At 40.6% G+C, this 144,179-nt stretch overlaps 1 long non-coding RNA gene across 5 annotated transcripts; it reads left to right on the top strand.

Annotated features, from left to right (window-relative positions):
- The first annotated feature begins 38,260 nt into the window (after window positions 1-38,260).
- Window positions 38,261-123,750, top strand: LOC309825341. Of its 5 annotated transcripts, none has more exons than XR_014297022.1 (6): window positions 38,261-38,428; window positions 39,581-39,675; window positions 67,554-67,661; window positions 71,667-71,885; window positions 116,874-116,965; window positions 123,543-123,750. It is a non-coding gene; the product is annotated as an uncharacterized lncRNA (long non-coding RNA). The 5 variants fall into 5 exon arrangements; XR_014297023.1 differs by lacking the exon at window positions 123,543-123,750 and adding an exon at window positions 118,431-118,581; XR_014297024.1 differs by lacking the exon at window positions 123,543-123,750 and adding an exon at window positions 117,223-117,335.
- Window positions 123,751-144,179: the final 20,429 nt, after the last annotated feature.

Raw genomic sequence — 144,179 nt, 5'->3', positions numbered from 1 at the left:
CCAAGGCTGCACTGCTGTGGGCCTGAGGACCTCGGGAGGATATGCCAGCTAATTCTCCCCCCTTGAACATGTAGTACCTGGTCCCCTCTGCATGGGATCACAATCTCCAGATCTAAGTGTGCCCTCATACTACTAAATCAACCCTCTGACACCCAAAGGATGGTGGACTCTCTGGGCTGGATGACACTTGGAAAATCACCTGGTCTCAACATATCCTGGTGTTTGGGTTCCGACCTCCAGAATCCTTCGTTAGGGCATCCCACTCTGCAAGACAGCACCCTCAACAGGTGATTTTGCAGGGGTTTGCATTTGTTCGGAGGATGAAGGGTAAGGGGGAAGAAGGAATGGGACAGAAGCCCTTACATGTTTGGTCAGGCACATTCCACTCTAATTGAAAACCCAGGAACAGGACTTTCCCTACATCTAAGGTTGTGTCAGTAACCAGACAGGGACAGTAGAAATCCTGCTGCCTTCTGTTCCCCATAACAACAACTCTAAAAACTGGACCTTATAGGCCCTTCATATTCACAATGCCTGAGGAGCTGTAAATGACAACAGCCCTCAAAAAATGTCTTAGGGTAGGTAATCGAAATGGACTTCAAAACAAGGCAAACTTTCAATAACCCTTTTTCAAGGGGTAAATTTTACTCACACTGTTCAAAAAAACAAAAGCGCATATGAAGATGCTCACCATTGCTTTATGTTAGACAAATGCAAATCAGATGTACAAAGAAGTATCACCTGGAACCACTCAGAATAGCCATCATCACAATGTCTACAAACACGAAATGTTTCGGGTGGTGTGGGAAAAAGAGAAACCTACTACTTATTATTATTTTTTTTAATCTGTGTTGGGTCTTCATTGCTGCGCGCGGCTTTTCTTTAGTTGCAGCAAGCAGGGCTACTCATCGTTGTGGTACGCAGCCTTCTCTTTGCAGTGGCTTCTCTTGTTGTGGAGCACAGGCTCTAGGCACACAGGCTTCAGTAGTTGTGGCATGTGAGCTCAGTAGTTGTGGCTCGTGGGCTCTAGAGTGCAGACTCAGTAGTTGTGGCACACGGGCTTAGTTGCTCTGTGGCATGTGGGATCTTCCCAGGCCAGGGCTTGAACCTGTGTCCCCTGCACTGGCAGGCGGATTCTTAACCACTGCGCCACCAATGCTACGCTATTGGTGGCAATGGCAATTGGTAACAGCCACTATGGAGCACAGAATGCAGGTTACCAGAGTAAGGGGAGGTGGGAGGGATAAATTGGAAATTGGGATTGACATATACACACCACTATATATAAAAGAGGCAACAAATAAGGGCCTACTGTATAGCACAGGGAACTCTACTCAATACTCTATAACGACCTGTATGGGAAAGGAATCCAAAAAGGATTGGATATATGTATAGCTGCTTCACTCTGCTGTGCAGCAGAAAGTAACACAACATTGTAAATCAACTATACTCCAAAAACATTGAAATTGAAATGAAATGAAATAAAATAAAATAGAGCTACCAGATGATCCAGCAAGTTCACTCATGTGCGCATATCTGGAGGAAAGCATAAATCGAAAAGACACATCTTCCCCAATGTTCACTGAAACACTCTTTACAATAGCAAAGACATGGAAGCAACCAAAATTCCATCAACATATGAATATAGGTAAGGAATATGTGATACATATATATAATGGAATATGACTCAGCCATAAAATAGAAGAAAATAATGCCAATTGCAGTAACATGGATGGACCTAGAGATGATTGTACTAAGTGAAGGAAGTCAGACAGAGTAAGACAAATATTGCATGATATCACTTCTAGGTGGAACCTAAAAATTGATACAAATGAACTAACTTACAAAACAGAGGAAGACTCACAGACTTGGAAAACAAACGTATGGTTACCAAAGGGGAAAGGTGGGGGGTAGGGATAAATCAGGAACTTGGGGTAAACATACGGATACTACTATATATAACATAGATAAGCAACAAGGACCTACTGTATAACACAGGGAACTCTACTCATTATTCTGGGAATACCTTTATCAAAAAAGAATCTGAAAAAGAATGAATATATGTATATGTGTAACTGAATCACTTGCTGTGTAGCTGAAACGAATACAACATTGTAAATCAACTATACTCCAATAAAATTTAAATTACAAAATAAAGAAAATCACCTACATTTCAAAAGAAAAAAAGAATTCCCACATATTTTTATGGCTTGATAGCTTACTTTTTTAGTGCTCAATATTATCCCATTCCCAGAATATATTAATACTATATCATTTCATTCACCTATTGGAGGACACCTTAGTTTCATTCACATTTTGGCAATATTGAACTAGGTGCTATAAATATCCATATGCAGATTTTCATCTGGAAGTATGTTTTAAACTACTTTCGGTAAACATCCATGAGAACACTTGCCGGATTGTACAGTAAGGGAATGTTCAATATTATAGCAAGTGTCAATCAGACTACCAAAGTAGCTGTATTATTTTTCATTTCCACCAATAACAAATGACATTTCCTATTGTTCCACATCCACTACAGAATTTGTTCTTGTCATTGTTCACATTTTAGCCATTCTAATGGCTAAAATCGTATGTATTTGTATTGTTAATTTGATTTTTCACAGCAGCATGTAATCTGGATTATTCTTCTATATACTTATATGTATAGTGTCTATTTTCTTTGGTCAGGTGTCCATAAAGTATATTGGTCTACATTTTATTTAGGCTGCTTTCATTTTTTTCTACCCAATCTGTTTTTGTTTTATTTATTTTCATGCCTTATTGCATTAGCAAGACTTGGAATAAAGTATAGAAAAGGAGTCATGAAAGGGGACATCCTTGCTTTTACCTGAATTTAGTGGAAAAGCTTCATGTTTTTGACCATTAATCATGATGTAAGATAAAAGTTTCCTGTAGATCTTTGTTATCAACTTGAGAAAGCTCCAGTCTATTTCTTTAACTGAGAGTTTTTATGAAGAATGGGTGTTAGATTTCTTCAAAGGTCTTCTGAATCTATTGATATGCTCATGATTGTCTTAAGGGTGTTGATATGATGGATATAATTATTTGATTTTAGAATGTTGAACCAGACTTGCATACCTGGGATTATTCCCTCTCATTCATGACATAAAATTCTCTCAAAGTATTGTTGGATTCGATTTGTTAATATTTTGTTGAGGATTTTTGCATTGATGTTCCTGTGAGATACTGGTCAGTTTTCTTTACTATTCATATGTTCCTCTAAGTTTGGATGTTGTGGATTTAGTGTCAGACATTCATTTGGGGAGATTCTCAGTCATTTTTTAAAAATATTTTCTGTTCTTTGTTATCTTTATTCTCCTCCTGCTATACCCATTATATATAGGTCACAGCATTTTTCGTTGTTCCACAATTATTGATTACTCTGCTCTGTTGATTTCTTTCCTGCCCATCTTCTCTTTTCTTTTGAGATTTAAAGGTTTCTCTTGATATGTCTTCAAACTCACAGATATTTCTCCTCAGGCAGCTCTTTGACTGCTAAAACAAAATACAAGACTTGGTATTTTATAAACAACAGAATATTTTTGTTTTCTCATAATTGCTGAGGCTGAAAAGTTCAAGAACAAGTTCCCAGGGTCTTCCCTGGTGGTGCAGTGGTTAAGTATCTGCCTACTAATAAAGGGGACACAGGTTCAAGCCCTGGTCCGGGAAGATCCCACATGCCATGGAACAACTAAGCCCATGCAGCACAAATACTGAGCCTGTGCTCTAGAGCCCAGAGGCCACAACTACTGAGCCCGTGTGCCACAACTACTAAAACCCGCATGCCTAGAGCCCGTGCTCCGCAACAAGAGAAGCCACCCAATGAGAAGCCCGCACACTGAAACAAAGACCCAACGCAGCCCCAAAATTAATTAAAAAAAGAACAAGTTGCCAGCTGACTTGGTGTCTGGTGAGGGATCAATTTCTGGTTCATAATGTGGGTCTTCTCGCTCAGCAATGAAATCATGTAATGGGCATAAGATCTTCTGTGTGCTACATTTATTAGGTCACTAATCCCATGTTTGATGTCTCTGGCCTCATGACCTAATCACCTCCCAAAAGCCCCACCTCCTAATACCATCAACATGGGATCTGGGTTTCAAATTTTAAAATTAGAGGTACAAAATGTTTACACCATAACAGGGACCACAGAGTTAACTGATTTTTCCTTTCATGTAAAAGGTTTGCACATTTATATTTATTATATAATCCCAAAACCCTCATTTGTTTTTAAGATTCTTTTCCCGTATACGCCAGTACAGACCACTGAGTAGAGTTCCCTGTGCTATAAAGCAGGTCCTTATCAATACTTATCTATTTTATATATAGTAGTGTGTATAGGTCAGTCCCAATCTCCCAGTTTATCCCTTCCCCACTTATCCCCTGGTAACCATAAGTTTGTTTTCTATATCCATGACTCTATTTCTGTTGAGTAAATAAGTTCATTTGTACCTTTTTTTTTCTGTTTTAGATTCCTCATATAAGCAATATCATATGATGTCTGTCTTTCTGTGTCTGACTTGCTTCACTCAGTATGACAATCTCTAGGTCCATCCATGTTGCTACAAAACCCTTAATTGTTAAGGATAACCCTCAATTTTTTCCAGTGTCATCAGCAATTCTTTCTGGCAGACATGTAATAACACTTTTTAAACAAGGATATTGAGACCAAGTCTCCTGACCTGCAAACAAACAAAACATTCATATAGTGAAAACTTTGCTCATCAAAGGATGAAAGCACTTGGTCTAAATCCCTTTGCACCCACTGCTGACAGAGGGCAGAGTAGTTTGACTCACTAATCTTCCTTACGTGCACTTCTTCCTAATGGGGTATTCCATCTAAAACTTATAAGAAGGGGGAATGTATCATGGAACACACCAATCTCTTACAGATTCTGAAGCAGCAAAAAAAACAAAAACAAACACATGATGTATCCATCCAAAGGGTTCTGTCCACATTGTTACAATAGTTTCCCTTGCACTGTGAAACCTTTTCAAACCCTATCACTTGAAACTATTTTTATTTTTTTCAACAAAAATAATGTCAATCTGCAGTCACATGCTCCAGTAATATTACACTATCCCTTGTGCAAGGATGTAGGGATTTAAGGAGCTATGGGAGGCTATCATGAGAGGTTGCCTAGAGTAATTAGGACATTTCATTTAATGTTGGCTCTACTCCCTAAGATGTCTGCTGTCCTCTTCTTTTTGTAGCTACTAGCATTGAGAAACTGACCAAGATAAGGCCCTTCTCTTTTACTGCCCATGAATACACCCGTGATGAACCCCACAGACCTTGGTGCTTCCAGAATCCCCTGAACCTACTGACCCTCCATGCATGGCATGACGCAGATAAGGTTGGTGACGTGTATACTTGTATAGAGCATGCTATAAAATTTTCGACTCTTCCCTTCCTCATAATTCCAAAGAATAGATTTCTTTGGATTTCTGCTTAATGCTGCTGGAGTTGGTACATAAATTGAGGGAGGTATCAGGGCACACCAAAAGAGAGGGTAACTGCACAGAAAATACAAGCAGGTACATTTCTGTGTAGTTTCAAGCAGCTTATTTGCTATATCAACCATGGTGACATGTTGAGCCTTCCTCTTTCTACTAGTAGTACAGCAAACATAAAGGATATTTAGGCTGCTTGTTTTATCCCCACCTCTCTCAATTGATCTGCATTCACATATAGGACAATGAAGGGCCCTTTCTACCATCTTAACCAATACTTGAGAACTAGAAAATGTGCAGATTTTTCCGGGGATTATTTTCATATTCCCCAATCAGACCTATGAAGGAATCTTACCTATTGTGTTTAATGAAGTCATATCTCTGATGGCATCCCATTATCAACAAAACTGGAAAGAAATTTGAAGGGTCTTAGATTTTACCATATTTGAAATTCCAATATTTTAGCCTGACACGTTTTTGGATTTTAGAAAAAAATACTTTAAATGACACAAAAAGACAGCAATAGTTTTATATTTTTATCTGTTCCACTTGCACAGAAAACTCTCATGAGATTATGTAAAGCAGTCCTGTTGGGTGCTGTGAATGGTGCAAGTATGGATTCAAGCTTAGGAATCTTAAGCTTCAGTCACCTGAAAGTTTTAAATTAGGATGCAAGCAATCCTGTCCAACATTTGAACAGAGCAAGACACTGTCTTTATTTTATTTGTCAGGTAATTAATCTGTCTTTTGCCCCAAGGAGAGAAACAACTGGCATCTTCCATCAATGTGTTGTACAAAAATCTTTGAACAGAAAGTGTAAGCTGAGGCTGATACAAGATGTGAAAAATAAATAAATGAGAGCCCTTGTGGCATTTTCTCCTCTTATTGCAATCTCCCATTTAAAATGGGGGAATATTCAATCTTCTGAGGAAAAAGGCCCAGGGAAGGTTTTTGCATCTGTGGAATAATGGGATTGTTAAAGATTTCAGGAGGCAAGATGAATTAGGGAAAATGACCATGAGACATGAGAGGAAAGTCAGATCCATGGATGAAGTGATGTTTACCTCTGTGAATCAATGAGAAGTAGGAGCAAATGAAAAGAAAGCTAAATACAACATTTTCTGAATAAATGTAACCTTTCAGGTGTCATAGAAAAATTAATACTATGATACAACACATGTAGAAAGTTAACTTAAATTTAAAGCTTAATAATTAGATTTATTGAAGAAATGAAAACATATTTGCGGTCTAGAATAAATAATGTGTTCTGCTACAGATAAGAAGACTACATAAATAAATAGAAATAAGACTAAATAAAGAAGAAAATAACAAATTAGATGTTATTACCATTAAAAACTGACACTCACATAAGAAAGAGAAGGAGAGATAGAACTCATATCAAGCATATATTAAAAACTCCTAAATAAGAAGTCTTCAGATGTTTAAAAAAAAGTCTTCAATAAGAAGAAAATGTAATAGCAAAAATGGGGAAAATATACCAAAAGATATTTCAAAAAAGAGAGTACAGAATGTTAAGTAAACATATCAAAAGATGCTTGGCTTCTCAGTAGTCAATTAAATGCAAAAAAGTGATACCTGGAATTATCACTCACCAAACAGAAAGTTCAAATGAAAATGACAGGTATTATCAAGTTTGACAAGAATGTGTATAATCCTTGAATCTCATTCACTGCTGATGAGGATGAAAAATCATACAAATGTTTTGAAAATATTTAGAAATATCTAAAAAGATAAACACATGAAAGCTATGACTCGAAAATTTTACTACTACATGTATACTGAACAATAATTTATACACACACCACCAAAGCTCAAGTTCTAGAATATATATACCAGTGCTATTCTAAATAGAAACAAACTGAAAATCACTCATATTGTAATACACATTGGTATAAATTAAATAATAGTTAAATATTTACACTATGGAATCCTATGCAACAGTGGCAATACATGATCACAACAGGCAACCATATAGGCATATTCACAAACAACATAAAATAAAAAGCCCAATCCAAAAGTGATTTTACTGTGCCATAACATTTACATAAAATACAAAATACAGGTAACGTGATCTTTTTGTTAGATACCAGAACAATATTAAACCTTAAGGGGAGTCACTAGAATGGGACCCGGTGGGGGGGTCTCTGAGTATCTGACAATTTTCTGTGTCTTTATCTAGAAGCTATGTATAGAGTGTATTCAAATTCTGAATTTTCTGAAATTTGTCATTTCCTTACAAACCATGCATGTTTTTAATTGTTTTTTATACATAACAAAAAGTAAAAAAGATAGACTAGGGAAGGCAATATATTAGCACTATAATATCCATGCTTTTCAAGGTGGAAGTGAAAGGTATTAAATACTTGACATTGTGATTACTTCTTAAAAGTAAGGTGAAAATTTGAGATTAATAAATAAGACATACTTCTTCATATATAATCCTCAAACAGGAGGGGTAGAAAGGAGTATTATTTTTTAATTTAATACAGAATCGTTAAGATAGAAAATAATGAAAACACACTAGGTTTAAAAAAGAGCACAATGGACTTCCCTGGTGACACAGTGGGTAAGAATTTGCCTGACAATGCAGGCAACAGGGGTTCAATTCCTGGTCTGGGAAGATCCCACATGCCGCAGAGCAACTAAGCCTGTATACCACAACTACTGAGCCTGTGCTCTAGAGCCTGCAAGCAACAACTGTTGAGCCTGCATAACACAACTACTGAAGCCCATGCACCTACAGCCCATACTGTACAATAAGAGAAACCACCGCAAGGAGAAGCCTGTGCACCACAAAAATGAGTAACCCCTGCTTCACACAACTAGAGAAACCCTATGCAGCAACGAAGAACCAACACAACCAAAAGTAAATAAAATTAAATCTTTTGATTTCTGAGATGACTCACTCACGTGGCTGTAGGTAAGAGGCCTCTGTTCCTTGCCACATGGATCTCTCCTTAGGGCTGCTTGAGTGTCCTCATGACATGGCAGCTGGCTTACCCCAGGATGGGTGATGTAGCAGAAACCAAAGCAGAAGCTGCAATGTCTTTTATAACTTTGGAAGCTGCACCTTGTCATTTCTTCAATTTCTTATTAGTTAAACAGTCAGCCCTTTTCAAGTGCAAGGAGCCACACAGGTACATGAAGACTGCGAGATAATTAGGGGATAATTAGGGCCATCTTGGAGGCTGGCTACCAAAGTAGCTGACTAGCTGAAGACTGAATTTTGTTTTCTTCACTTCTGGAGAGAAAATGGTCCGTGAATCTCATTGGTGGTGTTTGAGATGTACCAAAGCTACCTCTTACTCTCACCCCCAGCCATGTGGCTGAAAGGGTCTTGGTGCTCCGGCCGGATGTCAAGCCTGTGCCTCTGAGGTGGGAGAGCTGAGTTCACGACATTGGTCTACAAGAGACCTCCGGCACCTTGTAATATCGAATGGCAAAAGCTCTCCCAGAGATATCCGTCTCAATGCTAAGACCCAGCTCCACTCAGAGACAAGCAAGATCCAGTGCTGGACATCCCATGCCAAAAAAATACCAACACAGGAATGCAGGCCCACCCATTAGCAGAGAGGGTGCCTAAAATCATAATAAGGTCACAGACACACCAGAACACATGACTGGATGTGGACCTGTCTATCAGAAAGACAAGATCCAGACACACCCACCAGAACACAGGCACCAGTCCCCTCCACCTGAAAGCTTACACAACCCACTGAACCAACCTTAGCCACGGGGGGCAGACACGAAAAACAATGGGAACTACGAATCTGCAGCCTGCCAAAAGGAGACCCCAAACACAGTCTCCAAAGCCAAATGAGAAGACAGAGAAACACACAGCAGGTGAAGGAACAAGGTAAAAACCCACCAGACCAAACAAATGTAGAGGAAATAGGCAGTCTACCTGAAAAAGAATTCAGAGTAATGACAGTAAAGATGATCCCAAATCTTGGAACTGGAATGGAGAATATACAAGAAACTTTTAACAAGGAGCTAGAAGAACTAAAGAGCAAACAAACAATGATGAACAACACAATAAATGGAATTAAAAATTCTCTAGAAGGAAACAATAGCAGAATAACTGAGGCAGAAGAATGGAAAAATGACCTGGAAAATAAAATAGTGGAAATAACTACTGCAGAGCAGAATAAAGAAAAAAGAATGAAAAGAATAGAGGACAATCTGAGACACCTCTGGGACAACAATAAATGCACCAACATTCAAATATAGTGGTCCCAGAAGTAGAAGAGAAAAAGAAGGAGACTGAGAAAATATTTCAAGAGATTATAGTTGAAAACTTCCCTAATATGGGAAAGGAAATTGTTAATCAAGTCCAGGAAGTGCAGAGAGTCCCATACAAGATAAACCCAAGGAGAAACTTACCAAAATATATATTAATCAAACTATCAAAAATTAAATACAAAGAAAAAATATTAAAAGCAGCAAGGGAAAAACAATAAATAACATACAAGGGAATCCCCATAAGGTTAACAGCTGATCTTTCAGCAGAAACTCTGCAAGCCAGAAGGGACTGGCAGGACATATTTAAAGTGATGAAAGGGGAAAAGCCACAACCAAGATTACTCAACCTAGCAAGGATCTCATTCAGATTCGACAGAGAAATTAAAACCTTTACAGACAAGCAAAAGCTAAGAGAATTCAGCACCACAAAACCAGCTCTACAACAAATACTAAAGGAGCTTCTCTAGGTGGGAAACACAAGAGAAGGAAAAGACCTACAATAACAAACCCAAAACAATTAAGAAAATGGTAATAAGAACATACATATCAATAATTACCTTAAATGTAAATGGACTAAATGCTCCAACCAAAAGACATAGACTGGCTGAATGGATCTGAAAACGTGACCGGTATTTATGAGGTCTACAAGAGACCAACTTCAGACCTAGGGACACATACAGACTGAAATTTAGGGGATGGAATAAGATATTACATGCAAATGGAAATCAAAAGAAAGCTAGAGTAGCAATTCTCATATCAGACAAAAAAGGCTTTAAAATAAAGGCTATTACAGGAAACTAAGAAGGACACTACATAATGATCAAGCGATCAAACCAAGAAGAAGATATAACAATTGTACATATTTATGCACCCAACATAGGAGCACCTCAATACATAAGGCAAATGCTAACAGCCATAAAAGGGGAAATTGCCAGTAATGCAATCATAGTAGAGGAATTTAGCACCCCTCTTTCATCAATGAACAGATCATCCAAAATGAAAATAAATAAGGAAACACAAGCTTTAAATGATACATTAAACAAGATGGACTTAATTGATATTTATAGGACATTCCATCGAAAAACAACACAATACACTGTTTCTCAAGTGCTCGTGGAACATTCTGCAGGATAGATTATATCTTGGGTCACAAATCAAGCCTTGGTAAATTTAAGAAAATTGAAATCATATCAAGTATCTTTTCTGACCACAACGCTATCAGACTAGATATCAATTACAGGAAAAAAATCTGTAAAAAAAATACAAACACATGGACGCTAAACAATGCACTACTTAATAACCAAGACATAACTGAAGAAATCAAGGAAGAAATAAAAAAATACCTAGAAACAACTGACAATGAAAACATGAAGACCCAAAACCTATGGGATGCAGCAAAAGCAGTTCTAAGAGGGAAATTTATAGCAATACAATCCTACTTCAAGAAACAAGAAACATCTCAAATAAACAAGCTAACCTTATACCTAAAGCAATTAGAGAAAAAAAGAAAGAAAGAAAAAAACCCAAAGTCAGCAGAGGAAAGAAATCACAAAGATCAGATCAGAAATAAATGAAAAAAAAATGAAGGAAACAACAGCAAAGATCAAAAAAACTAAAAGCTGGTTCCTTGAGAAGATAAACAAAATTGATAAACCATTAGCCAGACTCATCAAAAAAAAAAGGGAGAAGACTCAAATCAATAGAATTACAAATGAAAAAGGAGAAGTAACAAATGACACTGCAGAAATACAGAGGAGCATGCGAGATTACTGCAAACAACTATATGCCAATAGAATGGACAACCTGGAAGAAATGGACAAATTCTTAGAAAAGCACAACCTTCCAAGACTGAACCAGGAAGAAATAGAAACTATAAGCAAACCAATCCCAAGCACTGAAATTGAGACTGTGATTAAAAATCTTCCAACAAACAAAAGGCCAGGACCAGATGGCTTCACAGGCAAATTCTATCAAACATTTAGAGAGGAGTTAACACCTATCCTTCTCAAACTCTTCCAAAATATAGCAGAGGGAGGAACTCTCCCAAACTTATTCCATAAGACCACCTTATCCCTGATACCAAAACCAGACAAAGATGTCACAAAGAAAGAAAACTACAGGCCAATATCACTGATGAACATACATGCAAAAATCCACAGCAAAATACTAACAAACAGAATCCAACAGCACATTAAAAGGATCATACACCATGATCAAGTGAGGTTTATCCCAGGGATGCAAGGATTCTTCAATACATGCAAATCAATGTGATACACCATATTAAAAAACTGAAGGATAAAAACCATATGGTCATCTCAACAGATGCAGAAAATGCTTTCAACAATATTAAACACCAATTTATGATAAAAACCCTCCAGAGAGTAGGCAGACAGGGAACTTTCCTCAACATAATAAAGGCCATATATGACAAACCCACAGCCAAGATCATTCTCTATGGTGAAAAAGTGAAACAATTTCCACCAAGATCAGGAACAAGACAAGGATGCCCACTCTCACCACTATTATTCAACACACTTTTGGAATTTTTAGCTACAGCAACCAGAGAAGAAAAAGAAATAAAAGGAATCCAAATCGGAAAAGAAGAAGTTAAGCTCTCACTGTTTGCAGATGACACAATACTATACACAGAGAAACCTAAAGAAGCTACCAGAAACCTACTAGAGTTTATCAATGAATCTGGTAAGGTTGCAGGATAAAAAGAGATGTACAGATATCTCTTTCATTCCTATACACTCAATATGAAAAATCTGAACGAGAAATTAAGGAAACACTCCCATTTACCACTGCAACAAAGAGAATAAAATATCTAGGAATAAACCTACCTAAGGAGAAAAAAGACATTTACTCAACAAAGTATAAGACACTGATGAAAGAAATCAAAGATGACACAGATAGAGAGATATACCATGTTCTTGGATTGGAAGAATCAACATTGTGAAAATGACTATACTACCCAAAGCAATCTACAGATTCAATGCAATCCCTATCAAACTACCAGTGGCATTTTTCAGAGAACTAGAACAAAAAATTTCACAATTTGTATGGAAACACAAAAGACCCCAAACAGCCAAAGCAATCTTGAGAAGAAAAACAGAGCTGGAGAAATCAGGCTCCCTGACTTCAGACAATACTACAAAGCTACAGTAGTCAAGATAGTATGGTACTGGCACAAAAACAGAAATATAGATCAATGGAACAGGAGAGAAAGCCCAGAGATAAGCCCATACACATATGGTCACCTTATTTTTGATAAAGGAGCCAAGAATATACAATGGAGAAATCACAGCCTCTTCAATAAGTGGTGCTGGGAAAACTGGACAGCTACAGGTAACAGAATGAAATTAGAAGACTCCCTAACACCATACACAAAAATAAATTCAAAATTGATTAAAGACCTAAATGTAAGGCCAGACACTGTAAAACTCTTAGAGGAAAACATAGGCAGAACACTTTATGACATCAATCACAGCAAGATCCTTTTTGACCCATCTCCTAGAGAAATGCAAATAAAAACAAAAATAAACAAATGAGTCCTAAGGAGACTTAAAAGATTTTGCACATCAAAGGAAAATGTAAACAAGATGAAAAGACAACCCTCAGAATGGGAGAAAATATTTGCCAATGAAGCAACTGACAAAGGATTAATCTCCAAACTTTACAAGCAGCCCATGCAGATCAATACAAAAGAAACAAACAACCCAATCCATAATTGGGCAGAAGACCTAAATAGACATTTCTCCAAAGAAGATATACATATTGCCAACAAACACATGAAAGAATGCTCAACATCTCTGATCATTAGAGAAATGCAAATCAAAATTACAATGAGGTATCACCACACACAGGTAAGAATGGCCATCATCAAAAAAATCTACAAACGATAAATGCTGCAGAGGTGAGGAGAAAAGGGAACCCTCTTGCACCGTTGGTGGGAGTGTAAATTGATACAGCCACTATCGAGAACAGTATGGAGGTTTCTTAAAAAACTAAAAATAGAACTACCATACGACACAGCAATCCCACTTCTGGGCATATACCTGGAGAAAATCATAAATCAAAAAGAGTCATGTTCCACAATGTTCGTTGCATCTCTATTTGCAATAGCCAGGTCACGGAAGCAATCTAAGTGTCCATCAACTGATGAATGGATAAAGAACATGTTGCACATCTTCAATATAAAATGGAATATTACTCAGCCATAAAAAGAAATGAAATTGAGTTATTTGTAGTGAGGTGAATGGACCTAGAGTCTATCATACAGAGTGAAGTAAGTCAGAGAGAGAAAAACAAATACTGTATGCTAACACATATATATGGAATCTAAAAAAAAAGGAAAAAAATCGTTGGGAAGAACCTAGGGGCAGGACAGGAATAAAGACGCATACATAGAGAATGGACTCGAGGACATGGGGAGGTGGAAGGGTAAGCTGGGATGAAGTGAGAGAGTGGCATGGACTTACATATACTACCAAATGTAAAATAGATAGCTAGCAGGAAACAGCTGCATAGCACAGGGAGATCAGCTCAGTGCTTTTTGACCACTTAGAGGGGTGGGATATGGAGGGTGGGAGGCAGACGCAAGAGGGAGGAGATATAGGGATATATGTATATGTATAGCTGATTCACTTTGTTATAAAGCAGAAACTAACACACCATTGTAAAGCAATTATAGTCTAATAAAGATATCAAAAATAAATAAATAAATAAATAATTTATGCTCCCCCCAAATTAAATCTTTTTTTTTTTTCTTTGCGGTACGCGGGCTTCTCACCGTTGTGGCCTCTCCCATTGCAGAACACAGGCTCCAGATGCGCAGGCTCAGCGGCCATGGCTCACGGGCCCAGCCACTCTGCGGCATGTGGGATCTTCCCGGACCGGGCCACGAACCCGTGTCCCCTGCATCGGCAGGTGGACTCTCAACCACTGCGCCACCAGGGAAGCCCCCAAATTAAATCTTTTAAAAAAAATAAATAAATAAAATGAGCACTCAATAACATGGTACCTCTAAACCTAAGTATTTTCACTACTATAGTAAATGTAAATGGATTCATATCTTCTACTAAAGTGTAATTTTTTATATTATGTGCAACTAAATTTTTTTCACAATATACAGGTAAAATAAAAGAATTACATTAGAAAGGAGAAAACATTCCATGTATTTAAAAACAATAAGCATATAATATGCATCTCAGATAAAGTAGACTTTAAGTTCAGAATAATTTGTCATTATTGTAATTAGTATTATTATCCCAATTTCTTAAAAATATTTCAATACTTTTTCTATTTGAGAAAATATTTTAATATTTTTTCTTTGCTCTTTTTTGGTCTAATAGATGGTATGTATTTAGGTGCTAACATAACCTAAAAATATATGTTGTTTTTTTTAAATCCGAACAAACCTGAATCAAGAAGAAATAGATAACTTGAACATACGGACCACTAAAACCAAAATAGAATATGAAATTTAAAAAAAACTCCCTACCAACAAAAGTCCAGGATCAGATGGTTTCACAGGCAAATTCTACCAAATATACAAAGGAGAACTTACACTGATTCTTCTCAAACTCTTCCAAAAGATTGAAGAGTAAGGAATACTTCCAAAGACATTCTATGAAGCCACCATCACCCTGATATCAAAAACAGATGGGGGGGGGACTTCCCTGGTGGCACAGTGGTTAAGAATCCGTCTGCCAATGCAGGTGACATAGGAAAGAGCCCTGGTCCTGGAAGATCCCACATGCCGCAGAGCAGCTAAGCCTGTGTGCCACAACTACTGAGCCTGCTCTCTACAGCCCACAAGCCACAACTACTGAGCCTGATAGCCACAACTGCTGAAGCCTATGCACTTAGAGCCCATGCTCTTCAAAAACAGAAGCTACCACAATGAACACGCTGCACACCACAACGAAGAGTAGCCCCTGCTCGCTGCAATTAGAGAGAACCCGTGCACAGCAATGAACACCCAATGCATCCAAAAATAAATAAATAAATAAATTTACTAAAAAAGAAAAAAAAAAACAGATGGTACCTTTTCTGGTGGTCCAGCAGTTAAGATTTCGCCTTCCAGTGCAGGGGGTGCAGGTTCGATCCCTATTGGTGGAGCTAAGATCCCACATGCCTCACAAACAAGATACCAAAACATAAAACACAAGCAATATTGGAACAAATTCAATAAAGATTAAAAAAAACACACAGAGAAAGACGCTACCAAAAATGAAAATTGCAGACCAATATCATTGATAAATATAGATGCAAAAATTCTCAACTGAATATTAGAAAACCGAATCTGACAACACATAAGAGAATCATACACCATGACCAAATTTGATTCACCCCAGTGTCACAAAGGTATTTCAACATATGCAAATCAATCAACATAATACACCCCATCAACAAAGGAAAAACACATAACAAATGATCACCTCAATAGATGCCGAAAAAATATATGAAAAACTGCAACATCCATTCATGATAAAAACACTTACCAAAGGGGGTATAGAGGAAACATATCTCAACATAATAAAAGCTATTTATGACAAAGCCACAGCCAAAATAATACTCAATGTTCATAAGCTGAAAGCCTTCCTGCTAAAATCTGGAAAAAGACAGGATGCCCACTCTCACCTCTTCTCTTCAACATAGCATTGGAAGTCCTAGCCACAACAGTCAGACAACAAAAAGAAGTAAATTCTAACCAAATTGAAAGGGAAGAGGTAAAATTGACACTATATGCAGATGACATGATAATACATATAAAGGTAACCCTAAGAATTCCACACAAAAACAACTAGAACAGATAAACAAATTCAGCAAAGTAGCAGGATACAAGATTAATATACATTAATTGGTTGCATTTCTTGGTTTTTCTTTTTTTTTTAAATTTATTTTGGCTGCATTGGGTCTTCATTGCTGTGCACGGGCTTTCTCTAGTTGTGGCCAGTGGGGGCTAGTCTTCGTTGTTGTGTGCATACTTCTCATTGCAGTGCCTTCTCTTCTTGTAGATCACGGGCTCTAGGCATGCAGGCTTAAGTAGTTGTGGCACGTGGGCTCAGTAGTTGTGGCTCACGGGCTCTAGTGTGCAGGCTAAGTAGTTGTGGCACATAGGTTTAGTTGCTCCACGGTATGTGAAATCTTCCTTCACCAGGGCTCAAACCCGTGTCCCCTGTATTGGCAGGTGGATTCTCAACCACGGAGCCACCAGGGAAGTCCCTGGTTACATTTCTTTACACTAACAATGAAATATCAGAAAGGAAATGTAAACAAGCAATCCTTTTTTTAAAATGGCATCAAAAAAATAAAATACTTAGGAGTAAACCTCACCAAGGAGGTGAAGGACATATATGTTGAGAACTACAAAACATTAGTAAGGAAACTGAAGATGATTCAAAGAAATGGAAAGACATCCCACATTCTTGGATGGGAAGAATTAATAATGTTAAAATGGCTCTACTACCCAAAGCAATCTACAGATTTAATGTGAACCCTATCAAATTACCCATGACATTTTCCCCAGAACTAGAACAAATAATCCTAAAATGTATCTGGAACCATAAAAAGTCAGAACTGTCAACACAATCCTGAGGAAAAAGAACAAAGCAGGAGGCATAACCCTCCTAAACTTCAGACAATACTACAAAGTTACAGTAATCAAAACCACATGGTATTGGCACAGAAAGAGATACTTGGATCAATGGAGTGGAATAGAGAACCCAGAAATAAACCCACACACCTATGGTCGATTAACCTTCGACAAAGGAGGCAAGAATATACAATGGGGAAAAGACAGTCTCTTCAGCAAGTGGTATTTTGAAAGTTGGACAGCCGTATGCAAATCAGTGAAGTCAGAACATACCCTCACACCATACACAAAAATAAATTCAAAACAGCATATATGCTTAAATATAAGATAGGACACCTTAAAACTCCTAGAAGAGAACATAAGCAAAACATTCTCTGACATAAATCATACCACAGTTTTCCTAGGTAGTTCTCTCTAGGCAGTACAAATACAGTAAGTCACCTACATACGAACCTTCAAGTTGCAAACTTTCAAAGATGCAAACGTCCATTTGCATGATCAATCATATAAGTTAGTTCACGTGTCTGGCATACATTGTCATGTGTGTGCATCCTCTATAAGTAGTTGTGCTTTTGTGTAGTGTACAGTACTGTATAGAGTACAAGTAGTATAAGATGAGTACAAGCCCAAGATGTCTGGAAGCAAGCGTAAAAGCAGCGGTGATGTAGCTGGTACTGTTAAGAAGCGCCAAGCGATAATGATGGAAACAAAAGTGAAAATAATTGAGAGAGTGGAGCGAGGCAAAAAGATGTTAGACATCGCTCATTCTTATAACATGAATCATTCAATCATTGGCACGAATCTAAAGAAGAAGGACAAGATCATGGAACATGTGAAGTCTGCTGTGCCGACGATGTTGACAAAATATTGAAGAAGCATGGAAAAGTGATGGAGGAGATGGAGAAAGTTCTCAGTGGGCGGATGCAGGATCAACATCAGTGCTGAGTCCTGCTCAGCTTAATGCTGATTCAAGAGAAAGCTAAAAGCCTTTATGAAGACTTGAAGAAGAAACACGGCAAAGAATCAGAGGGCACATCTTTTAATGCCAGCCATGGCTGCTTTCATCGGTTCAAGGCTAGAGCCAACCTTCACAATGTAAAAGTAAGAGGAGAGGCAGCAAGTGCAGATAGGATAGCTGTCCAGGAACTTCCGGAAACACTCTGAGAAATTATTGATGATGGTGTGCATTTACCCAACCAGGTCTTTAATGTAGATGAGACACAACTGCACTGGAAGAGGATGCCAGACCGAAGTTACATCAGTAAGGAGGAAAGGTTGATGCCGGGCTGTAAAGCAGCAAAGGATAGGCTAACTGTTGTTTGGCGGCAATGCTTCCGGTGAATTGAAGCTGAAGCCTCTCTTAGTTTATCATTCAGAGAACCGAGAACCCTTAAAAACATAGCCAAGGGCTCTCTTCCTGTTGCGTGGAAGCGTAACCCCAAATCCTGGATTACAAAGGCCAGGTTCCAGGACAGGTTTTGCCACCACTTTATCCCAGATGTAGAGAAATATTGCTTGGAGAAGGACGTTCCAGCAAAACATTCTTTTGCTGCTCGACAATGCTCTGGGCCACGCCCCATTCATGGATGACTTCCATGCGAAGGTGACAGGAGTGCATATGTCACCGAATACTACGTTGCTCCTCCAACCTATGGACCAGGAAGTTAGAGCAACTTTCAAGAAATATTATTTATGTCACACTTTTTGTCAGGCACTAAAGGTAAGTGACAAATCAGGAACAACCTAGGGACAACTTTGGAAGGACTATAACATCTACAAGACCATAAAAGACATTGACTTTGCATGGTGTGAGGGTATGGAGGTCACCACGAATGGGGTTTGGAAGAACCGTTGCCCACAGTTTGTTCATGATTTTTATGGATTTGAGAAGGTAGATCAGAAGTCCGAAGAGGTCTTCAGCAACGTAGTGATAAGCTGGAGCTTATCACTCAGCGATAAGCTGGAGCTAGATCTGCAAGAGGACAATTTCATTGAACTCCTTGCTGTGCAACATGAGGAGCTTACTGATGGAACTGGAGGCCCAGAGAAAGGATAAAAGGGACAGGAGGAAGAAGAAGTAACTGAAGAACTGAAGAGATTCACGACACAGAAAATGGCAAGGGAATCTTATTTGAGGAAGCACTGTTAGTTTTTGAGGCACAGGACCCAAACCTAGAATGGTACCCAAAGGTGGCAGCAGCCATTCAGAATGAAATCCAGTGCTGCCTTGTTATCTATGATGAGAAAAAAAGAGCTACTACCCAGGCATCAATGGATCATTTTTTCAAGAGGGTAGATAGAATTAAATCCAGCAAGGAACCAGAACCTGTGTCATCAGCGTCAGGCATGAGTGAAATGGCAGCTTGCCCTCTGTCTCCTACTGCTGATAATCCTTCACCTCTACCTTCTCCCACCTCCTCTCCCTCCTCTAATCAGTAACTCTTCTCGCCTGTTCCCTCGATGCCAGCCCGAGTATCCCAGCTGTTGTACTGTATTACTGTACTTTTCAAGCTACTGTACTGTAAGATTAAAAATGTTTTCTTTCTTTCTGTGTTTGTTTTTTATGTGTTGTTTGAGTGAAAAGTATTATAAACCTATTATGGTACAATACCATATAGCCGACTGTGTAAATTGGGTACCTAGGGTAACTTTGTTGGACTTACAAACAAATTGGACTTACAAACGCACTTTTGGAACAGAACTTGCTCATATGTAGGGAACTTACTGTAAAAGCAAAAAAGAAACAGGAACTAATCAAACTTATAAACTGTTGCACAGCAAAGGAAACCATAATCAAAATGAAAATACAACCTATGGACTGGGAGAACATATTAGCAAATGATGACACTGACAAGGGCTGAATTTCCAAAATATACAAACAGCTCATACAACTCAATAACAAAATAACAAATAACTCAATGGAAAAATGGGTAGAAGACCTAAATAAACACTTCTCCAAAGAAGACATACAGTTAGCCAATAGGCACATGAAAAGATGCTCATCATCACTAATTATTAGAGAAATGCAAATCCAAATTACAATGAGGTACCACTTCACACTGATCAGAATGGCCATCATTACAAAAATCTACAATTAACAAATGCTGGAGGGGGTATGGAGAAAAGGGAACCCTTCTACACTGTCGGTGGCTATGTAAGTTGGTGCAGCCACTATGGAAAACAGTATGGAGGTTCCTCAAAAAATCTATAAAGAGAGTTGCCATATGATCTAGCAATCCCACTTGTGGACATATATCTAGACAAAACCATAATTCAAAAAGATACATGTACCACAATGTTCACTGTAGCACTATTTACAATAGCCAGGACAGAGAAGCAACCTAAATGTCCATCGACAGATGAATATATAAAGAAGATGTGGCACATATATACAATGGAGTATTACTCAGCCATAAAAAGGAACAAAATTGAGTTATTTGTAGTGAGGTGGTTGGACCTAGAGTCTGTCATACAGAGTGAAGTAAGTCAGAAAGAGAAAAACAAATACCGTACGCTAACACATATATATTGAATCTAGAGAAATGGTACTGACGAACTTAGCGACAGGGCAGGAATATAGACACAGATGTAGGAATATAAGGGCACAGGGCAGAAGGGGAGACAGGGACGTAGTGAGAGAGTAGCACTGACATATATACACTACCAAATGTAAAAGAGCTAGTGGTAAGCTGCCGCATAGCACAGGGAGATCAGCTCGGTGCTTTATGTCCCCCACAGGGGTGGGATAGGGAGGGTGGCTCAAGACGGGGGGATATGGGGAATATATGTATACATATAGGTGATTCACTTTGTTATAAAGCAGAAACTAATACAGTGTTATAAAGCAATTATACTCCAATAAATATGTATTTTAAAAACCCACAACATTGTAAATCAACTACACTTGAAAATATTTCTTAAGTGCAAAAAATTTTTTGAATGTAAGTTTTCATTGTGTGTGTACCACAGGTTCAGTATACATGAATTATGTCAAATTGATTACATTGTTTTTCAAAATAAAGAATTTTTGATATTTTACATCAGCTTTATAATATAAATGCAGAAAAACTATACTATTTTTTTCTAAAGTTCAGAAATATCCATTTTGCTCATTCAGTATACTATAAACCACTAACTATGCAAAAGGGATTCATGACCTCTTCCTTCCAAAGAATATTTCTCCACTCACACAGGTATAATAGAATGTTGCGCCGTGAACTGACTTCCCACCTTAGAGACACAAGATTTGCATCCTGAAATCTCTTTCTTGCAAAAATGTCCAATTAGCATCCCAGCATTACAGAAAAGAAATGCTTTTTTCCAGATCTCAAATTCCATACAATTTTATCAAGACATCATGTATGTTTTTGTTTCACACACACAGACTGTATTTTATTTTGACGAGAGCTAAATCACCTGACACCAAGCATAGTAAATGGATGACCACAACAAAAGCAACAATGATTGCAATGACCAAACACGAAACACACTCGCACTATGTCATAATATTGACATTCAGTCCAGGAATCCTCCATTGTAACAGCTCCTTTACTTTGCAGTGAAAGACATCATGTATTTTTAAATTATCAAACTCACCTGAGATCTTCAAAAATCAACAGAAACATAATTTTGTGTTCTCTTTCATTTATTCTGGTTCTAAGTGGTCATTTCTAAACGAAAGTATTTAAGTATGTTAACGTCATCTTATAACATCATATTTCAAATGACTACCGTCTCTCCAAAGATGAAATATGAGGAGCTCATGATTAGGCTCTCCAAAGTTTTACTCTCTGAATCTGTATTACCCTTCTGCTGAACTCCACACTGTTCATTATTCTCTGAGAATATTCTTTTTCTTGTATGGCCATCTCACATGCTCTTTCATTTCATGAAGTGTTTTCCTACAATTTTATGCCTAGTTTATTTCTGAGAATATGCATTATTTCAGATTGATATTTATAGACACAAAGACTTCTCTATAATTCCCTGAGAGTTTCAAGAACTCCTTCTTCTTCTTTTTTTTTAATACCTAGATTCTGAAGCTCTCCACAAAGCATTACTAAAATTACATTTACTTAAGTATTTACATAGTAATCACACATTAATACTTTACAATTGTATTATGATTTATTGATAATTTTGGAGCATAAATGTAGCTGTCTTATTTACCACCCTCTTGGAAATCACTTTAATACTTGCACTTAGGACTTGAAAGAGAATGGATAAATAAAAAGCTGAAGAATATGCAAATACAACTTATATATTTCTCATAAAATTAGGTGATTATCTAACCTTTATCCAGAAAAAAGAAGAGCCCAGATACTCTGCAGGCATGATACTCAAGAATGTGTGGTCTTCCAGCAGGAAAACATGCAGTAATCCACGTGGCAGAGTTTACCTGTGACCAGCTGGGGTTAGTGTCCTATGCATTCCTTACATACAACATATCAGGAGAGGAAAAAGGGAAACAGTCAGTTGTGGCAATAAGTATAATGAAGATTTGTAGCAGGTCATGCTCATATATTCAACACAGGTACAATCAAAATTTTGCTCAATTCTGGTAGATCTAAGTCTGTATCTGTTACCTTGTCTTTAATGAGGAAATGTCAGAACTGACTTACAAAAAAAAAAGTGTTTTGTTTGTTTGTTTGTTTTAATTACAGTCACGGTGAGTAAGACATAGCTCAGAACAGTTAATGTGACTTAGTGATTCTCTCATCAGGATATACAGTTTCTACTTCCCTGTTTATTCTCCACATCCTGTAGTAAGGTAAGTCTCAAAGAAAGATAAATCTACAGGGTGAAAAGAAAAGAAAACTTACATGTGTTGATAAGATCATTTTGACAGGTTTTACCACGTATGTCAGTGTTTCTGGGTATGGACACAAGCCAGAGCTCCCTACTCTGACATTTTCACTGATGTCATTCCCCTTGATCCTCAATTTGAAAGTTTTCTATGTTTGCTTCTTTAAGAAATTAAATAAAGAATGCTTTCTAGACATGATCCTCTAATGATTTTCAGTCAGTGGTCATCAAGAGAGGAAAAGCACAGAATCTCATCCCCACAGAAGGGTGACATTCAGTCAGGTAAGAAACTTCTCCCCGAAATCAGAGCTTCATCTTTAACATGCAATCAGAGGCTTTCACAGGGTCTGCATCACTCTACAGGCAGCCCTACCATATGGGATTGGCTCTGAGAATCTCACATCAGATGACTGACAAACATGTCATAGTACACTGATCTGGTACCAGATCCTGCCTCTCTTAATGATCTCCCGCAGGGACATTCGAATATACTCAGATATTTCCTGGAGCCCTCTACTCTATACAGGTACACTTCCAAGTAGAAGTGTACCTTCTAATCTCTCCTGATTAGAACATTTCAAGGTCTCTCCCTGTCCTAATTTAGTAAAGGTAAAAGAGAAACAAGAAAGAGCAAACTATGCAGGGAGCAATATATAAGATTCCTTTACTTAATGTATTTATCTGATATACCCAAATATTGAGAAATATAGATTCATTTCATAATGGTCAAGAAAAGAGGAGGAACCTCCATGCCATCAGTATATATAAAATGGAATCAATATTGCATAAGTTCCAGCTTAAGCTTAGCTACGAGGTACTAACTCTTCTCATAAAGAAGCAATAGTTCTCCATCATTTGAAGCACACTGAGGACTCAGACAGCTGGACACTGAGGGTGTAGGCTTCTCACTCGAATTCTGTACCTGCATCACAGAGCAATGAAATATTCCCAAAGAATTATTAAGGATGAGGTGGGGAGCCGAAATAAGAAAGATGAATTCATAGTCTGCCCTACCATCTGTTCTGCGGGATATTACCACCATCGTGGCCCAATATGACCTTCCCACTTTTCTCTGGGCCTCCCTACTTTCCACCTCCATCCTCTCATTATATCTTACCTACACTTGGAAACGACTCTAGTTTTTCCACTTATCAACAACTAATCCAAAGAGCAACTGTGTATATAACTCCTTAGAAACCTCAGGTCTGACTCAGTAATACATGACCTTCAAAGTCCAAAGTTTTCCTAATTCCCTTTATTATTGTTTTTCTACTTTCAATGTACTTACACTCTCAGGACCTCCACTGTTCTCAGGTTCGTCTTCCCTCCAAAATCTGTCAACCTAGACGTAGACTTAAGTACCACCCTCTTATTATCTTCTAGGGAATCCAGTTTTTAAAAAAGCCTCAGCAAGCCTTATGGACTTTATTAAAGACTCTTTAAGATAACCCATGGGAGATAGCAGTACACCCATAGATATCTATTTAATACACCCTCAGAGTAATTTTTTTTCTTTTTTATAAAGTCTCTTCTGTCCAATGAAGACTCTCAGCTCTTCTTCTGCAACGTATGCAGTACCTCACCCTTCTGATTACTCTCTGCTCTATCCCAGGGCCACTTCCTTTCCTGATATTACATTCTTTCCCAATTTTGTATGTTGGTAAAATCAAATAACATAAAATCTAGCGTGTTAATTATTATAAAGTGCACCGTTCAGTGATATTAAATACATGCATATTATTGGGCGATCAACATCGCCATTTATCTTTCTAATTCTTTTCTACGTTTTAAAACTGTAACTCTATATCCTTTAAATATAACTTTCCTTTTTGTTCCATAACCCCCTGAAAAGCATCATTACCCTCCCAATTTCTATGGTTTTGACTACACTAAGTACCCCATATAATTGAAATAAGTAGTTGTATTGTTATGACTCACTAAAAGTCACAAAAATGGCATTTTGGTAGCTAAATTTCCTCAAGATCCCTCCATGTTGTAGCATATTCCTAGATCTTTTCCTTCGTAACACTGAATAATATTGTATTATATGGGTATACCACACTTTGCTTATCCAGGAACTAGTGGATGAACACTTAGGTTCCTTTCATATTTTACTACTGTGATTATTACTGCTCTAAATACTGGAGTACAAATATTTAAGACCCTGATTTCAATTCCTTTGTGTATACCTCATAGTAAAATTCCTGAATCATGTAGTAATTCTATTTTTTAATATCTGAAAACTTGCCATACTCTTTTGCAAAACAGCTGTATCATTCTACATTCCCATTGACAGCACAATCCTTCCAACTCCCTCACATCCTCACCAATACTTGTTTTCTGCTTGTGTATGTGTACGTGTGTGTGTGCTTTTGTGTGTATGCATGCACACAAATTTATAAACATGCATTTAGGGATATGGAGCATCTATTCAAGTGCTTAGTCATTTGTACATATTTCTGAAGAACCATCTATTCAAGTCTTTTATCCATTTTTGAATCAGGGTGTTTGCTGTTTCTTGAGTTCTCTGTATATTCTGAATAGAAATCACTTGTCAGATATATGGCTTTCAAATATTTTCTCCCATCTTGTGGGTTGCCATTTTATTCCATTTACATTTCTTTGAAACACATTTTTTTAAATTATGTACTGCAAATTGTTTATGTTTTTGTTAGCTGTACCTTTGTTGTTATATCAAAGGTACAGCTAACAAAATAATATCAGGAAAGGGAGTGGACCTGGGATAGAGCAGAGAGTAATCAGAAGGTGAGACACTGCATATGTTGAAGAAGAAGAGCTGAGAGTCTGCAAACTAAATGGTGATATAATCTACATTCAATTAATTTATACATACCCTACTGTAGAACAGGGTTTGTTATGGTGGCAGAGCCCAGTAATTATGTAAAACTGAAACCTTTATCTGCACTGGTTCAAGTCCTCTTCCTAAGAATATGTTTGTAATCAACATTCTTTCACAAATTACACAATTTAATTGACCAGAGCATTCCTCATATTAACTAAGTGGAAAATCCTAGGCTATATACAAATCCAGAAAGGGCCAAAAATCATCAGCCCCCATGGATTATTACAACCCATTGCTGAGGCATTCAAATTACTTATTAAAGAACCACTATGTCCATCAACATCATCAATTTATATATTATTGCCCCAATGCTAGCCTTAACCCTGGCTCTCACAACATGAATTCCTCTTCCCATATCTTATCCACTAATTAATATAAATGTAGGCATACTATTTATATTAGCCATATCACAGCTAGCCATTTATTCCATCCTCAGATCTGGATGGGCTTCACATTCAAAATACTCGCTCACTGGAGCCCTAGGGACAGTAGCACACAATCTCATATGAAGTAATGGAGCAGTTATTCCATTCTCAGTCTTACTGACAAATGGATCATTTACACTTTCAACAGTAATTATTACATGAGAACACCTATGACTAATTTTCTCCTGACCCCTACCCAGAATTTGATTATCTCCGCAGTAGCAGAAATCCAATGAAGCCCCACTTGATTTAACAGAAGTAGAGTCAAAACCTGTGTATGTCTTCAATGTAGATAATGTAGCAGGCCCACTCACCCCGTCCTTCCTAGAGAATATGTCAATTTCCTTATAATAAACATTTCCACAACAATCTATTTTTAGGAGCATTCGACAATCCCTAGGTGCCAGAATTATAGATTCTTTCATCTTGTGAATATAGTTGGTTTAAAAAATAATTTTTATAGTTTTACTACCTTTGAACAAAATGTACTCCATTGCTGTGGAATATTCCTTCATAGCAGCGTGCATGGTTCATTTCTGCATCCGCTTGTGATGGCCTTAAGGTTCTTTCAGGTTTGGCTCCTGTGGCTGCAGAGTCCATGTCCGTGTGTCCTCGTGCAGGGCTGGGGGGGTTTGTGTTCAGCTGAGAGGAACACTGTGGGTCCGTGTGCACGGACTTTGCTCTCTGAGGCCCGATTGTTTCAGAAGTGGTAGCACCCCCTGCTGCGCACCAGGCTTTCCATTGTTCCACATTCTGCTGATATTTGATACTGTGTCTTCATGTCTGCCATTCTGGTAGGTGTGTGCACAGTAGTTTTCTTATGGTTTTAATCCCTCAGTTGTTAGTGAAGTTGTGCATCTTGTGGTATTCATGGACGATTTTCTGTTGTTTTTAAAAAAGTTTTAAAAATTGTGGTCAGGGGCTTCCCTTGTGGCGCAGTGGTTGAGAGTCCGCCTGCCGATGCAGGGGACGCGGGTTCGTGCCCCGATCCGGGAAGATCCCACATGCAGCGGAGTGGTTGGGCCCGTGAGCCATGGCCGCTGAGCCTGCGCGTTCGGAGCCTGTGCTCCGCAACGGGAGAGGCCACAGCAGTGAGAGGCCCGCATACTGCAAAAAAAAAAAAAAAAAAAAATCGTGATCAAATACACATAACATAAAATATACGATCTCAACCATTTTTTTTTTGGTTAAGCCTCCTTGACCCCCAGTCAAGGGGGTTCATTCTCGCCAAACTCAGTATCAGGAGTGTGGGCGTGACAGCCCCACTGGGTCTCATTAATGTGAGAGCTTGCGCTTTTGAAAGAGCAGGCACCCCGCCCTCGGGGGTGGGGGGCTGGGGGGTGGCATGCAGCCCACGATGTGCAGGCGGGTCACCAGGTGGGGCGAGCCAGTGTGCAAGGAGGTCCACAGTGGTTTCTCCTCTCCAAAGTCTTCTGCGCCCCTACCTCTCCCCGTGCCTCCCCTCGAAGACAGCGCGGTGCCCGGGACGGGAGCCATGGGAGCCGTCAGCCACCGACCCCTCTACACACACACACACACATGCACTTGCAGACACACACGCACACGCTGCAGGGAAGCAGGACCTGAGTACAGGGCTCTCAGCGGCCCTGAGGTCCCCGCCCGGAATCGGCCAGCGGAATGGACAGACCGGATCTCCCGGCCCGGACCATGCAGGCCTGTCCTGCCTGGGCTTCCAGTGCGGCCGCCTCCTTCTGGAAACCTGGGAGGCTGGAATCAGGCCACTTCTTGTCTATCCTGGCAGCAGACTGGGCTGCACTCTAAGAAGTTCATGGCTCACCCGTGGATCCTGACCATCAGGTGACCAGAGATATTGGTAACATTTCTGTTTTACCTGTTGAAATGTTTAATGACAAAGATTTTTTTCAGTTTCCTGAGGTGGGTGTCCAAAGATGAGAGACCCATGTGTGTGATCTGTACCTCCTATGAGATCAGCCCTAAGCTACTTTAAACATGATCAAGTTCTGTCTACACGGTAGATTTAGACCTCTGCATGTCCTGTCTACTGATTATGCTTAGAGCTGACCATGTGTTGTCTATAATAAGAAGATTTAGACCTGACCATTTTCTGTGCACGCTAGGACTATGGGAACATGGGTAGAGACCCGGCCTGGCCTCAGTACTGGGAAGCTCCGTGCCTGCATCTGAAGGTCAGTGCTTAGATGTCTGGGGTCTGGGGCTGAGGTGGGCTTGTCTAAGTAACAGCCTCTCTTCTGAGTGTGGTTACCTGGTCCTCCCAAGGGTCAGTGCTATGGTCGAGGCCTTAGTCTTAATCCCTGCAAGGTTCACCTTCCCTGGGTCTTGTGGAGAATCCGCAGGGGGCTACCTGGCAATAATTCCAATTCACCAGCACGTGCATGGTGCGTAGGGAGGCAGGTTTAGCTGGTGAATTGATTGCAGGGCACGCAGCTCGGGCAAAAGGCCAATGGGTAACAGCTGAGGCTGCTGCTGAGCTCTCCTTCCAGTCTACCGTCCGTACTCAGAAGCGTCCAGAGCTGCCCCTCGGCTTTCAGCCCTGCTGTCCTGTGAGTTATCTCAACAAGTATGTGAGACAAGAAAGGACTGAGCCTGCCAGAACCAAGGAAGTGTGTTCACCTCTAGCATGAAAGCTTTTAAAAGAGGTAAAATCAACAGAACCAAAGGGAAAAGAGGAGGACTTCTCTGGGACAAGTGTGGGCAGAGGAGACCCACCTGCCATTTTTTCCCATCCCAGGAGGTCCCAGGAACACAGCTTGTTTCCACATTAGGGGAGCCACCAGCAGAGCCATGGTGTCCCGACCAAGGGGACATGTCCCCCAGGTGCAGGGTCTGGGGAGGTGAGGTCACCCTGGACACTGTGCACGTGTGACCCCAGGTGGGGGAGTCTGGGGAGGGCGGTTGACTCTGGGACTGTGGACATGTGACTCAGGTGTAAGGGTCTGGGTACGATGGGTCACCTGTTGAGAGAGAACGTGTGACTTTAGGTGCAGGGTCTGGGGAGGTGGGGTCACCGTGGTGAGTGTGGATGTGTGACCCCAGGTAAAGGGTGTGGGGATTGTGTGGGTCTCATCTGCATGGGTCAGGATCTGCATGGGTCAGGATCACATGTACGGGGAGACCCCATATGTGCTGTTTGCCTGCAGTGTTTCTTTTCCCCTTTGAGATTTCCAACCTCTGCATTAAGGGTGTTGCCCTGATTAACCTGTGGTACCTTTTCTTCTCTTAATCTTCTCACATTCATATGAGGTCAGGCATGTTTGAGTGGGTTGCTGCTCTGTGTTTGGTAAGTGACAATGCTTGGTGGTATCATATTAATATCATAGCATATCATATGTCTAATCTATGGGGGTCACCACTGCCTGGGTCCCCCTGGACAGAGGTCAGGTGAGCACAGACTAGCTCCCCCCCAAGAATGGTCTCCCATGTGCCATGTGAGGGTACCGTGATGGCCCCTAAGATAGGGAACTGTGTCTGGGCCTCCGACATTTGTGATGAGGGAGAGTCGAAATGGAATCCCAATTAACAAGACATTATTTTAAGAATTTATTTTAAGTGAAATAAAACACACGTCACATACCCTTTACCATCGTCACCATTTTAAGTGCACGTTTCTGAGGCATCAGATCTATTCACTTTCTCGTGGAGCCGTCACCACCATTCCTAGAACTTTTCATCTTGCAAAACCAAAATCCCACAACCATGCAAGTCTCACTCCCCGTTCCCTCCCACTGCCCCTGGCACCGATATCCACTTCAGTCCCTGAGGTGTCGGCTCCAGGGCACCCACTGGAGTGGAATCCTGCAGTGTTTGCTGATGGGTCACTTTGGAAGAGCTGACTTTCAGTCTGAAGCTCTGCCTGTTTGCATCTGAAGGATCTGCATTTAAGGAGAGGGTGTATGAGGAAGGGGGTGTATGAGGGACAAAGGGGTCCGGGGTGCAGATGAGCCAGGACCTGACCAGCTGCCTTTGGGTCCTCTGGTTCCATCTCTTGGCCTGGGCCTCATCTGCATCATCACTAGCCCCGCTGGCACCCCTGGGGTGTTGTTGTCTGAGTGAGATTCCCCTGGTGCCCCTGCTCTCCCCCCCCCCCCCCCGCTCGTTGGGGAGGGAACTGCTTGCTGTGTGGTCTCTACTCCTGAGGCACGAAGGACCCTGCAGCATGGACCTGCAGAGTGTGGGTGTGGTCCCAAGGCATGGGACCCACATAGGACACAGCATTGGGGTATGACAAGTGCTGGGGCTGCCTCATCACTGACAGGGAATGTTGCCAAGATCCTGCTCGGGAGGGTGCGGTGGGTGGCCTGGGACCCCAGAGGCCCATTCCTATCCTGGAGCTCGGACAGTACATCCCCATGGGCTCCAGATTCGCCCCATATCTCAGCCATATCCCTCTGTCCTGTCTTTGAGCTCAGGAAAACGACCTCTACTGACCATTGTCCACAACATAGGCCTGGTCCTGTCGGTATTAAGATTCTTTAATTTAGGCGTCCTGGGATAGCAGCTCTTTTTAGGCCTAAGAAGGAACAGCTCAGGAGTGTACAACAATTTCAGATGAAACTAATATTCAATGACTATCTCTATACTGCTGGGTTGTTGACTTCTATTAGTCATTCTTCTCCTGGTTTTAGCTCTGATGTGGGGATTACAGAGGCGTCAACATTTAAATCTTCATAATCTGTGTATTTGTAGCTTCAGTATCATTGCTGACCCATAGTTTTTATGGTTTGGGAAGAGTTATTGATTTCGTGTATCATGTAAAGGATTCACAATGATGATAGGGCAGCTAAGATTACAATAATGGCTGGTAAATTTTTCACATTTTCTCTACCTGTGCATCAATTGTACATATATGAGTTAGTTTAATTGTCAATATTAGTGAAATAATATAGAGGACTAGAGAACTTCTTTTAAAAATCACTATTAATGTGTGTGATGAAAATGTAAAAGTTCTTCCATAATCGGTGATGTTGTATCTTGAGAGCCTAGATGAAATTGATATGCCTTCGTGATATACACTATTTTAGCCTATAATTTAACTTTGAAAATTTTACATCAATTTTTACTTTTATCTCACTTATTGAGAAAGGCATAATTCTTATGCTTTTGGCTTCAAACTGCTTGAAAAGTCCTTCCTTATTTTACATTTACCTAAGTAGGATCTTGAAACATAGGATATGTGGAGGGCATCCGTGTAACCATTCTAGGTGAGGAGTAGCAGTTTCTACTGATGAGACTTCTGGTTTGGACATAAATGTTTTTCACAGTATGAAGATTATTAGCATTACCGCTGCTACTGAGATGAATGAGCCTAAAGACAAAATATTTGATGTTGTGTGTGCCTCAGGGTACTCAGAGTAATGTAGTAACCTCCCTGAGAGGCCAAGGAATTGCTGCAGGAAGTCATAGTTACTACTACAAATATACCTGTGAAGTGAGTTTTTGCTACTGCTGAGTTAAGTGCATAAGCTGATAATAGTGGGAATCAGTGTAGGAAGCCTCCTCTAATAGTGAAGCCTGCTCCCATGGACATTACGTCATGGAAGTGTGCTACTACATAGTATGTATCTTGGAGGACAATGTCTGGGGATAAGTTGGTTAAGATGACTCCTGTCAAACCACCTACTGTAAAAAGGAAAACTAAAGCCTAAAACTCATAGTAGAGTGGGAGGTCATATAATATTACCTCCGTGAAGAGTTGCTAATTAGGGACTTCCCTGGTGACGCAGTGGTTAATAATTCGCCTGCAAATGCAGGGGAAGTGGGTTCAATCCCCGTTCCCAGAAGATTCCACATGCCGTGGAGCAAAAAGCCCGTGCGCTACAACTACTGAGCCTGCCCTCTAGAGCCCGCGAGCCACAACTACTGAGCCCGCGCGCCAGAGCCTGTGCTCTGCAACAAGAGAAGCCACTGCAATGAAAAGACCGTGCACTGCAACGAAGAGTAGCTGCCGCTCACCACAAGCAGAGAAAGCCCACGTGCAGCAACCAAGACCCAATGCAGCCAAAAAAAAGAAAAAGAAAAATTAAAGAGAGAGTTGCTAATCAACTAGATACTTTTACTCCTGTAGGGATAGAAGTAATTACGGTAGCTGATGCAAAGTATTCTCCCGAGTTGACAGCTATCCCTATGGTAAACATATGATGGGCCCACAAGAGAAATCCTAAAAAGCCAGTGGACATGACTCACTATTCCCAAATAGCTGAAAGGCACTTTTTGTCCTAAATAGTATGTAATGATATGTGACTTTATAACAAACCCTGGTAGGCCATGAATACTGACTTCAGGGTGACCAAAGAATCAAAACAGGTGTTGGTATAGGATTCGGTCTCCTCCTGCAGGGTCAAAGAACGTAGTGTTGAGATTTCTGTCTCTTAACAGTATGGCAATTCTGGCTGCTCGGACTGACATTGGTAATTATATTAAGATGGCTATAGTTGGGGAAGATTAAACAAATAATGGTGTTTGGTATTGGGATGTGACTGCTGGTTTTGTATTAAAGACTATAGTAATAAAAGTAATAGCACGAAGAATTGAAGAGACACCTGCTAAATGTAAGGAGGAAATGGTTAGGTCGACAGAGGCTCCTGCGTGGGCCAGATTGCAAGCTAGAGCTGAATACACAGTTCCACTGGTACCAGAACCAGCTTCTACTATTGGTGATATGAGTAGGAGTAAGAATGATAGGGGTAGTAGTCAAAAGTTTATATGACTTATTCGGGGAAATGCTACTTCAGGTGTCCGAGTTATTAGTGGCCCAAGTCAGTTTTCAAACCCTGCAATCATAATGGGTATAACTATAAAGAAAATTATTACAAGTGCAGGGACTGTTATGACTACCTTGCAGATTTGGACATCTCCAAGTAGCGCTCCAGGTTAGCATAGCTCAGCCTGGATTAATATACTTAAGGTGCTGCCTGCTACTCCAGGTCAAGCACCAAATAGTAAATATAAAATGCTGATAACTTTGTGATTTGTTGAAAATAATCAGCAGTGTATGAACAGAGGTAAAAAGACTGAGCTAGCATTAGACTGTAAATGTAAAGACAGAGATTGAGCCCTCTTTCTCGCAAACCCTGTGGTGAATCAACAAATTGAATTGTAATTTCAAAGAAGCAGCTTCAATTCTGCCAGAGATTTTCCTGTCTTTTTTCTCTTTTTTTCTTTCTCAGATGAAGGAGAAGCAGACTGAAGCCAGTTGACTAGAGGATTTGCCTGTTAACTAAAGTTTCCTGGGGTTAAAACTCATCAATCTCGTAAAGATTTGGCTTAATTACAATGTTTGCTTTACATTCAATCGATGTAGGATGAAGTCTTGCAATCCTTATTTTTAGGCATTAAGTAAATTTTACTTGTTTAGGGTTATGAAAGCTCTTGGTCTGAACTAACCTATATTCCTAGTCCAGCACCGATAGAATGGGTGTTATGTGTAGTAATCGTGTGGATATTATGATTGGTAATGATAGGAAGGTTATTTCTTTGTATGTTCAAATTGTTTTATTTTTGTGTTGTTTAATGAAGGGAACATAGTTAGTGATGTGGAGTATGTTAGCTGCAAGTAGAAATATATGCTGAGGACTGCTATGATGGCTATTAGTGTTGGTAGAATGATGTTATCATTTTTGTTATCTCTTGGATAATTACTCATTTGGGTAAAAACCCTGACAGTGATGGGTGATGTCCTAATGATACTATAATGGTGAGGAGAAGGATTGTGATGGGAGGTGTTTTATCTCATGTGTGTGATAATGATACTCTTGTAGTACAAGATCTGGGCATAAATAAGAAGAAGAGAGTGTTGTTATGATATAAATTAGTATGTTTAGGATTGTTATAATTGGAATATACTTTATAATAGCTGTTATTCATCCTATATGGGCAATTGAGGAGGAGGGTGTAATTTTTTCCAGGTGAGTATGGCTAAGTCTGCCTCAGCCTCCAGCTATGATTTATAATATCACTATGATTAATAGTATATTTAGCTTGATGGATGGTGACATGTGATATTAAACTGACAGGGGGGAAATTTTGTCAGGCTGATAGCATCAGGCCTGCTGTTCATGGGATGCCTTGTGTGACTTCAGGCACTCAGAAGTGAAATGGGGAAAGTCCTACTTTTGTGTCAAGGGCGATTGTCATGAGGGTGGCTGCTGCTGGATTAAAGATTTTTGTTTTTCTTTGTGTTCTTTGACCAGAGTATATTAGATTAATGATAATAGCCATTATACGTAGTATTGATACGGTGGAATTTTTTAGGAAATATTTGTTGGATGCTTCTGTAGCTTATGGGTTCGTGTTTTTTATTAGAACGGGGCTACCATTAACCAGTGTGAGCTTGTTATAGAATTATATTTCCTGAGAAAATGGTCAGTAGAATGATAGTAAAAACAATGAGAGTTTATTAGTTCAGGAGGGATATACGACAACATTTTGGGGGTATGGGCCTGAAGCTTACTTAGAGAACCTTACTATATAGCATGTGGTGTAAAGTGGTAGCATGGAGAATGTAAAATTCTTAGGAAGAATTCAATTCCAGGAATAAGAGCATTGAAACCTCTATGATTTACTCTATCAAAGTAACTCTTTTGTCAGACATATTTCTTAAGTTTGTGGTGGGTTGCCTGGTATGATGACAGGTAGTGAAAACTCTCATATACATAGGGCTAATGTTAGTAGTAAAAAAACTTTTTATAAGAGATGTAGACGTTAATCATATCAAACTTCTGGGTAGGATGCTCAAATTCATAGAAAGGAGGTTGTTAGATGTGTTTTAATGATGACTTGGGCTGTATATAATTCTGGCACCTAGGGATTGTCCAATGCTCCTAAAAATAGATTGCTGTGGAAATGTTTATTATAAGGAAATTGACATATTCTCTAGGAAGGACCGGGTGAATGGGCCTGCTACATTTTCTATGTTGAAGACATATACAGGTTTTGATTCTACTTCTGTTAAATCAAGTGGGGCTTCATTGGATTTCTGCTACTGCGGAGATAATCAAATTCTGGGTAGGGGTCAGGAGAAAATTAGTCATAGGTGTTCTCGTGTAATAATTACTGTTAAAATTGTAAATGATCCATTTATCAGTAAGACTGAGAATAGAATAACTGCTACATTACTTCATATGAGATTGTGTGCTACTGTCCCTAGAGCTCCAGTGAGCGAGTATTTTGAATGTGAAGCCCATCCAGATCTGAGGATGGAATAAATGGCTAGCTGTGATATGGCTAATATAAATAGTATGCCTACATTTATATTAATTAGTGGATAAGATATGGGAAGAGGAATTCATGTTGTGAGAGCCAGGGTTAAGGCTAGCATTGGGGCAATAATATATAAATTGATGATGTTGATGGACATAGTGGTTCTTTAATAAGTAATTTGAATGCCTCAGCAATGGGCTGTAATAATCCATGGGGGCTGATGATTGTTGGCCCTTTCTGGATTTGTATACAGCCTAGGATTTTCCATTTAGTTAATATGAGGAATGCTCTGGTCAATTAAATTGGGTCATTTGTGAAAGAATGTTGATTATAAACATATTCTTAGGAAGAGGACTTGAACCAGTGCAGATAAAGGTTTCAGTTTTACGTAATTACCAGGCTCTGCCACGGTAACAAACCCGGTTCTACAGTAGGGTATGCATAAATTAATTGAATGTAGATTATGTCATCATTTAGTTTGAAGACATTTTGTAAAGTAAGCCGTATTGCTCTTGTCCTTTCATACTGGAAGAAATCTGCAATAGATAGAAAGCAACCAGGATGACTCCAGTCTGAACTCAGATCACGTGAGACTTTAATCATTGAACAAACAGACAATTAATAGCAGTTATACCATTGAAATGTCCTGATCCAGCATCAAGGTCATAAACCATATTGCCGATATGAACTCCAGAATACAATTACACTGTTATCCCTAGTAAAACTTGTTCCGTTGATCAGTGTTTTAGAAGAACAGGTGATAAAGCATTTTGACTAGCTGGTCTAAATTTTAATCACTCAGAGGTGGTTTTATTCTCCAAAAAATAAATGGCGCACGGACTCAAGGCACACTGGCTTCAGTAGTTGTGGTGCACAGGCTCAGTAGCTGTGGTCCCCTGGCTTAGTTGCTCCATGGCACATGGGATCTTCCCGGACCGGGGATCGAACCCGTGTCCCCTGCATTGGCAGGCAAATTCTTAACCACTTCATCACCAGGGAAGTCCCAGAATCGTAGTCTCCCTTTTAATATACCTTAAGCCCAAAGAATCCATGGAAAATTGTTACAGAAAATAAGACAATATTGTAAGGACAATAACAGAAGCAAATAGTACACAGTTCATATAGACACATCCCAAGCAGTTACAAAGTATATTAAAAGGGAGGCTGCAATTTTATTATTTTTATTATTTTTTTAACATCTTTATTGGAGTATAATTGCTTTACAATGATGTTTTACTTTCTGCTTTATAACAAAGTGAATCAGTTATACATATGCATATGTTCCCATATTTCTTCTCTCTTGCATCTCCCTCCCTCCCACCCTCCCTATCCCACCCCTCTAGGTGGTCACAAAGCACCGAGCTGCTCTCCCTGTGCTATGCGGCTGAGGGAGGCTGCAATTTTAAAAGGATAAGATAAATTATACCCACAAACTCCCAATATTTCCTGAAACGCTGCAACCTGAAACCCTATTGTAGGAAGCAGAGGATTCCAGCAGACATTCTACAGATGAAGGACTCTAAACCCTGTGGGTGGATAAGGAATTCTGGAAGGAAGGTATCCTCACCCAAGGAGAGCAGGTTCCTATACTTGTCTGACATCACATCCCTGCACAATTCCCACTGATCTCGGTCCAGGCATTTTCAGTCCTCTTGAGAGAAATCTATGGGCACATCCTGGAATGTCAGCAGTCCCTGAAATTAAAGGTACACATGCCATGTGGCCATGGGAAGAGTTCATAATGTGACCCAAGAAGAAACAGCAAGTTAAAAGAACTGGTTTTAATTTAGAAGAGTGTCTTGAAGTATCCACTAATATATATATATATATATATTATACATACATACATACACTAATATATATATATATTATATATACAAAGTAACTTTCTCTACCTTATTTCTAACTACAAGAAAAGAGTGTGGCATGTGATCCACAAAACCAGTATAGAGACTGTACTTATCTGGAAAAGAAATGATAAAATGATGGTTTCAACACAGGCATATGCATTTTTGAGTGTTTTATTTGTATCAAACTGGATAAAAATGTGTGTATTTCTCAGACAGAAAAGACATGTCAAGGTAGAACTGAACCTTTCAACTATTCATGGGTACACAAGTACACTGGGGAGATTTTAAAAGTGCAGATTCTGATTCAGTAGTTCTGGGGGGCTTGAATTCCATTTTTTTAACAACCTCATTTTTTGTTGTTGTTGTTGTTTTTTTGTTTTTGTTTTTTTGACAAGCTCATTTTTAACTAGTGATGCCACAGTCTATGATTCATTAACCACAGTTGGGAATAGCAGAGACAAAATAAGGACAGGTAAAAATTCATAGTTAACTTTGAACTTAAAGTGTTTTATGGATTTTACACGTTCCATAGAATAGTAAGCACAGCAGCAACAATCGTTTGTGAATATTTTCTATAGACCGTTCATCTTTTACCGTCTTTGTGTAGGATTCCAGGAAAAAGGCCTGGGCTGCGGTCATAGTGGGTGGGGCTCCCAGGCCGGACCGCCCCTCCAGGACCCCCGACGGGGCCCTGCGCACCTGGCGGCTCCCTCCCCCGGCGCCCCCCTCCCTCCCGGAAGGCCTCGGGGCAGAGCGGTCCCACCCACTAAGCCCAGAACGGAGCCCGCGTTTCCGCAGAGCTGGGACTCCCGCAGCTCGGGGTCTATTCCCTCCGCCGTTACGGAAGTGCCCCGGATCCCGAGGGGAGGGCGGCCTCACTGAGGCTGCCGGCTCTGGAGGGGCCCCGGCGGCCGAAGCCGCGACAGTCGTGCGGACGGCGGGCCGGGTAAGTGGGCGCCGACGCTCCGCCTGGTCCGGTGCCCGGGCGGCAGCGCAAGACCAGCTTCTGAGGGGCAGGGGTTCGCTGCCACCCGCCGCAGCTGTGCAGAAAGAGCGGCCCCCAGCGCCTGGTCCCGGGGAACTGCGGTCCCTCCTCTCCCCCCTGCCCTTGGCCTGGCTCGCGGGGCGTGGGGGGCGTGGGGATTGGGTCGGCCTGAGCGTCCGGAGGGGAAACGAGGCAAGGGAGGAACAGGGTCCGGCTGCAGCGTCAGCGCCCCTCCTCCCGACTGCGGGGAAAGCGGCTGAAAACTCCTCCCGAGGCTCGCAGGCCCCTTATTCAGCCGAGTCCCTCTGCGCTCCTTCCTCCCTGAGCTAAAGTACCGGGGGGAGGGGACAGGGCAGGCGACTGGCGCAGGTAATGGGGAACATTAAAAGGTGATTGTTAACTAAGGAAAACCAGCTCTCCCAACGTGAGGAATGTAGCGCTTTTCTTTGTATACGAAGATGCTAGAGTCTGGGCTCACTGAAATCCGTCCTTTCATATGCACCTCAGCTCTCTGGGGCCTGCATTCTGTATTCGCGTATCCTGAATTCCTCAGGGCCCGCGCCTCACGCTGGAGGGCTGCAAGTGCTGAAGACTGTGACATCCTTTGTTTACTGAGCTGGCAAGAAATATTCCATTTCTCACAGGCTTGAGGGGCACAGAGTGAAAAGAGTAGGAGAATCTCACTCGGCATGTAATTTAGCTTATATATATATATATAATATTTATATTTAACTGTGCTAATAGAGGCTCTCAAGTCCAATCAACTTGTACTACTGCCCTCTATGTATTAATTTCATCAATATCATATGATAAATGCCTATAAAACTGACTTAATCCATTTAAACAGGATAATAATTTTTAAAGGAAACATAATAGAAATATAACAACAAAACGCTTACCACTAAAGGCTGTGTGCGGAACAACCTGAATAAATGTTCCGTTTTTAAAATATTGAAAGATGTATTCAGTACAAATATCAACAAAAATGAAAAATAATAAGGGCAGCGGAATGCTGAAATGTTCTCTTTATCATTAAAGTGGCAGAAAATCATGTATTAGTAGGCACTGGGGGCAGAGGATGCCTGATATTATATCTTTTTCATATTTGTGCAGTTGTTTCAACAAGTAACGTAAAGACAAAATGGAAAAACGAGGTTTGTGCCTGAGATCATGTTGATGCGAAACCAGGGATGGCCACTTTGTGCCAGGTGAGTTAAGTTTACCTGGCAGGTAGATCGCAGAGCTCCTGAGAAGCAAGGGTTGGAATTTTTCTGCTGGGTGCCCCTTAGGTTCTGGGACTTGATTGATTGTGAGTCATGTTGGGGGAAAGACCTGATCGCAGGAAATGGGTGGAAATAGAGTGATTTGGGGAGCAGCTAACGACATTCATCACAGCTAACGGCCTGAATGAATTTTAAAGAAACAGGAAAACAGATGCTTCTTATGGAATCAGAGAATGTGAGGGCTGAACAATCCCACAAAATGAGAAACACCCGTCCCATTTTCCAGATGAGAAAACAGAGACCCAGCAAGGTGATATCCCTCACCCAAGTTGCACCCGTCTCTCCTCCCCACTACATGCTTCATGAAAGCTGGACTCTTCCTATCTTGATCACTGCTGAACCCCAAAAAGGGCCAGGCATCTAGCAGCTGCTCCAAAAATTTTGGTTGACTGTAGGAACAATGCTAGTTCTTTCTTTCTCACTCTTATTCAGGATTATGCCAAGAAATCACCAGGTTGCAATGTAATTCGATAAATGTAAATATTGAGTTTTGTTGTGATGAGGGCTTAGGCTTTGAAGGTAACAGACTTGTTTCAGATCCTGGTTCTGCCACTCAATAGCTGTTTGGCTTTGGGAAAATTACTAAACCTCTCTGAGCTTATTTCCTCCTTTGTAAAAGTGGGGATAAAACTATCTGAGCCAGCAGAGCACCTGCCTCAGGGATGTGCACTAAGTTTTGGTCTTTCTCACTCTCCCACTCCTCCTCTCTGTTCTTCGCAGAGAACATGTACAGAAGGATATAGTACTTTTTTAAAAAATTAATTTATTTTTGGCTGCGTTTGTCTTTGTTGCTGCGCGTGGGCTTTCTCTAGTTGCAGCGAGCGGGGGCTACTCTTTGTTGCGGTGTGCGCGCGGGCTTCTCATTGCGGTGGCTTCTCCTGCTGCGCTTGTTGTGGAGCACAGGCTCTAGGCGCTCGGGCTTCAGTAGTTGTGGCCTGCAGGCTCAGTAGTTGTGGCGCATGGGCTTAGCTGATCCGTGGCATATGGGATCTTCCCTGACCAGGGCTCGAACCCATGTCCTCTGCATTGGCAGGCAGATTCTTAACCACTGCGCCACCAGGGATGTCCGATATAGTACTTTTTAAAAAAGCGTTTTAATTTATTTCAGAAAATATACATTTTTCTTGTAGAAAAGGTTATTCCACTATAGAAACATAAACACACAAAACCACTACAAATGCAGTATTCTATGGGTTAGATATTATCAGTCACATTTTTTAAGTAACTGGGCAAATGACAAAGCACTAGCAACTGGGGAGTAAGAAGACTCAAATCTGGGGTGCCCCCCACCCCAATTTCAAGAGCAGGATGTGTTTTTCAAATCCATGTTTCATATGGTCTTTGTTTCTCATCCATCCTCTGTGTCTGCCTTTCTCAAGAAGGCTCAGATCCTCCGCTTTCACATCCTCCCGGCTGGCTGTGCCCCAGCTCCCGCCCTGGAACCTCTGCATGCCTGGGTGTGCCTGCTCTCCCTGTGCCTCACCAGCTTCGCTAGGGAGCTGCTGTATCGTGCACTGCTAGCTGTACCCCAGAGTGCCTAGACCCTTCTGGTACGTGAGGTACATCCTCATCACCATGAGTGCACGCCCATCCCCTTACCTTATATCCTGCCTCTAAGCCAGGCTTGGGGGTGACTACAGTGTGTATTCAGCTATGTTAGGTGCTGGGATCAAAGTGAAGTTCCCAACTTTTGAAGTTGCAGGCTTGAGGGGCACACAGTGATTTAAAGTCGGGTCACCTGACTTAAAGGGGGGGCTGATTGATTTAAAGCCAGGGCAGCTGACTTAAAGCCTGCGTCCCTCAGCTGCAGGACGAGACCAACTTTGGGGGTGCACGGGTTCGCTCCAAGCCAGCACTGCTGTTCAGGAAGAGCTTCCAGTAGCGCCTTAGTGCAGGGGGACTTGGTGTGTTGTCTTGCCCCTGCCCTCAGAGGGGGGCCACCTGCTCTTCTGGAGGAGAATCAGGGAGGGGGAAGTGCAGAGTCCCGGCTGGAGTTGCGGCACCCCTTGTCTGATGGCAGGCAAGGAGGGGCGGGGCTGTGTGGTGTCCTGGGGCTGGACTCACCAGGTCGACTCAGCCTCTCAGCCTCCTAACCTCCCCACACACACCCCACAAGAGTTTCCAATAATATGTAATCGCGCCTTAGGTTCTCGGTCTTCAAACTCATACCCAGGCTCCCAGGTCCCTTGATTCAGCCAATTCCTCTGTGCTCTTTCTTCTATTAGATACCGTCCCAGAGGGAGGGGCTGGGGGATGGGACTGGAGGGACCCCGGCAGCACTGGCCTCAGCTGATTAAAGTGATCTGGGGCCTGTGCTCTCACATATGTGCGAGGACCCTTAAGGCGGAATCGAGGGGGCCAGTTAGAGGCAGTCCTTGCTGCCTCAAGTGAGTATGGATCACCGTCTGGTAGGGAGCACGCTGACCCCTGGGAAGTACTGTTAGGAGGATGTGTTCCACCCTCAGCTTCAAGGACGTGGTTGGGCTTCAGGGCTCCAGTACCCTTCCAGGCCTCCAGGTCCGACTGCTCCCCAGCGGCCTTGCAGACCTGCCTTCCTGTCCCAGAACTTGCCAGGCTCCAGGAAGAATGCAGACTGCAGAGATGGTGCCTGAGGGCTCCCGCTTAAGAAGTGCTGTCCCTGGGGACCCAACAGTGGAGGGAGGAAGGGTGAAGGGAGTAGGGGGGTAGGGTAGGGAGGGGTGGCTGCCCTGGGAGTTGTTGAGAGAGAAATATCGCCCCCCACACCCCCTGCCCCCTGCAACTGACCCATTGCTGCCATAGGATCTCAGGGCCTTTTAGTCAGAGATGCCTCTGCTTCTTTACTCCTGTGTTCACAACTATGCAAAACCAACTCTTCATCCTCTTGCTGCCTTGCCAGGACTTTTAAAGCACTGTTCTTTTGAAGCACTCGTTCCCTAAACCGCAGTTTGGAGCTGCCCAAGCTATTTAAAAGTGTTCTCCTTAAACTGAGACTAAATCCTACTCTTTTGGAGAAACAACCTTCACTTCAGAGGAGATAGTCTTTTCTGCCCATTCCTTCCTTCTACTGCCCTCTTAAGCCCTGTGCACAAAGAGCTTGGTGATTTATTTTTTGCTTCATGTCAAAAAAATAAATAAAACTTCTCCATGCACCTCAAAAAGCTTTCCTTGAACATAGGTGTTTCAAAACCATGACAGTGTTTTGCAGTTAGTATACACTGGGTAGACTGCCTAGCAATCCCTCCAAGAGCCAGAGGTGAGCGACACCTTTACTTATTTGATTGGATGCCCTTCAGATTTAGGAAGGTCGCATTCTTATGCCCCAGCAGATAAGACAGAGCCCTGGATGGCTGTGGCTGTGATTATATAACTTCTGATGATTTTATTTCCCTTACTGAGCTGCTGCTTCTAGGTTAAATTCATTTTATTATCTGTCTATTTTTAAAGAAAGAGTGAAAACGTCACTCTAATAAGTCAGGAGTCTGAGCTCAGGGTTGGTCAAAGGTACTCACAGGGAGGAAGGTGGATAAAAATAGATGGGTAAAATAGGAGGGTTGGCAAGTACAGCCAGGACACCTGTGTTCATCGTGCGTACTAATAAAGGCCAGGATCTCCTCATTTATATCTGGTGGGAAGTTCTGATGGTTTCACAGGATCAAACTCAAATCATATTCAAACTAGGAGATATCCCCTGAGCCTAAAAGGAAGTATCCACCCCTCACAGGAGTCGCTGCTGAGGAATAAAGACGCAGACGTAGAGACTGGACTTGGGGACACTGGGAGGGGGAAGGGTAAGCTGGGGCGAAGTGAGAGAGTGGCATGGAAATATATAAACTACCAAATGTAAAATCGATAGCCAGTGGGAAGCAGCTGCATATAGCAAGGGAGATCAGCTCGGTGCTTTGTGAGCACCTAGAGGGGTGGGAGGGAGACACAAGAGGGAGGAGATATGGGGACATATGTATACGAATAGCTGATTCACTTTGTTATACAGCAGAAGCTAATACAACATGGTAAAGCAATTATACTCCAATAAAGATGTTAACAACAACAACGAAAAAAACTAAGTCAACCATGCCAACGGAGACATTGTATGTGTTTACAGTTCAAGAAATTCAGAAGACAATCCTTTACTCTGTATGCAATGAATCGTCCATTGGAAAAGAAAGAAACTTTCTAAAATGTTGTTTTTCAATTTATTGTTTAGAACATCATTTTTATACCTCTGCATTTCTTACTATTCAAAGCCAAGTCACGTGAGTTACAGGGAAGCAGCTGATTGATTTAAAGTTGGGTCATGTGATTTAAAAACCAGTGGCAGGGCTTCCCTGGTGGCGCAGTGGTTGAGAGTCCGCCTGCCAATTCAGGGGACACGGGTTCATGCCCCGGTCCGGGAAGATCCCACATGCTGCGGAGCGGCTGGGCCTGTGAGCCATGGCCGCTGAGCCTGTGCGTCCGGAGCCTGTGCTCCGCAATGGGAGAGGCCACAACAGTGAGAGGCCCGCCTACCGCAAAAAAAAACAAAAACAAAAAACAGTGGCAGCTGATTGATTTAAATCCAGTCATATGCCATGAGGAGGGGGTGCTAAAAACTGCTTTTTCATCTCTGGCTCAGAATATCATATTTACCTTGGTTTTTCTTATGATTTAGAAAACTTGAGCTGTCTCCCCTTGGAATCATCAGGACAAAAATACAGTATTTCTGGTTCATTCTTGAAAACAGCTTCTCACGGTTAAGGTGTATTGACTAAAAGATCTTCCTTCTTTAAGAGATTCCAAACCTCTATAGGACACTTCATTGTAATTGGAGAAAAAAGAAGAATGAAATCAGGCCAGCAGCTGCAGAAGGCAAGGCAGCCCCCAGGACTAGGGAAGGAGGAGGAGGAAGGGCTGAGAGTTGCCATTAGAGGAGACAGCCTCCAGAGGGCGCTGAAGCACCGGCAGAGCCCACCTGCCATTCCCACTTTGGCACTCCAGGATCACAGTTGGGTTTGGAGATGGGGTTGCTGTAACCCCAAGGAGGTGAGCAGAGAGGAGGAGTTGATTACCGGTCTCCTCTGACTCTCTGGGCCAAATGGCCTGGCTTCACAGGGGAGACAGAGTTTTGCTTTCAGCAACTGATGGGGCACTTCCAGGCTGGTGGGGTTGCCCAGTGGCCCGACAGCCTGACAGGCTGACTGCGGTGTGACCGCCCGTTGTTCCTCCAGAATCTGTACATCAGGAGGTGCATGGCTGCGGGAGCCCATTCACCGCCCCCCCCAAGGGGGATGGCACCTTCCCTGGCTGTACCCTGTGATCACCAGGTACTTGAAATGAATGCAAGTTTTTTGACTTCAAGGAAGAGCTCACATAACCCCTTCTGCCTCATAATGTGTGGGATTTACTATAATGGAAGGACATTATAAAGAACAGGTAGAAAACTCACCTGTTGGTCTCCATGTAGGAGTTTATTTTGCATGAATCCCTCCTACATGAGTAGATAGCAGAGGTTTATTTTTGTTCCCGTGTGTGTAGTTGTGGCAGAGGATGTAGGTATGGTGATTTGAAGCCCTGAAAGAAATATTCTCAGAACTCTCAAGACTTCTCTTGATTGGAACCGAAAGGACCTGGAAAAGGAGGAAAAGAAAAGGAAGGGGGAGAAAGAATGACTGTTTCTCAGTAAATTCACCTTCTTAGTTGATTGTTCTGTCTTCTCATTTCTTTTAACTTCTATGTATGTCTAATGGAATAATGTAGAAAGGCTGATTTTTATGCTTTAAAAGATTTTACATCGCAAAGAGACTAGAAGTGGCTAACAGAACTTATTCAACGTTGACAGAACTTACTCAAATCAATTTTAGATAGAGTCTTTGATATTAAATTTCTACACTAAAATTGGTTAATCCAAGTTTTCTGTCTTTTTCTTTTTGAGTGAATATTTGTAACATATTTTTGTAGATAATAATTTACCCTAGATATACAAAATTGTGAGAATGGGTAACATTTATTACCACTTAAATGATTTCTTTTAAATGAATAGATCGTACACTTTAAATGCCAATGTTGTATCTTACATGTTTTTTAATTCCTTGATTTCCAAAACTTGTGTTTATTTAATTGATTTCTATCTAATAATCTCCTCTTTATTCTTTCTTACTTTATATTTTATTGATCTATACTTAATTTACATTATTATATCAGTTTCAGAGGGACAACATAGTGATTCATAAATGTTTAGGTTGTTCTCCATTTATACTTATTATGAAAGAGTGGCTCTATCCCCCATGCTATACTGTACGTCACTGTAGATTATTGGTTTTATACATAGTGGATTCTTCCTCAGAATCTCCTACCACTATTTTGCTCCTCTACCCTGTCTCTCCCTGCTGCTAACCACTAGTCTGTTCTTTAATCTGTGAGTCTGTTTTGTTGTTGTTGTTGTTGTATTCAGTTGTTTAGATGCCACGTGTAAATGATATCATACCAGGTGTATTTTCTCTGTGACTTACTTTACTAAGCATGGTACCCTGCAAGTCCATCCATGTTCTTGCAAATGGCAAAATTTCATTTTTTGTTGAAGTCATCATAATAAAACTTCTTTTATCCAGTAACATATTGACGAACATTTAGTTTGACTCTGTATCTTGGCTATGGCAAATAACAGTGTTATGAACATTGGTGTGCAGTTATTTCTTTTGAAATAGTGTTTTTGTTTTCTTCTGATACACCCGAGAGTGAAATTACTGGATATTACGGTAGTTCTATTTTTAGTTTTTTTGTGGAACCTCCATTCTGCTTTCCACAGTAGCTGCACTAATTCACATTCACGTCAAGAGTGTACAAGAGTTTCCCTTTCTCCACATCCTCACTAACCTTTGTTATTTGTGACCTTTTTGATGACAGCCATTCTGACAAGAGTGAGGTAATATATCTCAGTTCTGATTTGCATTTTACTGTCAATTAGCTATGTTCAGCATCTTTGTGAGTTCTGGCTGTCTATCTGTATTTTTTCCTTGGAAAATGTCTATTTAGGTCTTCTCACTTTTTTAAAAAAGATTTTGGGTGTTTATTTGATACTGAGTTGTATGTGCTGTTTCTATATTTTAGATATTAACCCTCGATGGATCCTCTTTTTGTGTTAACTTCTTATCATGTGCAAATACTTTTGCTCTTTCAGCATGTTATCTTTTCATATTGTCTTTGGTTTCCTTTGCTGTGCAAAATCTTTTAAGTTTAGTGAAGTCCCATTTGTTTATTTTTGGCTTTGTTTCATTTGCCTTAGTAGACTGAACCTAAAACTGTTGCTATCATGTATGTTAAAGAATGTTCTGTATTTTCCTCTAGGGGTTTTATGGTTTCTGTCTTACATTTAGGTCTTTATTCACTTTTGAGTTTATTTTATAAATGGTGTGCTAAAATATTGTAATTTTATTCTTTTCCATGTAGCTGACCCGTTTTCCCAGTACCACTTATTGAAGAGACAGTTTTTTCTCCATATTGCCTGCTTTGTCATAAATCAATTAAATATAAGTGTGTGGGTTTGTTTCTGAGATCTCTATTCTATTCCAGTGATCTTTATGTCTGTTTTTGCTCCAGTACTATTCCCTTTGATTACTGTAGCTTTGTAGCATAGTCTGAAGTCAAGGTGCGTGACGCCTCCACCTCTGTTCTTTCTCAAGATTGTTTTGGCTATTTAGGGTCTTTGTGCTTCTATACAAATTTTAAAATTACTTTTTTAAGTTCTGTGAAAATGCTTTGGTATTCTGATAGGGACTGCATTAAATCTGTAGATTGTCTTTGGTAGTATGGTTATTTTAACAGTATTAATTCTTCCAGTCCATGCACCTGCTATATTTTCCCATCTTTTTCTGTTGCCTTCAATTTCTTTCACCAATGGCTGATAGATTTCTGAGTACATGTCTTTTACCTGCTTAGGTGTGTTTGTTCCTAGGTATCTTACTCTTTTTGGTGTAATTGCATATGGTATTGTTTTCTTAATTTTTCTTTCTGACAGCTTTGAGTTTTGGTTTTTCTTCTTCTTCTAATTCCTTCAGGTGTAATGTTAGGTTGTTTAGTTGATATTTTTCTTGTTTCCTAAGAATAAGCTTGTATCACTATAACTTCCCCCTGTGAACTGCATTGGCTGTGTCCTATAGGTTTTGGATCATTGTGTGTTCATTTTTATTTCTCTCTGGGTATTTTTAGAATCCCTAATTAATTTCTTCAGTGTTCCTTTTTTCCCCTTTTATTCCCTTCATCTGTGATGTGAGGACTATCTTTAATATTATGTTTGGATTTCTTTCAGTTTGTGTGTGTGTGTGTGTGTGTGTGTGTGTGTGTGTGTGTGTGTGTGAGATTATTTTAAGTTGCTGAGCTCTTAATTTCAAATGGACATTAACAACCCTGCACTGTTACTCTGCTCCCCCACAGTTACTGAATTTGACCTCATATTTTACATCCACTTGTTTTGTGTGTCCCTTAACTTCTTATTATGAATATAGGTGATTTTATTAATGTTTTCTTTCATCCTTCCCATTAGCTGTGTACATGTTTGATTTACTACCTTTATTGAATATTTGCCTTAACCAATGAGGTTTTTCCTTTAGTAAGTTTCCTTTCGTAATGATTATGATTCAGTCGAGGCCTTTTCTTTTTCACTGAGAATAGCCCCTTTAAGATTTCTCATAAAGCTGGTTTGGCAATGCTGAACTCTTAGTTTTGCTTTAGAAACTTTAGATCTCTCCATCAAATCTGAAGGAGAGCCTTTCTGGGTAGAGTATTTTTGGTTATACGATTTTCCCTTTCATGACTTTAAATATACCATGCCACTCCCTTCTGGCATGCAGAGGTATCCTGAGAAGTCAGCTGATAACTTTATGCAAGTTCCCATGTTTGTAACTTGTTGCTTTTCCTTTGCTTCTTTTAATATTGTCTTTTTATCTTTATTTCTTTGCCATTTTAATTACAGTGAGTCTTGGTGTGGTCCTCTTTGGGTTGATCCTGTTTTGGCCTTACTGTGTTTACTGGACATGGCTGTCTGTTTTCTTTCCCAGGTTATGGAAGTTTTCAGCTCTTATGTCTTCAGGTATGTTCTACACTGCTTTCTCTTTCCTTTTTCCTTCTGGGACCAGTATAATGCAAATGTTAGTACACTTGATGTTGTTCACAGGTCTGTTCAACTTTCCTCATTTCATTTTAATCTATTGTTTTACCGTTCATCTTCAGTGATTGCCTGTACTCTGTCCTTCAGTTTTCTGATCCATTCCTCTGTATCATTGAGTCTACAGTAGTTTCCTTTTAGTGTAATTTTCATTTCATTTATTGTATTCCTCATCTCTGTTTGGTTGTTCTTAGGAGTCTAACTCTTTTAAAAAATTCTCACTTCTTGCTCTGGTCGTCCATTCTTCTCCTGAGTTCTTTGATCATCTTTATAGTTATTACCTTGAACTCTTTGTTGAGGAGATTGGCTATCTCCACTTCACTTAGATCTTCTTCTGAGTTCTTATCTTGTTCCTTCATTTGGATCGTGTTTCTGTGTCACCTCATTTTTCTTAACTTGCTGTTTTTATTGCTATGTATGTAGTAGGTTCGTTACATTTCCTGACCTTGGAGAAGTGGCCTTTTGTAGGAGAGGTCCTATGTGTCCCAGCAGCCCACAGTCCCCTGGTCACTAGAACTATATGTTCTAGGTGTACCCCCTATGTGGGCTGCTTGGGCTCTTCTGTTGTGGTGGGCTGACTACTGGGGGTGGTCTGGTAGGCTTGGCTGCCCCCAGAGTGCATGTTTGCCAGGCTCTGCCTTGTATGGAGGCTGTCTGTGCTGCTTGGTGAGGCTAAATCTTAGGGCAGCTGGCTGCACAACTCTGGGGCACACCAAATCTAGTGCTGGTTCATTTATGGGTAGAGTTGCAGTCCAGGTGATATCAGGGCTAGTGCCCAGTCACTGGTCCTGGGGCTATGCTGGCTACTGGGAGGAAGACACAGGTCCTGAGCTCTGGCTGCAGGGCCCAGGAGTCGCAGAGTTGGTGTTGGATCACTGTCCCTGACACAGCTATCTGCAGGGTCTGGGGTATCCCTAATCTTGTGTTGGCATTCTGATGGGCAGGGTCAGGACCCAGCTGAGTCCATGGCTGCTTCTGGCCTGCAGGTGAGTGTTCTGGTCACACAGGTGCTGGGCTGTGGTATTCCTGGAGCTGGTGTGTGCCTGTTGGTGTATGAGGCTGATCCCACTGCTAGAGCAGGTTTGCTGTTGGGTAGGTCCAAGCTCCATCCAGTCCCTGTGCAGTAATCACCCGCTGACGGTGAGGCTGATTCCAAGGACAAAGCAGGCTCACTTGTCAGAGTGGCCAGGGATTCTGAGACTGGTGCCTGCCCACTGGTGGGTGGAGTTGGGATCCAGGGTCTCTGTGTGAGGGGTCCTGGGGCTCTTGGATCTAGTGCCTGTGCACTGACATGTGGAGGCTGGTCCTGGGGCTTCTGGTGGCTGGACCATGTCCAGGGGCAGCTGTGCATTGAGAGGGTCTGAAGGCACCTGTTGGCTGGTGGGTGTGGCTGTGCCCCTGCTCAGCTGCTTGGACTGAAGCCCCCTGGTGCTTGTGTCTATAGTCTGGTGGAAATTGGTGGGGCTCAGTCCTGAGGCTGATAAGCTAGAGGGAGGATTCCGAAATTATGCTTGCTGGTACCAGTGGCCACAAGGTAGAAGGAGCTCCCCCAAATGGCTGCTGCCAGTGTCTGTGTCCCTGAGGCTGTGCTGTAGTTGCCTCTTGCCTCTCTGGGAGATTCTCCAAGATCAGGAGGTAGGTGTGACCCAGGATCCTTTCAAATTCCTGCTTGTGTTCTGATTCTCGGATCATGTGGGATTTTGTGAGCATCTATTTAGAGTGGAATCTCTATTTCCCGCAACCCTCTGGCTCTCTGGAAAATAAGCACTACTGGTCTTCAAAGCCCAACTTTCTAGGAACTCTTCTTCCCAGCAGAGGATCCCTGGGCTTGGGAGCCTGCTGTTCTGTTCATACCCCTTGCTACCCGGGAGCACCTCAGAAATTGTAATTATTCTCCCATTTGTGGGCCACGCACGTGGTGGTATGCGTCTTGAGTATATTGAGACTTTTCGCCTTCCTTCCTGTCTTGTCGTGGTGCCTTCCTTATGTCTTTAGCTGTAAAACATCTTTTATGGTAGGTCCCGGCCTTTTTCATCAATTGCTGTTCTGTAAATATTTGTGACTCTGGTGTGCCCATGAGAGGCATCAAGCTCTGGGTCTCTGAATGCTACCATCTAGGACCATCTCTCCACTTCATTCTTAAATCATATTATTTAACTCTTCTTAGTATCTTATTTGATTTGTGGCAGTTTGAAATTTATTTCACTCATGTTCACTTCGCCTGTTTTAAAAAATTAAATGTTTCATTCATTCATTTTGAAATGGAGATAGTGACCTGTGAATTTCCATACCTCAAAAATCAAGGATAGGACAAAAGCCTTTTCTACCTGTGTTCCCCTCAAACTCTGCTCCCCACCCCAGCCTGGGGATTAACCTCTTGCACCCACGCTCACCTTCTGTTTTGGGACCGCTAACCATCATTCCATCTGTATGTGTGTTGACAAGGTGAACTATAGTCTTTCCAGTTTTTGTTTTATGGTTTTTTGTTTATCGAACAGTCCTTCTATGAATATACATTTACTGGTCTGCTGAAGTTCATATATAAACCTGTCAAGCACATTACCAGAATTGGAATTGCTTGTATATACACTTTGATAAATTTTAGAGACAATGGTAGAACAGAAGTAAATTGTATTTCACATCCCGCCATATTCTCACACCATGAAAACCCTTCCCTTTTTAATATATTTGTGTGTAGTTTATCTTTATGCCCATACTGTATTTCCCAGAGATGGGTAAGTGTTATGTTTCTTGCTAAAAATTTACTGTATTGTTCAGTCAGGTTTTTAGTGGTTTTAGCACGATCACATTTCCCTGAACTCGCAAATACAAGATCTTCTTTCACACTGTCTTTTACTCCCTACTCGTTTATATTGCCCTACTAATTCTCAGTCCTGGTCTTTCTTTATGTTCTTCATCAACCTGGATAGGTTATACTATTTTCTCCCTTATTCAAGACCAATAGAATAGAATAGAGCACCCACAAATAAACCCTGATATATGGCCAAATGATTTTTGACAAGTTGCCAAGACTTTTCAAAGTAGGAAGGATAGTATATTCAACAAATGGTGCTGAGACGTCTTGTTGTCAACATGCAAAAGAAGGAAGATGGACCCTTACCTAACATCAGAGGCAAAAATTAATGAAAATGTATTAAGAAACTAAATATATGGCCTAATAAAATAAAAAGTCTTTGAAGAAGACACACGACCAGAGCTTCATGACATTGGAGTTGGCAGTGTTTCCTCAATATGAAACGAAGGAATAACAAAGGCACAGCTAACAAAAAAATAAACAATTTTCAGTACATAATTTTTTAAAAAACATGTGTTTCAAAGAAATGGAAACAGAGTAAAATGGCAACCCACAAGATGGGAGAAAATATTTGAAAGCCATGTATCTGACAAGAGATTTCTATTCAGAATATACAGAGAACTCCTACAACTCAACAAAAAGCAAACACCCTGATTCAAAAATCGATAAAAGACTTGAATAGATGGTTCTTCAAAAATATGTACAAATGACTAAGCACTTGAATAGATGCTCCGTATCACTAAATGCATGTTTATATATTTGGGTGCATGCATACACACACAAGCACACACACATACACAAGCAGAAAACAAGTATTGGTGAGGATGTGAGGGAGTTGGAAGCATTGTGCTATGTCAGTGGGAATGTAGAATGATACAGCTGCTTTGCAGAAGAGTATGGCAAGTTTTCAGATATTGAAAAATAGAATTACTACATGATCCAGGAATTGTACTATGAGGTATACCCAAAGGAATTGAAATCAGGGTCCTAAAGAAATATTTGTACTCCAATATTTATAGCAGTAATAATCACAATAGCTAAAATATGAAAGGAACCTAAGTGTTCATCCACTAGTTCCTGGATAAGCAAAGTGTGGTATACCCATATAATACAGTATTATTCAGTGTTACGAAGGAAAAGATCTAGGAATATGCTACAACATGGAGGGATCTTGAGGAAATTTAGCTACCAAAATGCCATTTTTGTGACGTTTAATGAGTCATAACAATAGAACTACTTATTTCAATTATATGGGGTACTTAGTGTAGTCAAAACCATAGAAATTGGGAGGGTAATGATGCTTTTCAGGGGGTTATGGAACAAAAAGGAAAGTTATATTTAAAGGATACTGAGTTACAGTTTTAAAAGATAGAAAAGAATTAGAAAGTAAATGGTGATATTGGTTGCCCAATAATACGAATGTATTTAATATCACTGAACGGTATACTTTATAATAATTAACATGTTATATTTTATGTTATTTGATTTTACCGACATAAAAAATTGAGAAAGAATGTAATATCAGGAAGGGGAGTGGCCTGGGATAGAGCAGAGAGTAGTCAGAAGGGTGAGACACTGGATATTTTGAAGAAGAGGTGAGAGTCTTCATTGGCCAGAAGAGACTTTATAAAAAAATTAAAAATTACTCTGAGGGTGTATTAAATAGATATCTATGGGTGTACTCCTATCTCCCGTGAGTTATCTTAAAGAGTCTTTAATAAAGTCCAAAAGGTTTGCTGAGGCTTTTTTAAAACCTAGATTCCGTATGAGATAATTAGGGGCTGGTACTTAAGTCTATGTCTAGGTTGAGATTTTGGAGGGAAGATGAACCTGAGAACAGTGGAGGTCCAGAGAGTGTAAGTACGTGGAAATTAGAAAAAAAATAATACAGGGACTTAGGAAAACTTTGGACTCTGAAGGTCATGGATTACTGAGTCAGACCTGAGGTTTCTAAGGAGTTATATACGCCGTTGCTCTTTGGATTACTTGTTGATAAAGATAAGTGGAAAAACTAGAGTCATTTCCAAGTGTAGGTAAGATATATGAGAGGATGGAGGTGGACAGTAGGGAGGCCCAGAGAAAAGTGGGAAGGTCATATTGGGCCACGATGGTGGTAATATCCCGCAGAACAGATGGTAGGGCAGACTATGAATTCATCTTTCTTATTTCGGCTCCCCACCTCATCCTTAATAATTCTTTGGGAATATTTCATTGCTCTGTGATGCAGGTACAGAATTCGAGTGAGGAGCCTACACCCTCAGTGTCCAGCTGTCTGAGTCCTCAGTGTGCTTCAAATGATGGAGAACTATTGCTTCTTTATGAGAAGAGTTAGTACCTCGTAGCTAAGCTTAAGCTGGAGCTTATGCAATATTGATTCCATTTTATATATACTGTTGTCATGGAGGTTCCTCCTCCTCTTTCCTTGAACATTATGAAATGAATCTATATTTCTCAATATTTGGGTATATCAGATAAATACATTAAGTAAAGGAATCTTATATATTGCTCCCTGCATAGTTTGCTCTTTCTTGTTTCTCTCTTACCTTTAGTAAATTAGCACAGGAGGAGACCTTGAAATGTTCTAATCAGGAGAGATTAGAACATCATATTTCTAGACAGGTTGGTTGGACAGAGCAGGGGTCCCAGTGAGAATCAAAGCCTCTGTTTCTACTTGGAAGTGTACCTGTATAGAGTAGAGGGCTCCAGGAAATATCTGAGTATATTCGAATGTCCCTGCGGGAGATCATTAAGAGAGGCAGGATCTGGTACCAGATCAGTGTACTATGACATGTGTGTCAGTCATCTGATGTGAGATTCTCAGAACCAATCCCATATGGTAGGGCTGCCTGCAGAGTGATGCAGAACCTGTGAAAGCCTTTGGTTGCATGTTAAAGATGAAGCTATGATTTCAGGGAGAATTTTCTTACCTGACTGAATGTCATCCTTCTGTGGGTATGAGATTCTGTGCTTTTCCTCTCTTGATGACCACTGACTGAAAATCATTAGAGGATCATGTCTAGAAAGCATTCTTTATTTAATTTCTTAAAGAAGCAAACATAGAAAACTTTCAAATTGAGGATCAAGGGGAATGACATTAGTGAAAATGTCAGAGTAGGGAGCTCTGGCTTCTGTCCATACCCAGAAACACTGACATACGTGGTAAAACCTGTCAAAATGATCTTATCAACACATGTAAGTTTTCTTTTCTTTTTGTCATGTAGATTTATCTTCATTGAAACTTTACTTGCTGCAGGATGTGGAGAATAAACAGGGAAGTAGAAACTGTTTCCTGATGAGAGAATCACTAAGTCACATTAGCTGTTTTGAGCTAGGTCTTACTCACCATGACCGTAATTAAACAAACAAACAAACACTTTGTTTTTTTTGTAAGTCAGTTCCGACATTTCATAGTTAAAGACAAGGTAACAGATCCAGACTTAGATTTACCAGAATTGAGTATAATTTTGATTGTACCTGTATTGAATATAAGAGCATGACCTGCTACAAAACTTCATTATACTTATTGCCACAGCTGACAAATTCCCTTTTTCCTCTCCTGATATGTTGCATGTAAGGAATGCATAGGTCACTAACCCCAGCTGGTCACAGGTAAACTCTGCCACATGGATTACTGCATGTTTTCCTGTTGAAAGACCCTACATTCTCGAGTATCATGCCTGCAGAGTATACGTGCTCTTCTTTTTTCTGGCTAAAGGTTTGATAATCACCTAATTTTATGAGAAATATACAAATTGTATTTGCGTATTCTTCAGGTTTTTATTTATCCATTCTCTTTCAAGTCCTAAGTGCAAATATTAAAGTGATTTCCAAGAGGGTGGTAAATAAGACAGCTACGTCTATGCTCCATAGTTAGCAATAAAGCATAATACAATTGTAAATGCATTATTGTGTGATTAATTTGTAGATACTTATGTAAATGTAATTTTAGTAATGCTTTGTGGAGAGCTTCAGAATGTAGGTGTTAGAAAAAAAAGAAGGAGTTCCTGAAACAATCAGGGAATTATAGAGAAGTCTTTGTGTCTATAATTATCTATCTGAAATAATGCATTTTCTCAGAAATAAACTAGGTATAAAATTGTAGGAAAAACTACATGAAATGAAACAACATGTGAGATGGCCATACAAGAAAAAGAATATTCTCAGAGAATAATGAACAGTGTGGAGTTCAGCAGAAGGGTAATACAGATTCAGAGAGTAAATCTTTGGAGAGCCTAATCATGAACTCCTCATATTTCATCTTTGGAGAGACGGTAGTCATTTGAAATATGATGTTATAAGATGACATTAACATACTCAAATACTTTCGTTTAGAAATGACCGCTTAGAACCAGAATAAATGAAAGGGAACACAAAATTATGTTTTTGTTGATTTTTAAAGACCTCAGGTGAGTGTTGATAATTTAAAAATACATGATATCTTGAGTAAAGTTGCCTGGAATTTGAGATCTGTAAAAAAACATTTCTTTTCTGTAATGCTGGGATGCTAATTGGACATTTTTGCAAGAAAGAGATTTCAGGATGCAAATCTCATGTCTCTAAGGTGGGAAGTCAGTTCATGGCAGAACATTCTGTTAAACCTGTGTGAGCGGAGAAATATTTCTTTGGAAGGAAGAGGTCACGAATCCGTTTTTAATAAAGTTAGTGGTTTACAGTATACAGAATGAGCAAAATGGCTACTTCTGAACTTTACGAAAAAAAAATGTAGTGTTTCTGCATTTATATTATGAAGCTGATGTAAAATATCAAAAATCCTTTATTTTGAAAAACAATGTAATCAATTTGACATAATTTATATATTGAACCTGTGGTACACACACACAATAAAATTAATTTTAAACATTTTGCATTTAAAAAATATTTTCAAGTGTAGTTGATTTACAATGTTGTGGGTTTTTTAAATACATGTTTATTGGAGTATAATTGCTTTATAACATTGTGTTAGTTTCTGCTTTAAAGCAAAGTGAATCAGCTCTATGTATACATATATTCCCCATATCCCCCACTCTTGAGCCTCCCTCCAGCTTCCCTATCCCACCCCTCTAGGGGGACACAAAGCACCGAGCTGATCTCCCTGTGCTATGCGGCAGCTTACCACTAGCTCTTTTACATTTGGTAGTGTATATATGTCAGTGCTACTCTCTCACTACGTCCCTGTCTCCCCTTGCCCCCCATGTCCTTAAGTCCGTTCTCTACATCTGTGTCTTTATTCCTGCCCTGTCACTAGGTTCGTCAGTACCATTTTCCTAGATTCCATATATATGTGTTCGCGTACGGTATTTGTTTTTCTCTTTCTGACTTACTTCACTCTGTATGACAGACTCTAGGTCCAACCACCTCACTACAAATAACTCAATTTTATTCCTTTTTATGGCTGAGTAATACTCCATTGTATATATGTGCCACATCTTCTTTATATATTCATCTGTCGATGGACATTTAGGTTGCTTCTCTGTCCTGGCTATTGTAAATAGTGCTACAGTGAACATTGTGGTACATGTATCTTTTTGAATTATGGTTTTCTCAGGGTATATGCCCAGTAGTGCGATTGCTGTGTCATATGGTAGTTCTATTTGTAGATTTTAAGGAACCCCCGTACTGTTCTCCATAGTGGTTGTGTCAGTTTACATTCCCATCAACAGTGCAGGAGGGTTCCCTTTTCTCCACACCCCCTCCAGTATTTGTTAATTGTAGATTTTTTTAATGATGGCCATTCTGATCAGTGTGAAGTGGTACCTCATTGTAATTTGGATTTGCATTTCTCTAATAATTAGTGATGATGAGCATCTTTTCATGTGCCTATTGGCTATCTGTATGTCTTCTTTGGAAAAATGTTTATTTAGGTTTTCTACCCATTTTTCCATTGAGTTATTTGTTATTTTGTTATTGAGTTGTAGGAGCTGTTTGTATAGTTTGGAAATTAAGCCCTTGTCAGTGTCATCATTTGCTAATATTTTCTCCCAGTCTATAGGTTGTATTTTCATTTTGATTATGGTTTCCTTTGCTGTGCAAATCTTATAAGTTTGATTGGCTCCTGTTTCTTTTTTGCTTTTACAGTAAGTCCCCTACATATGAACAAGTTCTGTTCCAAGAGTGCATTTCTAAGTCCAATTTGTTTGTAAGTCCAACAAAGTTAGCCTAGGTACCCAATTTACACAGTCGGCTATATGTTACTGTACCGTAGTAGGTTCAGAATACTCTTCAAACAAACAATACATAAAAAACAAACACAAAAAGAAAGAAATCATTTTTAATCTTACAGTACAGTAACTTGAAAAGTACAGTAATACAGTACAACAGCTGGGATACTCGGGCTGGCATCGAGGGAACAGGCGAGAAGAGTTACTGATTAGAGGAGGGAGAGGAGGTGGGAGATGGTAGAGGTGAAGGATTATCAGCAGTAGGAGACGGAGGGCAAGCTGCCATTTCACTCATGCCTGACGCTGATGACACAGGTTCTGGTTCCTTGCTGGATTTAATTCTATCTACCCTCTTGAAAAAATGATCCATTGATGCCTGGGTAGTAGCTCTTTTTTTCTCATCATAGATGATAAGATAGCACTGGATTGCATTCTGAATGGCTGCTGCAACTTTGGGTACAATTCTAGGTTCGGGTCCTTTACCTCAAAAACTAACAGTGACTCCTCAAATAAAGAAAATCCCCTTGCCATTTTCTGTGTCGTGAATCTCTTCAGTTCTTCAGTTACTTCTTCTTCCTCCTGTCCCTCTTCATCCTTTCTCTGGGCCTCCAATTCCATCACGTCTTCATTAGTAAGCTCCTCATGTTGCACAGCAAGGAGTTCAATGAAATGGTCCTCTTGCAGATTTAACTCCAGCTTCTCGCTGAGGATCACTGTGTTGGGGAAGACCTCTTCGGACTTCTCATCTACCTTCTCAAATCCACAAAAATCATGAACAAACTGTGGGCAAGGTTCTTCCAAGCCCCATTCATGGTGACTGCCATACCCTCACACCAAGCAGTGTCAATGTTTTTTATGGCCTTGTAGATGTTATAGTTCTTCCAAAATTGTCCCTAGGTTGTTCCTGATTTGTCACTTACCTTTAGTGCCTGACAAAAAGTGTGACATAAATAATATTTCTTGAAAGTCGCTATAACTCCCTGGTCCGTAGGTTGCATGAGCAACGTAGTATTCGGTGGCAGATGCACTACTTTGAAGTTGGGATGAAAGTCATCCTTGAATGGGGTGTGACCCAGAGCATTGTCGAGCAGCAAAAGAATGTTTTGATGGGACGTCCTTCTCCAAGCAGTATTTCTCTACCTCTGTGATAAAGTGGTGGAAAAACCAGTCCTGGGAAATGGCCTGTGTATTCCAGGCTTTGGGGTTACGCTTCCACACAACAGGAAGAGCGCCCTTGGCTATGTTTTTAAGGGTTCTTGGGTTCTCTGAATTATAAACTAAGAAAGGCTTCAGCTTCATATCATCAGAAGCATTGCCACCAAACAACAGTTAGCCTATCCTTTGCTGCTTTATAGCCCAGCATCAACTTTTCCTCCTTACTGATGTAACTTCGGTCCGGTATCCTCTTCCAGTACAGTTGTGTCTCATCGACATTAAAATCCTGCATTGGTAAATACACGCCACCATCAATAATTTCTCAAAGTGTTTCATGAAGTTCCCGGACACCTACCCTATCTGCACTTGCTGCCTCTCCACTTACTTTTACATTGTGAAGGTTGGCTCTAGCCTTGAACCGATGAAATCAGCCATGGCTGGCATTAAAAGATGTGCCCTCTGATTCTTTGCCGTGTTTCTTCAAGTCTTCATGAAGGCTTTTAGCTTTCTCTTGAATCAGCATTAAGCTGAGCAGGATGTTGATCCTACATCCATACACTGAGAAGTTTCTGCATCTCCATCACTTTTCCATGCTTCTTCAATATTTTGTCAACATCGTCAGCACAGCAGACTTCACATGTTCCATGATCTTGTCCTTGTTCTTTAGAATCGTGCCAGTGGTCGAATGGTTCATGTTATAAGAATGAGCGATGTCTAACATCTTTTTGCCTCGCTCCACTCTCTCAATTATTTTCACTTTTGTTTCCATCATTATCGCTTGGCGCTTCTTAACAGTACCAGCTACATCACCACTGCTTTTACGCTTGCCTCCAGACATCTTGGGCTTGAAATAAAGGTACTGTACTACTGTACTCTATACAGTACTGTAAACTACACAAAAGCACAACCACTTATAGAGGATGCACACACATGACAATGTACGCCAGTCAGACACGTGAACTAACTTACATGATTGGACATGCGAATGGACGTTTGCATCTTTGAACGTTTGCAACTTGAAGGTTCATATGTAGGTGACTTACTGTGTTTGTACTGCCCTAGGAGATCTACCTAGGAAAACTTTGGTATGATTTATGTCAGAGAATGTTTTGCTTATGTTCTCTTCTAGGAGTTTTAAGGTTTCCTATCTTATATTTAAGTATATAAGCCGTTTTGAGTTTATTGTTTTGTATGGTGTGAGGGTGTGTTCTGATTTCACTGATTTGCATACGGCTGTCCAACTTTTAAAACACCACTTGCTGAAGAGACTGTCTTTTCCCCATTGTATATTCTTGCCTCCTTTGTCGAAGGTTAATCGACCATAGGTGTGTGGTTTTATTTCTGGGCTCTCTATTCTATTCCATTGATCCATATATCTCCTTCTGTTCCAATACCTTACGGTTTTGCTTACTGTAACTTTGTAGTATTGTCTGAAATCAGGGAGGGTTATGCCTCCTGCTTTGTTCTTTTTCCTCAGGACTGTGTTGACAATTCTGGCTTTTCATGGTTCCATATACATTTTAGGATTATTTGTTCTAGTTCTGGGGAAAATGTCATGGGTAATTTGATAAGGATCACATTAAACCTGTAGATTGCCCTGGGTAGTATGGCCATTTTAACACTATTATATCTTACCATCCGAGAATGTGGGATGTCTTTCCATTTCTTTGAATCATCTTCAATTTCCTTTACTAATGTTTTGTAGTTCTCAGCATATAAGTCTTTCACCTCCTTGGTGAGGTTTACTCCTAAGTATTTTATTTTTTTGATGCCATTTTAAAAGGGATTGCTTGTTTACATTCGCTTCCTGATATTTCATTGTTAGCATAAAGAAATGCAACCAGGGACTACCCTGGTGGCTCCATGGTTGAGAATCCGCCTGCCAATACGGGGGACATGGGTTCGAGCCCTGGTCCAGGAAGATTCCACATGCTGTGGAGCAACTAAACCTGTGCACCACAACTACTTAGCTTGCACTCTAGAGCCCGTGAGCCACAACTACTGAGCCCGTGTGTCACAACTACTTGAAGCCCACCTGCCTAGAGCCTGTGCTCTGCAACAAGAGAAGCCACTGCAATGAGAAGCCTGCGCACCACAAGGAAGAGTAACCCCCACTGGCCACAACTAGAGAAAGCCCGTGCACAGCAATGAAGACCCAATGCAGCCAAAATAAATTAAAAAAAAAAAAAAGAAATGCAACCTATTTATGTATGTTAATCTTGTATCCTGCTACTTTGCTGAATTTGTTTATCAGTTCTAGTTGTTTTTGTGTGGAATTCTTAGGGTTACCTTTGTATGTATTATCATGTCATCTGCATGTAGTGTCAATTTTACCTCTTCCCTTTCAATTTGGTTAGAATTTACTTCTTTTTGTTGTCTGACTGTTGTGGCTAGGACTTCCAATGCTATGTTGAAGAGAAGAGGTGAGAGTGGGCATCCTGTCTTTTTCCAGATTTTAGCAGGAAGGCTTTCAGCTTATGAACATTGAGTATTATATTGGCTGTGGGTTTGTCATAAATAGCTTTTATTATGTTGAGATATGTTCCCTCTGTACCCCCTTTGGTAAGTGTTTTTATCATGAATGGCTGTTGAAGTTTTTCAAATGCTTTTTCGGCATCTATTGAGATGATCATTTGTTTTTTGTTTTTCCTTTGTTGATGGGTGTATCACGTTGATTGATTTGCATATGTTGAAACAACTTTTTGACTCTGGGGTGAATCAAATTTGCTCATGGTGTATGATCTTGTTATGTGTTGTCAGATTCAGTTTTCTAATATTCTGTTGAGAATTTTTGCATCTATATTTATCAAAGATATTGGCCTGTACTTTTCTTTTTTGGTAGTGTCTTTCTCTGTGTTTTTTTTTTAAGTCTTTATTGAATTTGTCACAATATTGCTTCTGTTTTATGTTTTGGATTCTTGTTTGTGAGGTATATAGGATCTTAGCTCCCCGACCAGGGATTGAACCCACACCCCCTGCACTGGAAGGTGAAATCTTAACTGCTGGACTGCCAGAAAAGTCCCCATCTTTTTTTGTTTGTTTGTTTGCTTGCTTTTTAATAAATAAATTTATTTATTTATTTTTGGCTGCATTGGGTGTTCATTGCTGTGCACAGTCTTTCTCTAGTTGCGGCGAGCGAGGGCTACTCTTCGTTGTGGTGCATGGGCTTCTCATTTTGGTGGCTTCTCTTGTTGAAGAGCATGGGCTCTAGGCACACGGGCTTCAGAAGTTGTGGCTCTCAGGCTCAGTAGTTGTGGCTCCCGACCTCAAGAGTGTGGGCTCAGTAGTTGTGGCGCACAGGCTTAGTTGCTAACCAGCATATGGGATCTTCACAGACCAGGGCTCGAACACGTGTATTCTGCATTGGCAGGCAGATTCTTAACCACTGTGCCATCAGGGAAGTCCCCCCCCCCCCAGTATGGTTTTGATAGCAGGGTAATGGTGACTTCATAGAATGTCTTTGGAAGTATTCCTTACTCTTCAATCTTTTGGAAGAGTTTGAGAAGAATCAGTGTAAGTTCTCCTTTGTATATTTGGTAGAATTTGCCTGTGAAACCATCTGATCCTGGACTTTTGTTGGTAGGGAGTTTTTTAAAATTACAGATTCTATTTCACTTTTAGTGATCAGTCTGTTCAAGTTATCTATTTCTTCTTGATTCAGTTTTTGTCGGCTGTAAAAAAACAACATACATTTTGAGATTATGTTAGCACCTAAATATTTGCCATGTATTAGACCACAAGAAAGCAAAGAAAAAAGTATTAAAATATTTTTTCATATAGAAAAAGTATTGAAATATTATTTAAGAATTTGGGATAATAATAATTATAATAATGACAAACTGTTCTGAACTTAAAGACTACTTTATCTAAGATGCATACTATATACTAATTGTTTTATTGTTTTTAAATCCATTGAATGTATTCTTCTTTTTAATTTAATTCTTTTATTTTACCTATATATTGTTAAAAACAATTTAGTTGCACATAATATAAAAAATTACACTTTAACAGGAGATATGAATCCATTTACATTTAGTATAGTACTAAAATACTTCAGTTTAGAGTTACCATGTTATTGTGTGCTCTCCTTTATTTATTTATTTTTTAAAATGATTTAATTTTGTTTTTTTAATAAATTATTTATTTATCTACTTTTAATGTCTTTATTGGAGTGTAATTGCTTTACAACGGTGTGTTAGTTTCTGCTTTATAATAAAGTGAATCAGCTATACATATACAAATATCCTCATATCTCCTCCCTCTTGCGTCTCCCTCCCACCCTCCCTGGCCCACATCTCTAGGTGGTGACAAAGCACCAAGCTGATCTCCCTGTGCTATGCGGCTGTTTCCCACTAGCTATCTGTTTTACATTTGGTAGTGTATATATGTCCATGCCACTCTCTCACTTCATCCCAGCTTACCCTTCCCCCTCCCCGTGTCCTCAAGTCCATTCTCTACATCTGCATCTTTATTCCTGTCCTGCCCCTAGGTTCTTCACAACCATTTTCTTTTCATTTTTTTTAGATTCCATATATATGTGTTAGCATACAGTATTTGTTTTTCTCTTTCTGACTTACTTCATTCTGTATGACAGACTCAGGGTCCATCCACCTCACTACAAATAACTCAATTTCATTTCTTTTTATGGCTAAGTAATGTTCCATTGTATATTGAAGATGTGCAAGATCTTCTTTATCCATTCATCAGTTGATGGACACTTAGGTGGCTTCCATGTCTGGGCTATCGTAAATAGAGCTACAATGAACATTGTGGAACATGACTCTTTTTGAATTATGGTTTTCTCACGGTATGTGCCCAGTAGTGGGACTGCTGGGTCGTAGGGTAGTTCTATTTCTAGTTTGTTAAGGAACCTCCATACTGTTCTCCATAGTGGCTGTATCAATTTACATTCCCACCAACAGTGCAAGAGGGTTCCCTTTTCTCCACACCCTCTCCAGCATTTATTGTTTGTAGATTTTTTGATGATGGCCATCCTGACTGGTGTGAGGTGATACCTCATTGTAGTGTTGATCTGCATTTCTCTAATGATTAATGATGTTGAGCATTCTTTCATGTGTTTGTTGGCAATCTGTATGTCTTCTTTGGAGAAACGTCTATTTAGTTCTTCTGCCCATTCATGGATTGAGTTGTTTTTTTTTTTTTTTGATATTGAGCTGCATGAGCTGCTTGTAAAGTTTGGGGATTAATCCTTTGTCAGTTGCTTCATTGGCAAATACTTTCTCCTATTCTGAGTGTTGTCTTTTTGTCTTGTTTATGTTTTCCTTTGGCTGTGCAAAAGCTTTTAAGTTTCATTAGGTCCCATGTTTTTATTTTTGTTTTTATTTCCATTTCTCTAGGAGGTGGGTCAAAAAGGATCTTGCTGTGATTGATGTCATAGAGTTTTCTGCTTATGTTTTCCTCTAAGACTTTTATAGTGTCTGGCCTTACATTTAGGTTTTAGTCTATTCTGTGTTTATATTTGTGTATGGTGTTACGGCACCTTCTAATTTCATTCTTTTTGTAGCTGCCCAGTTTTCCCAGTACCACTTATTGAAGAGGCTGTCTTTTCTCCATTGTATATTCTTGTCTCCTTTATCAAAAAGAAGGTGACCATGTGTGTGTGGGTTTATCTCTGGGCTTTCTCTTCTGTTCCATTGATCTATATTTCTGTTTTTGTGCCAGTACCATACTGTCTTGATTACTACAGCTTTGTAGTATAGTCTGAAGTTGGGGAGCCTGATTCCTCCAGCACTATTTTTCTTCTCAAGATTGCTCTGTCTATTCGGGGTCTTCTGTGTTTCCATACAAATTGTGAAATTTTTGTTCTATTTCTCTGAAAAATGCCATTGATTGTTTGATAGGGATTGCATTGAATCTGTAGATTGCTTTGTGTAGTATAGTCATTTTCACAATGTTGATTCTTCCAATCCAAGAACATGGTATATCTCTCCAGCTTTTTGTGTCATCTTTGATTTCTTCCATCAGTGTCTTATAGTTTTCTGAGTACAGGTCTTTTGTCTCCTTAGGTACGTTTATTCCTAGGTGTTTTATTCTTTTTGTTGCAGTGGTAAGTGGGAGTGTTTCTGTAATTTCTGTTTCAAAATTTTCTTCTTTAGTGTATAGGAATGAAAGAGATATCTGTGCATCAATGTTGTATCCTGCTACTTTACCAAATTCATTGATTAGATCTAGTAGTTTTCTGGTAGCCTCTTCAGGATTCTATATATCTAGTATCATGTCATCTGCAAACAGTGAGAGCTTAACTTCTTCTTTTCCGATTTGGATTCCTTTTATTTCTTTTTCTTCTCTGATTCCTGTGGCTAAAACTTCCAAAACTGTGTTGAATAATAGTGGTGAGAGTGGGCAACCTTGTCTTGTTCCTGATCTTGGTGGAAATGGTTTCAGGTTTTCACCGTTGAGAACGATGTTGGCTGTGCATTTGTCATATATGGCCTGTATTGTGTTGAGGAAAGTTCCCTCTATGCCTACTTTCTGGAGGGTTTTTATCATAAATGGGTGTTTAATTTTGTCAAAAGCTTTTTGTCAAGAACATTTAATCCAGTTACATTTAAGGTAATTATCGATATGTATATTCCTATTATCATTTTCTTAATTGTTTTGGGTTTCTTATTGTAGGTATTTTCCTTCTCTTGTGTTTTCTGCCTAGAGAAGCTCCTTTAGTATTTGTTGTATAACTGGTTTGTTGGTGCTGAATTCTCTTAGCTTTTGCTTGTCTGTAAAGTTTTTAATTTCTCCTTCAAATCTGAATGAGATCCTTGCTTGGTAGAGTAATCCTGATTGTAGCTTTTTCCCTTTCATCACTTTAAATATGTCCCACCAGTCCCTTCTGGCTTGCAGAGTTTCTGCTGAAAGATCAGCTGTTAGCCTTATGGGGATTCCCTTGTATGTTATTTGTTGTTTTTCCCTTGCTGCTTTTAATATTTTTTCTTTGTATGTAATTTTTGGTAGTTTGATTAATATGTGTCTTGGCGTGTTTCTCCTTGGATTTATCCACTATGCGACTCCCTGAGTTTCCTGGACTTGATTAACTCTTTCCTTTCCCATATTAGGGAAGTTTTGAACTATAATCTCTTCCAATACTTTCTCAGTCCCTTTCTTATTCTTTTCTTCTTCTGGGACCCCTATAATTCGAATGTTGTTGCATTTAATGTCCCAGAGGTGTCTCAGATTGTCCTCAATTCTCTCCATTCTTTTTTCTTCATTCTGCTCTGTGATAGTTATTTCCACTATTTTATCTTCCGGGTCATTTATCCATTCTTCTGCCTCAGTTATTCTGGTATTATTTCCTTCTGGAAAATTTTTAGTTCCACTTATGTGTTGTTCATCATTGTTTTGCTCTTTCGTTCTTCTAGGTCCTTGTTAAACGTTTCTTGTATCTTCTCCATTCTAGTTCCAAGATTTGGGATCATCTTTACTATCATTACTCCGAATTCTTTTTCAGGTAGACTGCCTATTTCCTCTTCATTTGTTTGCTTTCGTGGGTTTTTACCTTGCTTCTTCATCTGCTGTGTGTTTCTCTGTCTTCCCACTTTGCTTAACTTACTGTGTTTGGGGCCTCCTTTTTGCAGGCTGCTGGTTCGTAGTGTCCCGTTGTTTTTGGTGTCTGCCCCCAGTGGCAAAGTTCAGTTCAGTGGGTTGCATAAGCTTCCTGGTGGAGGGTACTAGGGCCGGTGTTCTGGTGGGTTGGGCTGGATCTTGTCTTTCTGGTGGGCAGGTCCGCATCTGGTTGTGTGTTTTAGTGTGTCTGTGACCTTAAGCTTCAGTCACCTGAAACTTTTAAATTAGGATGCAAGCAATCCTGTCCAACATTTGAGCAGAGCAAGACACTGTCTTTATTTTGTCAGGTAATTAATCTGTCTTTTGCCCCAAGGAGAGAAACAACTGGCATCTTTCATCAATGTGTTGTACAAAAATCTTTGAACAGAAAGTGCAAGCAGAGGCTGACAAAAGATGTGATTATGATTTTAGGCAGCCTCTCTGAGAATGAGTGGGGCTGTGTTCCTGTCTTGCTAGTTATTTGCTGTAGGGTGTCCACCACAGGAGCTTGCTGGTCTTTGAGGGAAGCTGGGTTTTAGCATTGCGATGGAGATCTCTGGGAGAACTTTTGGCTTTTGATATTTCATGGCACCGGAGGTCTCTAGTACACCAATGTCCTGAACTTGGTTCTCCCACCTCAGAGACACAGGCCTGACCCCTGCCTGGAGCACCAAGACCCTTCAGCCACACAGCTGGAGGTGAGAGCAAGACATAATTTTCTCACATCTCAAAGACCACCAATGGGATTCACTGACCATTTTCTCTCCAGATGTGAAGAAAACAAAATTCAGTCTTCGGCTAGTCAGCCACTTTGGTAGCCAGCCTCCAAGATGGCCCTAATAATCCCCTTATTATCTCCCGATCTTCATGTACCAGTGTGGCCCCTTGAACTTGAAAAGGGTTGCATGTTTAACTATTAAGACATTGCAGAAATGACAAAGTGCAGCTTCCAAAGGTGGGTCATAAAAGACATTGCAGCTTCTGATTTGTTTTCTGCTAGATCACTGATCCTGGTGTAAGCCAGCTGCCATGTCATGAGGACACTCAAGCAGCCCTAAGGAGAGATCCATGTGGCAAGAAACTGAGGCCTCCAACTGCAGCCACGTTAGTAAGTCATCTCATAAGTCAAAGTATTTAATTTTATTTATTTTTGATTGTGTTGGGTCTTCGTTGCTGCACAATGCTTTCTCTAGTTGTGACAAATGGGGTCTATGCATCATTGTGGTACACGGGCTTCTCCTTGCGGTGGTTTCTCTTCTTGTGGAGTATGGGCTCTAGGTGCATGGGCTAGAGCTAGAGTATGGGCTCTAGGTGCATGGGCTGGAGCTAGAGCTCTAGTTGTGTCATACAGGCTCAGTAGTTGGGGCTTGCGGGCTCTAGAGCACAGGGTTAGTAGTTGTGGCACACAGGCTTAGTTGCTCCACGGCATGTGGGATCTTCCCAGACCAGGGTTTGAACCCCTGTCCCCTGCATTGGCAGGCAAACTCTTATCCACTGTGCCACCAGGGAAGTCCAGTGTGCTCCTTTTTAAACCTAGTCTGTTTTCTTTATTTTCTATCTTAACTATTCTGTATTAAATTTAAAAAAATACTCCTTTCTACCCCTCCTCTTTGAGTATTATATATGAAGTATGTCTTATTTATTAATCTCAAATTTTCAGCATACTTTTAAGAAGTAATCACGATGTCAAATGTTTAATATCTTTCACTTCCACCTTGAAAAGCATGGATATTAAAGTGCTAATATATTACCTTCCCTAGTCTATATTTTTTATTTTTTGTTATGTATAAAAAACAACTAAAAACATGCACAGTTTGTATGAAAATGACAAATTTCAGAAAATTCAGAATCTGAGTACACTCTATGCCTAGTTTCTAGATGAAGACACAGAAAATTTCCAGACACTCAGAGGCCCCCTGGTCCCATTCTAGTGGCTCCCCTTAAGGTTTACAATTGTTCTGGCATGTAACAAAAAGATCACTTTACCTGTATTTTGTATTTCATATAAATGTTATGACACAGTATAACCACTTTTGGACAGGGGTTTTTTATTCCTTATGTTGTTTGTGAATATACCTATATGGTTGCCTGTTGTGATCATGTATTGACACTGTTGCATAGGATTCCATAGTGTAAACATTTAACTACTAAGTAATTTTTTCCAATGTGTATTAAAATATGAGTGATTTTTAGTTTGTGTCTGTTGAGAATAGTACTGGCATATAAATTCTAGAACTTGAGCTTTGGTGGTATGTGTATAAATTATTGTTCAGTATACATGTAGTAGTAAAATTTTTGAGTCATAGCTTTCATGTCTTTATCTGTTTAGATACTTCTAAATATTTTCAAAACATTTGTATGAATTTTCATGCTCAGCAGCAGTGAATGAGATTCAAGGATTACACACATTCTTATCAAACTTGATAATACCTGTCGTTTTCATTTGAACTTTGTGGTTCGTGAGTGATAATTCCAAGGATTGCTTTTGTTTCATTTAATTGACTACTGAGAAGCCAAGCATCTTTTGATATGTTTACTTAACATTCTGTACTCTCTTTTTTGAAATATCTTTTGGTATATTTTCCCCATTTTTGCTATTACATTATCTTCTTATTGAAGACTTTGTTTTTTTTAAACATCTGAAGACTTCTTATTTAGGAGTTTTTTATATATGCTTGATATGAGTTCTTCTCTCTTTCTGTCACTCCTTCTCTTTCTTTAGATGATTGTCAGTTTTTAATGTTAATAACATCTAATTTGTTATTTTCCTCTTTATTTACTTATTTAGTCATATTTCTTTTTTTTTTTTTTTGCGGTACGCGGGCCTCTCATTGTTGTGGCCTCTCCCGCTGTGGAGCACAGACTCCGGACACGCAGGCTCAATGGCCATGGCTCACGGGCCCAGCCACTCTGCGGCATGTGGGATCCTCCCGGACCGGGGCACGAACCCGTGTCCCCTGCATCAGCAGGTGGACTCTCAACCACTGCGCCACCAGGGAAGCCCCTATTTAGTCATATTTCTATTTATTTATGTAGTCTTCTTATCTGTAGTAGAGCACATTATTTATTCTAAACCACAAAGATGTTTTGGTTTCCTCAATAAATCTAATTATTAAGCTTTAAATTTAAGTTAACTTTCTAAACTAAGTATGTTGTATCATAGTGAAAATTAATTTCTTCTAGGACAGCTGAAAGGTTACATTTATTCATAAAATGTTGTATTCAACTTTCTTTTCATTTGCTCCTACCTGTCATTGATTCACAGAGGTAAACATCACTTCATCTATGGATCTGACTTTTCTCTGATTTCTCATGGTCATTCTCACTAATTCGTCTGGCCTCCTGAAATCTTTAGCAATCCCATTACTCCACAAAAGCAAAAACCTTCCTTGGGCCTTTTTCCTCAGAAGATTGATTATTCCCACATTTTAAATGGGAGATTGCAATAAATTAGGAGAAAATGCCACAAGGGTCTCTCTCTTTTTTTTTTCACATCTTTTGTCAGCCTCTGCTTGCACTTTCTGTTCAAAGATTTTTGTACAACACATTGATGAAAGATGCCAGTTGTTTCTCTCCTTGGGGCAAAAGACAGATTAATTACCTGACAAAATAAAGACAGTGTCTTGCTCTGCTCAAATGTTGGACAGGATTGCTTGCATCCTAATTTAAAAGTTTCAGGTGACTGAAGCTTAAGATTCCTAAGCTTTAATCCATACTTGCACCAAGCACAGCACCCAACAGGACTGCTTTACATAACCCCATGAGAGTTTTGTGTGCAAGTGGAACAGATAAAAATATAAAACTATTGCTGTCTGTGTCATAAAAATGATTTTTTGTCTCATTTAAAATATATTTTTGTAAAATCAAAAAACGTGTCAGGCTAAAATACTGGAATTTCAAATATGGTAAAATCTAAGACCCTTCAAATTTCTTTCCAGTTTTGATGATGGGATGCTGTCAGAGATATGACTTCATTAAACACAATAGGTAAGATTCCTTCATAGGCCTGATTGGGGAATATGAAAATAATCCCCGGAAAAATCTGCACATTTTCTAGTTCTCAAGTATTGGTTAAGATGGTAGAAAGGGCCCTTCATTGTCCTATATGTGAATGCAGATCAATTGAGAGAGGTGGGGATAAAACAAGCAGCCTAAATATCCTTTATATTTGTTTGTTGTACTACTAGTAGAAAGAGGAGGGGTCAACATGTCACCATGGTTGATACAGCACATAAGCTGCTTGAAACTACACAGAAATGTACCTGCTTGTATTTTCTGTGCAGTTACCCTCCCTTTTGGTGTGCCCTGATACCTCCCTCAACTTATGTACCAACTCCAGCAGTATTAAGCAGAAATCCAAAGAAATCTATTCTTTGGAATTATGAGGAAGGGAAGACTCGAAAATTTTATAGCATGCTCTATACAAGTATACACGTCACCATCCTTATCTACGTCATGCCATGCATGGAGGGTCAGTAGGTTCAGGGGATTCTGGCAGCACCAAGGTCTGTGGGGTTCATCACAGGTGCATTCATGGGCAGTAAAAGAGAAGGGCCTTATCTTGGTCACTTTCTCAATGCTAGTAGCTACAAAAAGAAGAGGACAGCAGACCTCTTAGGGAGAAGAGCCAACATAAATAAAATGTCCTAATTACTCTAGGCAACCTCTCATGATAGCCTCCCATAACTCCTCGAATCCCTACATACTTGCACAAGGGATAGTGTTATATTAATGGAGCGTGTAACTGCAGATTAACATTATTTTTGTTGAGAAAAATAAAAACAGGTTCAAGTGACAGGGTTTGAAATGGGAGGGAAACTAATGTAACAATGTAGAGAGAACCCTTTGGATGGATTCATCATGGTTTTTCTTTTTGTTTTTTTGCTGCTTCAGAATCTGTAGTAGAGATTGGTGTGTTCCATGATGCATTCCCCTTCTTATAAATTTTAGGTGGAATACCCCATTAGGAAGAAGTGCACGTAAGGAAGGTTAGTGATTCAAACTCCTCTGCCCTCCGTCAGCAGTGAGTGCAAAACGATAGAGACCAAGTGCTGTCATCCTTTGATGTACAAAGTTTTCACTATATGAATGATGTTTTTTTTGTTGTTTGCAGGTCAGGAGACTTGGTCTCAATATCCCTGTTTAAAAAGTGTTATCACAGGGCTTCCCTGGTGGCGCAGTGGTTGGGGGTCCGCCTGCTGATGCAGGGGACGCGGGTTCGTGCCCCGGTCTGGGAGGATCCCACATGCCGCAGAGAGGCTGGACCCATGAGCCATGGCCACTGGGCCTGCGCGTCCGGATCCTGTGCTCCGCAACGGGAGAGGCCACAGAGGTGAGAGGCCCGCGTACCGCAAAAAAAAAAAAAAAAAAAAAAAGTGTTATCACATATCTGCCAGAAATAATTGCTGATGACACTGGAAAAAATTGAAGGTTATCCTTAACAATTAAGGGTTTCTCAGCAACACGGATGGACTTAGAGATTGTTATACTGAGTGACGCAAGTCAGACACAGAAAGACAGATATCATATGATATTGCTGACATGAGGACTCTTAAAAAAAAAACGGTAGAAAAGAACTTATTTACAAAACAGAAATAGAGTCATTGATATAGAAAATAAACTTATGGTTACCAGGGGATAAGTGGGGGAGGGATAAATTGGGAGAATGGGACTGACATATACACACTACTGTATATAAAATAGATAAGTATTGGTATGGACCTGCTGTATAGGACAGGGAACTCTACTCAGTGCTCTGTACTGGCCTATATGGGAAAAGAATCTTAAAAAAAAACACAAGGGTTTCAGGATTATATAATAAATATATATGTGCAAAACATTTAACATGAAAGGAAAAATAAATTAACCATGTGGTCCCTGTTATAGTATCAACATTTTGTGCCTCTAGTTTTCAGATTTTGAAAACCAGCTCCCTTGTTGATGGTATTAGGAGGTGGGGCTTTTGGGAGGTGATTAGGTCATGAGGCTAGAAACCTCAAATATGGGATTAGTGACCTAATAAATGTAGCACACAAAAGATCTTATGCCCATTACATCATTTAATTGCAGAACCAGAAGACCCACATTATGAACCAGAAATTTGGCCCTCACCAGGCACTAAGTCAGACGGCAACTTGTTTTCTTAAATTAATTAATTAATTAATTATTTGGCTGCGTTGGGTCTTGGTTGCGGTGCACAGGCTACTCATTGGGTGGCTTCTCTTGTTGCAGAACATGGGCGCTGGCATGCGGGCTTCAGTAGTTGTGGCACGTGGGCTCAGTAGTTGTGACTTGCCAGCTCGAGAATGCTGGCTCAGTATTTGTGGTGCACGGGCGTAGTGGCTCCGCGGCATGTGGGTTCTTTTCGGACCAGGGCTCGAACCTGTTTCCCCTGATCGGCTGGTGAATTCTTAACCACTGCGCCACCAGGGAAGCCCTAAATGTATGACTCCATTTCTCTTCTTAAATTAGTTTATGTGTAGCCATTTTTAGATTCCACCTCTAAGTGATATCTTATGATAAGCCTCTTTTTCTGTCTGACTTATGTCACTTAGAATGATCGTCCCTAAGTCCACCTGAGTTGCTGCAACTGGCCTTATTTCATTGATTTCATGGCTGATTAACATTCCACTGTACATAATTACCACATCTTCTTTATCCATTTTTCCTTCCAAGTACATTTAGGTTGTATCCAAGTCGAGGCTCTTGTAAACAGAGATGCACTAAAAGTTGGGTTCGCTGTGTCGTGTCGAATTTTGTTTTTACCAAGACATACGCCCATGAGTGGAAGTGCCGTGTGCTCTGTAGCTCTGTTTTTTAGATTTTTTAGGAAACACAATACATTTCTCCAGAGTTGCCGTTGGCAATTTACGTTCCTAGCGTTAGCGAAACAGGGCTCCCTTTTCTCCACGCCCTGTCCTGCTTTTCTGGTTTTTACACTTTGTGATGAGGGCCGATCTGGCTGATGCGAAGTGTTGATATTCATTGCCTTGTTTGGTTGGCAAAAAAGGGAGTATGCATTTTTCCTGAATATATTCAGAAAAAAACGCATACGCCCTTTTTGGCCAAATGGATCATTGGCGTAGTTCAGCCGCTTTTCATGTGCTTTAACTGCGAGTCCAGTCTACCTCTTGAAATCCCTCTGTGCAATTCTGCCTTGCTTTCAAGTCCTTTTCGATGACTTACCTCACGACATTTTGCGATGATAGATATCCTTTACAACCCTGAAGTTTTGAAAATTGCAGGGCCCTGAGGTGGATTTTTCATATTTTGTGGGGAACACGCCACAAAACAGCAGCATTGCTTGAAACCCTATTCTGATTCCGGGGGCAAGGTAAGCCTTTGGTCAAATCCTCTTCCTTATTGGAAATTAGAGTGGCATGTGCCTGTTGAAAAACCTAGGGCTTGTCTCTTATTGGTTCCCCCCATTCGGCTTCATTCTCTGGACAAATTCCAAACTGTGCGAAACAGGATGCTGAAGGTGCTAATTTCCCCAAGTGGGGAGATTGTTAGGAAAGAGGCTCGAGGCAGGAAGCCGACCACCAAGAGATGAGGAGATGAGGTGACTTTTCCAAACTCTTCCCGGTCACACAGTGTACCATACTCTGGGTGTCCAACGCATCTTTTAGCTGTAGGACGAGTCCCCTGCCCCTGGAGATTTGGGACCTATGGAAGGGGGAACAAGCATATTACTGTAAAGGGGCTGCATTTGCTGACCCATCCTCACCAAGCCTCACAGCCCCACGAGTGTCTAGCCTTAGGTCCCATCCAACTCTAGGTCTAGATGTGTTCAACTGAGGTTGCATCACAGCCCCTGAACGAATTCTGTAAAAATTTGTCTCTCACTCACTGTTTTTGTTTTTGGTTTTTTTTTTTTTTGAATTTATTTTTATAATGGAGTGTAGGTGATTTTCAGTGCTATGTTTCTTGCTGCTGTACATCCACTTGATTCACTTACAGAGAGACATCGATAAATTCTTTTTCTGATTCTGACCATTCGTATATTATCTTTTCCGGTGTGTAGTGTGCTGAGTCCAGTCCTTTGAGCTTTAGAGTAAGCCTTGTTGATTCCCTATTTGGTCTATGGAATGGTATCTGTGCTCATTTCAAACTCCTGGTTTATGCCTCACCTCAACCGACTTTTGCACTCTAGCAGTCATAAGTGTGTTTTCTAAATGTGGGATTCTGTGTCTCTTTTGACATTTAGTTCATGTGTCACAATTTTGATATTCCACCTATAACTGATACCTGATGATGTCTCATTTTTCTGTCTGACTTATGTCACTGAGAATGATCGTACCTAAGTACACCTGAGTTGCTGCAACTGGCCTTATTTCATTGACTTCATGGCTGAGTTATATTCCATTGTACATAAGTATCACATCTTGTTTATCCATGTTTTCCTTCCAAGGAGATTTCGGTTGTATCCAAGTCGTTGAAGAAGTTCTGCCCCCTTCCATGTGCTTTCGAGGTGAGACCAAACTCCCTCTTGAAATCCCATTCCTGCAATTCTGCCTTGCTTTCAAGTCCTTTTTCGTGACTTACCTCAAGGCATTTTTCCACATTAGGAATCTTTTACAATGCTGCAGGATTGTGAATTGCAGTGCCCCTGAGCTCCATTTTTCAACTTGTTTCTTTGGGAACTGGCCACCAAACAGCAGGATTGCTTCAAGCCCTATTCTGGTTCTGAGGGCAAGCTGAGCCTTTGGTCAATTCCTCTTCCTCATTGGAAATCAGAGTGGCATGTGCCTGTCCAAACAGGCGTTGTCTGTCATTGTTCCCCCCATTCCAGTTCATCCTCCGGACAAATTCCAAAGTGTGCGAAAGAGGGTGTTGAAGGTGCTGACTTCCCCAAGTGGGTCGATTGCCAGGAAAGAGGCTGGAGGTGGGAACCTGACCGCTAGGAGATGAGGAGATGAGGTGGTTTTCTCAAACTCTTCCCTATCCGATGGTGTACCATCCTCTGGGTGTCCCATGCATGTTTTAGCTGTAGGAAGGGTGGCCTGCATCTGGAGATTTGGGACCTGTGGAATCAGGACCAGGCAGTATTACTCTAAAGGGGCTGCATTTGCTGACTCATGCTCACAAGCCTCTCAGCCCCACGAGTGTCCAGCCTTAGGTCCCATCCAGCTGTGTGTTTAGATATGCTCAATCCAGCTTGCATCCCAGCTCGTGAACGAATTCTGTAGGAATTTATCTCTTACTCAGTGTCTTTTTTTAAAATTTATTTTTATAAGGCGGTGTAGGTGATTTTCAGTGCTGTGTTTCTTGCTACTGTACATCCACTTGATTCACTTACAGAGAGACATGGATAAATTCTTTTTCAGATTCTTACCAGTCGTACATAATCTTTTCCGGTGTGTAGATTGTGCTGAGTCCAGTCCTTTGAGCTTTAGAGTGAGTCTTGTTGATTCCCTATTTGGTCTATGGAATGGTATCTGCTCATTTCAAACTCCTGGTTTATGCCTCACCTCAATTGATCTTTGCACTCTAGCAATCATAAGTGTGTTTTCTATATGTGTGACTCTGTGTCTCTTTTGTCATTTAGTTCATGTGTAGCAATGTTGATATTCCACCTATAACTGATATCTTATGATAAGTCTCTTTTTCTGTCTGACTTATGTCACTGAGAATGATCGTACCTAACTACACCTGAGTTGCTGCAACTGGCCTTATTTCATGGATTTCATGGCTGAGTTATATTCCATTGTACATAAGTATCACATCTTCTTTATCCACGTTTTCCTTCCAAGGAGATTTCAGTTGTATCCAAGTCGAGGCTCTTGTAAACAGACCAGCACTAAACGTTGTGGTGCCTGTGTCCTGTCGAGATTGCTTTTCCCAAGATAAACGCCCATGAGTGGAAGTGCAGTATGCTCTGTAGCTTTGTTTCTGAGATTTTTTTGGGAAACACAGTACACTTCTCCAGAGTGCCGTTGGCAATTTACCGTCCCACAATCACCGTGAAAAGGCTCCCTTTTCTCCATGCCCTCCATGCTGCATTTCTGGTTTTTACACTTTGTGAGGATGGCCTTCGGAGTGATGTGAAGTGATATCTCTTTGTAGTGTTGATTTGCACTGCGCGCCTCTTTGGTTGTCGAAAAGGCACATATGCGTTTTTCCTGAATATGTTCAGGAAAAATGTATACGCCCTTTTTGGCCAATGGCATCGTTGAAGAAGTTCTATCCCTTTCCATTTGCTTTCATGGCGAGTGCAATCTACCTCTTGAAAACCCCTTCCTACAATCCTGCCTTGTTTTCTTGTCCTTTTTCGTGACTTACCTCAAGGCATTTTTCCAGGATTGCTTCCAGCCCTATTCTGGTTTCAGTGGCGAGCTGAGCCTTTGGTCAATTCCTCTTCCTGATTGGAAATTAGAGTGGCATGTCCCTGTTCAGACACCTCGGGCTTGTCTCTCATGGTTCCCCCTCTTCCCCTTAATCCTCCAGACAAATTCCAAACTGTGCGAAACAGGGTGTTGAAGGTGCTGACTTCCCCTGGTGAGTAGATTGTTAGAAAAGAGGCTGGAGCACCCGAGCACCAGGAGATGAGGAGAGGAGGTGCCTTTTCCAAACTCTTCCCGATCAGACGGTGTACCATCCTCTGTGTGTCCCATGCATATTTCAGCTCTAGGAAGGTTCCCCTGCACCTGGAGATTTGGGACGCTTGGAATGGGGCCAGGCAGTATTATTCTATAGGTGCTGCATTTGCTGGCCCATCCTCACCAATTTTCTCACTCCACGAGTATCCATCCTTAAGTCCCATCTATCTGTGGGTCTAGATGTGGTGAATCCAGGTTGCATCAGAGACCCTGAAGGAATTCTGTAGGAATTTCTCTCTCACTGTCTTTTTAAAATTATTTTTTGTAATTTATTTTTATAATGGGGTACAGCTGGTTTTCAATGTTGTGTTTCTTGCTGCTGTACATCTTCTTGATCCACTTACTGAGAGACCTCAATAAACTCATTTTTAGATCCTTACCAGTCGTATATATTCTTTTCTGGTGACTAGAGTGTTGTGAGTCCAGTTCTTTGAGCTATAGAGTAGGTGTTGTCGATCAGCTATTTGGTTTGGAACCGTATCTGTGCTAATTTCAACCTCATGGTTTGTGCCTCACCCCACCTCACCTTTCACCTTTAGCAGCCGTAAGTGTGGTTTCTAAATGTGTGACTGTTTCTGTTTTGTCATTTAGCTCATGTGTAGCCAGTTCTAGATTCCACCTGTAAGTGACATCTCATGATAAGTCTCTTTTTCTGTCTGACTTATGTCACTTAGAATGATCGTACCTAAGTCCACACGAGTTGCTCCAACTGGCCATATTTCATTGATTACCTGGCTGAGGTATATTCCATTGTCTCTAAGTACCACTTCTTCTTTATCCATTTTTTTTCCCCAAGGACATTTATGTTGTATCCAAGTCGAGGCTCTTGTAAACAGAGCAGCACTAAACTTTGGGGTGCTTGTGTCCTGTAGATTTTTGGTTTTCACAGGATATACGCCCATGAGTGCAAGTGTCATATGCTCTGTAGCTCTGTTTTTTAAATTTTGTAGGAAACACAATACACTTCTGCAGCCTGCCCGTTGGCAATTTACATTCCCACCATCAGTGTAGCAGGGTTCCATTTTCTCCAAGCCCTGTCCTGCATTTCTGGTTTTTACATTTTGTGAGGATATCCCTTCTGACTGATTCGAATTGATACCTCTTTGTAGTGTTGATTTGCACTGCCAGCCTGTTTTGTTGGCCAAAAAGGGCGTATGCGTTTTTCCTGAATATATTCAGGAAAAACGCATACGCCCTTTTTGGCCAACTGCGTTATTGGTGAAGTTCAGCCACTTTTCATGTGCTTTAATGGCTAGTTCAATCTACCTCTTGAAATTCCTTTCCTGCAATTCTGCCTTTCGTTAAAATCCTTTTCCATGACTTACCTGAAGACATTTTTCGATGATAGGTATCATTTTAAACCCTGCAGGTTTGTGAATTGCAGTGCTCCTGACCTCCATTTTTCAACTTGTTTCTTTGAGATCTAGCAACAAAACAGCAGAATTGCTTCAAGCCCTATTCTGGTTCCGGGGCAAGGTGAACCTTTGGTTAATTCCTCTTACTAACTGGAAATTAAAGTGGCATTTTCCTGTCCAAACACCTAGGGCTTGTCTCTCATGGTTCTCCCCCTTCCCCTTCATCCTCCGGACAAATTCCAAACTGTGCGAAACTGGATGTTGAAGCTGCTGACTTCATTAAATGGGGAGATTGTTCGGAAAGCGGCTGGTGGGGGGGGAAACCCGAGCACCTGGAGATGAGATGAGGTGCCTTTTCCAAACTCTTCCCGGTCAGACGGTGTACCATCCTCTGGGTGTGACAGGCGTGTTTCAGCAGTAGGAAGGGTCCCCTGCAAGTAAGGGGCACACCAGGGATCTTTCCAAATCCGTGTCTCCCAGAAGCCCAAAACTAGGGAAGTTTTAAGCTACGGGTAATTGCATGTATGTTCATGAAGGGCCTTGGGCAGTAGGCAGAGTCCAAGCTTGAGATGATTGAGGGTCAGAAGCGGTCACCATTGGCCTCCCTTAAGTTACATTTTATCTGGCCTTGGTAGATGATGTAGATATAGGTATCTATTTTTTCAGATTCTTTCCCTTTATAGGTTATTACAAAATATTGAGTGTAGTTCCCTGTGCTATACAGTAGGCCCTCGTTGATTATCCATTTTATACATAGCATTGTGTATGTGTTAATATCAAAATCTTAAATTATCCCTCCCCGCACCCTTCCCCTTTGGTAACAATAAGTTACAAGATTTTATATTCCTCAGAAATGGGGGAGCTGAAAGAATGGTATCATTTTCAATGGAAAAGCATTCAAAAGAAGATTGAAGCTTCAGCCAAGATCATTAGATGTACATCCTTGGAAAGCAATCACTTAATTTCTCTAAACTTGACCTGACAAATAAGACAAAAACCCTCCACTGAACTTGCTTATAATCAAGTGATGGAAATATCAATGGAAGTGTTAGAAACATCTTATTTTACACGAGCCTTATACACTGCTCTCCGTTCATTACAGTTTGCTTCACACATCTGTTCACTGAAGTTACAATGTTCTCAAATTCTGTTACTGATCCTCCAGAGTGGGCCCCAACAAGGCTCCCCCTGCCCAGTGTCATTGGAGTCAAGAGATCGAGACTGAGTTTGGTTCAGAAGCAAAGGAAACTTTATATTTTGATCAGAGAATGGAGAGGTGAGAGCATGCGCTACCCCGTGGGCTGTGGGCTGGGCTGCTGTGTAGGGATCCCGGCAGCGTCAGCGGGAGGGAGGGGGCGGAGCTGTCGAGGGCCGGTTGGCTGCAGCTCAGGCTCTATGTCGCGGAGTCTACACAGGGGCCCCAGGAGCTGAGGTGTCGACCCAGCCATTCTGCACTAGGAAATCGGGTCTGAAGTGCCGGGTGTGGGACTTCTGCATGCGGAACCCTAGGACCACGTGAAATTAGACAAATCACAAAGGAAAAAAGGTTAGACTTTATTTTATTGCCCAGATTCTATTTTTATCTCCCGGAAATTTTTCAAGGGCTTTGCCGTTGACAAAACCCTCCTCTGCCTATTGTCCCGTTCCTCATTCTTGGGGCGCTGAGGGTGCAGACCCCTCTTCTGTAACTGCTTCGTGCTGAGTTGGGAGCCCTCATACCCGGGGGGGAGGGTCAGAACTTCTCCCCAGCAGCCTCCAGGTGAGGTTGATTGTCCCCAGGCCTCCTGCCTCCCTGCTCGTCCGCCTGAGCACCAGCACTGGAAGTGTTATAGATTCTAATGACCTTTAAGGGTCCAGGAAAGAGAGGCGCAGAGACGCTGGGGGGTCCGGTTTTACCCCACCCCACATTTGTTCGGCCACCTTAGGCTGACGGTTTCTGCCAGCCTAGATGCTCTGACCAGTAGTCTGTGCTTTCTTCAGTTAGGCCCCTGAATTAACGTGCAAATAGCACCAGGTGTCAGAGTCCTGCTTGCTCAACTCCCAGACAGTCCAGGGCCGGTGGTGATCCAGGACCATGATGGCCACTGAGTCAACGGCCTTTTGAAGTAGCCAGGAGTCCAGCCGGTCTTATTGGCCGCCGTCACCGCGGTGTCTGTAGGCTTTTCTATGGTGACAGCGTGATATACGGTTCCCCCGCCAAGATTATTAGCTCCCCTCTGGGTGCAGTAAGTCCTGCAAGCAGTAGTCTGCTCCTTTGGGGCACACTCTTGTTGTTTTCTGAGAGAAGCTCCAGGTCACGTGATGGTCACACGAGTCGTCATGGGGGCCCGATGCCCCCGGTTATCTCTCTGGATGTTGGAGTTGGAGGGCCTCCTCACTCGAGGTCAGTGTGCCCACGGAGCGACCCCTGCAACTTCAGGGCATGGTTGGTGGTTAGGATCACCACGTGGGGTCCTTTTCCCTTAGGAGGGAGCTGGCCTTGTGGGCTGCTGATTTCCAGGTTTTTAGATACCCCCAGTACCCTGGCCGGATGGGGCGGCAGGCCAAGCCCTTGGTGACCTTAGTTTATCCTACCTGGAGGGCATTCTTGCCTTGTTCCATTTCAAGTGGTCCCAGTTTTTGCACTAATACTCCAAGGGCGATTCACCTTCTATGGGGATGTAAAGGTCAAAGGGTTTAGCTAAATTAGGGAGTTCCAGGGCAAGGGTCTGAATTGACTGCTCTTTCCATTCTTGAAAGACCACTTCTGGATTCTATACAAAAGGATCATCATCTTTTCCTTTCAGTGGTTCATATAGAGGCCCAGCTAGTAGACTGTAGTTAGGGATCCAGAAGCAGCAAACCCCGGCCTCCCCAGGAACCCCTAAGCTGTCTTCTAGTTTTAGAAAGGGGTAAGGCTGCAAATGGCTTCTTCCCTTTCCTGGGATGGGCTTCTCCGACCTTCTGTGAGAATGAAGCCCAGGCAGGTCACCATAGTCTGTGATATTTGAGCCTTTTTCTTGGACAACTTCTATCCTTTATTGGCTAGGTAGTTCAGAGGCCTCCTTAGCAGGGCTGGATCAGAATGTCGTCTGCATATTGAAGGAGGGTTCCCTTCTCCAGAGTTCGATCTTTTAGGTTTTAGTTAATTTTCCCCAAAGGTCATGTGGGAATTTTTGAACCCTTGGGGCAGGACGGCCCCAGCAGTATTGTCTTCATTGTATGTTGAGTCCTGCCAATCACAAGCCAAAATTTCTTGTGACTCTGGGACTAATGGAATACAGAAGAAGGCATCATTGAAGTCTAATACAGAATACCATGTCCTGGTGGTTGGTAGAATGACCAGCAGGGTGTAGGAATTAGGAACTACTGGATGTATATCCACGGTGGCTTCACTGACTGTCCTGACATCCTTTAACAGGCCCCCAGCAGCCCACGGGGCTCTCGTGGTCAGGCCCCTCTTAGGATATGGAGCTCACCTGTGCAGCTACCCAGCAGCCCATGGGGCTCTCGTGGTCAGGCCCCTCCCAGGATATGGAGCTCACCTGTGCAGGTCCCCAGCAGCCCACGGGGCTCTCCTGGTCAGGCCCCTCTCAGGATATGGAGCTCACCTGTGCAGCTACCCAGAAGCCCCTGGGGCTCTCGTGGTCAGGCCCCTCCCAGGATATGGAGCTCACCTGGGCAGGCACCCAGCAAGCCTGGGCACACAGGAACCGTGCGCATAGCCCTCATTGCAGAGCACCCCCAGCTCACCTGTCGCTCAGAGCTGACACAGAGCACCTCAGAGCAGGACTTGAACTAACCAACAGCAGCTCCGACAGGTCTGTGACCCTAGGCGTCACTCTGTGCGGACCCCTCTGCCTGGTGTTCCAGAGACTTCCACTGCAGCCGGGGCACCAGGCCTCTGTCTCCACCCACCACCCCTCCTCTCCCTGACTCCGTGTTCCTCTCATTAGGAGAGGGTCTTGAAATTGTCTCCCACTCATAGGCCAGATAAAATGATTAGAAAACAAGCCAGGGCTGGCAGCCCCTTGTCTATCCTGACCCTCAGGACGCCACACCTGTTCCTTGGACCTGGCCGTTTCAACAAGGTACATTTTCTGCAACTGTGAGCCGCTGAGGGGCGAGGATTGGCTGACCTGGGCAGCCTGACCCGGCCGGCCAGCCCTCCCCAGGTGTGCCTGGGTTGAGGTCAATATAAACACCGCACCAGGCAGCAAGAGCTCCTGCAGCTGTGCCTGACGCCATATTCTCTGCCCTGTCAGCAGTGTCGGGACTGGGCTGGTGGGAGGGAGTGAGGGGCCACGGCCTTGTGGGTGGCCCGGTGTGAGTGGGGCTCTGCTGGACTTTCTGTAGGAGTTGCCGGGCTACCACCTGCTAAACAAGAGGATGTGTCACCCATACCTGCTGCTGGAATTTCTCCCCGGGCAGAGGTAAGGAAGGAAAAAAGCAGTGGGGGCCGGGACAGGAGGGGTATCTCAGGCAGGGAAATGGAAAGCTTCCAGAAGAGCGCCCGGGGCCAGGACCATCCTGGCTGGCCTGCAGGCACCAAGTCGGCCTGCGTGCTGTGGCTGGTGTGGCTCCACGGCCCTTCCTCTAGGCTTCCAAGTCCTTGTACCTATCCTATTCAGGTGTTTTACCTGGGAAGGGTGGGAACAGTTCAGCAGCAGCTGGCCTGGGGCTCAGCTCACGTTTACTCACAGATGCCTCGGCACGGTGCCCCAGCTTTGCAATGAGGACGCTTGTTGCGTGGGGGCTGCTGGCTGAATGGGAGACGATTCCCCACCACTGACCAACTTCAGAATTGTTTACCACTGGAGCAAGTACCCTGATAGGGTTTTCCTCTGTATAACTGGTGGGTTCTGTTTTTTCTTCTTTTTTTCTTTTTTGGTTCAAGGTAGGTTTTATTCCTCTTTTTTGTATTTATAGATATAAGCATGGAAATAATTCATTCATATAAATACATCTATGCAAAGGGAAGAACTTTTTTTTCTGTTTTTTTTTAATTATAGAATTTTATTTTATTTTTTTATACAGCAGGTTCTTATTGGTTATGTATTTTATATATATAAGTGTATACATGTCAATCCCAATCTCCCAATTCATCCCACCACCACCCCCCAATGGCTTTCCCCCCTTGGTGTCCATATATTTTTTCTCTACATCTGTGTCTTTGTTTCTGCCCTGCAAACTAGTTTTTCTGTACCATTTTTCTTGGTTCCACATATATGCATTAATATACAATATTTGTTTTTCTCTTTCTGACTTACTTCACTCTGTATGACAGTCTCTAGATCCATCGACGTCTCTACAAATCACCCAATTTCATTCCTTTTTATGGCTGAGTAATATTCCATTTTATATATGTACCACATCTTTATCCATTCGTCTGTCTGTGGGCATTTAGGTTGCTTCCATTACCTGGCTGTTGTAAATAGTGCTGCAATGAACATTGTGGTGAATGTGTCTTTTTGAATTACGGTTTTCTCTGGGTATATGCCCAGTAATGAGATTGCTGGATCATATGGTAATTCTAATTTTAGTTTTTTTAAGGAACCTCCATACTGATCTCCATAGTGACTGTATGAATTTATATTCCCACCAATAGTGGAAGAGGGTTCCTTTTCTGCACACACTCTCCAGCATTTGTTGTTTGTAGATTTTCTGATGATGCCCATTCTAACAGGTGTGAGGTGGTACCTCATTGTAGTTTTGATTTGCATTTCTCTAATAATTAGTGATGTTGAGCAGCTTTTCATGTGCGTCTTGGCCATCTCTATGTCTTCTTGGAAGAAATGTCTATTTAGATCTTCTGCCCATTTTTGTATTGGGTTTTTGTTTTTTTAAATATTGAGCTGCATGAGCTGCTTATATATATTGGAGATTAATCCTTTGTTGATTCGTTTGCAAATATTTTCTCCCAGTCTGAGGTTTGTCTTTTCGTCTTATTTGTAGTTTCCTTTGCTTTGCAAAAGCTTTTACGTTTCATTAGGTCCCATTTGTTTAGTTTTCTTTTTTATTGCATTACACTAGGAGGTGGATCAAAAAAGATCTTGCTGTGATTTATGTCAGAGTATTCTTCCTAAGTTTTCCTCTAAGAGTTTTATACTGTCCGGTCTTACATTAAGGTCTCTAATCCATTTTGAATTTATTTTTGTGTATGGTGTTAGGGAGTGTTCTAATTTCATTCTTTTACATGTAGATGTCCATTTTTCCCAGCACCACTGATTGAAGAGACTGTCTTTTCTCCATTGTATAGTCTTGCCTCCTTTGTCATAGATTAGTTGACCTTAGGTGTGTAGGTTTATCTCTGGGCTTTCTTTTTTTTTCTCCTTTTACACCTTTATTGGAGTATAATTGCGTTACAATGGTGTGTTAGTTTCTGCTGTATAACAAAGTGAATCAGCTATACATATACATATATCACCATATCCCCTCCCTCTTGGATCTCCCTCCCACCCTCTGTATCCCACCCCTTTAGTTGGTCACAAAGCACTGAGCTGACCCCCCTGTGCTATGTGGCTGGCTCCCAGTAGCTATCGATGTTACATTTGGTAATGTATATATGTCCATGCTACTCTCTCACTTTGTCCCATCTTATTCTTCCCCCTCCCCATGTCCTGAAGTCTTTTCTCTACGTCTGTGTTCTTAATCCTGTCCTCCCCCTAGGTTCTTCATAAACTTTTTTTTTTCTTTAGATTCCATATATCTGTGTTAGCATATGGTATTTGTTTTTCTCTTTCTGACTTAATTCCTGTGTAGGACAGACTCTACGTCCATCCACCTCACTACAAATAACTCAGTTTTGTTTCTTTTTATGACTGAGTAATATTCCATTGTATATATGTGCCAGATCTTCTTTATCCATTCATCTGTCGATGGACACTTAGGTTGCTTCCATGTCTTGGCTATTGTAAATAGAGCTGCAATGAACATTGTTGTATTTAACTCTTTTTGAATTATGGTTTTCTCAGGGTATATGCCCAGTAGTTGGATTGCTGGGTCGTATGGTACTTCTAATTTTAGTTTTTTAAGGAGCCTCCATACTGTCCTCCCTAGTGGCTATATCAATTTACATTCCCACCAGCAGTGCAAGAGGGTTCCCTTTTCTCCAATAAATGCCTCTCCAGCGTTTATCGTTTGTAGATTTTTTGATGATTGCCATTCTGACTGCTGTGAGGTGATATCTCACTGTAGTTTTGATTTGCATTTCTCTAACGATTAGTGATGTTCAGCATCCTTTCATGTGTTTGTTGGCAATCTGTATATCTCCTTTGGAGAAATGTCTATTTAGGTCTTCTGCCCATTTTTGGATTGGGTTGTTTGTTTTTGTGATATTGAGCTATATGAGCTGCTTGTAAATTTTGGAGATTAATCCTTTGTCATTTGCTTCATTTGAAAATATTTTCTCCCATTCTGCAGGTTGTCTTTTCGTCTTGTTTATGTTCTCCTTTGCTCTGCAAAAGCTTTTAAGTTTCATTAGGTCCCATTTGTTTTTGTTTTTATTTCCATTTCTCTAGGAGGTGGGTCAAAAAGATTCTTGCTGTAATTTATGTCATAGAGTGTTCTATGTTTTCCTCTAAGAGTTTTATAGTGTCTGGTCTTACATTTAGGTCTCTAATCCATTTTGAGTTTGTTGGTTTTTTTTTGTTTTTTTTTTGCGGTACACGGGCCTCTCACTGCTGGGCCTCTCCCGTTGCGGAGCACAGGCTCCAGTCGCACAGGCCCAGCAGCCATGGCTCACGGGCCCAGCCACTAAGCGGCATGTGGGATCTTCCCGTACCGGGGCACGAACCCGTGTCCCCTGCATCGGCAGGCGGACTCTCAACCACTGCGCCACCAGGGAAGCCCTTGAGTTTATTTTTGTGTATGGTGTTATGGAGTGTTCTGATTTCATTCTTTTACGTGTAGCTGTCCAGTTTTCCCAGCACCACTTACTGAAGAGACTGTCTTTTCTCCATTGTATATCCTTGGCTCCTTTGTCATAGATGAGTTAGTCATAGGTACGTAGGTTTACCTCTGGGATTTCTATGCTGTTCCATTGATCTATATTTTTGTTTTTGTGCCACTACCATATAGTCTTGATTACTGTAGCTTTGTAGTATAGTCTGAAGTCAGGAAGTCTGATTCCTCTAGCTCTTTTAATTTCCCTCAAGACTGCTTTGGCTATTCGGGGTCTTTTGTGTCTCCATACAAATTTTAAGATGTTTTTGTTCTAGCTCTGTAGAAAATGCAACTGGTAATTTGATAGAGATTGCATTGAATCTGTAGATTGCTTTGGGTAGTATAGTCATTTTCACAATATTGATACTTCTAACCCAAGAACATGGTTAATACCTCCATCTGTTTATATCATCTTTGATTTCTTTCAGCAGTGTCTTATAGTTTTCTGAGTACAGGTCTTTTGCCTCCTTAGGTAGGTTCATTCCTGCGTATTTTATTCTTTTTATTGCAGTGGTGAATGGGATTGTTTCCTTAATTTCTCTTTCTGATCTTTCATTGCTAGTGTATAGGAATGCAAGAGATTTCTGTGCATTAATTTTGTATCCTGCAACTTTACCAAATTCATTGATTAGCTCTAGTAGTTTTCTAGTGGCATCTTTAGGATTCACTATGTGTAGTATCATGTCATTTGCAAACAGTGACAATTTTACTTCTTCTTTTCCAATTTATATTCCTTTTATTTCTATTTCTTCTCTGATTGCTGTGTCTAGGACTTCCAAAACTATGTTGAATAATAGTGGTGAGAGTGGACATCCTTGTCTTGTTCCTGATCTTAGAGGAAATGCTTTTAGTTTTTCACCATTGACGATGTTTGCTGTGGGTTTGTCATATACGTCCTTTATTATGTTGAGGTAGATTCCTTCTGTGCCCACTTTCTGGAGTCTTTTTATCATAAATGGGTGTTGAATTTTTTCAAAAGGTTTTCCTGTATCTATTGAGATGATATTTTTATTCTACAATTTGTTAATATGGTGTATCACATTGATTGATTTGTGTATATTGAAGAATCCTTGCATCCCTGGGATAAACCCCACCTGATCATGGTGTATGATCCTTTTAATGTGTTGTTGGATTCTGTTTGCTAGTATTTTGTTGAGGATTTTTACATCTATATTCATCAGTGATATTGGTCTATAATTTTCTTTTTTTGTAGTATCATTGTCTGGTTTTGGTATCAGGGTGATGGTGGCCTCATAGAATGGGTTTGGGAGTGTTCCTCCTCCTTCAAATTTCTGAAGAGTTTGAGAAGGTTTGGTGTTAGCTCTTGTCTAAATGTTTGATAGAATTCACCTCTGATGCCATCTGGTTCTGGACTTTTGTTTGTTGGAAGATTTTTAATTACAGTTTCAATTTCATTACTTGTGATTGGTCTGTTCATATTTCTTCCTGGTTCAGTCTTGGAAGGTTATACCTTTCTAAGAATTTGTCCATTTCTTCCAGGTTGTCCATTTTATTGGCATAGAGTTGCTTGTAATAGTCTCTTAGGATGCTTTGTATTTCTGTGGTGTCTGTTGCAACTTCTCCTTTTTCATTTCTAATTTTATTGATTTGAGTCCTCTCCCTCTTTTTCTTGAGTCTGGCTAAAGGTTTATCATTTTTGTTTATCTTCTCAAAGAACCAGCTTTTAGTTTTATTGATATTTGCTATTGTTTTCTTTGTTTCTATTTCTTTTTGCTCTGATCTTTATGATTTCTTTCCTTCTACTAATTTTGGGTTTTGTTCTTCTTTCTCTAGTTCCTTTATGTGTAAGATTAGATTGTTTAATTGAGATTTTTCTTGTTTCTTGAGGTAGGCTTGTATTGCTATAAACTTCCTTCTTAGAACTGCTTTTGCTGCATCCCATAGGTTTTGCTATTGATCCCATCTAGAGTATTTTTCATTTCATTTATTGTGTTGTTCATCATTGTTTGTTTCATCTTTAGTTCTTCTAGGTCCTTGTTAAATGTTTCTTGCATTTTGACTATTCTATTTCTAAGATTTTGGATCATGTTTTCTATCATTGTTCTGAATTCTTTTTCAGGTAGACTGCCTATTTCCTCTTCATTCGTTAGGTCTGGTGCGTTTTTATCTTGCTCCTTCATCTGCTGTGTGTTTTTCTGTCTTCTCATTTTGCTTATCTTACTGTGTTTGGGGTCTCCTTTTTGCAGGCTGCAGGTTCGTAGTTCCCGTTGTTTTTGATGTCTGTCCCCAGTGGCTAAGGTTGGTTCAGTGGGTTGTGTAGGCTTCCTGGTGGAGGGGACTAGTGCCTGTGTTCTAGTGGATGAGGCTGGATCTTGTCTCTCTGGTGGGCAGGTCCACGTCTGGTGGTGTGTTTTGGGGTGTCTGTGGACTTATTATGATTTTAGGCAGCCTCTCTGCTAATGGGTGCGGTTGTGTTCCTGTTTTGCTAGTTTTTTGGCATAGGGTGTCCAGCACTGTAGCTTGCTGGTCGTTGAGTGAAGCTGGGTGCTGGCATTGAGATGGAGATCTCTGGGAGATTTTCACCGTTTGATATTATGTGGAGCTGGGAGGTCTCTTGTTGACCAGTGTCCTGAAGTTGGCTCTCCCACCTCAGAGGCACAGCACTGACTCCTGGCTGCAGCACCAAGAGCGTTTCATCCACACGGCTCAGAATAAAAGGGAGAAAAAGTAGAGAGAAAGAATTAGTAGTGGTAGGAAGAAAGAAAGAAAAGAAAGAAAGAAAGAAAGAAGGAAGGAAGGAGAAAAGGAAAGAAGGAAAGAAAGGAGGGAGGGAGGGAGGGACGGTGGGAGGAGGGAAGGAAGGAAATAAGAAAGAAAGAAGATAAAGTAAAATAAAGTAAAATATAATAAAGTTATTAAATTAAAAATAATTATTAAGAAAAAAACGGATGGATAGAATCCTAGGACAAATGGTGGAAGCAAAGCTATACAGACAAAATCGCACACAGAAGCATACACATACACACTCACCAAAAGAGGAAAAGGGGAAAAAATCATAAATCTTGCTCTCAGAGTCCACCTCCTCAATTTGGGATGATTCGTTGTCTATTCATGTATTCCACAGATGCAGGGTACATCAAGTTGATTGTGGAGCTTTAATCCGCTGCTTCTGAGGCTGCTGGGAGAGATTTCCCTTTCTCTTCTCTGTGCTCACAGCATCCAGGGGCTCAGCTTTGGATTTGGCCCCGCCTCTGCGTGTAGGTCGCCGGAGGGTGTCTGTTCTTCGCTCAGACAGGACGGGGTTAAAGGAGCCGCTGATTCGGGGGCTCTGGCTCACTCAGGCCGGGGGGAGGGAGGGGTACGGAGTGTGGGGCGAGTGTGCGGCGGCAGAGGCCAGCGTGACATTGCACCAGCCTGAGGCGCGCTGTGCGTTCTCCCGGGTAAGTTGTCCCTGGGTCACGGGACCCTGGCAGTGGCGGGCTGCACAGGCTCCCCGGAAGGGGGTGTGGATAGTGACCTGTGCTCGCACACAGGCTTCTTAGTGGCGGCAGCAGCAGCCTTAGCGTCTCCTGCCCGTCTCTGGGGTCCGCGCTGTTAGCCACGGCTCGCGCCCGTCTCTGGAGTTCCTTTAGCAGCGCTCTTAATCCCCTCTCGTCGCGCACCAGGAAACAAAGAGGGAAGAAAAAGTCTCTTGCCTCTTCGGCACCTCCAGACTTTTCCCCGGACTCCCTCCCGGCTAACCATGGTGCACTAATGCTTTCAGGCTGTGTTCACGCAGCCAACCCCAGTCCTCTCCCTGCGCTCCGACCGAAGCGCAAGCCTCATCTCGCATGCCCGCCCACCCCGGCAGGTGAGCAGACAAGCCTCTCGGGCTGGTGAGTGCCAGCCGGCACCGATCCTCTGTGCAGAAATCTCCCCGCTTTGCCCTCCGCACCCCTGTTGCTGCGCTCTCCTCCACGGCTCCAAAGCTCCCCCCATCCGCCACCCGCAAAGGGGCTCCTAGTGTGTGGAAACCTTTCCACCTTCACAGCTCCCTCCCACTGGTGCAGGTCCCGTCCCTATTCTTTTGTCTCTGTTTCTTCTTTTTTTCTTTTGCCCTACCCAGGTATGTGGGGAGTTTCTTGCCTTTTGGGAGGTTTGAGGTCTTCTGCCAGCATTCAGTAGGTGTTCTGTAGGAGTTGCTCCACGTGTAGATGTATTTCTGGTGTATCTGTGGGGAGGAAGGTGATCTCCGTGTCTTACTCTTCCACCATCTTCCCCTCCGCCCCCTACCCCATAGGTTTTGGATCATCATGTTTTTGTTGTCATTTGTCTCTAGGTAGTTTTTGATTTCCTCTTTTATTTCTTCAGTGATCTCTTGGTTATTTAGTAACGTATTGTTAAGCCTCCATGTGTTTGTGTTTTTTACGTTTTTCTCACTGTAATTGATTTCTAATCTCATAGCCTTGTGGTCGGAACAGCTGCTTGATATTTCAGTTTTCTTAAATTTACTGAGGCTTTATTTGTGACCCAAGATGTGATCTATCCTGGAGAATGTTCTGTGTGCAGTTAAGAAGAATGTGTAATCTGCTGTTTTTGGATGGAATGTCCTATAAATATCAATTAAATCTATTTGGTCTATTGTGTCATTTAAAGCTTGTGTTTCCTTATTAATTTTCTGTCCGGATGATCTCCATTGGTGTAAGTAAAGTGTTAAAGTCCCCCACTATTATTGTGTTACTGTCGATTTCCTCTTTTACAGCTGTTAGCAGTTGCCTTATGTATTGAGGTGCTCCTATGTTGTGTGCATATATATTTATAATTGTTACACCTTCTTCTTGGAATGATCCCTTGATCATTATGTAGTGTCCTTCCTTGTCTCTTGTAACATTCTTTATTTTAAAGTCTATTGTATCTGATATGAGTATTGCTACTCCAGCTTTCTTTTGATTTTCATTTGCATGGAATATCCTTTTCTGTCCCCTCACTTTCAGTCTGTGTGTGTCCCTAGGTCTGAAATGGGTCTCTTATAGACAGCATATATATGGATCTTGTTTTTGTATCCATTCAGCAAGCCTGTGTCTTTTGGTTGGAGCATTTAATCCATTCACATTTAAGGTAAATATTGATATGTATGTTCCTATTACTATTTTCTTAATTGTTTTGGGTTTGTTTTTGTAGGTCTTTTTCTTCTCTTGTGTTTCCCACTTAAAGAGTTTCCTTTAGCATTTGTTGTAGAGCTGGTTTGGTGGTGCTGAGTTCTCTTAGCTTTTGCTTGTCTGTAAAGCTTTTGATTTCTCCATCGAATCTGAATGAGAACCTTGCTGGGTAGAGTTCTCTTGGTTGTAGGTTCTTCCCTTTCATCACTTTAAATATATCATGCCACTCCCTTCTGGTTTGTAGAGTTTCTGCTGAGAAATCAGCTGTTAACCTTATGGGAGTTCCCTTGTATGTTACTTGTCATTTTTCCCTTGTTGCTTTTAATTATATTTTCTTTGTCTTTAATTTTTGTCAGTTTGATTACTATGTGTCTTGGCATTTTTCTCCTTGGCTTTATCCTGCCTGGGAGTCTCTGTGCTTCCTGGACTTGGGTGGCTATTTCCTTTCGCATGCTAGGGAAGTTTTCGACTATAATCTCTTCAAGTATTTTCTCGTATCCTTTCTCTCTCTCTTCTCCTTCTGGGACCCCTATAATGCACATGTTGTTGTGTTTAATGTTATCCCAGAGGTCTCTTAGGCTGTCTTCATTTCTTTTCATTCTTTTTTTTTATTCTGTTCTGCAGCAGTGAATTCCACCTTTCTGTCTTCCAGGTCACTTATCCATTCTTCTGCTTCAGTTATTCTGCTATTGATTCCTTCTAGTGTATTTTTCATTTCAGTTATTGTATTGTTCATCTCTGTTTGTTCTTTAATTCTTCTAGGTCTTTGTTAAACATTTCTTGCATCTTCTTGATCTTTGCCTCCGTTCTGTTTCCAAGGTCTTGGATCATCTTCACTATCATTATTCTGAATTCTTTTTCTGGAAAGTTGCCTATCTCCACCTCATTTAGTTGTTTTTCTGGGGTTTTATCTTGTTCCTTCATCTGGTACAAATTCCTCTGCCTTTTCATTTTGTCTGTCTTTCTGAATGTTGCTTTCCTTCCATAGGCTGCAGAATTGTAGTTCTTCTTGCTTCTGCTGTCTGCCCTCTGGTGGATGAGTCTATCTTAGAGGTTTGTGCAACCTTCCTGATGTGAGGGACTCGTGGTGGGTAGAGCTGGGTGTTGCTCTGGTGGGCAGAGCTCAGTAAAACTTTAATCCACTTGTCTGCTGATGCATGGGGCTGTGTTCCCCCTCTTTTGGTTGTTTGGCCTGAGGCGACCCAGCACTGGAGCCTACCTGGCTCTTTGGTGGGGCTAATGGCAGACTCTGGGAGGGCTCATGCCAAGGAGGACTTCCCAGAACTTCTGCTGCCAGTGTTCTTGTCCCCATGGTGAGCCACAGTCACCCCCCAACCTCTGCAGGAGACCCTCTAAAACTAGCAGGTAGGTCTGCTCAGTCTCCTATGGGGTCACTGCTCCTTCCCTTGGGTCCTGATGCGCACACTACTGTTGTGTGCCCTCCAAGAGTGGAGTCTCTGTTGTGACTCTACATCTCTGAGTGGAGTTGAGACTCTGAGACTGAGTGGAGTCTCACAGACTCTGGGTCCTTTGAGGCTTCCATGCTTTGTGGTTCTGGAAATCCTATAGGAGATGGTCCACAGCAGGTGAAGCTAATGCTGTCAGTGGAGGTGGTGAAGCCAAAGATCTGCAGTTCAAACTAAAGTTGCCGATGTACGTACAGGACAAAACCATCTCCTGTGAATGTAGTTCAGGCATGTTTAACATAAATATAGTCAGGTTAATGCCTAACATCTTCTATCTTGTGCCTCCCCTCAGGGACCCCTTCCTTAGTTCCTGAGGCTCCTGTAACTCATGTACAGGGGAATGGAGAGTGGGCTCTGTCCAGTCTGATCCCTGAGTTACCCTGTGTGTATCTTAGGATACTTTGTATTTCTGTGTTGTCTGTTGTAACATCATCTCTTTCACTTCTGATTTATTTGGGCCCTCTCTTTTTTAAAAAAACATACTACTATTGTCTTTTATTCTTTACAGAAGCTTAATAAATGTTTGGTCTGCTACCCTTACTCTATGTATACTTTTTGCAGTGAGATTTTTACTTTTGTTTTCTTGTTACTATCAATAATTGTTGAGACTTTTTTAAGCTTAAGTAAATTCCTTCAATGTTGTGTACAAGGCTGGTTTATTAGTGATGAACTCTTTTAGCTTTTGCTAGTGTGGGAAACTGTTGATCTTTCCTTCTTTTTTTTCCCCATAAATTTATTTATTTTTGGCTGTGTTAGGTCTTCATTGCATTGCGTGGGCTTTTCTCTAGTGTGGCAAGTGGAGGCTACTCTTTGTTGTGGTGCACGGGCTTCTCATTGCGGTGGCTCTTGTGGATGGATTCTAGGTGCTCAGGCTTCAGTAGTTGTGGCTCATGGGCTCTAGAGCACAGGCTCAGTAGTTGTGGCACACAGGCTTAGTTGCTCTGTGGCATGTGGGATCTTCCTGGATCAGGGCTCGAACCCGTGTCCCCTGCATTGGCAGATTCTCAACCACTGTGACATCAGGGAAGCCCTCTCCTGCAATTCTGAATCATAATCTTGCTGGTAGAGTATTCCTGTTGTAGACTTTTTCTTTTTAGCCCATTGAATATATCCTATCATTCCTTCCTCATCTACAAATTGTGCTGAGAAGTCATCTGACAGTCTTATGGGAATACCTTGAACATAACTAGACCATTTTATTTCACTGTTTCTGTGATCCCTCTTTAATTTTTTAAAGTTTTAAATTTTTGGCACTTTATAATATGTCTTGGTGTAGACCTGTTTGTCTTCATCTTGTTTGGGACTCTGTGTTTCCTGGACCTGGATGTGTGTTTCCTCCCCCAGGTTAGGAAAGTTATCAGTTACTATATCCTCTAATAAGTTCTTTGCCCGTTTCTCTCTTCTCCTCGTTCTGGGACCCCTGTAATACTCATGTTAATATTCTTTTTTTTGTTTTTTGTTTGTTTTTTGTAGTACGCGGGCCTCTCATTGTTGTGGCCTCTCCCGTTGCGGAGCACAGGCTCCGGACGCGCAGGCTCAGTGGCCATGGCTCACGGGCCCAGCTGCTCTGCGGCATGTGGGATCCTCCCGTACCGGGACACGAACCCGTGTCCCCTGCATCGGCAGGCGGACTCACAACCACTGTGCCACCAGGGAAGCCCCTCATGTTAATATTCTTGATGTTGTCTCAGAGGTCCCTTTGCCTATAGTCTTAATTGTTTTTTCTTTGTGCTATTCAGTTTGGGTGATTTTCACTACTTTGTTTTCCATTTCACTGATCTGTTTTTCTGTATTATATAATATAATGTGACTTCTCTCGTGTGTGTGTGTATGTGTGTTTTAAGCTCTTTTATTGTATTGTTCACTGTTTGGTTCTTTTTGACATGTTATTACTCTTTGTTGAAATTCTCACTATGTCCATCTGTTCTTCTCCTGACTTGGGTGAGCATCTTATAATCATTACTGTGACACTTTTTTTATCAGGTAGAATGCTTATCCCTGTTTTATTCAGGTCTTTTTCTGATGTCGTGTCTTGTTACTTCATTTGTAACATATTCCTCTATTTCCTTATGTTTCCTAATTCTCTGTGCATTTCTATTCATTAGGTTCAGGTTGTTACATTCCCGGGTCTCAGAGAAGTGGCTATATAGGAGATGACTGATAGGGCCCAGCAGCACATTGTCCTCTGGCCAGCAGAGCCACATGCTCCAGGGGTGTCCCCTGTGTGGGCTGCACACACCTTTCTCTTACGGCAGGGCCAACTGCTGTAGACAAGCTGGTAGGCGGTGTTGGACCTTGGCCTTAATGGCTGTGAACCCTGCAGTATGTGATTGCTGTGGGTGTGCTGATAGCCAAGGCAGCCCTCCATTATGGGTGGCTGTGTGGTACTCCAGGTGCACAGGCAGACAGGGTAGGCCCCCAGTGGGACTGGTTGCGAGGCCTTCTGGTGCAGAAGTGCTATGGGCCTCGTGGTAGATGGGGTAGGCCCCTGATTCTAATCAGTTCCAGGGAAGACTCTAAAATGTTGCTTGCCAATGTCTCAGTTCCTAGTGGGAGTCCCAGCTGCCTCTTGCCTTTCCAAGAAGGTCTCCGAGATTAGCAAGTGGGTCTGAACACATGTCTTTCACACTATTGGCTCTGCACAGGGACTGAGAACATGTGAGATTTGTGTGTGCCCTATGAGAGCAAATTCTCAGTTTCCTTTAGCCTCCAGCTTTCCTGAAAATAAGCCCTGCAGGTTTTCAAAGCCAGACCTGCTGTGGTCCTTTCTTCCAGTGCAGGAAGCCTGGGCTGAGCAGCCTGATGCCAGGCTCATACCCTTCCCTCCATGTGGAGGACCTCTGCAATTGTGATGTCTTCCAGCTGTGGGTCACTGTGCTCCATGTGTGGGTTCCAATTAGACTGTGTTTCCAGTCCTCCTACCTGCCTTGTGGTTTCTCCTTCCTTATATCTTTAGTTGTGGAAAACGTTCCCTGCTAGTCTTCAGAGATAATTTCCGTGTAAGTTGTAATTTGGGTGTGTCCGTGGCAGGAGGGGAGCTCACTATCTTCCCACTCTATCATCGTGATCCCCTCTCAAGAATTCTTTGAAAATATATGCATTTGTTACTGTAAACATAACTCTTTGAATTGCAGTCTTGTTCCTGTATTCCATAAATTTAGGTACTTTGTGTTTCCAATTTTGTTTGCTTTAAGATTTCTTTTAAATTTCCGTTTTGATTTATTCCTGTATGCATTGGCTATTCAGGAGCTTATTGTTCAATTTCTAAGTGTTCTTGAATTTTCAGTTCTTTTTAATATTGAATTTCAGTTTCATACCATTGTGGTTGGAAATGATCCTTGATATGATTTCAGTATTCTTGGATTTTTGAAGACTTGTTTTGTGGCTTAACATAGGATCTACCCTAGGCAATGTTCTATGTGTACTTGAGAACAATGGAAAGTTTGCTGCTGTTGAGTGGAATATACTGTAGATGTATGTTAGGTTCATTTGATATCAAGAGTGTGTTTAGGTTCAGTGTTTCCTGATTGATATTCTGTCCGGATGATCTATACAGTGTTGAAAGTTGGGTATTGATGTTTCTTACCATTATTTTATTTCTGCACATTTTCCCCTTCACGTGGGTTAATATATTCTTTATATGTTGAGAGGCTCCAAAGCTGGATACATACATATTTATAATTGTCATGATTTCTTGATGAATTAATCCATTTATCATTATACGATAACCTTTTTTCCTTTGAGAGGTTTGACTTCAAGTCTTTTTTACCTCATAATAGACTACTCAGGCAAGTATCATTTCATGGAGTATTTTTTTCCCAATCATTCAATTTTATGCTATATATGGATTAAAAGTTAACATGAATTTTTTTGCGGTACGCGGGCCTCTCACTGTTGTGGCCTCTCCCGTTGTGGAGCACAGGCTCCAGATGCGCAGGCTCAGCGTCCATGGCTCACGGGCCCAGCTGCTCCGCAGTATGTGGGATCTTCCTGGACCGGGGCACGAACCCACGTCCCCTGCATTGGCAGGCGGACTCTCAACTACTGCGCCACCAGGGAAGCCCTAACGTGAATCTCTTGCACACAGTATAATTGAACTTTCTTTAATCCATTCAGCCACCCTATGGATTATTTAAATTGAAGTATAGTTGATTTACAATATTACATTGGTCTCAGGGGTACAACATATGGATTGAATATTTTTATAGATCATGCTCCACTAAAGTGATTACAAAATAATGGCTATATTTCCTTGTGTTGTACTATATATCCTTGTTTATTTCATACATATGGGTACTGGATTTAGAGACACAAACTACTGTATTTCTCTCCCCCCTTCACTTGCCCCACCAGTAACCACTAAGTTGTTCTCTGTGAGTCTATTTCTGTTTTGTTATATACATTCCTTTCTTGCATTTTTAGATTCTACAGAGAAGTGAGAACATAGAGTATTTGTCTTTCTCTAACTTATTTAAGTAGGTATAAATATTCTAGGCCTATCCATGTTGTTGCAAATGGCAGAATTTGATCCTTTTTAATGGCTGAGTAATAGTCTATTGTGTATACATACCACCTCTTCTTTATCCACTCATGTGTTGATGGACATTTAGTTTGCTTCCATATGTTGGCAATTGTAAATAATGGTGCTATGAACATTGGGATGCATGTATCTTGTCAAATTTGTGTCTTCATTTTCTTTGGGCATATACCAAGCAGTGGAATTGTTGGCTAATATGATAGTTCTACTTGTAGCTTTTCTCAGGACCTCCATATTCTTTTTATAGTGGGTGTATCAATTTACAATCCCACCAACAGTGTACTAGGATTCCCTCTCAATGTCATGAACAACATTTCATATTTGTAGACTTTGGAATAATAGCCACGTTGAGAGGTGTGACCTGACGTCTCATTATGGGTTTTCTTGTGAGTCACTCATTAAATTTAATTTACAAAAGAAGGTGATAGGCTGGATGTGATCTCCAGGTTTAGTGTGCTAATGCAAACTAAATATAGGTTAGGTATAGGTTAATTTGGGGGTATAGGTTAATTTGGGGAGAATTAATACCTTTACAATGTTATTTATTGCTTACATTTTTCAGGCTGACATTTAGTGATTGGAAACATTTAAAATTTTTTCTCCCTGAAGGATATCTGAAGTCTTTTGGTTTGTTTCTGTTTTATAAATTTGTTCATTTCTATCATTTTTTAGACTCCACTATAAGTGATATCATATGATATTTGTCTTTTTCTATCTGACTTACTTCACTTAGAATGAAATAATGCCATTTGCAGCAACAGGAATGGACCTAGAGATGATCATGCTTTTTCATTTCTGAGTAATATTTGATTGTGTACATGTACCACTTCTTCATTATCCATTCATCTGTTGATGGACATTTTGGTTGCCTCCATGTCTTGGCTATTGTAAATAGTGCTGCAGTGCATGTTTGGGTTTGGGTGCATTTGTCTTTTTGAATTCTGGCTTTGTGCAGATGTACACCCAGAAGTAGGACTGCTGGATGATAAGGTAGCTCTATTTTTGCTTTTTAAAGGCATCTCCATACTGTACTTTATAGTGGCTGTTACCAGCTTACATCTCACCAACAGCATAGGAGGGTTCCCTCTTCTCCATGTCCTCTCCAGCATTTATGGTTTGTAAACTGTTTGATGATAGCCATTCTGACTGTGCGAGGTGATACCTTGTTGTGGTTTTGATTTGCATGTGTCTGTCCAATAATTCGAGATTTTGAGCATCTTTGCGTGTGTTTTTTTTAAACACTGAGAAAAAGTTACAGTTGACATTGGCTTTTTGAAAGTCTATTTTGAATTTTTGCTCGATAACTACCACAGGACATTTGTTAAGGGCAGGTGTCATTTACGCCCTGGCAGTCCTTGTGAATATTAAGTGCCCATAAGCACATGTTTTAAAGTTGCTGTTGTGGAAATGGTCACAGATGGTAGGATTTCCTTCATGCCCCTCTCTGGTTACTTGGGTAACCAGACCCACTGTGGAAGACGGGCTCCTGGATTGTAAATTAGTGTGGGCTGTGGCAGAACAAACACCCAAAATCTTCTGTTTTGTTACTTCTTGTTTTTGTTTTTTCTTTTTTATTGAAGTAAAGTTGATCTAAAGTATTCTGTTTGTGGTAGGCGTACAGAGTCTTGTTCAGTTACGTATATTCATATGTCTATTCATCTTCAGATTCTTTTCCCATATAGGTTATTAGAGAGTGTTGAGTAGACTTCCCTTTGTTATGCAGTAGGTCCTTGTTGATAATCTATTTTATATGTATTAGTGTGTAAATATTTTCCCCAGCCTCCTGATTTATTCCTTCCACCCACCTTTGTCATTGGGTAACCATAAGTGTGTTTTCTAAGTCTGTGAGTCTGTTTCTCTCTCTTATTTTATTTGTTTGGCTGTACTGTGAGGCATGTGTGATATTAGTTCTCCCAACACCAGGGATCGAACCCATGCCCCCTGAAGAGGAAGCTTGGATTCTTAACCATTGGACCACCTGGAAAGTCCCTGTTTCTCTCTTGTAAATTAGTTCATTGGTATCAATTTTTAAATTTCAGCTATAAGTAGTATCATATGATATTTGACTTTCTCTTTCTGACTTACTTCACTTAGTATGATTATCTCTAATTCTATGATGTTGCAAATGGCATTCCTTCATTCTTTTAATTTCTGAGTAATATTTCACTGGGAACATGTACCACTTCTTTATCCTTCCATCTGCTGATGGATATTTTGGTTGCTTCCATGTCTTAGACGTTGTAAATTGTGCTGCGGTACACATATGGGTGCATGTGTGTTTTCCAATTCTGGTTTTCTCCTGTTATACGCCTGGGAGTGGGACAGCTGGATCATATGGTACCTCTAATTTTACCTTGTAAAGGCACCTCCATACTGTTATTTATAGTGGCTGTTACCACGTTAGATCCCAACAGCAGCATAGGAGGGCTCCCTTTTTTCTACAACCTCTCAAGCATTTACTGTTTGTAGATGTTTCAATGGTGGCTATTCTTACTCATGTGAAGTGATCCCTCATTGTAGTTTTGATTTCCATGACGCTAATAATACAGGAATTAGAGCATCTTTTCAAGTGCTTTTCTTTTAAACAGTGTAAAATTTACCTATTGAAATAGGATCTTGAAAGTCTGTTCCTTTGGAATTTACTTTGCTTACCTACCCGTGGATATTTCCTGATTGTGGGTGTCATTTACAGCCCAACAGTTCTTCTGAATATTAAGTACCCATAAGCATTGTTTTTAAAGTTGCAGTTGCAGGAAAGGGCAATAAGGCAGCGGAATTTATCCATACTCAACTTGATTGCTAGGGAAAACAGAGGCTTAGTGGAATTCCTCTTCCGAGGTTGTAAATTGGAGTGTAAAGTGCCAGGACAAATAGTGTCACATTACTTCTTGTTGAATTTACTTTTTATTTCTGATCAGAGTAAATTTGATTACAATGTTGTGTTTGTTCTAGGTGTACAGAATCTGGTTCATTCACACATATACATATATCTAATCATGTTTAGATTCTTTCCCATGTTGGTCATTAGAGAGTTGAGTAGACCTCCCTTGGCATCCAGTAGGTCCTTCTTGATTATATATTTTATATGAATTATTAAATGCATGTTAACCCCAACATCCTAATTTTTCCATTCCTTTCACCTTTTTCAAAGTCTGTATGGGTCTTTCTCAGTGGAAATATGTTCATGGGTATCAATTTTTAGATAACACTAGTAAATGATGTCATCGGATATTTGTCTTTCTTTTTGTGACTTACTTTACGTAGTATGATTACCCCTAGGTTCATCAGTGGTGCTGCAAAAGACATTGTTTCATCTTTTCCATGGCTAATATTCAGTTGTGTACATGTACCACTTCTTTGTCCATTCATCTGTACTTGGACATTTTGCTTGCATCCATTTCTGGTTATTGTAAGTATCGCTGAAGAGCACATTTGGGTACCTGTGTCTTTCTGAGTTCTGGTGTTCTCGGGTTACAGGCCCATTAGTGGTTTGGTAGGATCACATAGTAGCTCAATTGTTACCTTTTCATTCTGTTCTGATTAGTGGCTGTTACCAGTTTACATCCCAGCAACAGCATAGGGGTGTATCCATTCTCGGAAACCCATTCAGCATTGTTTGCTACCTTTTAAAGGCACCTTCATTCTGTTCTGATTAGTGGCTGTTACCAGTTTACATCCCAGCAACAGCATAGGGGTGTATCCATTCTCGGAAACCCATTCAGCATTGTTTGCAGACTTTTTTTTTCTGATGGCCATTCAGACTATTGTGGGGTGATACCTTTTTGTAGTTTAAATTTGCATTGCCGTAATAATTTTTGATGTTGAACATTTTTTCATGTCCTTTAAAAAAAAAACACTGTGAGGAAATTTACCTCTTGAATTGTCTTCTCCAGATTTTCTACTGTTTTGCATATTAATGTTCATTCCTGACCTCAGGATATTTTTTGAGGGCAGGTGTCATTTAAAGCCCTGCAGTCCTTGTGAATATTAAATGACCAATAGCACTGGGATTAAAGCTGCTGTTGCAGGAATTGACCACAAGGCGGCAGATTTCTACATTCCCAACTTTGGTTACAAGGACAGGAGAGCCTTCCTGGAAGTTGTGTTCCTAGGTTGCAAATTGTAGTGGAATGTCCCAGGACAAACTCCCCAAAGCTTATGTCTCCTACTTATGTTTGTTTTTTAAATTTACTTTACGTTTTTTATCGGAGTAAATTTTTTTTAACTAGATCCTTACTCTATCTACAATTTCCCCATTCTTCTTTGCCTTTTATATTTATTTATTTATTTATTTATGGCTGTGTTGGGTCTTCGTTTCTGTGCGAGGGCGTTCTCTAGTTGCGGCAAGTGGGGGCCACTCTTCATCGCGGTGCGTGGGCCTCTCACTATCGCGGCCTCTCTTGCTGCGGAGCACAGCCTCCAGATGCGCAGGCTCAGTAGTTGTGGCTCATGGGCCTACTTGCTCCGTGGCATGTGGGATCCTCCCAGACCAGGGCTTGAACCCATGTCCCCTGCATTGGCAGGCAGATTCTCAACCACTGGGCCACCAGGGAAGCCCCTATCAGAGGAAATTTTATTACAGTGTAGTGATTCTCTGGGTGTACTGATTCTGATCAATTTTTCATACATATATCTGTTCATCTTTGGATCCTGTTACCATGCAGGTTATTACAGAGTGTTGAGTAGACCTCCCTTGGTATTTGGTAGGTGTTTGGTGATTATATAATTTATATGTATTAGTGATTATATAATTTATATATTTTATATGTTATAAGTTTATATACATATAACATACATTAGTGTATATATGTTAACCCCATAATCCTAATTTATCCACCCTCCCACCTTTCATTTTAGTTAACCATTAGTTTGTTTTATACGTCTCTGTGTCCTTTCCTTTGGAAATATGTTCATTGGTAGGAATCTTAAGATAACATCTATAAATTATATTATAGGATATATACCATACACTTCTGACTTAACGGTAATATGATTATTTTTAGACTCACCTGTAGTCATGAAAACGGCATTGTTCATTGTTTTCGAAAGCTGATCTTCCATTAGGTACCTGTGCCACTTATTCTTTGTCCATTCATCTGTTGACTGACTCTTTGGCTGCTTCCATGTCTTGCCTATTTTGAATATTGTTGGAGGACAGCTTTGTCAGCCTGTGTCTTCTTGATTCGGCTCTTCGGTGATAGGCCCAGTGGTGGGCGTGCTGGTTCGAATGGCATCTGAATTTTTACTTTTAAACACAGCTCCTTTCTGTTCTCATTACTGGCTCGTAGCACTGTATATCTCACCAGCAGCTAGAGGGTACACAGTTCTCTAAAACCCCTTCAGGATTTATTGTTTGTAGACATTTTGCTGGTGGTCATTCGACGGATGTGACTTGAAAACTTTTCATAGATTAGATTTGCATGAGTCTAATAATTCCTAATGTTGAGCTTTTATCCATTTTCCTTTTTTGAAAAAGAGTTGTAAAACTTACCTCTTCATACTACCTTTTTGAAGAATTTGCCAGTTGTGAATTATTTTTGGCCATTCCCTACCTCAGGACATTTTTGAGGGCAGGTGTGCTTTACAGCCCTGAGTCCTTGTGAATGTTAAGTGACCGTTAGCTGTGGGTTTAAAGCCTCTCTTCCCGGAAACGGCCAAAGGCAGCAGCATTTCTACATTTCCAACTCTGGGTTTTTGGGCAACAGAGCCTTCCTGGAAATCGTGTTAGTAGGCTGCAAGTTAGAGTGGAATGTGCCAGGTCAAACACCCAAGAGCTTATATCTCCTTACTTCTTGTTTTTTAAATTTAATTTTTATTTATTATCAGAGCAAATTTGATAAAAATGTTGTTTGTTTTAGGTGTACAGAATCTGATTCATTATATCTATGTATCAATCTATTCATCTTTGGATTCTTTCCTGTGTAGGTTATTACAGAGTGTTGAGTAGACCTCTCTTGGTATTCCATAGGTATTCTGTGATATATATTTCATATGTATTAATACATGTCTGTTAACCCCCATATCCTAATTCATCCATTCCTTACACTTTTCCATTTGGTTAAACATAATTTTGTTTTCTTAATCCATGTGTCCTTCTCTTGGAAGTAATTTCATGGTATCAATTTTTAGGTAACACCTATAAGTGATATCACCAAACTGTTTTTCGGTTTCTTCCTTACTTCAAATTGGGTGTTTATCTGTAGGTCCTTCTATGGTGGTGCACACGGCACTGTTTCATTCTTTTCCATGGCTAATATTCCATGTGTACATGGATGAGTTATTCATTGTGCATTTTTCTGTTGATGGACATTTTGGTTTCTTCCAAGTCTTGGCTATGTTAAATGTTGCTGCAGAGCAGGATTGCCAGCCTGTGTCTTTTTGATTCTGGTCTGCTCAGGTGATAGGTGCATCAAAGGGCCTACCAGGTAACATAGCAGCTCAATTTTTCCCGTTAAACGCACCTCCATTATGTTCTCACCACTGGCTGTTACCAGTTTACACCCCTCCAGAAGCTAGAGGATACGCAGTTCTCTAAAACCCCTTCAGCATTTATTCTTTGTAGACTTTTTGCTGATGATCATTCTGATGGCTTGGAGGTGAACGTTTCTGTAGATTGGATTTGCATGGCTTTATTAATTCCTGATGTTCAGCATTTTTTCATACCCTGTTTTTTTAAAAAAATAAAAAGGAAAGACAAACTGTGCATAAAATATGCCTCTTGAAATTGTGTTCTTGAAATGTGGAGGTCTTTTGAATTTCTTGGTCGATTTACAACCGCAGATTTGTTTTGAGGGCAGGTGTCATTTACAGGCCTGCAACTGTTTTGAATATTAAGTGACCATTAGTGCTGGGTTTAAAGCTGCTGTTGTGTGAAACGGCCACAAGGCGGCAGCATCTCTCCTTAACAAATCTGGTTACGAGGGCAACAGAGCCTTAATGGAAGTCGAGTTCTAGGTTGTAAATTAGAATGGAATATGCCAGGAAAAAGCCCCTTAAGTTTATGTCTCACTACTTCTTCTTCGTTATATTAATTTTTATTTTTATCACACCATGTTTGATTACAATGGTTTCTTTGTTCCGCCTGTGCAAGATGTGGTTCTTTTATACATATACATATTCTTCTTCGGATCCTTTTCCCATGTAGGTTATGACACAATGTTGAGTAGTCTTCTCTTGGTATTCCGTAGGTCTTTGGTGATTATATATTTACCATGTGTTTGTATATCTCTGTTAACCCCAATATCGTAATGTATCCAGTCCTCACACCTTTCCATTTGGGGCAACCATAAGTTTGTTTAATGAATCTGTGATTGCCTTTCTCTGTGGAAATATCTTCATTGGTATCAATTTTTAGATAACACTTATAAGTGATATGATAGGATATGTGTCTTTCGCTTTCTCACTTACTACAAGTTGCGTGATTACCTCTAGACTCATGTACGGTGCTGCAAATGGCATTGTGCTGTTTTTTTCCTTGGCTAATACTCCATCTGTACATGTACCACTTCTTCTTTGTCCACTCATCTGTTGATGGACTTTTTGGTTGCTTCCATGTCTTGGCTATTGTAATACTGCTGCAGTGCAGATTTGCCTGCCTGTGTCTTTCCAATTCTGTCTTCTTAGGTTATAGGCCCAGGAGTGGGCCTCCTGGATCATATCATAGCTCAATGTTTACCTTGTAACGGCACCTCCATTCTGTTCTCATTAGTGGCTTTTACCAGGTTACGTCCCACTTAAAGTTGAGGGTGTGCACTTCTCCACAACCCCTTCAGCATTTACTGCTTTTAGTTTTTTTGCTGATGGGTATTCTGACTGGTGTAAGCTGACACCTCTTTGTGGTTGCATTTGCATGCGTCTCATAATCCCTTCAAATTGAGCTTTCAGGCATGTCCTTTGTTTTTCAGTGAGTAGAGCTTACCTCTCCAAATTGTTTTCTTGAAGTCTGTGCCACATTTGGAAGTATTTTGGCCATTACCTCCCTCAAGACATGTTGAGGGCAGGTTTCATTTACAGCCCTCCAGTACTTGTACATATGAAGTGACGATTAGCACAGGTTTTAAAGCTGCTGTTGCAGGTAATGGCCAGAGGGCGGCAGCATTTCTGCTTTCTCCACTCTGGTAACTATGGAAACATCTTCCTGCCAGTGGTGTTCCTCAGTTATAAATTACAGTGGAATGTGACCAGATAACCTCCCAAAAGCTGATATATCCTTACTTATGTTTTTTTAATTGAATTTATATTTTTTATTGGAGTAATATTCCATTGTGTACATGAACCCCTTCTTCTTTCTACATTCCTCTGTTGATGGACATTTTCATTGCTTCCAAGTGTTGGCTGTGGTAAATATTGCTGGAGTGCAGGATTGCCAGCCTGTGTCCTTTTGATTCTCATCCTCTCAGGTGATATAGGCCCAGCACTGGGTATGCTTGATTGCATGGTAGCTCAATGTTTACCTTTTCAAGGCACCTCCATTGTGTTTTCATTACTGGCTCTTACCACGTCCCACTTAGAACCAATGGTACGCATTTCTCCACAACCCCTTCAGCCTTTATTGTTTGCAGAATTTTGCTGATGGCCATTCTAATTGGTGTGAGCTGACAGGTTTTTGTAATTTGGATTTGCATGTCTTTAATAATTCCTAATGTTCAGCATTTTTCCATGCTATTTTTTATTTCTGTTAAACAAAAAAAGAAAACTGTGAGTACAATAAACCTCTTGAAATTGTCTCCTTGGAAGGTTGCCCTCTTTGGAATTTTTTGGTCGATTTTCGACCCCAGGATTTTTTTTGACGGCAGTTGTCATTTACAGGCCTGCAATGAGTGTGAATATTTAGTGACCATTGCAGTGGTTTTAAAGCTGCTGTTGTGGGAAAAGGCCACAAGGCGGCAGCACTTCTCCATTCCCAAATCTGGTTACTAGGGCAGCAGAGCTTTTCTGGAAGTCATGTTCCCAGGTTGTAAATTAGAATGGAATGTGCCAGGAAAAACCCCCATAAGTCTATGTCACATTACTTCTTGTTCGTTGTTTTAATTTTTTTAATCGGGGTAATGATTAGAATATTGTCTGTCTTACGTGTACACAATCTGGTTCATTTGTACATTATATATATATATATGTATATATATATATATATATACACAGAGAGCGAGCGATGTACAGAACTTCTTCCCATGTAAATTATAGCAGAGTGTTCCATAGACCTCCCTTGCTATATGGTCAGTCTTTTTGATATATGTATTTAATATGTATTTGTACACGTATGGTAAACCTGATCTTAATTTATCCATTCCCGCATCTTTCCTTTTAGATAAGCACAGTTTTTTTCTAAGTCTGTGAGTGTCTTTCTCTGTGGAAATATGTTCATTTGTGTCAGTTGTTAGATAACGCCTATAAGTGATATCATAGGATATATGTCTTTGCTTTCCGATTTACGTCATGTTCTGTGATTATCTCTAGGCTCATTTATGGTGCCACAAAGAGCAGTGTTTCATTGTTTTCCATGGCTAATATTCCATTGTGTACATGGACCACTTCTTTATCCATTCATCTGTTGATGGACATTTTGGTTGCTTCCGTGTCTTGGCCATTGTGAAAATGGCTGCAGTGCAGCTTTTACAGCCTGTGTCTTCTCGACTTTGGTCTTCTCAGGTGAGAGGCTCACCGGTGGGCCTGCTGGATGGAATGGTGGCTCAATTTTTACTTTTAAATGCAGCTCCTTTCTGTTCTCATTATTGGCTTTACCACATTACATCTCGTCAGCACCTAGAGGGTACACAGTCCTCTAAAATTCCTTCGGCAATTATTGTTTGTTGACTTTTTGCTGATGGTAGTTCACTTGTGGGAGTTGAAACCTTTTTGTAGATTAGATTTGCATGAGTGTAATAATTCCTCATGTTGAGCTTTTATCCATTTTCCTTTTTTTGAAAAACAGTGAGTAAAAGTTACTACTTCATACTATCTCCTTGAAACATTTGCCTATTTTGAATTTTTTTTGCCATTCCCTACCTCAGGACATTTTTTGAGGGCAGGTGTCCTTTACAGCCTTGGATCCTTGTGAATGTTAAGTGAGCCTTAGCTGTGGGTTTAAAGCCGCTCTTGCGGGAAACGGCCACAAGGCGGCAGCATTTCTACATTTCCAACTCTGGGTTTTGGGGCAACAGAGCCTTCTTGGAAATCGTGTTAGTAGGCTGCAAATTAGAGTGGAATGTGCCAGGGCAAACCCCCAAGAGCTTACATCTCCTTACTTCTTGTTTGTTTTTTAAATTTAATATTTATTTATTATCACAGCAAATTTGATAAAAATACTGTGTTTGTTCTAGGTGTACAGAATCTGGTTCATTATATCTATGTATCAATCTATTCATCTTTGGATCCTTTCCTGTGTAGGTTATTACAGAGTGTTGAGTAGACCTCTCTTGGTATTCCATAGGTATTTTGTGATTATATATTTCACATGTATTAGTACATGTCTGTTAACACCCATATCCTAATTCATACATTCCTTACACCTTTCCCTTTGGTTAAACATAAATGTGTTTCCTGAATCCATGCGTGTCCTTCTCTTGGCAATAATTTCATGGGTATCAATTTTTAGGTAACACGTATAAGTGATGTCATAGGATGTCTGTCTTTTGGTTTCTCTCTTACTTCAAGTTGGCTAATTATGTCTAGATCCTTGTATGGTGCTGCCAACGGCACTGTTTCATACTTTTCCATGGCTAATATTCCATTGTGTACATCGACCACTTCTTCTTGGTGCATTTTTCTGTTGATGGACATTTTGGTTTCTTCCAAGTCTTGGCTATGTTAAATGTTGCTAGAGTACAGGATTGCCAACCTGTGTCTTTTTGATTCTGCTCTACTCAGGTGATACTCCCATCAGTGAGCCTACCAGATCACATGGTAGCTCAATTTTTACCTTTAAACGCACCTCTGTTCTGTTCTCATTACTGGCTGTTACCAGGTTACATCCCAACAGCAGCTAGAGGGTACGCAGTTCTCTAGAACCCCATCAGCATTATTCTTTGTAGACATTTTTGCTGATGATCATTCTGACGGCTGTGAGGTGAACGTTTTTGTAGACTGGATTTGCATGGCTTTATTAATTCTGATGTTTAGCATTTTGCCATGCCCTTATTTTAACAGAATAAATGAAAGAAAGAGAAGACAAAATGTGTGTAAAATATGCCTCTTGAAATAGTCGTTTTGAAATGTGCATGTTTTTTGAGTTTTTTGCTCGATTTATGACCCAAGGGTTTGTTTAGAAGGCAGGTGTCATTTACAGGGCTGGAATTATTTTGATTATCAAGTACCCATTAGCGCTGGGTTTAGAGCTGGCTGTTGTGTGAAATGGGCACCAGGCGGCAGCAGTTCTCCTTTTCCAAATCTGGTTACTAGGGTAACAGAGCCTCAATGGAAGTCGTGTTCTAGGTTGTAAATTAGAATGGAATATGCCAGGAAAAAGCCCCTTAAGCTTATGTCTCACTACTTCTTGTTCGTTTTTTTAATTTAATTTTTATGTTTTATCACAGCAACTTTGATTACAATGTTTTGCTTATTCTGGGAGTGCGAGATGTGGTTCCTTAACACATATAAATATATCGTTCTTCGGATCCTTTACCCATGTAGGTTATGACACAATGTTGAGTAGTCTTCCCTTGGTATTCCGCAGGTCTTCGGTGATTATATATTTCACCTGTGTTTGTATATCTGTGTTAACCCCAATATCCCTATGTGTCCAATCCTCACACCTTTCCATTGGTGAACCATAAGTTTGTTTAATGAATCTGTGATTGCCTTTCTCTGTGGAAATATCTTCATTGGTATCAATTTTTAGGTAACACTTATAAGTGATATGATAGGGATTACCTCTAGACTCATGTATGGTGCTGCAAATGGCATTGCGTCATTTTTTTCCTTGGCTAATATTCCATCTGTACATGTACCAGTTCTTCTTTGTGCACTCATCTGTTGATGGACTTTTTGGTTGCTTCCATGTCTCGGCTATTGTAATACTGCTGCAGTGCAGATTTGCCTGCCTGTGTCTTTCCAATTCTGTCTTCTTAGGTTATAGGCCCAGGAGTGGGTCTGCTGGATCACATTGTAGCTCAGTGTTTACCTTGGAAAGGCACCCACATTCTGTTCTCATTAGTGGCTCTTAGCAGGTATGCACTTCTCCACAACCCCTTCGGCATTTATTGTTTGTATTTTTGCTAATGTTTATTCTGCCTTGTGTGAGCTGATACCTCTTTGTGGTTGGATTTGCCTGCGTCTCATAATCCCTTGAAATTGAGCTTTCAGGCATGTCCTTTTTTTTTCAAGCTGCGAGTAGAGCTTACCTCTCCAAATTGTTTTCTTGAAGTATGTGCCATATTTTCAAATATTTTGGCCATTACCTCCCTCAAGACATGTTGAGGGCAGGTTTCATATACAGCCCTCCAGTACTTGTGCATATGAAGTGACGATTAGCACAGGTTTTAAAGCTGCTGTTGCAGGTAATGGCCAGAGGGCGGCAGCATTTCTGCTTTCTCCACTCTGGTAACTATGGAAACAGATCTTCCTGCCAGTGGTGTTCCTCAGTTATAAATTACAGTGGAATGTGACCAGATAACCTCCCAAAAGCTGATATATCCTTACTTATGTTTTTTTAATTGAATTTATATTTTTTAGTGGAGTAATATTCCATTCTGTACATGAACCACTTCCTTGTGCATTTCTCTGTTGATGGACATTTTCGTAGCTTCCAAGTGTTGGCTATGGTAAATATTGCTGGAGTGCAGAATTGCCAGCCTGTGTCCTTTTGATTCTCATCTTCTCAGGCGATAGGCCCAGCACTGGGTATGCTTGATTGCATGGTAGCTCAATGTTTACCTTTTCAAGGCACCTCCATTGTGTTTTCATTACTGGCTCTAACCACGTCCCACTTAGAACCGAGGGTATGCATTTCTGCACAACCCCTTCAGCATTTTTTGTTTGCAGAAATTTTGCTGATGACCATTATGACTGGTGTGAGATGACAGGTTTTTGTAATTTGCATTTGCATGTCTTTAATAATTCCTAATGTTCAGCATTTTTCCAGGCATTTTTTGATTTCTGTTAAACAAGAACAGAAAAAAAAAAAACTGAGTACAATAAACCTCTTGAAATTGTCTCCTTGGAAGGTTGCCCTCTTTTGAAATTTTTGGTCGATTTTCGACCCCAGGATTTTTTTTTGAGGGCAGTTGTCATTTACAGGCCTGCAATGAGTGTGAATATTTAGTGACCATTAGCACTGGTTTTAAAGCTGCTGTTGTGGGAAACGGCCACAAGGCGGCAGCACTTCTCCATTCCCAAATCTGGTTACTAGGGCAGCAGAGCCTTTCTGGAAGTCATGTTCCCAGGTTGTAAATTAGAATGGAATGTGCCAGGAAAAACCCCCATAAGTCTATGTCACATTACTTCTTGTTCGTTGTTTTAATTTTTTTAATCGGGGTAATGATTACAATATTGTTTGTCCTAGGTGTACACAGTCAGGTTCGTTTGTACATTTTATATATATATATACACACACACACACACATATACAGATCCTCTTCCCATGTAAATTATTGAAGAGTGTTCTGTATACCTCCCTTGCTATATGGTCGGTCTTTTTGATATATGTATATAATATGTATTTGTACACATATGGTAACCATGATGTTAATTTATCCATTTCCCCCACCTTTCATTTTAGATAAGCATAGTTTGTTTTCTAAGTCTGTGAGTGTCTTTCTCTGTGTAAATATATTCATTTTTGTCACTTGTTAGGTAACATCTATAGGAGGTATCGTAGGATATATGTCTTTTGCTTTCCGACTTACCTCATGTTCTGTGATTATCCCTAGGCTCATCTATGGTGCCTCAAAGAGCAGTGTTTCATTGTTTTCCATGGCTAATATTCCATTGTGTACATGGACCACTTTTTTATCCATTCATCTGTTGATGGACATTTTGGTTGCTTCCGTGTCTTGGCTATTGTGAAAATGGCTGCAGTGCAGCTGTTGCAGCCTGTGTCTTCTCGATTCTGGTCTTCTCAGGTGAGAGGCTCAGCTTTGGGCATGCTGGATGGAATGGTGGCTCAGTTGTTTTTGTTTATGGTGGTTTTTTTTTTTGCGGTACGCAGGCCTCTCACTGTTGCGGCCTCTCCCGTTGTGGAGTACAGGCTCCAGAATCTCAGGCTCAGCAGCCATGGCTCACAGGCCCAGCCGTTCCGCAGCATGTGTGATCTTCCCGTACCGGGGCACGAACCCGTGTTCCTGCATCGGCAGTTATACTGTCAACCACTGCGCCACCAGGGATGCTCCAGTTTTTACTTTTAAATGCAGCTCCTTTCTGTTCTCATTATTGGCTGTTACCACTTTACATCTCTCCAGCAGCTAGAGAGTATACAGTTCTCTAAAATCCCTTCAGCATGTATTGTTTGTAGACTTTTTGCTGATGGTAGTTGACTTGTGTGAGTTGAAACCTTTTTGTAGATTAGATTTGCATGAGTGTAATAATTCCTGATGTTGAGCTTTTATCTATTTTCCTTTCTTTTGAAAAAGAGTAAAACTTACCTCTTCATACCTCTTCTTACCTCTTCATCCTTGAAATATTTGCCTGTTTTGAATTTTTTGGCCATTCCCTAGCTCAGGACATTTCTTGAGGGCAGGTGTCCTTTGCAGCCCTGAGTTCTTGTGAATGTTAAGTGAGCCTTAGCTGTGGGTTTAAAGCTGCTCTTGTGGGAAACAGCCACAAGGCGGCAGCATTTCTACATTTCCAACTCTGGGTTTTTGGGCAACAGAGCCTTCCTAGAAATCATATTAGTAGGCTGCAAATTAGAATGGAATGTGCCAGGGCAAACCCCCAAGAGCTTATATCTCCTTACTTTGTTTTTTAAATGTAATTTTTATTTATTATCACAGTAAATTTGATAAAAATATTGTGTTTGTTCTAGGTGTACAGAATCTGGTTCATTATATCTATGTATCAATCTATTCATCTTTGGATCCTTTCCCGTGTAGGTTATTACAGTGTTGAGTAGACCTCTCTTGGTACTCCATAGGTATTTTGTGATTATATATTTCACATGTATTAGTACATGTCAGTTAACCCTCATATCCTAATTCATACATTACTTACACCTTTCCATTTGGTTAAACATAATTTTGTTTCCTGAATCCATGCGTGTCCTTCTCTTGGCAATAATTTCATGGGTATCAATTTTTAGGTAACACATATAAGTGATGTCATAGGATGTCTGTCTTTTGGTTTCTTTCTTACTTCAAGTTGGCTGATAATGTCTAGATCCTTGTATGGTGCTGCCAACGGCACTGTTTCATACTTTTCCATGGCTAATATTCCATTGTGTACATCGACCACTTCTTCTTGGTGCATTTTTCTGTTGATGGACATTTTGGTTTCTTCCAAGTCTTGGCTATGGTACATGTTGCTAGAGTGCAAGATGGCCAGCCTGTGTCTTTTTGATTCTGGTCTACTCTGGACATAGGCCTATCAATGGGCCCACCAGATCACATGGTAGCTAAATCTCTACCTTTAAACGCACCTCTGTTCTGTTCTCACTACTGGCTGTTACCAGGTTACATCCCACCAGCAGCTAGAGGGTACGCAGTTCTCTAAAACCCCTTCAGAATTTATTCTTTGTAGAGATTTTTGCTGATGATCATTCTGACGGCTGTGAGGTGAACATTTTTGTAGACTGGATTTGCATGGCTTTATTAATTCCTAATGTTGAGCATTTTTCCATGCCTTTTTTTTTTTTTTTTCCAGTATGCGGGCCTCCTACTGTTGTGGCCTCTCCCATTGTGGACACAGGCTCAGGACGCGCAGGTTCAGCGGCCAAGGCTCACAGGCCCATCCGTTCCATGGCATGTGGGATCCTCCTGTACCGGGGCAAGAACCTGTGTGCCCTGCCTTGGCAGGCAGACTCTCAACCAGTGTGCCACCAGTGAAGCCCCATAACCTTTTTTTTAACAAAAAAAAAGGAGACAGAAGACAAAAGGTGCGAAAAATATGCCTGTTGAAACTGTCCTTTTAAAATTTGCATGTCTTTTGAGTATTTTATTTGATTTACGACCCAAGGATTTGTTTTGAGGGCAGGTGTCATTTACAGGGCTGGAATTATTTTGATTATCAAGTGACCATTAGCGCAGTTTTTAAAGCTGCTGTTTTGAGAAACACCCACAAGGTGGCAACACTTCTTCTTTACCAAATATGGTTACGAGGGCAACAGAGCCTCAATGGAAGTCGTGTTCTAGGTTGTAAATTAGAATGGAATATGCCAGGAAAAAGCCCCTTAAGTTTATGTCTCACTACTTGTTTTTTTAGTTTAATTTTTATTTTTTATCACAGCAACTTTGATTACAATGTTTTGCTTGTTGTAGGTGTGCAAGATGTGGTCCTTTTACACATATACATATATCTATCCTTTTTTGGATCCTTTTCCCGTGTAGGTTATGACATAATGTTGAGTAGTCTTCTCTTGGTATTCCGTAGGTCTTTGGTGATTATATATTTCACCTGTGTTTGTATATCTCTGTTAAACCCAATATCCTAATGTATGTAATCCTCATACCTTTCCATTGGTGAACCATAAGTTTGTTTAATGAATCTGTGATTGTCTTTCTCTGTGAAAATATCTCCATTGGTATCAATTTTTAGGTAACACCTATAAGTGATATCATAGGATATGTGTCTTTCTCTTTTGACTTAGTACAAGTTGCGTGATTACCTCTAGACTCATGTACGGTGCTGCAAATGGCATTGTGCTATTTTTTTCCTTGGCTAATATTCCATCTGTACATGTACCAGTTCTTCTTTGTCCACTCATCTGTTGATGGACTTTTGGTTGCTTCCATGTCTTGGCTATTGTAATACTGCTGCAGTGCAGATTTGCCTGCCTGTGTCTTTCCAATTCTGTCTTCTTAGGTTATAGGCCCAGGAGTGGGCCTCCTGGATCATATCGTAGCTCAGTGTTTACCTTGTAAAGACACCTCCATTCTGTTCTCATTAGTGGCTCTTACCAGGTTGAGTCCCACTTAAAGTTGAGGGTATGCTCTTCTCCACAACCCCTTCAGCATTTATTGTTTGTAGATTTTCGCTGAAGGTTATTCTGAATGGTGTGAGCTGATACCTCTTTGTGGCTGGATTTGCATGCATCTCATAATCCCTTGAAATTGAGCTTTCAGTCATGTCCTTTTTTCCTTCAAACTGTGAGTACAGCTTACCTCTTTAAATTGTTTTCTTGAAACATGTGCCACATTTGGAAGTATTTTGGCCATTACCTCCCTCAAGACAATTTGAGGGCAGGTTTCATTTACAGCCCTCCAGTACTTGTGCATATAAAGTGACCATTAGTACAGGTTTTAAAGCTGCTGTTGCAGGTAATGGCGAGAGGGCGGCAGCATTTCTGCTTTCCCCACTCTGGTAACTTGGGAAACAGACCTTCCTGCCAGTGGTGTTCCTTGATAATACATGAGGGTGGAATGTGCCTGGATAAACCCCCAAAAGCTGATGTTTTCTTACTTATATTTGTTTTTTAAATTGAAACCGTAATCCTTACGCCTAACTTAATTTTCTTTTTTTTTTTTTTTTGATTTTAAAAAATATTTTTCTGGGGTTAAAACAAATTAGAAGAACAACAAAATAAAACAAAGTAACCTGAGTGTCCCTCAAAAATCTAAGTCTGAAATACTTGGTACTTCTGTTCTATGGATTGTTATGTAGTCTATAAAAAGTTTGAGAGCTAAATCTGTTTTTCTACAGTGAGAAACATGATGTTCCAGATGTAAGGAACACCTGGATAAAATAAGAAAGCTACACATTATGCTGGTTGTTTCAGGGAGTGGGAAAGGATGGCAAGTAGTAAAATATCTTTTCCTTTAATCTTTTTAAATTTCTCTTGTTACAAAGAACTTGAACTATAATTGCACTTTAAAAAAGTAACAATGGAAATTTAACAGAAAAAAAATATATTGTGTGTTTAATTACAGTTCATAGAATTATTATCCCTGAATCATAATTCTGTTAGTACACCAGTATAAGAACTATTTCTTAATATTTAGTTGAGAACCAATTCCTTCTGTTTTTGAGAATAATTCTCTAAAATCATTTCCAGTAATGGCACTTTTCCCCCAATCAAAGGTTTAACAAGGGAGACGCAAGCAGACTAATCATGAAAGCACAAAGCAATACAACAGCAACAAAAAAAAGTCTTACTTCCAATAACAGCTCAATTTAGAAGAGGTTTTATGTATTCAGAACAAAAGCATTCCTCCTTGACTTTCTAACCAGTCAAAATCTGTGTATTCTACAGAAAATCTGTGATGTTATTCCCACAAAAGTACCCTGTACTGCTTCTGCCTCCATTAGATTTCCTAAACAGTAGTGTTTTAATGTACAGGTTAAAAACAAAATCCTAATATGATTTATTTATAATGTGTGTGTTGTCTTATCTTAGTGTCTAAAGTCTTCTCCATGGCTGGACCCCAAATAATATTCCTTTACATGCTAAGTGATATCTGGAGACTGGAAGAGGTTTAATAAATACCCTAACCCTAAAGCATACCCTAACCCTAATCCTAACACTTACCCTAACCCTAACCCGTATCCTAACCTATACCCCAACCCTAACCAGTATCCGTACCTTAACCTGTATCCTAACCCGCACCCTAACCCTAACGTAACATGTACCCTAATCTTAAACTGTAAGCTAACGCTAACCCATAACCTAACCCTAACCTGTACCCTAACCCTAACCCAGACTCCAACCCTAACCCGGAACCTAACTCTTAACACATACCTGTAGCCATACCCTAAACTGTACCTTAACCCTAAACCATACACTAACCTGTACCCTAACCCATACCCTAACACTAACCTGTAGCTGTACCCTAACGTGTACCCTAAACCGTAACCTAATCGTAACCCTAACCCATGCCCTAACTCATTCCCTAACTAATACGTACCATAACCTGTATCCTAACCCTAACCCGTAGCCGTACCCTCACCTGTACACTAAGGCATAGCCTAACACTAACCCTAACCCATACCAACCCGTACCCTAACCCTAAACTGTACGCAAACCCTACACTAACCCATACCCTAACCCGTACTCTAAGCCCTAATCCTTACCCTTAATTTTTTTTTAATATTTGAAAAAATATTTTTCTGGCATTAAAACAAATTAGCAGAACAACAAAATAACAAAGAAAGTAACTTGAGTGTCCTTCAAAAAGCTAAGTCTGAAATACTTGGTACTTCTCTTCTATGGACTGTTATGTAGCCTATAAAAAGTGTGAGAGCTAAATCTGTTTTTCTACAGTGAGAAACATGATGTTCCAGATGTAAGGAACACCTGGATAAAAAAAGAAAGCTACACATTATGCTGGTCATTTCAGGGAGTGGGAAAGGATGGTAAGTGGTAAAATATTATCTTTTCCTTTAATTTTTTAAAATTTCTCTTGTTACAAAAAACTTGAACTATAATTGTACTTTAAAAAAGTAACAATGAATATTTAAAAGAAAATATATAGTGTTTAATTACATTTCATAGAATTATTATTCCTAAATCATAATTCTGTTAGTACACCAGTAAAAGCATTATTTCTTAAAATTTAGTTGAGAACCATTTCCTTCTGTTTTTGAGAATAATCCTCTAATCTCATTTTCAGAAATGGCACTCTTCCCCAAATCAAAGGTTTAACAGGGGAGATGCAAGCAGAATAATCATGAAAACACAAAGCAATACAACAGCAACAAAAAATTTCTACCTTCCAAAAACAGCTCAGTTTACAAAAGAATTTATATCTTCAAAACAATAGCATTCCTCCTTGACTTTCTAACCAGTCAAAATCTGTGTATTCTACAGAAACTCTGTGATGTTAAAATCACAAAACTGCCCTTTACTGTTTGTGCCTCCATTAGATTTCCTAAGCAGTAGCGTTTTAATGTACAGGTTAAAAACAAAACCATAATGTGATTTATTTATAATGTGTGTGTTCTTTGTTTTATCCTAGCGTCTAAAGTTTTCTCCATGGCTAAACCCCGATAATATTCCTTTACATGCTAAGTGATATCTGGAGAGTGGGAGAGGTTTAATAAATACCCTAACCCTAAAGCATACCCTAAACCTAAGCTGTACTCTAACCCTAACCCATAACCTAACCCTAAACCATAACCTGTACCCTAATCTTAACCTGTACCCTAATCCTAACCTGTAGCCATACCCTAACCCATACCCTAATCCTAATGCTATCCCTAAGCCTAACCTTAACCTGTACCCTAATCCTAACCTGTACCCTAACCCATACCCGTACCCTAAACCCTAATCCTTACCCCTAACTGAATTTTTTTTTATTTAAAAAATATTTTTCTGTGGTTACAACAAATTACAAGAACAACGAAATAAAACAAAGTAACCTGAATGTCCCTCAAAAAGCTAAGTCTGAAATACTTGATAGTTCTGTTCTATGGACTGTTATGTAGCCTATAAAAAGTGTGAAAGCTAAATCTATTTTTGTACAGTGAGAAACATGGTGTTCCACATGTAGGGAACACCTGGATAAAATGAGAAAGCTACACATTGTGCTCGTTGTTTCTGGGAGTGTGAAAGGATGGCAAGTGGTAAAATATTATCTTTTCTTTAATCTTTTTAAATTTCCCTTGTTACAATGTACTTGAATTATAATTGTACTTTAAAAAAGTAACAATGGAAATTTAAAAGAAAAAAGTATATATTGTGTGTTTAGTTACATTTCATAAAATTATTATCCCTGAATCATAATTCTGTTAGTACACCAGTACAGAGATTATTTCTTAATATTTAGGCGAGAACCATTTCCTTCTGTTTTTGAGAATAATCCTCTAATCTCATTTTCAGAAATGGCACTCTTCCCCAAATCACAGATTTAACAAGGGAGATGCAAGCAGAATAATCATGAAAACACAAAGCAATACAACAGCAACAAAAAATTTCTACCTTCCAAAAACAGCTAAATTTACAAGAGGATTTTTATCTTCAGAACAAATGTGTTTCTCCTTGACTTTCTATGAGTCAAAATCTGTGTATTCTACAGAAAATCTGTGATGCTATTCCAATGAAACTACCCTTTACTGTTTCTGCCTCAATTGGATTTCCTAAGCAGTAGTGTTTTAATGTACAGGTTAAAAACAGAATCCTAATGTGATTTATTTAAAATGTGTGTGTTCTTTGTTTTATCCTAGTGTCTAAATTCTTCTCCATGGCTGGACCCCAAATAATATTCCTTTACGTGCTAAGTGATATCTGGACAGTGGGAGAAGTTTAATAAATACCCTAACACGAAAGCGTACCCTAACCCTAACCCATACCCTAAACCTAAACCTAACCTGTACCCTAAACCTACCCCTAACCCAGAACCTAACCCTAAACCACACCCTGACCCTAACCCGTACACTAACCCATTATTTAACCTTAACCCGTAGGCGTACCCTAACCCTAATTCTTACCCCTAAATTAATTTTTTTGTATTTTACAAAATATTTTTCTGGTGTTAAAAACAATTAGCACAACAACAAAATAAAACGGAAAGTAACCTGAGTGCCTCTCAAAAACTAAGTCTGTAATACTTGGTACTTCTCTTCTATGGACTGTTATGTAGCCTATAAAACGTGTGAGAGCTAAATCTGTTTTTATGCAGTGAGAAACATGATGTTCCAGATGTAAGGAACACCTGGATAAAATAAAGCTACACATTATGCTGGTCGTTTCAGGGAGTGGGAAAGGATGGCAGGTGGTAAAATGTTACCTTTTCCTTTAATCTTTTTAAATTTCTCTTCTTAAAAACAACTTGAATTATAATTGTACTTTTAAAAAGTAACAATCGAAATTTAAAAGAAAAAATATATATTGTGTGTTTAGTTACATTTTATAGAATTATTATCCCTGAATCATAATTCTGTTAGTACACCAGTATAGAGATTATTCCTTAATATTAAGATGAGAACCATTTCCTTCTGTTTTTGAGAATAATTCTGTAAACTCATTTCCAGTAATGGCACTCTTCCCCAAATCACAGGTTTAACAAGGAAGATGCAAGCAGAATAATCATGAAAACACAAAGCAATACAAAAGCAACAAAAAATTTCTATCTTCCAAAAACAGTTCAGTTTACAAGAGGATTTATATATTCAGAATAAAAGCATTCCTCGTTTACTTTCTCACCAGTCAAAATCTATGTATTGGGTTTCCCTAGTGGCGCAGTGGTTGACAGTCCGCCTGCCTATGCATGGGACACGGGTTCGTGCCCCGGTCCGGGAGGATCTCACGTGCCGCGGAGCGGCTGGGCCCGTGAGCCATGGCCGCTGAGCCTGCGCGTTCGGAGCCTGTGCTCCGCAACGGGAGAGGTCACAACTGTGAGAGGTCCACATACCGAAAAAAAAAAAATCAGTGTATTCTACAGAAAATCTGTGATGTTATTCCCATAAAACTACCCTTTTCTTCTTTTTCCTCCATGAGATTTCCTAAGTACTAGTGTTTTAATGTACAGGTTAGAAACAAAATCCTTATGTGATTTTCTTACAATGTGTGTGTTCTTTGTCTTTTCCTAGTGTGTAAAGTCTTCTCCATGGATGGACCCCAAATAATATTCCTTTACTTGCTAAGTGGTATCTGTAGAGTGGAAGAGGTTAAATAAATACCCTACCCCTAAAGCGTACCCTAAACCTAACACATACCCTAAGCCTAACCCTTACCCTAACCCGTACACTAACCTATACCCTAACCCGTGGCCGTACCCTAACCTGTACCCTAAACCTACCCTAACCCTAAACCTAACACTCTAACACTTACCATAAGCCTAACCCGTACCCTAACCCATAGCCATATCCTAAAACGTACCCTAACCTGAACCCATACCCTAAACCTAACCCTAACCCGTACCCTAAACCTAACCCGTATGCTAACCCTAAACCCTACCCTAACTCTAACCCGTAACCTAACCCGTAGCCATACCCTAGCCTGTACCCTGAACCGTACCCTAATTCTAACCCTAACCCTTACCCTAACCTGTACCGTTAACCCTAATCCTTAACCCGAACTTAATTTTTTTTTTTTTGTATTTAAAAAAATATTTTTCTGGGGTTAAAACAAATTAGCAGAACAACAAAATAAAACAGAAAGTTACCTGAGTGTCCCACAAAAACCTAAGTCTGAAATACTTGGTACTTCTGTTCTATGGACTGTTATGTAGCCTGTAAAATGTGTGAGAGCTGTATCTGTTTTTCTACAGTGAGAAACATGATGTTCCAGATGTAAGAAACACCTGGATAAAATGAGAAAACTACACATTATGCTGGTCGTTTCAGGGAGTGGGAAAGGATGGCAAGTGATAAAATATTATCTTTTCCTTTAATCTTTTTAAATTTCACTTGTTACAAAGTACTTGAATTATAATTGTACTTTAAAAAAAGAATGGAAATTTAAAACAAAAATATATATATTGTGTGTTTAATTACCGTTCATAGAATTTTATCCCTGAATCATAATTGTTAGGATGCCAGTATACAGGTTATTCCTTAATATTAAGGTCAGAACCATTTCCTTCTGTTTTTGAGAATAATTCTGTAAACTCATTTTCAGAAACGGCACTCTTCCCCAAATCACAGGTTTAACAAGGGAGATGCAAACAGAATAATCATGAAAACACAAAGCAATACAACAGCAACAAAAAATTTCTAACTTCCAATGACAGCTCAATTAACAACAGGATTTATATATTAGGAACAAAAGCATTCCTCCTTGACTTTCTAACCAGTCAAAATCTGTGTATTCTACGGAAAATTTGTGATGTTATTCCCATAAAACTACCCTTTACTGCTTCTGCCTCCAATAGATTTCCTAAGAAGTAGTGTTTTAATGTACAGGTTAAAAACAAAATCGTAATGTGATTTATTTAAAATGTGTGTATTCTTTGTCTTATCCTAGTATCTAAAGTCTCTTCCATGGTTGGACTGCAAATAATATTCCTTTACGTGCTAAATGATATCTAGAGAGTGGGAGAGTTTTAATAAATACCCTAACCCTAAAGCATACCCTAACCATAACCCTAACCCTTACCCAACGCTTACCCAACCCCCACCTGTGCCCTAACCCTCAACCTAACCCATACTCTAACCCTATCCCGTAACCTAACCATAATCCGTACCCTAACCACACGCCTGACCCATACCCTAACCATAACCCGTACGCTAACCCTAGACCGTACCCTAACCCTTACCCTAAACCGTAGCTGTACACTAACCTGTACTCTAAAGCATACCCTAACCATAAATCTAACCCATACCCTAACCCTAACCCTAACCCTAACCCATACCCTAACCCTAACCCTAACCCATACCCTAAAACTTACACTTAAATTTTTTTTATTGTATTTTAAAAAATATTTTTCTGGGTTTAAAACAAATTAGCAGAACAAAATAAAACAGAAAGTAACCTGAGTGTCCCACAAAAGCCTAAGTCTGAAATACTTGGTACTTATGTTCTATGGACTGTTACGTAGCCTATAAAAAGTGTGAGAGCTAAATATGCTTTTCTAACAGTGAGAACATGATGTTCCAGATGTAAGGAACATCTGGATAAAATAAGAAAGCTACACATTATGCTGGTCGTTTCAGGGAGTGGGAAAGGATGGCAAGTGGTAAAATATTATCTTTTCCTTTACTCTTTTTAAATTTCTCTTGTTACAAAGAACTTGAATTATAATTGTACTTTAAAAGAGTAACAATGGAAATTTAAAAGAAAAAATTATATGTTGTGTGTTTAGTTACGTTTTATAGAATTATTATCCCTGAATCATAATTCTGTTAGTACACCAGTATAGAGATTATTTCTTAATATTTAGTTGAGAACCATTTCCTTCTGATTTTGAGAATAATTTTGTAAACTCATTTCCAGTAATGGCACTCTTCCCCAAATCACAGGTTTAACAACAAGGGAGATGCAAGCAGAATAATCATGAAAACACAAAGCAATACAACAGCAACAAAAAATTTCTAACTTCCAATAACAGCTCAATTTAGAAGAGGGTTTATATCTTCAGCACAAAATCATTCCTCCTTGACTTTCTAACCAGTCAAAATCTGTGTATTCTACAGAAAATCTGTGATGTTATTCCCAAAAACTACCCTTTACTGCTTCTGCCTCCATTAGATTTCCTAAGCACTAGTGTTTTAATGTACAGGTTAAAAACAAAATCGTAAAGTGATTTATTTAAAATGTGTGTGTTCTTTGTCTTATCCTAGTGTCTAAAGTCTTCTCCATGGCTGGACCCCAAATAATATTCCTTTACATGCTAAGTGATATCTGGAGAGTGGGAGAGGTTTAATAAATCCCTAACTCATACCCTAACCCATACCCTAACCTGTACTCTAACCCATAAACTAACCCTAACCCGTAACCTAACACTAACCCATACCCTAACCCTAACCCTGACCCGTACCCTAAGCCTAACCCATACCCTAACCTGTAACCGTACTCTAACCTGTACCCTAACCCTAACCAGTACCCTAACCCTAACCTGTATGCCATTCCTAACTTGTATCCTAACCCTAACCTGTAGCCTAACCTATACCCTAACCCTAACCCATACACTAACCCTAAACCTAACCCTCACCCGTAACCTAACACTATAACCTAACACTAACCTGTACCCTAATACTAACCCATATCCTAACCCTAACCCATACCCTAACACATAATCATACCCTAACCTGTACCCTAATCCTTACCTGTACCCTAACCCGTACCCTAAACCCTAATCCTTACCCCTAACTTAATTTTGGTTTTTTTGTATTTTAAAAAATACTTTTCTTGGGTTAAAACAAATTAGCAGAACAACAAATAAATGAAATAAGTGTCCCTCAAAAATCTAAGTCTGAAATACTTGGTAATTCTGTTCTATGGACTCTTTTGTAGCCTATAAAAACTGAGAGACCTAAATCTGTTTTTCTACAGTGAGAAACATGATGTTCCATTTGTATAGAACACCTGGATCAAATGAGAAATCTACATATTATGCTGGTCATTTAAGGGAATGGGAAAGGATGGCAAGTGGTAAAATATTATCCTTTCCTTTAATCTTTTTAAATTTCACTTGTTACAAAGAACTTGAATTATAATTGTACTTTAATAAAGTAGCAATGGAAATTTAAAATAAAAAATATATATATTGTGTGTTTACTTATATTTCATAGAATTATGAAATGCTGCCGCCCTCTGGCCAAACCTACAAAAGCAGCTTTAAAACCTGTGGTAATGGTCACTTCATATGAACAGGTACTGCAAGGCTGTAAAGGAAACCTGCCCTCATAATGTCTTGAGGTAGATAGAGGCCAAAATAGTTTAAAATGTGGCACACTTTTCAAGAAAACCATTTGAAGAAGTAAGCTGTAATAACAGTTTGAAAAATAAAAGGACATGCCTGAAAGCTCAATTTCAAAGGATTATGAGACACATGCAAATACAACCACACAGAGGTATCAGCTCACACCACTCAGAATAACCATCAGCAAAGAAACTACAAACAATCAATGCTGAAGAGGTTGTGGAGAAATGCATACCCTCAATTTGAAGTGGGACGTAACCTGGTAAGAGCCACTAATGGGAACAGAATGGAGGTGCCTTTAAAAGGTAAATCTTGAGCTCCTATATGATCCAGCACGCCCGCTCCTCGGACTATATCCTAAGAAGACAGAACTGGAGAGACACAGGCAGGTAAATCTGCACTGTAGAAGTATAACAAGAGCCAAGACAAACGTCCATCAAGAGATGAGTGGAGAAAGAAAAACTGGTCCATGTACAGATGGAACATTAGCCAAGGAAAAAAAATGAAACAATGCCGTTTGCAGGACCATAGAGGAGTCTAGAGGTAATCACGCAACTTGCAGTAAGTCAGAAAGCGAAAGACACATATCCTATCATATCACTTATGGGTGTTACCTAAAAATTGATACCAATGAAGATATTTCCACAGAGAAAGGCAATCACAGATTCATTAAACAAACTTATGGTTGCCCCAAATGGAAAGGTGTGAGGACTGGATACATTACGATATTGGGGTTAACAGAGATATACAAACACATGGTAAATATATAATCACCAAAGACCTACAGAATACCAAGAGAAGACTACTCAACATTGTGTCATAACCTACGTGGGAAAAGGATCCGAAGAACAGATATATGTAGATGTGTGAAAGAACCACATCTGGCACACCTAGAACAAACAAAACATAGTCATCAAATTTGCTGTGATAAAAAATACTTAAAAATATGAACACGAAATAATGAGACATAAACTTAAAGGAATTTTTCGTAGCACATTCCATTCTAATTTACAACCTAGAACACGACTTCCATTAAGGCTCTGTTGCCGTGGTAACCAGATTTGGTAAAGGAGAAATGCTGCCGCCTTGTGGCTGTTTCACACAACAGCAGCTTTAAACAAAGCGCTAAGCTAATGGTCACTTAATATTCAAAATACGTGCCGGACTCTAAAGGACACTGGGCCTAAAGAAATTCCTGGGGTCCTAAGTCGACCACAAAATTCAAAAGACCTCAACATTTCAAAAAGACAATATCAAGTGGCATATCTTATGCACATTTTGTCTTTCTTTTTCTTTTTGTTTAAAAAAATGCATGGAATAATGCTCCCTTTCAGGAACTAATTAAGCCATGCAAATCCAATCTACAAAAACGTTCACCTTACCACCGTCAGAATGATCATCAGCAAAATAGTCTACAAAACATGAATGCCGAAAGGGTTTTAGAGAACTGTTTACACTCTAAGTGCTGGTGGGACGTAAACTGGTAACAGCCAGTAGTGAGATGAGAATGGCGGTGCGTTTAAATTTAAAAATTGAGCTCATCACTCTGTAATAACCTACACGGGAAAGGAGCCAAAGATGAATAGATAGATACATAGATATAATGAACCAGATTATGTACACCTAGAACAAACAACATTTTTATCAAATTTGCTCTGATACTAAATAAAAATTAAATTTAAAAAACAAACAAGAGGTAAGGAGATATAAGCTCTTGGGGCGGGGCGGGGGGGGGTGTCCTGGCCCATTCCACTCTAATTTGCAGCCTACTAACACGATTTCCAGGAAGGCTCTGTTGCCCAAAAACCCAGTTGGAAATGTAGAAATGCTGCCGCTTTGTGGCCGTTTCCCGCAAGAGCGGCTTTAAACCCACAGTTAATGGTCACTTAACATTCACATGGCCTCAGAGCTGTAAGGACACCTGCCCTCAAAAAATGTCCTGAGGTGAGGAATGGCCAAAAACGTTCCAAAAAGGCAAAATTTTCAAGAAGGTAGTAAGATGAGGTAAGTTAGACTTAGTCTCTTGATTAAAAAAAAGGAAAATGGATAGAAGCTCAACCTCAGGAATTATTAGACTCATGCAAATCTAATCTACAAAAAGGTTTCAACTCACACCAGTCGACTGACCATCAGGAAAAGGTCCGCAAAGAATAAATGCTGAAGGGGTTTTAGGCAACTGTGTACCCTCTAGACTGGGGGGATGTAAACTGGTAACAGTCAGCAGTGAAACATAATGGAGGTGCGTTTAAAAGTAAAAATTGAGCTACCACGTGATCTGGTAGGTTCTTCCATGTGCCTATCACCTGAGCAGACCAGAATGAAAGAGACATAGGCTGGCAATCCTGCACTGCAGGAGCATTTAACGTAGCCAAGACTTGGAAGAAACCAAAATGTTCATGAACATAAAAACGCACAAAGAGGAAGTGGTCCATGTGCACAATGGAATATTAGCCATGGGAAACAATGAAACACTGCTCTTTGAGGTACCGTAGATGAGCCAGCCTAGAGATAATCACAGAACATGAGGTAAGTTGGAAAGCAAAAGACCTATATCCTATGATATCACTTGTAGGTGTTACCTAACAACTGCCAAAAATGGACATATTTCCACAGAGAAAGACACGCACAGACTTGAAAACTTTGCGTATCTAAAAGGAAAGGTGGTGGCAATGGATAAACTAAGATTAGGTTTACCATACCTATACAAATACAGAATAAGTACATATATCAAAAAGCCCGAGCACATAGCAAGGGAGGTCTACAGAACACTCTGTAATCCTTTACTGGGAAAAGGATCTGTACATGAATAGATATATATGATGTACAAATGAACCAGACTGTGTACACCTCGGACAAACTATTCTAATCACTACCCCGATTAAAACAATTAGAACAACGAACAAGAAGTAATGAGACATAAACTTCAGGGGCTTTTTCCCGGCACGTTCCATTCTAATTTACAACCTAGGAACCCGACTTCCAGGAAGGCTCTGCTGCCCTAGTAACCAGATTTGGGAATGGAGAATCGCTGCCGCTTTGTGGTCCTTTCCCACAACACCAGCTTTAAACCCAGTGCTAACGGTCACTAAATATTCACAATCACTGCAGGCGTGTAAATGACACCTGCACTCAAATAAAATTCTGGGGCCGAAAATCGACCACAGAGTTCAAAAGAGGCCAACCTGGGCTTCCCTGGTGGCGCAGTCGTTGAGAGTCCGCCTGCCGATGCAGGAGACACGGGTTCGTGCCCCGGTCCGGGAACATCCCACATGCCGCGGAGCGGCTGGGCCCGTGAGCCATGGCCGCTGAGCCTGCGCGTCCAGAGCCTGTGCTCCTCAACGGGAGAGGCCACAAAAGTGAAAGGCCCGCGTACCGCAAAAAAAAAAAAAAAAAAAAAAAACAAAGAGGCCAACCTTCCAAGAAGACAGTTTCAAGGGCTATATTGTACTCACACTTTTTTTTCTAGAGAAAAGAGAAAGGTGTGGAAAAACGCTGAATATTAGGAATTATTAAAGACATGCAAATCCAAATTACACAAACCTATCAGGTCACAGCAGTCAGAATGTCCATGAGCAAACATTCTGCAAACAATAAATGCTGAAGGGCTTGTGGAAAAATGCGTACCCTCGGTGTTAATTGGGACGTGTTAAGAGCCACTAATGAAAACACAATGGAGGCGCTCTGAAAAGGTAAACATTGAGCTGCCAGTCAATGAATCATACCCACTGCTGGGCCTATATCACCTGAGAAAATGAGAATCAAAAGTCACAGGCTGGCAATACTGCACTCCAGCAATATTTAATATAGCCAACACTTGGAAGCAACGAAAATGTCCATTAACAGAGGAATGCACAAAGAAGAAGTGGTCCATGTACACAATGGAATATTAATCCACTAAAAAATATAAATTAAATTTAAAAAACAAACATAAGTAAGGAGACATAAGCTTTTGGGGGTATATCAGGGCACACTGCACTGTAATTTATAACTGAGGAACACCACTAGCAGGAAGGTCTGTTTCCCTAGGTACCAGAGGGGAAAACGTAGAAATGCCGCCACCCTCTGGCCGATACCTGCAACAGCAGCTTTGAAATCTTTGCTCATGGGCACTTCACATGCACAAGTACTGCAGGGCTGCAAATGTAAACTGCCCTTAAAATGTCTTGACGCAAGTAAAGGCCCAAAATTTTCAAAATGTGGCACATTTTGAAAAGAAAACAATTTGAAGACGTCAGCTGTAATAACAGTTTGAAAAATAAAAGGACATGCCCGAAAGCTCAATTTCAAGGGAGTGTGAGACACACGTAAATCCAACCGCAAAGAGATATCAGCTCAGAATAACCATCAGCAAAAAGACTACAAATGATCAATGCTGAAGAGGTTGTGGAGAAATGCATACCCTCAATTTGAAGTGGGACGTAACCTGGTAAGAGCCGCTAGTGGGAACAGAATGGAGGTGCCTTTAAAAGGTAAATCTTGAGCTCCTATACGATCCAGCACACCCACTCCTCGGACTATATCCTAAGAAGACAGAACTGGAGAGACACAGGCAGGTAAATCTGCACTGTAGAAGTATAACAAGAGCCAAGACAAACGTCCATCAAGAGATGAGTGGAGAAAGGAGAACAGGTCCATGTACAGATGGAACATTAGCCAAGGAAAAAAAATGAAACAATGCCGTTTGCAGGACCATAGAGGAGTCTAGAGGTAATCACGCAACTCGCAGTAAGTCAGAAAGCGAAAGACACGTATCCTATCATATCACTTATGGGTGTTACCTAAAAATTGATACCAATGAAGATATTTCCACAGAGAAAGGCAATCACAGATTCATTAAACAAACTTATGGTTGCCCCAAACGGAAAGGTGTGAGGACTGGATACATTACGATATTGGGGTTAACAGAGATCTACAAACACATGGTAAATATATAATCACCAAAGACCTACAGAATACCAAGAGAAGACTACTCAACATTGTGTCATAACCTACGTGGGAAAAGGATCCGAAGAACAGATATATGTAGATGTGTGAAAGAACCACATCTGGCACACCTAGAACAAACAAAACATTGTCATCAAATTTGCTGTGATAAAAAATACTTAAAAATATGAACACGAAATAATGAGACATAAACTTAAAGGAATTTTTCGTAGCACATTCCATTCTAATTTACAACCTAGAACACGACTTCCATTAAGGCTCTGTTGCCGTGGTAACCAGATTTGGTAAAGGAGAAATGCTGCCGCCTTGTGGCTGTTTCACACAACAGCAGCTTTAAACAAAGCGCTAAGCTAATGGTCACTTAATATTCAAAATACGTGCCGGACTCTAAAGGACACTGGGCCTAAAGAAATTCCTGGGGTCCTAAGTCGACCACAAAATTCAAAAGACCTCAACATTTCAAAAAGACAATATCAAGTGGCATATCTTATGCACATTTTGTCTTTCTTTTTCTTTTTGTTTAAAAAAATGCATGGAATAATGCTCCCTTTCAGGAACTAATTAAGCCATGCAAATCCAATCTACAAAAACGTTCACCTTACCACCGTCAGAATGATCATCAGCAAAATAGTCTACAAAACATGAATGCCGAAAGGGTTTTAGAGAACTGTTTACACTCTAAGTGCTGGTGGGACGTAAACTGGTAACAGCCAGTAGTGAGATGAGAATGGCGGTGCGTTTAAATTTAAAAATTGAGCTCATCACTCTGTAATAACCTACACGGGAAAGGAGCCAAAGATGAATAGATAGATACATAGATATAATGAACCAGATTATGTACACCTAGAACAAACAACATTTTTATCAAATTTGCTCTGATACTAAATAAAAATTAAATTTAAAAAACAAACAAGAGGTAAGGAGATATAAGCTCTTGGGGCGGGGCGGGGGGGGGGGGGGTGTCCTGGCCCATTCCACTCTAATTTGCAGCCTACTAACACGATTTCCAGGAAGGCTCTGTTGCCCAAAAACCCAGTTGGAAATGTAGAAATGCTGCCGCTTTGTGGCCGTTTCCCGCAAGAGCGGCTTTAAACCCACAGTTAATGGTCACTTAACATTCACATGGCCTCAGAGCTGTAAGGACACCTGCCCTCAAAAAATGTCCTGAGGTGAGGAATGGCCAAAAACGTTCCAAAAAGGCAAAATTTTCAAGAAGGTAGTAAGATGAGGTAAGTTAGACTTAGTCTCTTGATTAAAAAAAAGGAAAATGGATAGAAGCTCAACCTCAGGAATTATTAGACTCATGCAAATCTAATCTACAAAAAGGTTTCAACTCACACCAGTCGACTGACCATCAGGAAAAGGTCCGCAAAGAATAAATGCTGAAGGGGTTTTAGGCAACTGTGTACCCTCTAGACTGGGGGGATGTAAACTGGTAACAGTCAGCAGTGAAACATAATGGAGGTGCGTTTAAAAGTAAAAACTGAGCTACCACGTGATCTGGTAGGTTCTTCCATGTGCCTATCACCTGAGCAGACCAGAATGAAAGAGACATAGGCTGGCAATCCTGCACTGCAGGAGCATTTAACGTAGCCAAGACTTGGAAGAAACCAAAATGTTCATGAACATAAAAACGCACAAAGAGGAAGTGGTCCATGTGCACAATGGAATATTAGCCATGGGAAACAGTGAAACACTGCTCTTTGAGGTACCGTAGATGAGCCAGCCTAGAGATAATCACAGAACATGAGGTAAGTTGGAAAGCAAAAGACCTATATCCTATGATATCACTTGTAGGTGTTACCTAACAACTGCCAAAAATGGACATATTTCCACAGAGAAAGACACGCACAGACTTGAAAACTTTGCGTATCTAAAAGGAAAGGTGGTGGCAATGGATAAACTAAGATTAGGTTTACCATACCTATACAAATACAGAATAAGTACATATATCAAAAAGCCCGAGCACATAGCAAGGGAGGTCTACAGAACACTCTGTAATCCTTTACTGGGAAAAGGATCTGTACATGAATAGATATATATGATGTACAAATGAACCAGACTGTGTACACCTCGGACAAACTATTCTAATCACTACCCCGATTAAAACAATTAGAACAACGAACAAGAAGTAATGAGACATAAACTTCAGGGGCTTTTTCCCGGCACGTTCCATTCTAATTTACAACCTAGGAACCCGACTTCCAGGAAGGCTCTGCTGCCCTAGTAACCAGATTTGGGAATGGAGAATCGCTGCCGCTTTGTGGTCCTTTCCCACAACACCAGCTTTAAACCCAGTGCTAACGGTCACTAAATATTCACAATCACTGCAGGCGTGTAAATGACACCTGCACTCAAATAAAATTCTGGGGCCGAAAATCGACCACAGAGTTCAAAAGAGGCCAACCTGGGCTTCCCTGGTGGCGCAGTCGTTGAGAGTCCGCCTGCCGATGCAGGAGACACGGGTTCGTGCCCCGGTCCGGGAACATCCCACATGCCGCGGAGCGGCTGGGCCCGTGAGCCATGGCCGCTGAGCCTGCGCGTCCAGAGCCTGTGCTCCTCAACGGGAGAGGCCACAAAAGTGAAAGGCCCGCGTACCGCAAAAAAAAAAAAAAAAAAAAAAACAAAGAGGCCAACCTTCCAAGAAGACAGTTTCAAGGGCTATATTGTACTCACACTTTTTTTTTCTAGAGAAAAGAGAAAGGTGTGGAAAAACGCTGAATATTAGGAATTATTAAAGACATGCAAATCCAAATTACACAAACCTATCAGGTCACAGCAGTCAGAATGTCCATGAGCAAACATTCTGCAAACAATAAATGCTGAAGGGCTTGTGGAAAAATGCGTACCCTCGGTGTTAATTGGGACGTGTTAAGAGCCACTAATGAAAACACAATGGAGGCGCTCTGAAAAGGTAAACATTGAGCTGCCAGTCAATGAATCATACCCACTGCTGGGCCTATATCACCTGAGAAAATGAGAATCAAAAGTCACAGGCTGGCAATACTGCACTCCAGCAATATTTAATATAGCCAACACTTGGAAGCAACGAAAATGTCCATTAACAGAGGAATGCACAAAGAAGAAGTGGTCCATGTACACAATGGAATATTAATCCACTAAAAAATATAAATTAAATTTAAAAAACAAACATAAGTAAGGAGACATAAGCTTTTGGGGGTATATCAGGGCACACTGCACTGTAATTTATAACTGAGGAACACCACTAGCAGGAAGGTCTGTTTCCCTAGGTACCAGAGGGGAAAACGTAGAAATGCCGCCACCCTCTGGCCGATACCTGCAACAGCAGCTTTGAAATCTTTGCTCATGGGCACTTCACATGCACAAGTACTGCAGGGCTGCAAATGTAAACTGCCCTTAAAATGTCTTGACGCAAGTAAAGGCCCAAAATTTTCAAAATGTGGCACATTTTGAAAAGAAAACAATTTGAAGACGTCAGCTGTAATAACAGTTTGAAAAATAAAAGGACATGCCCGAAAGCTCAATTTCAAGGGAGTGTGAGACACACGTAAATCCAACCGCAAAGAGATATCAGCTCAGAATAACCATCAGCAAAAAGACTACAAATGATCAATGCTGAAGAGGTTGTGGAGAAATGCATACCCTCAATTTGAAGTGGGACGTAACCTGGTAAGAGCCGCTAGTGGGAACAGAATGGAGGTGCCTTTAAAAGGTAAATCTTGAGCTCCTATACGATCCAGCACACCCACTCCTCGGACTATATCCTAAGAAGACAGAACTGGAGAGACACAGGCAGGTAAATCTGCACTGTAGAAGTATAACAAGAGCCAAGACAAACGTCCATCAAGAGATGAGTGGAGAAAGGAGAACAGGTCCATGTACAGATGGAACATTAGCCAAGGAAAAAAAATGAAACAATGCCGTTTGCAGGACCATAGAGGAGTCTAGAGGTAATCACGCAACTCGCAGTAAGTCAGAAAGCGAAAGACACGTACCCTATCATATCACTTATGGGTGTTACCTAAAAATTGATACCAATGAAGATATTTCCACAGAGAAAGGCAATCACAGATTCATTAAACAAACTTATGGTTGCCCCAAACGGAAAGGTGTGAGGACTGGATACATTACGATATTGGGGTTAACAGAGATCTACAAACACATGGTAAATATATAATCACCAAAGACCTACAGAATACCAAGAGAAGACTACTCAACATTGTGTCATAACCTACGTGGGAAAAGGATCCGAAGAACAGATATATGTAGATGTGTGAAAGAACCACATCTGGCACACCTAGAACAAACAAAACATTGTCATCAAATTTGCTGTGATAAAAAATACTTAAAAATATGAACACGAAATAATGAGACATAAACTTAAAGGAATTTTTCGTAGCACATTCCATTCTAATTTACAACCTAGAACACGACTTCCATTAAGGCTCTGTTGCCGTGGTAACCAGATTTGGTAAAGGAGAAATGCTGCCGCCTTGTGGCTGTTTCACACAACAGCAGCTTTAAACAAAGCGCTAAGCTAATGGTCACTTAATATTCAAAATACGTGCCGGACTCTAAAGGACACTGGGCCTAAAGAAATTCCTGGGGTCCTAAGTCGACCACAAAATTCAAAAGACCTCAACATTTCAAAAAGACAATATCAAGTGGCATATCTTATGCACATTTTGTCTTTCTTTTTCTTTTTGTTTAAAAAAATGCATGGAATAATGCTCCCTTTCAGGAACTAATTAAGCCATGCAAGTCCAATCTACAAAAACGTTCACCTTACCACCGTCAGAATGATCATCAGCAAAATAGTCTACAAAACATGAATGCCGAAAGGGTTTTAGAGAACTGTTTACACTCTAAGTGCTGGTGGGACGTAAACTGGTAACAGCCAGTAGTGAGATGAGAATGGCGGTGCGTTTAAATTTAAAAATTGAGCTCATCACTCTGTAATAACCTACACGGGAAAGGAGCCAAAGATGAATAGATAGATACATAGATATAATGAACCAGATTATGTACACCTAGAACAAACAACATTTTTATCAAATTTGCTCTGATACTAAATAAAAATTAAATTTAAAAAACAAACAAGAGGTAAGGAGATATAAGCTCTTGGGGCGGGGCGGGGGGGGGGGGGTGTCCTGGCCCATTCCACTCTAATTTGCAGCCTACTAACACGATTTCCAGGAAGGCTCTGTTGCCCAAAAACCCAGTTGGAAATGTAGAAATGCTGCCGCTTTGTGGCCGTTTCCCGCAAGAGCGGCTTTAAACCCACAGTTAATGGTCACTTAACATTCACATGGCCTCAGAGCTGTAAGGACACCTGCCCTCAAAAAATGTCCTGAGGTGAGGAATGGCCAAAAACGTTCCAAAAAGGCAAAATTTTCAAGAAGGTAGTAAGATGAGGTAAGTTAGACTTAGTCTCTTGATTAAAAAAAAGGAAAATGGATAGAAGCTCAACCTCAGGAATTATTAGACTCATGCAAATCTAATCTACAAAAAGGTTTCAACTCACACCAGTCGACTGACCATCAGGAAAAGGTCCGCAAAGAATAAATGCTGAAGGGGTTTTAGGCAACTGTGTACCCTCTAGACTGGGGGGATGTAAACTGGTAACAGTCAGCAGTGAAACATAATGGAGGTGCGTTTAAAAGTAAAAACTGAGCTACCACGTGATCTGGTAGGTTCTTCCATGTGCCTATCACCTGAGCAGACCAGAATGAAAGAGACATAGGCTGGCAATCCTGCACTGCAGGAGCATTTAACGTAGCCAAGACTTGGAAGAAACCAAAATGTTCATGAACATAAAAACGCACAAAGAGGAAGTGGTCCATGTGCACAATGGAATATTAGCCATGGGAAACAGTGAAACACTGCTCTTTGAGGTACCGTAGATGAGCCAGCCTAGAGATAATCACAGAACATGAGGTAAGTTGGAAAGCAAAAGACCTATATCCTATGATATCACTTGTAGGTGTTACCTAACAACTGCCAAAAATGGACATATTTCCACAGAGAAAGACACGCACAGACTTGAAAACTTTGCGTATCTAAAAGGAAAGGTGGTGGCAATGGATAAACTAAGATTAGGTTTACCATACCTATACAAATACAGAATAAGTACATATATCAAAAAGCCCGAGCACATAGCAAGGGAGGTCTACAGAACACTCTGTAATCCTTTACTGGGAAAAGGATCTGTACATGAATAGATATATATGATGTACAAATGAACCAGACTGTGTACACCTCGGACAAACTATTCTAATCACTACCCCGATTAAAACAATTAGAACAACGAACAAGAAGTAATGAGACATAAACTTCAGGGGCTTTTTCCCGGCACGTTCCATTCTAATTTACAACCTAGGAACCCGACTTCCAGGAAGGCTCTGCTGCCCTAGTAACCAGATTTGGGAATGGAGAATCGCTGCCGCTTTGTGGTCCTTTCCCACAACACCAGCTTTAAACCCAGTGCTAACGGTCACTAAATATTCACAATCACTGCAGGCGTGTAAATGACACCTGCACTCAAATAAAATTCTGGGGCCGAAAATCGACCACAGAGTTCAAAAGAGGCCAACCTGGGCTTCCCTGGTGGCGCAGTCGTTGAGAGTCCGCCTGCCGATGCAGGAGACACGGGTTCGTGCCCCGGTCCGGGAACATCCCACATGCCGCGGAGCGGCTGGGCCCGTGAGCCATGGCCGCTGAGCCTGCGCGTCCAGAGCCTGTGCTCCTCAACGGGAGAGGCCACAAAAGTGAAAGGCCCGCGTACCGCAAAAAAAAAAAAAAAAAAAAAAACAAAGAGGCCAACCTTCCAAGAAGACAGTTTCAAGGGCTATATTGTACTCACACTTTTTTTTTCTAGAGAAAAGAGAAAGGTGTGGAAAAACGCTGAATATTAGGAATTATTAAAGACATGCAAATCCAAATTACACAAACCTATCAGGTCACAGCAGTCAGAATGTCCATGAGCAAACATTCTGCAAACAATAAATGCTGAAGGGCTTGTGGAAAAATGCGTACCCTCGGTGTTAATTGGGACGTGTTAAGAGCCACTAATGAAAACACAATGGAGGCGCTCTGAAAAGGTAAACATTGAGCTGCCAGTCAATGAATCATACCCACTGCTGGGCCTATATCACCTGAGAAAATGAGAATCAAAAGTCACAGGCTGGCAATACTGCACTCCAGCAATATTTAATATAGCCAACACTTGGAAGCAACGAAAATGTCCATTAACAGAGGAATGCACAAAGAAGAAGTGGTCCATGTACACAATGGAATATTAATCCACTAAAAAATATAAATTAAATTTAAAAAACAAACATAAGTAAGGAGACATAAGCTTTTGGGGGTATATCAGGGCACACTGCACTGTAATTTATAACTGAGGAACACCACTAGCAGGAAGGTCTGTTTCCCTAGGTACCAGAGGGGAAAACGTAGAAATGCCGCCACCCTCTGGCCGATACCTGCAACAGCAGCTTTGAAATCTTTGCTCATGGGCACTTCACATGCACAAGTACTGCAGGGCTGCAAATGTAAACTGCCCTTAAAATGTCTTGACGCAAGTAAAGGCCCAAAATTTTCAAAATGTGGCACATTTTGAAAAGAAAACAATTTGAAGACGTCAGCTGTAATAACAGTTTGAAAAATAAAAGGACATGCCCGAAAGCTCAATTTCAAGGGAGTGTGAGACACACGTAAATCCAACCGCAAAGAGATATCAGCTCAGAATAACCATCAGCAAAAAGACTACAAATGATCAATGCTGAAGAGGTTGTGGAGAAATGCATACCCTCAATTTGAAGTGGGACGTAACCTGGTAAGAGCCGCTAGTGGGAACAGAATGGAGGTGCCTTTAAAAGGTAAATCTTGAGCTCCTATACGATCCAGCACACCCACTCCTCGGACTATATCCTAAGAAGACAGAACTGGAGAGACACAGGCAGGTAAATCTGCACTGTAGAAGTATAACAAGAGCCAAGACAAACGTCCATCAAGAGATGAGTGGAGAAAGGAGAACAGGTCCATGTACAGATGGAACATTAGCCAAGGAAAAAAAATGAAACAATGCCGTTTGCAGGACCATAGAGGAGTCTAGAGGTAATCACGCAACTCGCAGTAAGTCAGAAAGCGAAAGACACGTATCCTATCATATCACTTATGGGTGTTACCTAAAAATTGATACCAATGAAGATATTTCCACAGAGAAAGGCAATCACAGATTCATTAAACAAACTTATGGTTGCCCCAAACGGAAAGGTGTGAGGACTGGATACATTACGATATTGGGGTTAACAGAGATCTACAAACACATGGTAAATATATAATCACCAAAGACCTACAGAATACCAAGAGAAGACTACTCAACATTGTGTCATAACCTACGTGGGAAAAGGATCCGAAGAACAGATATATGTAGATGTGTGAAAGAACCACATCTGGCACACCTAGAACAAACAAAACATTGTCATCAAATTTGCTGTGATAAAAAATACTTAAAAATATGAACACGAAATAATGAGACATAAACTTAAAGGAATTTTTCGTAGCACATTCCATTCTAATTTACAACCTAGAACACGACTTCCATTAAGGCTCTGTTGCCGTGGTAACCAGATTTGGTAAAGGAGAAATGCTGCCGCCTTGTGGCTGTTTCACACAACAGCAGCTTTAAACAAAGCGCTAAGCTAATGGTCACTTAATATTCAAAATACGTGCCGGACTCTAAAGGACACTGGGCCTAAAGAAATTCCTGGGGTCCTAAGTCGACCACAAAATTCAAAAGACCTCAACATTTCAAAAAGACAATATCAAGTGGCATATCTTATGCACATTTTGTCTTTCTTTTTCTTTTTGTTTAAAAAAATGCATGGAATAATGCTCCCTTTCAGGAACTAATTAAGCCATGCAAATCCAATCTACAAAAACGTTCACCTTACCACCGTCAGAATGATCATCAGCAAAATAGTCTACAAAACATGAATGCCGAAAGGGTTTTAGAGAACTGTTTACACTCTAAGTGCTGGTGGGACGTAAACTGGTAACAGCCAGTAGTGAGATGAGAATGGCGGTGCGTTTAAATTTAAAAATTGAGCTCATCACTCTGTAATAACCTACACGGGAAAGGAGCCAAAGATGAATAGATAGATACATAGATATAATGAACCAGATTATGTACACCTAGAACAAACAACATTTTTATCAAATTTGCTCTGATACTAAATAAAAATTAAATTTAAAAAACAAACAAGAGGTAAGGAGATATAAGCTCTTGGGGCGGGGCGGGGGGGGGGGGGTGTCCTGGCCCATTCCACTCTAATTTGCAGCCTACTAACACGATTTCCAGGAAGGCTCTGTTGCCCAAAAACCCAGTTGGAAATGTAGAAATGCTGCCGCTTTGTGGCCGTTTCCCGCAAGAGCGGCTTTAAACCCACAGTTAATGGTCACTTAACATTCACATGGCCTCAGAGCTGTAAGGACACCTGCCCTCAAAAAATGTCCTGAGGTGAGGAATGGCCAAAAACGTTCCAAAAAGGCAAAATTTTCAAGAAGGTAGTAAGATGAGGTAAGTTAGACTTAGTCTCTTGATTAAAAAAAAGGAAAATGGATAGAAGCTCAACCTCAGGAATTATTAGACTCATGCAAATCTAATCTACAAAAAGGTTTCAACTCACACCAGTCGACTGACCATCAGGAAAAGGTCCGCAAAGAATAAATGCTGAAGGGGTTTTAGGCAACTGTGTACCCTCTAGACTGGGGGGATGTAAACTGGTAACAGTCAGCAGTGAAACATAATGGAGGTGCGTTTAAAAGTAAAAACTGAGCTACCACGTGATCTGGTAGGTTCTTCCATGTGCCTATCACCTGAGCAGACCAGAATGAAAGAGACATAGGCTGGCAATCCTGCACTGCAGGAGCATTTAACGTAGCCAAGACTTGGAAGAAACCAAAATGTTCATGAACATAAAAACGCACAAAGAGGAAGTGGTCCATGTGCACAATGGAATATTAGCCATGGGAAACAGTGAAACACTGCTCTTTGAGGTACCGTAGATGAGCCAGCCTAGAGATAATCACAGAACATGAGGTAAGTTGGAAAGCAAAAGACCTATATCCTATGATATCACTTGTAGGTGTTACCTAACAACTGCCAAAAATGGACATATTTCCACAGAGAAAGACACGCACAGACTTGAAAACTTTGCGTATCTAAAAGGAAAGGTGGTGGCAATGGATAAACTAAGATTAGGTTTACCATACCTATACAAATACAGAATAAGTACATATATCAAAAAGCCCGAGCACATAGCAAGGGAGGTCTACAGAACACTCTGTAATCCTTTACTGGGAAAAGGATCTGTACATGAATAGATATATATGATGTACAAATGAACCAGACTGTGTACACCTCGGACAAACTATTCTAATCACTACCCCGATTAAAACAATTAGAACAACGAACAAGAAGTAATGAGACATAAACTTCAGGGGCTTTTTCCCGGCACGTTCCATTCTAATTTACAACCTAGGAACCCGACTTCCAGGAAGGCTCTGCTGCCCTAGTAACCAGATTTGGGAATGGAGAATCGCTGCCGCTTTGTGGTCCTTTCCCACAACACCAGCTTTAAACCCAGTGCTAACGGTCACTAAATATTCACAATCACTGCAGGCGTGTAAATGACACCTGCACTCAAATAAAATTCTGGGGCCGAAAATCGACCACAGAGTTCAAAAGAGGCCAACCTGGGCTTCCCTGGTGGCGCAGTCGTTGAGAGTCCGCCTGCCGATGCAGGAGACACGGGTTCGTGCCCCGGTCCGGGAACATCCCACATGCCGCGGAGCGGCTGGGCCCGTGAGCCATGGCCGCTGAGCCTGCGCGTCCAGAGCCTGTGCTCCTCAACGGGAGAGGCCACAAAAGTGAAAGGCCCGCGTACCGCAAAAAAAAAAAAAAAAAAAAAAACAAAGAGGCCAACCTTCCAAGAAGACAGTTTCAAGGGCTATATTGTACTCACACTTTTTTTTTCTAGAGAAAAGAGAAAGGTGTGGAAAAACGCTGAATATTAGGAATTATTAAAGACATGCAAATCCAAATTACACAAACCTATCAGGTCACAGCAGTCAGAATGTCCATGAGCAAACATTCTGCAAACAATAAATGCTGAAGGGCTTGTGGAAAAATGCGTACCCTCGGTGTTAATTGGGACGTGTTAAGAGCCACTAATGAAAACACAATGGAGGCGCTCTGAAAAGGTAAACATTGAGCTGCCAGTCAATGAATCATACCCACTGCTGGGCCTATATCACCTGAGAAAATGAGAATCAAAAGTCACAGGCTGGCAATACTGCACTCCAGCAATATTTAATATAGCCAACACTTGGAAGCAACGAAAATGTCCATTAACAGAGGAATGCACAAAGAAGAAGTGGTCCATGTACACAATGGAATATTAATCCACTAAAAAATATAAATTAAATTTAAAAAACAAACATAAGTAAGGAGACATAAGCTTTTGGGGGTATATCAGGGCACACTGCACTGTAATTTATAACTGAGGAACACCACTAGCAGGAAGGTCTGTTTCCCTAGGTACCAGAGGGGAAAACGTAGAAATGCCGCCACCCTCTGGCCGATACCTGCAACAGCAGCTTTGAAATCTTTGCTCATGGGCACTTCACATGCACAAGTACTGCAGGGCTGCAAATGTAAACTGCCCTTAAAATGTCTTGACGCAAGTAAAGGCCCAAAATTTTCAAAATGTGGCACATTTTGAAAAGAAAACAATTTGAAGACGTCAGCTGTAATAACAGTTTGAAAAATAAAAGGACATGCCCGAAAGCTCAATTTCAAGGGAGTGTGAGACACACGTAAATCCAACCGCAAAGAGATATCAGCTCAGAATAACCATCAGCAAAAAGACTACAAATGATCAATGCTGAAGAGGTTGTGGAGAAATGCATACCCTCAATTTGAAGTGGGACGTAACCTGGTAAGAGCCGCTAGTGGGAACAGAATGGAGGTGCCTTTAAAAGGTAAATCTTGAGCTCCTATACGATCCAGCACACCCACTCCTCGGACTATATCCTAAGAAGACAGAACTGGAGAGACACAGGCAGGTAAATCTGCACTGTAGAAGTATAACAAGAGCCAAGACAAACGTCCATCAAGAGATGAGTGGAGAAAGGAGAACAGGTCCATGTACAGATGGAACATTAGCCAAGGAAAAAAAATGAAACAATGCCGTTTGCAGGACCATAGAGGAGTCTAGAGGTAATCACGCAACTCGCAGTAAGTCAGAAAGCGAAAGACACGTACCCTATCATATCACTTATGGGTGTTACCTAAAAATTGATACCAATGAAGATATTTCCACAGAGAAAGGCAATCACAGATTCATTAAACAAACTTATGGTTGCCCCAAACGGAAAGGTGTGAGGACTGGATACATTACGATATTGGGGTTAACAGAGATCTACAAACACATGGTAAATATATAATCACCAAAGACCTACAGAATACCAAGAGAAGACTACTCAACATTGTGTCATAACCTACGTGGGAAAAGGATCCGAAGAACAGATATATGTAGATGTGTGAAAGAACCACATCTGGCACACCTAGAACAAACAAAACATTGTCATCAAATTTGCTGTGATAAAAAATACTTAAAAATATGAACACGAAATAATGAGACATAAACTTAAAGGAATTTTTCGTAGCACATTCCATTCTAATTTACAACCTAGAACACGACTTCCATTAAGGCTCTGTTGCCGTGGTAACCAGATTTGGTAAAGGAGAAATGCTGCCGCCTTGTGGCTGTTTCACACAACAGCAGCTTTAAACAAAGCGCTAAGCTAATGGTCACTTAATATTCAAAATACGTGCCGGACTCTAAAGGACACTGGGCCTAAAGAAATTCCTGGGGTCCTAAGTCGACCACAAAATTCAAAAGACCTCAACATTTCAAAAAGACAATATCAAGTGGCATATCTTATGCACATTTTGTCTTTCTTTTTCTTTTTGTTTAAAAAAATGCATGGAATAATGCTCCCTTTCAGGAACTAATTAAGCCATGCAAATCCAATCTACAAAAACGTTCACCTTACCACCGTCAGAATGATCATCAGCAAAATAGTCTACAAAACATGAATGCCGAAAGGGTTTTAGAGAACTGTTTACACTCTAAGTGCTGGTGGGACGTAAACTGGTAACAGCCAGTAGTGAGATGAGAATGGCGGTGCGTTTAAATTTAAAAATTGAGCTCATCACTCTGTAATAACCTACACGGGAAAGGAGCCAAAGATGAATAGATAGATACATAGATATAATGAACCAGATTATGTACACCTAGAACAAACAACATTTTTATCAAATTTGCTCTGATACTAAATAAAAATTAAATTTAAAAAACAAACAAGAGGTAAGGAGATATAAGCTCTTGGGGCGGGGCGGGGGGGGGGGTGTCCTGGCCCATTCCACTCTAATTTGCAGCCTACTAACACGATTTCCAGGAAGGCTCTGTTGCCCAAAAACCCAGTTGGAAATGTAGAAATGCTGCCGCTTTGTGGCCGTTTCCCGCAAGAGCGGCTTTAAACCCACAGTTAATGGTCACTTAACATTCACATGGCCTCAGAGCTGTAAGGACACCTGCCCTCAAAAAATGTCCTGAGGTGAGGAATGGCCAAAAACGTTCCAAAAAGGCAAAATTTTCAAGAAGGTAGTAAGATGAGGTAAGTTAGACTTAGTCTCTTGATTAAAAAAAAGGAAAATGGATAGAAGCTCAACCTCAGGAATTATTAGACTCATGCAAATCTAATCTACAAAAAGGTTTCAACTCACACCAGTCGACTGACCATCAGGAAAAGGTCCGCAAAGAATAAATGCTGAAGGGGTTTTAGGCAACTGTGTACCCTCTAGACTGGGGGGATGTAAACTGGTAACAGTCAGCAGTGAAACATAATGGAGGTGCGTTTAAAAGTAAAAACTGAGCTACCACGTGATCTGGTAGGTTCTTCCATGTGCCTATCACCTGAGCAGACCAGAATGAAAGAGACATAGGCTGGCAATCCTGCACTGCAGGAGCATTTAACGTAGCCAAGACTTGGAAGAAACCAAAATGTTCATGAACATAAAAACGCACAAAGAGGAAGTGGTCCATGTGCACAATGGAATATTAGCCATGGGAAACAGTGAAACACTGCTCTTTGAGGTACCGTAGATGAGCCAGCCTAGAGATAATCACAGAACATGAGGTAAGTTGGAAAGCAAAAGACCTATATCCTATGATATCACTTGTAGGTGTTACCTAACAACTGCCAAAAATGGACATATTTCCACAGAGAAAGACACGCACAGACTTGAAAACTTTGCGTATCTAAAAGGAAAGGTGGTGGCAATGGATAAACTAAGATTAGGTTTACCATACCTATACAAATACAGAATAAGTACATATATCAAAAAGCCCGAGCACATAGCAAGGGAGGTCTACAGAACACTCTGTAATCCTTTACTGGGAAAAGGATCTGTACATGAATAGATATATATGATGTACAAATGAACCAGACTGTGTACACCTCGGACAAACTATTCTAATCACTACCCCGATTAAAACAATTAGAACAACGAACAAGAAGTAATGAGACATAAACTTCAGGGGCTTTTTCCCGGCACGTTCCATTCTAATTTACAACCTAGGAACCCGACTTCCAGGAAGGCTCTGCTGCCCTAGTAACCAGATTTGGGAATGGAGAATCGCTGCCGCTTTGTGGTCCTTTCCCACAACACCAGCTTTAAACCCAGTGCTAACGGTCACTAAATATTCACAATCACTGCAGGCGTGTAAATGACACCTGCACTCAAATAAAATTCTGGGGCCGAAAATCGACCACAGAGTTCAAAAGAGGCCAACCTGGGCTTCCCTGGTGGCGCAGTCGTTGAGAGTCCGCCTGCCGATGCAGGAGACACGGGTTCGTGCCCCGGTCCGGGAACATCCCACATGCCGCGGAGCGGCTGGGCCCGTGAGCCATGGCCGCTGAGCCTGCGCGTCCAGAGCCTGTGCTCCTCAACGGGAGAGGCCACAAAAGTGAAAGGCCCGCGTACCGCAAAAAAAAAAAAAAAAAAAAAAACAAAGAGGCCAACCTTCCAAGAAGACAGTTTCAAGGGCTATATTGTACTCACACTTTTTTTTTCTAGAGAAAAGAGAAAGGTGTGGAAAAACGCTGAATATTAGGAATTATTAAAGACATGCAAATCCAAATTACACAAACCTATCAGGTCACAGCAGTCAGAATGTCCATGAGCAAACATTCTGCAAACAATAAAT

This window comes from Grampus griseus (genome assembly GCF_964374135.1).
Source record: "Grampus griseus genome assembly, chromosome: 7".
Lineage (NCBI taxonomy): Eukaryota > Metazoa > Chordata > Mammalia > Artiodactyla > Delphinidae > Grampus > Grampus griseus.
This window is presented reverse-complemented; position numbering and strand designations above follow the sequence as displayed.